Source organism: Lotus japonicus, chromosome 3, assembly GCF_012489685.1.
Source record: "Lotus japonicus ecotype B-129 chromosome 3, LjGifu_v1.2".
Taxonomy (NCBI): domain Eukaryota; kingdom Viridiplantae; phylum Streptophyta; class Magnoliopsida; order Fabales; family Fabaceae; genus Lotus; species Lotus japonicus.
The window spans coordinates 28,478,184-28,622,362 of record NC_080043.1 but is presented as its reverse complement, the minus strand read 5'-3'; the positions used below and the strand labels follow the sequence as shown (position 1 = coordinate 28,622,362).

General features: G+C 37.8%; 10 protein-coding genes, 2 long non-coding RNA genes and 1 pseudogene across 12 annotated transcripts; 3 read left to right on the top strand and 10 right to left on the bottom strand.

The window, feature by feature from the left end:
• Positions 1–5,205: 5,205 nt before the first annotated feature.
• LOC130743899 (uncharacterized) lies at positions 5,206–5,643 on the bottom strand. Its single transcript, XM_057596117.1, has one exon. The coding sequence runs from the start codon at positions 5,641–5,643 to the stop codon at positions 5,206–5,208; it is 438 nt and encodes a 145-aa protein (XP_057452100.1).
• Positions 5,644–6,450: 807 nt separating this feature from the next.
• LOC130743898 (secreted RxLR effector protein 78-like) lies at positions 6,451–6,918 on the bottom strand. Its single transcript, XM_057596116.1, has one exon. It carries the CDS (start codon positions 6,916–6,918, stop codon positions 6,451–6,453), a length of 468 nt encoding a protein of 155 aa, XP_057452099.1.
• A 4,585-nt stretch (positions 6,919–11,503) lies between these two features.
• Positions 11,504–20,616, top strand: LOC130748861 (ammonium transporter 2-like). The gene is made up of 4 exons (XM_057602105.1): positions 11,504–12,335; positions 13,298–13,583; positions 14,237–14,340; positions 20,066–20,616. The coding sequence occupies exons 1-4, from the start codon at positions 11,694–11,696 to the stop codon at positions 20,492–20,494; spliced, it is 1,461 nt and encodes a 486-aa protein (XP_057458088.1). The 5' UTR covers positions 11,504–11,693; the 3' UTR covers positions 20,495–20,616.
• Positions 20,617–21,103: 487 nt separating this feature from the next.
• LOC130748862 (BAG family molecular chaperone regulator 4) lies at positions 21,104–27,891 on the bottom strand. Its single transcript, XM_057602106.1, has 4 exons — positions 27,558–27,891; positions 24,671–24,927; positions 24,438–24,584; positions 21,104–21,620 (listed from the first exon to the last, which is right to left on the bottom strand). Exons 1-4 carry the CDS (start codon positions 27,703–27,705, stop codon positions 21,423–21,425), a joined length of 750 nt encoding a protein of 249 aa, XP_057458089.1. The 5' UTR covers positions 27,706–27,891; the 3' UTR covers positions 21,104–21,422.
• Positions 27,892–44,647: 16,756 nt separating this feature from the next.
• Positions 44,648–45,495, bottom strand: LOC130743125 (uncharacterized). The gene is made up of 2 exons (XM_057595245.1): positions 45,064–45,495; positions 44,648–44,834 (listed from the first exon to the last, which is right to left on the bottom strand). Exons 1-2 carry the CDS (start codon positions 45,493–45,495, stop codon positions 44,754–44,756), a joined length of 513 nt encoding a protein of 170 aa, XP_057451228.1. The 3' UTR covers positions 44,648–44,753.
• Positions 45,496–48,455: 2,960 nt separating this feature from the next.
• On the bottom strand, positions 48,456–49,673 carry LOC130748186 (uncharacterized). Its single transcript, XM_057601351.1, has 2 exons — positions 48,876–49,673; positions 48,456–48,709 (listed from the first exon to the last, which is right to left on the bottom strand). The coding sequence occupies exons 1-2, from the start codon at positions 49,308–49,310 to the stop codon at positions 48,635–48,637; spliced, it is 510 nt and encodes a 169-aa protein (XP_057457334.1). The 5' UTR covers positions 49,311–49,673; the 3' UTR covers positions 48,456–48,634.
• Positions 49,674–52,813: 3,140 nt separating this feature from the next.
• LOC130748858 (receptor-like protein 33) lies at positions 52,814–56,847 on the bottom strand. The gene has a single exon (XM_057602101.1). The coding sequence runs from the start codon at positions 56,463–56,465 to the stop codon at positions 53,076–53,078; it is 3,390 nt and encodes a 1,129-aa protein (XP_057458084.1). The 5' UTR covers positions 56,466–56,847; the 3' UTR covers positions 52,814–53,075.
• A 1,751-nt stretch (positions 56,848–58,598) lies between these two features.
• On the bottom strand, positions 58,599–61,120 carry LOC130748619 (uncharacterized). The gene is made up of 3 exons (XR_009022748.1): positions 60,629–61,120; positions 59,993–60,110; positions 58,599–59,051 (listed from the first exon to the last, which is right to left on the bottom strand). It is a non-coding gene; the product is annotated as an uncharacterized LOC130748619 (long non-coding RNA).
• A 25,777-nt stretch (positions 61,121–86,897) lies between these two features.
• On the top strand, positions 86,898–89,224 carry LOC130748537 (uncharacterized). The gene is made up of 3 exons (XR_009022725.1): positions 86,898–87,483; positions 87,997–88,446; positions 88,526–89,224. It is a non-coding gene; the product is annotated as an uncharacterized LOC130748537 (long non-coding RNA).
• Positions 89,225–103,857: 14,633 nt separating this feature from the next.
• Positions 103,858–107,451, bottom strand: LOC130748855 (receptor-like protein 7). Its single transcript, XM_057602097.1, has one exon. The coding sequence runs from the start codon at positions 107,186–107,188 to the stop codon at positions 103,976–103,978; it is 3,213 nt and encodes a 1,070-aa protein (XP_057458080.1). The 5' UTR covers positions 107,189–107,451; the 3' UTR covers positions 103,858–103,975.
• An 11,205-nt stretch (positions 107,452–118,656) lies between these two features.
• Positions 118,657–119,844, bottom strand: LOC130743897 (F-box/FBD/LRR-repeat protein At4g26340-like). The gene is made up of 3 exons (XM_057596115.1): positions 119,652–119,844; positions 119,147–119,430; positions 118,657–119,058 (listed from the first exon to the last, which is right to left on the bottom strand). Exons 1-3 carry the CDS (start codon positions 119,842–119,844, stop codon positions 118,657–118,659), a joined length of 879 nt encoding a protein of 292 aa, XP_057452098.1.
• Positions 119,845–125,569: 5,725 nt separating this feature from the next.
• On the top strand, positions 125,570–126,250 carry LOC130743896 (uncharacterized). The gene has a single exon (XM_057596114.1). The coding sequence runs from the start codon at positions 125,570–125,572 to the stop codon at positions 126,248–126,250; it is 681 nt and encodes a 226-aa protein (XP_057452097.1).
• Positions 126,251–130,645: 4,395 nt separating this feature from the next.
• LOC130743895 (U3 small nucleolar RNA-associated protein 18 homolog) lies at positions 130,646–132,071 on the bottom strand (annotated as a pseudogene).
• Positions 132,072–144,179: the final 12,108 nt, after the last annotated feature.

Genomic DNA, 144,179 nt, shown 5'->3' with positions numbered 1-144,179 from the left:
GCTGGCTCTGTTCTGCTGTGTGTTTTTTCTCTGTTTTGGCCTTGTGCTGGCCCATGTTGGCTTGTTTTAGCAGATTGGTGGCTTGGCCATTTTCCTATCTCCTAGCTTTCTTTCTCTTGTATTTCTTTGTCGGGTTACATTTGTAAATGGTTTTAGCATCTCTAAATGCTACCATTTATTCATTCTTTTTCGCCTTTCAAAAACAAAACTTGGTTTTCATTTTTTAGGATATCTTTTGTCATTCTAAACCTAGTGAACACCTCTGGTAGGCATTCTAGAGCGGCTTAGGAACTTAATTGGTGGAGAGAAAGGTTGAACCCTTGAGAGAGCCGGTGTCAGGGCACCATAGAGGAATGTGACAGATTCTCCTAACAACCATGACTCTAATCTATCTTGGGTTCCACTTTCCCCTTTATCAACTTTTGTGTTTTGATTTTATTTTGGTGCTCAGGATAATGTAATTTGATTATACTTCGTTTTCAATTCATCTATATGCAATTTGTTTTTGGTAAGAAAATGTGAAATATATGTGGGTACTAGGTGTACCCAAAACCAAGTACAAAAGGAAGAAAAAATATTGTACATAACCATAATAAACGGACAAAAAACAAGACATCAAAGTCTGCTGCTAAATTAAAGCCAACCCCACTATGCCTAGGAGAAGATAGGGAAATCCAGAACCACTAAACAACACCCCTTATCACCATATTCGAGCTGAAGATGCAGAGTATACCATGCCCAATCTTGTCCTCAATCACTGATTTCAGATCAAGCCATGACAGCAATAGAAAACGCAAGGAATGGAAGGCTATAGAATTTGAAGACAGTAAATTGGGTTTGTCACCCAATCATAGAGAGAATATTGGAAGCATTTGTACTGTGCTTTCAACCAGTTCCAAGCACGCATTTGAGCAAGTTCAAAGACTCTTTTTGCATCCTTCACTCCTTCGCTAAAAATTACCCGATTTCGGTGTAGAAACAAAGTCCAAATTGTTTGTGAACCTGCCTGTCAATTTGGTGTCAACTGGAGTGGCAGAAGGATTGCACGAGGTCATACCGGCCCGAGCAATAATGTCACGTGCATATGTACTCTGACTGAGAAAAAGTCCACCTGCATGTCTGGTGACAGCAATGCCCAAGAAATAACTCAACGGTCCCAGATCCTTCATAGCAAACTCAGAGGCAAGAAGAGCCATGATAGATTTGCGAAGGTCATGAGAAGAGCTGATGAGTATGATGTCATCAACATAAAGCAGGAGGTAAGCCATGTCAGAGCCGCGTCTGTAGATGAAAAGAGAGTGATCAGAGGTGCTATGCTGAAACCCAATGGTGGAGACATAATCTGCAAAACGCTAGTACCAAGCGCGAGGCGCTTGCTTCAACCCATAAAGAGATTTCCGCAGGCGACACACATAATTAGGATGAGTACGGTCACGAAAACCCAATGGCTGATGCATATAAACTGTCTCATGGAGATCACCATGGAGGAAGGCATTCTGAACATCTAGTTGGTGAATGGGCCAAGACCTGGAGAGGGCAATGGTGAGAACTGTGCGAATGGTCGCTGGTTTCACCACAGGACTGAAAATCTCATCACAATCAACACCTGCAATCTGTGACCTGCCATCACCTACAAGACGAGCTTTATAACGCTCAAAACAACCATTAGCTTTCGTCTTATGACGAAAAATCCACATGCAGCGAATGATATTAACATCACGAGGACGAGGTACCAAATCCCAAGTATTATTTCTAATTAAAGCATCAAATTCAGACTGCATGGCGGATTTCCAATTTGGGTCTGATAGAGCTAGCTTCGGGTTTTTGGGAAGAGGTGAGATGGTGGGATCATCAATGGTGACAGAAAGGTTGAAGAGCTTTCGGGGTTTGTAGATACCTCGCATGCTGCGAGTGGCCATGGTACGGATAGGGGGTACAGGTAGAGTCGGCAAAGGTGGTGAAGGAGAGGATGGTAGGGAGCAGAAGAGAAGGAAGAGGAGGGCGTATGGGGTGGGGTTGTGGTCACGGGAGAAGGGACTGCAGGAGTAGGGCTAGGCGCAGGTAAGGTGGATGGATGAGTCCATTGGTGAAGAAAAGAAGGATGTATAGTATCGGAGAAGCAGTCATATGTGGAGGGAGGAGGGGTAGGCATGGTGGCAAAGGGAAACTGAGTCTCATCAAAGATGACATGTCGGGAGATAATGATTTTTCTGTGCGACAAATCAAAACACTTATAACCTCTGTGATGAAGTGGGTACCCTAGGAAGACACACGGGGAGGAGCGGGGTTGTAATTTGTGAATGGTAGTGGAAGGAACTAAGGGGTAACAAAGACAACCAAAAACTCGCAGATGTGTGTAAGACGGGTCACGACGATACAGAAGTTGAGTAGGAGAGAAATTAGATAGAGCTTGGCGAGGAATGATATTAAGCAGATAGGTAGCCATTTGAAGGGCGTGATGCCAAAAAGACGGAGGAACAGACGCATGAGCGAGAAGAGTACGAATCATGTTGTTAATCGTTCGTATTTTGCGCTCCGCCTTACCATTTTGAGATGATGTATGCGGGCAGGAGAAGCGAAAAGTAAGACCATTAGCAGCACAATAAGCATGAAAGGATCTATTGTCAAATTCTCGCCCATTATCACATTGAAGACATTTTACAGATTGGGAAAAATGCGTGCGGATTTGATTTGACAGAGTGGTGAACATGTCAAAAACTTGGGATTTATTACTTAAAGGAAACGTCCACAAGAAATCTGTAAAATCATCCAAGAATAAAACGTAATACCGATGACTGGCAGAAGATAAAACCGGCGAAGTCCATAAATCACTGTGTAAAATGTCAAAAGGCATCACAGTAACATTATTAGAAGAAACAAATGGCAACCTAACATGTTTGCCAAACACACAAGACTCACAAACTGCCCTAGAATTCAAATGCTCATAACTAATGAACTTATGACTACGAAGAGACTGAAAAGCAGAAGAACTGGGATGACCAAGACGACTGTGCCAGAGACTCTGAGTTAGACCAGCAAATGGAAAGGACGTAGTGACTGGGTACAGGTCGCCAAGACTGTTACATCTCATGAGTGGAATCCCCGTCTGAAAATCATTAACCGAGAAGCCATATGGGTCAAAAGAAATAGAAACATTGTTATCAGTAGTAAGTTGTCGCACAGAAATCAAGTTTTTAACAATTTGTGGTGTGTGCAAGACATGGGAAAGGGTTAAAGGCTTGTGTTTTTGGGAGGTGGGTAGGGTGGTGTGTCCAGAACCCTGAATTGGAATACCTTGTCCGCTACCGACATACAGTTTCTGATTAAGATGACTCAAATTAGAATAAGACGTGAGATTACCTGGTGAAGCCGCCACATGAGAAGACGCTCCGGTGTCCATGTACCAAGTGTTGTCGGGAGGAGCAAGCGTCATAGTGTGCATGGCAGTGGCAATGTCAGTGGGCACTGGGGAGGCCGAAGCAGCATAAGCCTGAGGACGCTGGCCTAGAATTCCTGGTTGTCGGGGAGGCGCAGGGGGACGAGTCCACTGAGAGGTTGGGTATGGGCACGGAGGCACAGTCCATGGAGGCGGGGCCCATCCCCAATGTTGGTACGGGAAGTACTGTGGCTGAGGTGGCATCGGAGGAGAGGAGCCCTGGGAGGTGCCACTGCGGGATCCACCACCGTTGCCACGATTCCCACCACGACCCTTAGAATTGTGGGAACGAGAACGGTTGGAGGACCGACGATCAGAGCTCTGGGAGGAGACATCAGAGGCACGCGACTGAGTAGCAACATAGGCAGTAGGAGGCTCAACGGGCTTCATCTTAGCCAAACCTGCCTCCTCTAGGGTAAGCATGGAGCGAGCTTGATGAAAAGTGGGGAGCGGATTGCTCTGGCGGATCAATGTAGCAACGCCCTTGTAGGCATCAGTAAGACCAGAAATAAGCTGCAAGACGAGACGGTGATTGTTCACAGGAGCACCCACATCCCGGAGCTGGTCAGAAAGCGTCTTCAGACGCTGACAATAAGCAGAGACATTTGGAAAAGTCTCCATACGAACACCGGAGAATTCCTGCTCCAAAGCAACGGCACGCGCATTCTGATTGTCGTGGAAGATATCAGCCAGACGCTGCCAAGCGGCCAAAGCTGTGGAATTGATTTCCATGATTGTGGACATCAAGTCGAGGGAAATGGTGGAATAGATCCACTGTAGGACGATGGCATCCAAAGTAGCCCACTGATCATAGGTGGGGTCAGTGACAGCTGGCGGTGGTTTGGCTGTGGATGGAACAATATGATGGAGAACCCGATGAGAACGGGCATGAATGCGAAAAAGTTCGGCCCACGTGCCATAGCGATCAGTCTCCATATCAAGGACAAGAGGAATATGATTCCGAATGTTGGAAACAACAAGAGCAGGATGAAAATCCGGCTTTGCAAGAGTGGGAGTAGGTGGGGCAAGATCGGCCGTGGGAGGAGGAGTCGCATTGCTACCGTCATCGGAGGTGGAAGACATGTTGCTCTTTTTTTTTTTCTTTTTCTTTTTTTTTTTTTTTTAAAAGATCTTGGGCCTGGCTGGCGGTTGAACCGGGTCTGGGCAGTTCAACCGTGTCGGTCGAACCGGGCTGAAGAAGCTGGAGCGAACCGGTTTGGAGTTGACCCACAGCTAGCGGGTCGGGTCAACTCGGTGCTGTGTGTGGCTGCAAGCCTGCAACACAGCAAACACAAAGGGGACAGGACCTGGAGGGGACCGGCGGCGCGGGCTACACTGGGTTGGGCGGCGGCGCGGCGGAGGAACGGTGGTTGAGCGGTGGACACGCGAGCTCGGGAGTGCGATGCGGAGGGAAGATCTGCACAGGGAGAGAGAGAGCTCGACAGTGAGGGAGAAACCCAGCACGCTTGGGCTCGCAGCGGTGGTGCGAGCGGCCGGCGGCGGCTCTGGAAGAGAGGAGCGGCGGCGGGCGGCGCGGGGGAGACAGCGGCTGACGGTGGGGAAGAAAAGAGAGGGAGGCAGCGGCTGCTATAGGGAAAGAAAGGAGAGAAAGAAATCAGATAAGGAAAAGAAATTAGGTTAGGATCTTTTGTGCTCTTGATACCATGTAAGATAATTTCAATGGGTGATTTTCATTGATAAAATACATTGTATATATAGATACAATAGAGTTGACCTAGGCTAGTAATTACAGATAAATCTAAGCCTAATTACAGGAAAATGATAATGACATAATATTCTATCACTGCCCTCTGTCCTTTATTTCGGAGCTGCAAACCATGCTGTAGGAAGTGCATCCTACAATTATCTGGAACTGCTGCTCTAATCCTAAACCATCTGTTATAACGCAAGTGTTCCATAGTTTCTTCAACATTAAGACATAACGAACAAGTCAGCTCTTCTTCCGTTTGAATGATTCTTCTTCTCTTCAAATTCTCTTTTGTTTGTATCCTTCCCCAAAGGGTTCTCCAACCAAAAGCTTTAACATTTGAAGGTGCTGCACTTTGCCACAGTATACTGAAAGCCGAAATTGTTTCCTCTTCATCTATCCCTTGAAGGAGCTTGTAGGCTGACTTCACTGTGTATATCCCTTCAATTTCAGGTTCCCAAAACCATTTGTCGGGTCTGTCCCTTGTGAGGGAAACCATCTCCAAGAGAGAAAGAAGAGAGTTTAGCCCCTCTAGTTCACTGTCTAGCAACGGTCTCCACCATTGTAAAGTCTATGCCACAAACCATTTATCCAAAGACCCATGTTCTGAATTGTTGAATCTTGTTAAGAAGAGAGCAGGAATAATCTAGGAAATTTGTCCTTCAACTTAATCTGATCCAACCAAGGTTCATGCCAAAATCTAACCTCGTTTCCTTCCCCTATTCTCCTCTTGATTCCTTGGTCAAACCAGCAAAAGTTTGAACTATAAAAACATGTTTAGAGTATGTCTTTCCACCATTCTCAAATTTTACCCCTCCTTTCCACTGTGTCACCGAGATTTGGGATTGCATACTTTGCTCTTAAGGCTGTACCCCATAGACTATTTTGTTCAGTAATTAGCCTCCACCTACATTTGCCAAGAAGCGCTTTGTTAAATAAACTCCAATTTTGTATGACTAGGCCACCCATCTCCTTCGGTTAGCACACTACATCCCATTTAATCCAAGCCAGTTTATTGTGTCCCTCTACACCTCCCCATAGAAAAGATCTCATAATCCTTTTACATATTTGGATCACCCCTTTAGGCATTCGGTAGAAAGATAGATAAAATAGTGGAATTGAGGATAAGACACTTGAGATCAAAGTAAGGCGCTCTCCAAAAGAAATTGATTTTTGTCGCCATCGGGATAAGCGACCTTGGAGCCTAGATATCACCGGTTCCAAAAAAGACAGATTTTTGGGAGCCTAGATATCACCGGTTCCCAAAATGCATTTAAGCGTTTGAACATTTTGCATTGAAGCGGCCCTAAAGAATAATGTGCCATCTGCAAATTGTAGCATTGAGACTATTACCTCCTATGACTTCCCTAAGCTGTATCCCGAATATTTTCCTTACGCGCAACACTTGTTTGACTAGCCCATTTAAGCCTTCCACCACAACAAGGAAAAGCAAAGGAGCAATTGGGTTTCCTTGTCTTAGTCCTTTTTCCATGCCCAATTCATAGGTGGGGCTCCCATTCACCAAGATGGAAACCCGAGAGGATTTCAAGCAAGACTTTATCCATTGTACCCATTGCTCACAGAAATTCAGACGTCTCAGCATAAAAAGAAAACTCCAACTCACTGAATCATAGGCTTTCTCAAAATCCACTTTGAAAAGCAAAGTTTGCTTCTTTTTGGTCCGAGCATCATGGATCACCTCATTGGTTACCACAATACTATCTAACATGTTCCGACCCTGTAGAAAGGCTGTTTGTTCTTCTTGGATTTTCATTATTTGATGTTTCTTTTACATTTAATGTTTCTATTGGCGGATTGGTGATTTAAGAGTTTCATGGATTCATAGATAAATTGACAAAAATAATATTGATTGGTGTATGCTTAGTTCATAGAATAGGATAAAACATCAGGCGTTTGGTAGAAGGTTGAGAAATACATTCCCGAGAATAATATTCCTGGGAGTTTGATTGTTAGGAATATCATTCCTGGGTAAAATTTAATGTGTGTTTGAATAGGATTTAGGATTCCCGGGAATATTTTTAAACTTTATTTAATTTTAAAATTCAAAAATAAAAAATGAAAAAAAAATGATGGAATTTGTGAGTAGAGGGAAGTTACATTCACTTTCCCATGAGAATGCAAGATTCTCAACCCATTTCATGGGAATCAAATGACGGAAGTTATGTCATTTTTTGGAATGTTTTATGCCCGGGCATCCAATTTCCAACCTTACAACAAACACAGGAATATGATTCCCTACCTCCACATTCCCGAGAATGTAAACCTTGTACCAAACGCCCCCTATATCTTACGTTTGTTTAGGTGCATAACAATTGAACTTATTTTAAACAAATAATTGAACTTACACAATCTCATAAACTAAACTTGCACCAATTATTCAATCTTAATAATATATAAGGCCCATCCACCAAAGTGGGTCATATCGCAACTTAAATATCACATGTTTTTATTCTATTGGTTGTTATAATGATGTTCCAAATGTCTTATTCTGATTGGTCCATATGGATACATTTTAATTGGTCCATTTTGATGACTCAATAAATAAAGAAATTAAAAAATTAAATCAAGTTTAATTAGCAATATTCTAACAAAAGATCTCACATGCATGTGGAAAATCATCATTTTGCCGTTAGTCTAATTTTTCAATAAACCATTAAAAAATCATAATCTTGCCGTAATTAGAATATTCATTAAGCTTTTTCAAAATTTCAAAATTTAAAATCGAGCATTTTTAGAAAAAATTAAAATTTTACAATTGGTAATTTTGACAAAATCTTTGTGCCCTTTTCCAAAATTTTAAAATTGATTTTTTTTAGAAAAAAACGGAACGAAATCAGTGTTATATTTTTTGAAAAAATTATAATTTTATAATTGGTAATTTTTGTAAGACCAAGATTTGGTCATGTAGTACAGCTCTATGTTTTGATGATTACATGTTAACTATTGTGTATGAACAATTATGGTACTCTAACGTTGTTTTCTGAGAGTTTAAATGACAGGCTCTGACTCTGGTCAAAAGACACTTTCTTAGAAGCACTAAGCCAAAAAGAGTAACCAACGCACCGCTTTCGCACTCACTATGTTCTGATTGAACAGTAGTATATGCTTCAGAAGTTCTGAAGATGATAAGCTCTGATGTGGATTCAGATCACTTAAAGTTCTGAAGACTAGAAGCTCTGAAGGTCCAGAGGCTCTGAAGGTCCAGAAGTTCTGAAGGTCCAAAAGCTAAGAAGTGAAGATTTTGAAGTCCAAGAGTAAGCTGGCTCTGAAGACTAAGTACTTCCAACTCTGATTTCCAGAAGTAGAAGATACGAAGGTCAGAGGATCCAAGCTTCCCTCTGACTCTGATCACCTAGCTTCACAAGTTCCAACATGAAGCGTCGCCTGATCATAAGTCAATTAGGATAAGGCTCACGTCGCTATCCAAGTACAAAAGCAATTGTACTATTCTGACGGCCTTACCTAAGATGTTCAGCCACAGCAGAATCTGGAAGTTCCGGATTTGCCCTCCAACGGTAGCATTTCAAACAACGGATACAACCCCAATCCTTGGAGTATAAATAGAGGCTGAAGTTGGAAGAAGACGCTAAGAAACTTTGTGCAATACTCAAGCGATATTCAATCTTTCTCTTAGCAATCTTTCTTCACCGTTCTTATTGTGTTTACCCTAGCTTTCTTAGAAGCACTTCATTGTAAACCAAACATTTCAAACAGTGAGTTTGTATTTCCTTAAGGGACCAAGTTTGGTCAGCTCCTTGAGAAGACTAAGAGTGTGAATCTTAGTGTTTGCTAGTTCATTGTATTGTTAGTCACTGAGCAGGTTGCTAGTGCAGTTGTAACAAATATTGAATAGTGGATTGCCTTCATTCTAAGAAGGAAGAAATCACCTTAACGGGTGGACTAGACTAATATCAGTGCTTCTAAATAGGATGACTAAAATGTGGTCAAGTACTATATATAATGTCTAATTATTAAAATCTATTTTACAATTAGTTTTAAAAAACATTTTAAATTTCAAAAGGAAGCATATGTTATTAAGATAAGATTCTTTAGAAGGAACGAAACCAGTGTTTTCTTTTTAAAAAAAGTCAAATTTTAAAAAATTCCGCCTTTTTCACATATTTAAGGCTATAAAAATCCACATCTTCATAAAAAAATACCCTGAGCCCTACTCTTCAGTTTTTCTTTCCATGGCTCTACAAAACTTTGTTGTTCTACATAATATGGGCTGCAGTGGTGGTGGAGATAGGAGGAGGAGGCGTTGATGTCGAGGTAGAAGCTAGCGGCGGTGGTGGTGGGATCACTGTCCTTCCCTTCTTCCTTCTCTTCTGCGTTCTTCTTCCTTTTCTTGCAGCTTTTTCCCCTTCCAAATTAGGTTAGTTAGGTTTAGTTTTAAGATTTAATTAGAATAGGTTTTATTTTTATTGAAATGAGATGGAATTAAAAATAAATGAATAACATTAGTTTCTAATTAAAGAAAAAGATAAAAGCCACATAAATTAAGTTTTGGAATTTTTCAATTAAAAATAAATAAAATGCCACGTAGAAAAGCTGAGTAGGCTACACTTAAGCATCAGACACACTTTGTCCTTAATTGAATTAAAATAATTTCTTAGGGACCCAATTTGATGCGAACATTTTTCAGGCATTTCAGGGGTCTTCTGATGTATTAAGCCACAAAATAATCATCATAACAGACATATAAGATGTATTAAAAAAATATAAATGCTAATTAATTTCGTCATATATAAAAAAACTACTATCTAAATTATTGTGCAACGCAAGATTCATCATAACTTAATTCAAAAAAAAAATCACCTTAACTTACGTATAAGATATATTACAAAAAGTATAGGTTTTAATAAATTTATTCATATATAAAAAAGTAAAAACTAAATTACAGCAACGCACATGTTATCGCACTAGTTTCTCATAAACACGTAAAGAAAGTCAACAAACTTGTATTTTATCCATTTTTATGATCTAAAACACACATCAATCAATATTAATTTATTAATCTATTTATGGTGACGAAATTCACAACGCCTATTGTGTTTTTATTCATAAAATTTGATTTCAAGTAGTCAAGTCTTAGAAAAAGCCAAATTATCTGCAACTTGAAAACAGCTACATGTTGTTTTCTTTTTAAACCGGAGATCCAACTCCGTAGAAACCAAACTATCAAGCTCCAGCTTGTTTAATAAATAGCCTATATGTAACATACTATCAAGCATGGACTCGGGTACAGGCATCCGGACACGACACGACACGGCCACACGGGTACTGTGACACAACTAAATTCTAAAAAATAAGACACGGAGAAACCGCGATATATATATATATCCCTTGATATTTTTTATGAAGCTCTTGTCATAAAGCTTAAGAAATTGCTTTGATGTTTTTTTGTAAAAATGATAACTTGTCCACAAAAAGAGTTAACCTATCCACGAGTTTTCACTTCCTTATTGATCATCATCATTAAAAATGTCTTTGACTATGGTTTTTCAAGTGACGAATTAGCAATTTCTTCTATGCTTCACTCTTAGAAATGTATGTTTTTTTTTTTAAATATAAGTGTTCTAGAGATGTCCAACTAAGAAGAGGTGTCAGCTCAAGTGTCCGAGCCATAAAAAAATACTTTTTTAATTCGACACCGCGAAGAAGTATCTGACACGAGTCGTGTAAGTGTTGTACGAGTGTCGTGTCCGACACCGAAACACTCCATAAGTGAGAAGTGTCCGTGCTTCATAGGTAACATGGTATCAAGTATCAAATATACTTAACTAATAATTTCATTTTAACTTCAAAAAATTTAATAATAATACTTTCATTTTCATCTGCCTCATGTACGGATGAAAATATATAAGAAATAAATGTCAGTGCATGAGCTCAGCGTGTATATATATATACAACAATTAATACACATCACAAGACACAAAAAAGTTATTTGATATTTTAAACTTATCGTATACCTACCAATCAAAGCAACTTCCCGTACTTATACAGTTATACATGTAGACCCTTGACCTCTACTCAGACCTGTTGACATTTCGCGTTCTATTCATAAACACTCATGTAATGCAGATATTTAATCGACACTGTGAAAGTTAAAAGGAAGAGAAAATACAGATATAATAGAATAAAAACATAAAAAGAAAAATAAGATGTCTATTGTATTTCTATATTATTGATATGTAACTAAACCATCATAATTCTTTTTTTATTTCCTAAGTCATTTTTATTTTCTGTGTAGACCTGTGATTTTCGTGGAATTCAAACCTGTATCTTCACATTTATATTTACAGGAAATCAAGCTTGCCATTCCCGGTTACTAGAACAACACTTAATTGGTAAACTCGCTTTATATTTATGTGTGTGTATACCAACCCACAAGTCAACAGCACGAAGCGACCAATAGAACAAAAGACTCAAGCTTATATACAATTCAACATATAATAATTGATAGTAGCTTAAGACTTTGATCAGATACTCTGAACAGGTTGAAGGTTTCAAGCTAAGGCTGCAGCCATGGCAACTCCCACAGCTTACCAAGAAAACCTTCCAGCATCACCAGAATGGCTAAACAAAGGAGACAACGCATGGCAAATGACAGCAGCAACTCTGGTTGGCCTCCAAAGCATGCCAGGCCTAGTGATTCTCTATGCCAGCATAGTCAAAAAGAAATGGGCAGTGAACTCTGCTTTCATGGCCCTCTATGCTTTCGCAGCGGTTCTCTTATGTTGGGTCCTTTTGTGTTACCGTATGGCATTTGGAGACAAGCTTTTCCCTTTCTGGGGAAAGGGTGCACCAGCACTAGGCCAGAAATTTCTCATAAACCAAGCCAGTGTCCCTGAAAGCACACACTACTTCAACAATGGTTCCATTGAAACCCAAACTCAAAGGCCTTTTTATCCCATGGCTACTCTTGTGTATTTCCAGTTCAATTTTGCTGCTATTACAATGATTTTGCTGGCTGGATCTGTGCTTGGCAGAATGAACATCAAGGCTTGGATGGCTTTTGTTCCTCTCTGGCTCATTTTCTCATACACTGTTGGGGCATTTAGTATTTGGGGTGGTGGTTTTCTGTACCACTGGGGTGTCATCGATTTTTCTGGTGGCTATGTCATCCATCTTTCCTCTGGAATCGCCGGTTTCACTGCCGCTTACTGGGTAAGTACATACAAATATTTCGACTATAGCTAGTAGCTACCATGGGATTAGGATTCTCTCATGTAAAAAATTCTTTATATTGTAATTTAGTGATTATCTGCTTCTTCAACTATTGCTACCATCATGTTTTAGGGAGGAAGATCTTCTCTGCATTTCGTGTCTAATTCCCTAGACCACCAATCAAATTTTGATATGTTGAGTATAACAATTAAAATCTTTAAATGACATTACACAGTTTGATTAGTGAGACAGAGTGAAACACTAAATGGGAACATAGTATTTCAGTTCATATTTCATTTGACATTATCATATGACTTGAGAGTATCATAATTCTGTTGCTGCAGTCACAATCATATAAGAACATTACCATATTTGGAGTTATAGAAAATGATAGACAAACACCAATTATGGAGCCACTGAAGAAGATAGGACAATTGCATGCCACAATTTATAGTGATAACTTAGATATTCTTCACAATTAATCCTCTTTATCAAGTAGAACTATTTTAACAAAATATTGCATAAATGAGTTAGCATGTTTCTGGCACATTCCATATTTGGAGTTATAGAAAATGATAGACAAATACCAATTATTGAGCCACTGAAGAAGATAGGACAATTGCATGCCACAATTTATTCTGATAACATAGATATTCTTCACAATTAATCCTCTTTATCAAGTAGAACTATTTTAACAAAATATTGCATAAATGAATTAGCATGTTTCTGGCACATTCAGATCTGTTTTTCTTTTATCGAAATCAATTTTGTTAATCACAAGCTAATTATAGTAAATCCTCCCCATAATTGATTAAGACTTCAAAATCACAAGGATTTCCAAAAGTATGCCTTCACTGAATTGGATACAAATTCTGTTTTTCTTTTGGCATAGCACTACTCTAAGTCTAATCTCATACTTTTCCTCAAAATCTTAAATGCTAATTAATGAATTTTGTTGTTAGGTTGGACCAAGGTTAAAGAGTGACAGGGAGAGGTTCCCACCAAACAATGTGTTGCTTATGCTAGCGGGTGCTGGGTTGCTGTGGATGGGTTGGTCAGGGTTCAATGGAGGAGCACCATATGCAGCCAACATTGATGCTTCTATTGCTGTGCTCAACACTAACATATGTGCAGCCACTAGCCTCCTTGTCTGGACCTCTCTGGATGTTGCCTTCTTCGGCAAGCCTTCAGTCATCGGTGCCGTTCAGGGCATGATGACCGGGCTTGTTTGCATCACCCCCGGAGCAGGTACGCATGTTCTCAAAAACTAATTATAAATTGCAGTTGTGGTTGTTTTGTCAAAAATTAGCTTATGTTTTCTCAGAATTAATCTGACTAACAGAAGCTACTCATAGAAACTTCTCCATATAATCGATTTTGGCTTAATATGCTAGAATGTGGACCAAAATCCGATGGTGGTGAATTGGTAAACTCTTCTAGAATGTGGACTAGACTTCCTTATCATGTAAATTCATTTCAAAACACATTTCACGTCACTGCAATCAATTAATATTGTGATGTCGATAGCAATTCAAAACAAGTCAATAATGCCTTCTATCCAATTATTGTAAGTGATAATATCATTTCCACTTGCAGAGTCAAGTGAACTTGATTCAGTGTTATTAAAATTTTATCATTTATGGGCCATGTGTCAGAACTTAAGAGTACTATACAACACTTATTTTCATCCTTCATTTATGGATTAGTTGAAGTTTATGTAAATCTTACTGTACTAAATTGGATGTGAGATTTACTCCATTTTTAGCAAACCATACATGAAATTCAACAAACTCAATTAGTGTTAGCATATTTATTCATGAGAATGAGAAAGTGCTGTCACTACTCACCACTCTTATTGCAGTTGTTGTTGACATTAATGAGGCTGTGTTCACCACTTGCAGGACTTGTGCAATCGTGGGCGGCTATAGTGATGGGAATACTATCTGGAAGCATTCCATGGGTCTCCATGATGATCCTTCACAAGAAGTCAAGTCTTCTACAGAAGGTAAGGATTTATTTCTTCTTCTTTTCAAAGTTGAAACACACATGACTATTTATTTACTGCTTTAATTTCATGTCTAAACTTAGGTTTATGTCTCCTTTGCTTCATTAATTCATTCTACACTAGGAAGCTAGAAAATGAATAAAATCACATGTTATTTGTAGTTCACACTTTTTCCCCCAACTACAAGGTAAAGTTAGGTGAAAATGAATTTATTCCCTTATGGTAGTAGGTTTTGTGTCTGAAGTTGTGATTTATTGGTTGAATGCAATGTCATTATACTTTCAACTCAATTTATAACATGAATTTCATTCACATTTTATTTTAAAGTACGCGTGACATTCATTTGCACTGATAATGTAAACAATTAACCAAACATAGTCTTAGAGCAACTCCAACGCTGGTTTCTTAACCAGGTTGGAGGTGCTAAGAAACCAAGGGCCAGTTTCTTACCCATTGGAGCAGGGTTCCATCCGGTTTCTTAGCTAAGAAAAAGTGGGCAGAGTTGCTTGCAGAAGCAACTCTGCTTTATCAGTTTCTTAAATAAAATACTATACTTTCTCTCACATTCAGTTCCAACAGATTACAGAGGGAAGAAACAGGGTTAACAGATTGTATGAACTACTACAATTTTATTCAAACAATAATTACAAAGCTTCAGAAAAATAAATTTTTACAAAGAAAAATGGAAAAAAAAAATTACAGAAGCTGAAGGGTGTAAGGAAAAAAATTACAGAAAAAAATTACAATAAATTTTTGCTTGATCCGGTTGTTTTTCTCTGATCTGGTGGCGGTGGCAGAGGGTGGCCCTTGAGGAAGGCTTGCATGTCTCCGATCCAGTGCTTGAGGGGCGATTTGGGTCGAGATTGAAGCTTTGGTGGCGGCTGGGGTGTGTTTTGGTTGCGGTGAGGAGGCGGTTTTGGTGGCGGTGAAGGTTGTTTGGTGGCGGGTCAGTGGCGGTGAGGTGGTTTTGGTTGTGGTTGTGGGTGTTTGGTGGCAGAGAGGTGGGTTTTGTTTGAGGTTGTGGGTGTTAGGTGGCGGTGAGGAGGGTGGTGAGGGTGAGGAGGCCGTGAGGTGGCGGTGGTGAGGGTGAGGAGGCCGTGAGGTGGCGGTGAGGAGGGTTTGGTGAGGAAGAAGAAGAGGACGAAGGAGAAGAGGACGAAGGAGAAGAAGAGGACGAAGGAGAAGAGGACGCAGGTGATCGGTTGGTGATGTTTGGTGATCGGTTGGTGAGGTTGCAGAAGAAGAGGACGAAGGAGAAGAGAGGTTGAAGAAGAAGCTGCGTGAGAGAAGAGAGGAAGAAGAGAGGAGCGGCTAGGGTTAGAATGGAGAGTGAGGGAGGAAAAGTAGATTATATAGTGGGTGACCGGCTGAGCCGGTCATCCCACCGGCTGGTGCCGGTTTTCTGCCCGTTTGGGCTTTTTTTTTTTTGAATTTTTTTAAATTGACCGGTTTGACCGGTTTTTCTGCCCGTTTTCTGACCGTTTTTTCAATTCTCCGACCGTTTTTTCAATTCTCAGATTCTTTACCTTATATATAGTGCAGTAGACCATTTGAAACACCAACATTTACTCCCACAATTTCTCTCTTGTCCAAAAATTCTCAAATTTCTCACAATGTCTAATCCTTATGAGCAATATTATCCACTGCTCGACAATGAAACACCTCCTACAAGTGAAGGTTTGCAACCTTCGCCTATGTTTCCGCCACAAAACCAACCTCCGCAGATGATTCACCTGCAAAGCCAACCTATGATGGTGTTCCAACAACAAAACCAACATTCGCAGGTGATTCGCCCGCAAAGCCAACCTATGCCGATGTTCCAACAACAAAACCCACATCCGCAAATGTATCAACCACAAAGCCAACATCCGCAGATGTGTCACCCTCAAAACCAACCTCCTCACACCGGTGGTAATGTTCAAAATCCTTCGTATCAAATGTTTCCACAATCGTTCTACCATCAAAACCAACCTCAGGGTCAAATGGGATCATATCCATCACAAATGTCTTATCCAAACAATCCACAATATTGCATGTATCCACCACAATACCAAGCACCTCCTACTGGTAGCAGCAGTAGTTCAAAAGTCTCAAGTACACAATGTGAGGCTATGCCCGAGGAGCCTGAATTTTCTACTCAACGGGGTCTAGATGATATTGATCTTGAAGAATCCGGAAATAAACGCACCAAATGGAGTGGTAAAGATAATATACTTCTTCTTCAGTCATGGCTCAACGTTTCTACCGATCGGGTCGTGGGAAATGAGCAAAAGTCAGATTTGTTCTGGAATAAGATTCGAGCCCAATATGAGGAGTACCGCGACGATGCCTCTCCTTCGAGGACATGGTTATCCCTGAAATCTCATTTTAATAAATTGAATGCTAATCTTCAAAAATTTGTTGGTTGCCACACTAAAGCCGTCAATCATTGGAAAAGTGGACACTCAGATAAGGACATCATGGCTACGGCGCATCAATTATATCATGTAGATACGGGTAAAGATTTCAAACATGAGAATGAATGGCGGTTGGTGAAGGATGAACCAAAGTGGAAGGGAACATTTATGACAACCAGTTCAACGAGGCAGAAGAAGTCAGTAGATGGGGTGTATGCAACATCGTCTGACCGGAGTGCATCAATCGAGGGCGACGAATATGAGGCCACACAACCAGCAACCCGCCCGTTGGGAAAAAAGAACCAGAAAAGGAAGGCCAAAGTAGGAGACACAGCTTCAAGTGATCTCGATTATGTTCCTAACTCCGAGATGATAGCCATCGGGAAAGCTAAACTGGGATTCCTTGCGAGTTTTGAGAAGCTCAAGACTGAAGAACTGGAGGTGAGAAAGGAAAAAAACAAACTTCAAAAGGCGCGGTTATTGAAGGAATACAAAGATATCCTTATGGAGGACACATCTGAAATGAACGAGGTGCAGTTAGCAACGCATCAGCGCCTAGTTGAATTCGCCATGAAAGAACTAGGAATGTCTTAATTCTTGTTGTTGTCTTTCTTAGCGTGTGCCAATGTTGTGATTTTAGCATTTCTACTTATTGATTATGCATTAGTGTTGTAATTTTAGCATTTCTACTTATGTGTATTGCATCAGTGTTGTAATTTTAGCATTTCTACTTATGTATTCTGCATTAATGTTGTAATTTCAGTATTCGAATTTTTCTTAATGTGTACTGCGTTTCTACTTATGTGTTCTATATAGCCGTTGGGGAATATAGCCGTTGGGGAATATAGCCGTTGTGGAATATAGCCGTTGGAGAATATAGCCGTTGGGGAATATAGTCGTTGGGGAATATAGCCGTTGGGGAATATAGCCGTTGTGGAATATAGCCGTTGGAGAATATAGCCGTTGTTGTTTCTCTTATTTATACATGTCATATTTCATTCATCTCAACATTCAAGAGTTGTTTTGTCCTCTCATATTTTCTTCCTCCTATCCAATTACACTGATAGTTTCTCATTGTGTCATAGAATGGATCCAAACAATATGGCCGACTTGGACATTTACGACGTTGTCATTGACGAACTTATCAATGACACGACTATAGAAGATATGATGCAGGAGGAGATGGAGTTTTATCAACGACGTGCCAACACCGTTAGGCCCAAGCGAACAAGAAAGGTGATAGAGAGAGATCGTGAAGCTGGGAACGAGCGGTTGTGGAATGACTACTTCTCTGAAAATCCTGTGTACACGGAAGAGCTTTTCCGACGAAGGTTTCGAATGCGAAAGCATGTGTTCCTCAGAATTGTAGGGGCCCTTGGGTCTCATGACCCGTACTTTTTAATGTCTGTCGATGCAGTTGGAAGACAAGGCCTGTCACCATTACAAAAGTGCACCGCCGCTATTCGTATGTTGGCGTACGGATCACCTGCTGACAGTGTTGACGAGTACGTTCGAATTGGTGAAAGTACTGCAATTGAGTGCTTAAAGAATTTTGTGGAAGGTGTGTGTGCAGTATTTGGTGGAACATACTTGAGGCGCCCGAACCAGGAAGACATTACCCGCTTACTTCAATGGGGCGAGTCTCGTGGATTTCCAGGTATGTTGGGTTCTATTGATTGTATGCATTGGGAATGGAAGAATTGTCCAGTTGCGTGGAAAGGTCAATTCACCCGAGGTGATCATGGAAAGCCCACAATCATGCTTGAAGCAGTGGCATCACAAGACTTGTGGATTTGGCATGCATTTTTTGGCATTGCAGGTTCTAACAATGACATTAATGTGCTAAATCAATCTCCGGTTTTTAATGAGGTTTTGAGTGGAAATGCTCCCATGGTGAACTTTAGCGTGAATGGAACAATGTATAACATGGGATACTATCTAGCAGACGGTATCTATCCCCCGTGGGCTACATTTGTGAAGACCATCCCAATGCCGCAAGGAGAAAAAAGGCAAAAATTTGCGAAAAGACAAGAAGGAGCAAGAAAGGACGTTGAACGTGCATTCGGCGTTCTCCAATCTCGGTTTGCAATAGTTCGTGGTCCATCACGCTTTTGGCATCCGAATGAGATGAAGTCAATAATGTATGCTTGCATCATATTGCACAACATGATTGTTGAAGATGAGCGCAACACGTACCGAGGTAATTTTGTTTATGATCAGGTCAATAATGACATATTGGATGCTGAAGTAGTAAGTGGTCCTATTCCCGCTTTTAGAAATATCTTGGAAAGAAGAGCACATCAAATTGATAGGTCAATTCATCACCAGCTTCAAGCAGACTTGGTGGAGCATATTTGGCAGCTTCCCGAAAACGAGAATAATGAAAATTAACCTTCAAGTGTTATTATGTATTTCATTTCAAATGTATTGTTGCTTATTTTTCATTGTCATGTATTTTCTTTCGTCTTTATTTCTATCATTCAATAAAATTGTTTTTGCTAGAAATAACACAATGTACTTTTTTATTTTTGTTTCAAGTTAGCATGCCGATATTTAAATTTAATTGTTTTAAATATTAAGTAAAATTAAATTTAAATTAAATTCGTATTAATTTTAATTAAATTATTTTTAAGTTGAAGTATTGATTTAGTATTAAATTTTAAATCTAAATTGAGTGAAAATAAATATTATTAATTTATGTTGTATGGTGGGACACGGGTGGGACCCTTCAAATAGTAATTTAAGAAACCATGGGTTGGAGCAAAATCTGGTTCAATTTCTTAGGAGTTTCTTAAGTCTGATGTGGCAGTACGGGCCCACAGGAATAGTGCTGAATAGTGCTGAATAGTGTGTTAAGAAACCAGATAAGAAATTGTGGGTTGGAGTTGCTCTTAGAATTTTAGAGATCTAGTCTAAAATAGGTTCTGTACTTCTGTCTATTAATTGTATAATTTTTTAATAGATCGTTCTTGGTGTGAAAGGAAAAAAAGACTGGTGGGCTTTCTTAATCAATCACATGGGTTGACGAATACAAAGGGGTGAGTTGAAATATGAAAGAAGACTTTGAACAAAAAATATATGAAAGAAGATATACAAAGTTATGGCAAAAAACAACAATTTAGCATTCGTAAGCTATTTAGCATTTTCCCTCTCGTGAATAAAAAATCTTCCAACATTATCTTTACGTACTTGAAGAGTTCACATCCACTTGTATTGCAATCTTGGTTTGATGGCATTTTTTGTCTAACACTATTATCATAGTCATATATCCCTGATCCATGTCATGTGAATTTCAAAATAAAAATGTCATGTGAATTTAATTTACGCAGGTAGATGATACACTTGGAGTGTTTCACACACATGCTGTGGCTGGGCTTTTGGGTGGCCTCCTCACAGGTCTGTTAGCAGAACCAGAACTTTGCAGGCTCGTATTGCCGGTGAGTAACTCAAGGGGCGCCTTCTACGGTGGCACCGGCGGTGCACAGTTCTTGAAGCAATTGGTGGCAGCACTCTTCGTCATTGGATGGAACTTGGTTTCCACCACTCTCATTCTTCTTGCCATTCAATTGTTCATTCCCTTGAGGATGCCGGACTACCAGCTCGAGATTGGTGATGACGCCGTTCATGGTGAGGAAGCTTATGCCCTGTGGGGTGATGGAGAAAAATATGATCCAACCAAGCATGGATCCACAATAGTGGATGAAACTCTAGCATCGGCCTATAGTGTTGGAGCAAGGGGTGTAACCGTAAATTTATGAGTCATGTAAAGACAGTTTATAATGCTAACGGATTAGGATCATTTTGTGTCACCTAACACTATCATCTGAAACTTGTGTGTTTATATTTGTTCATAAATATTTAGAGGATCGAGGATCTCACATATTTAAAAAAGTATTAAACCATGCTAAGGTAGTAATTACGAGTGCAATACAAAATACAATCATATTATCATACTGTTGGTGTAGGTTAGATTACATTTAAGCAAATAAAATTTTCAAAATTTGAGAGGGATTGGGTAAATCTTTAAAATTATTTCATATAATCACAACACTCAAACTTAAAAATTCCCCCATTTTCCTCTTTATGCCCCAACCTCATATCATTCAAATTTATTAAGAATTTACTAGAACTTTAGCTTTCAAAATCATTTTATATCTCTAAATTCATCATAAACCCTAAATTATTTAAAAACAAGATTAAAATTTAACAATTTTATACATATTAAAATTGAAAGAATCACCAAATCTCCCTACTTTTAAAAGCAAATGAACCTAGCAAATGGACCTAATTAGCTTGAAAGAAACGAGACTGACCAAATTCACGCGGTCTAATTAGAGGATCAAAATTGCAACTAAGCCAAAACCAAATGAACCACAAAGATGCAGCAATATTATTCAAGTGAAAAGAATATAATTTGGTTTGCGTATTTCTCAAAAACCAAGTGCGCGAGGAGAATTAACCGAAAGCAACCTTACCATTTTTTCGTTTGTTCTAAGTATGCAACCTTACCTTCGAACGGAGAGAACATCACCACCTTCTGACCACCATAACACAAGGAAAAAACCTAATCGTTGCACCGAGGCCTCTAAAGCAAACTTAAGAAATTTGAATCCTGAACAAACGATGAAGGCCCAATAAGGTGCTGTACAAAGCTTTTAAAATTAATAATCCGAAGCTGTTTCTGAGCTAATCAAACCGCTCCCAATCTTCAGTTATTTTTGTTGAGGATAATGTTGTAGATGTGTCTTTTGAGCTTTCAGTTCCAGAGTCAAAGGCTTCCCATTGGGTTGTGACTGTGACAGCATTGCCCTTGTCGATAAAAGGATTGGAGTTTCTAGCCTTTAGGGAGTCTATTGCATCTACTATGTTCTGCACACGGCGCACCTGTAAAAGGGTGGAAAAGCTTGAGTTCAAAATTCAAAAATAATAATTGCAATGCTGATGCAATATTTAAATCTCCTTAAAGCATTTCCACAGTAAAATCTACTATCATTTGAATAAGCAACTAAAATCCACTGACATTCAAGGGCCACTGACATGAACTTGGTGACTATTTGCCAAATACATGAATTTGGTAAGTATTTGCCAAACATTGTTTTGAATGAACTTGATTGTGTATAATGGGTGTGGTTAAAAAACTGAATTTAAACTCAAGTGATTTATGTTATAATTTCTGTTATGCATTTTAGCATATAGGGTATAGTAACAGCTCTAGACATGGAAGAATCCTTCTTGCGACCTTTAATGAATTGATGAACCCAGAGAAAGAAGATGAAAAATGACAATGTTTTGTTTGAAATAACTGAGCAAGAAAACTGGAGAATAGCATAATTCTCCCCAAGGGTTTCCCCTTCACAACGGATCTCTCCTTTAATTCTCAAACTCACAATAGTATAGAATGATGCCCTTCTAATCTGATTTCCCTTTATTTACATAGCTAATTCCCTCCTCTTACGCTTCTCAAATTCAACATTGTCCTGAAGGTTGCATACCGATAAAAATGCAAGCTTCATAATAATTGAAATTAAAATCATCTCCTTAAGGATCCCACTGTGCGCAGCAAACATGATGAATACCCAAGTCAGCAAGTGCAGGGTCACTAAAGCCTGAGCAAAGGGTAGTGTTAACCATGCTGTTTTGGACACCAAGAAAACAGGGATTACAAAATTTCCATCAGTTCTTTTTGGGCTGGGCCAATTAAGATAGAAAATTGACCCACTTGCCGTAATCCAATCCATGCATTTGTGACATTGTGCCCTTGGAGCTGCGAGACAAATATCATCCTTACCTTCATCGATTCTTTCCCCGGCATAGCAGAAGTCATCTTTTGAGTACCTCCATCTGTCCACTGCATGTGCGTATGTCAACCCCCTGGTCATCGCACAAGGGTCCCATGTCCAGCAGCTTCGATGTTGGGTTGGCTGGGCTTCTTGACTTTTTTCATCAGTTAGTGGTGTCTGGCTGTTCTGGTGGGGGCAATATGATGACCATACTTAAAACCAAAACTTTCTGGCCATAGCCCTTCAATCGACACGAAAATACAACCATGCTTGCACTCAGTTGAGCTTTAACCCAAGAATCGCTTTCACCCCATTCTTACATCGACATGTCCCCATATACATGTTCTGAAAGAGGTTAGTCATCGCTGTTGCATCTCCACCTTCGACTTCCGCCATGATGTCCTCTGCCAGTGGTTGAAGTTCTAACTTCGTCTTAGCCTTTGGTTCTGCCCGTCCTCCACTGCAAGCTTCTTTGATTTTGTTTCTCTTTGTAAGAATTTTTTCAATGTTGTCAAACTTGGCCAGCTTCTTCTCGAGGACTTCTAGATTGCTGGTCTACCTAAAAAAACTACCTAACTTCTCCATTCTTCCCCTTCAATAACAGATCCGACAGGTCAGACCAAATTGTTAACCCAAACAAAGAAGATGAAAAATGATGATGTATTTGAAAGAACTGAACAGGAAAATTGGAGAATAGCAAAATTCTCCCCAAGGTAGAGATACTAAGTTGAGATTTGACATCAACTAGAGATCTGGCCAGCGTGTAGAGGTTATAAAGGTTTGTGCAGTCTTCACCTCAAGACCTAGTTCTTTGGGCTGAGTTGGATCCTAGTCCAAATGGTATCAAAACCTATCTTAAATCCATAACTATCCACCTACCGCTATTGCCCCCGAAGGTTAGCTCAAGTGGTAAGAGTTAGGGGACATAAGGGATTGGGAGGGTGAAGAGTCCAGGGTTCGAACCCTGAAGAGGACTAATTTACTAACATTACTAACAACTAACATTTGCCTATAAAAAAATCCACCTACCGCTATCCAAATCTACCTGGCCCTACGGATTTCGCAGTGAAATCAACGATCAGTCCTATAATTTCCACATTCTGAAAGTCCTGGGTGTGAGGGGGTGCTAAGATCTCACATCGACTAGAGATATGGCCGAAGTAGAACTTTTAATGTGTTCAACAATCCTAAACTAATGAGCTAACTTTTGGGGTTGAGTAAGGCCTAACTCAAATTCAAGATATTACATTGCCATCAATTAGATAATTGGTTATCACTCATCCAATTTCTGAGAGGTTGCGCTATTAGCATATTTTGTAAAAGGCTCAATATGGGAAAAGACTTGATTCAGCCCCATCCTTTTTCTCAAATTTTTCATCAATAATTTTTTTTTCAATTAACATTGATCTCAAGGGATACCTTGAAGTGCAATGCATCTTGGTCAAAACCTCGTTATATAAATCAATGCATTGCTTTATAATTTATAATAGAATAGAGATAAGATATTAGCCATAACTAACCAACATGTGAAATTTTGCAAGAAATATACATTGCTAACAATATAATATAAAATCATTCATGTGTACCCAAGAGCTTAAGCTGTTGGAGTAATTTGATTAAGAAATGGTACCAAAACATCTATGACCAAGAGATATAAAATTAGATCCTTACCACTCTCATTCTTCAAATACGAGGACATTGAATTTTAGTACACAGTAAGTGGGCTTGTGCAATATTCATATTTCAAGCTAAAAGGGCTCTTCCGTGAGAAGACATATTAGAAATATAATGTAAAACTATTAATGTATTTTCACTCAATAGCTTAGTCTTTTAGGATGGTTGGTTCATGACTGTATAAAAAAACAATAATACGCAATTAATTAACATTCTAACTTAGCAACTTTAATGTCATAAACGCTACCTCAGCTTTCCTCTGCAACCTTGCTTCACCTTCAGCCTCAATGCCATCCAGTTTCAACAATTGACTCATAAGCAACTCTGACAACTCAAGAAATTCTTTTTCAGAAGCCTCGTTACCCGCATTGATAGCCCCTTCCAAGGCAGTCACCTAACATATTAATATAATACATTGATCATTCTCCAGTTTAATATTTCTACATTTAGTATAGTAGTTATATTTCGAAATATTCTCACCCTATCTGAGAGCTTGTCCACCTCAGCTTTGACCCTAGAAATAGCTTCAGAAGCTTTAATCATTTCATTGAGTTTTCTGGTTTCCTCAAGCTTCCTCTCTTTGCTAGTATTTCCTTCTAAAAGCAAAAGCTTTGACTTGTCCTTCACACCTCCCAGGTGCAAATTCTCTTTATCATCCTTTTCTATTCCTCGGAAGAAAAGCCGTTGCTCTTCAGGCTCTAAACCAGTTTTATGTACAAGCAGTTTCTTTATATCCCCTGTTATTGAAAACACAAATAAGGCCAAACACATAATGACATCAGAAAACAATATATTTCTACACTACTATATGCAATTATTAAGACAATCACCAATTTCAAGCATATTCTGGACCAAAAAACTACCAATACCGTAATACAGAACAACTTCAATTTGGTATGAAGTATGAAGAATACAGTATGAAAAAACATTTCGGCTTTTTAACCTCAGTAGTGCGTGGCTTTTAAAATTACCGACAAGGCATATTTCTCAAATTCTTTCCCAAGTTGGTGTAACATTTTAGAGGTTGTATTTTGAGAGACTACAAGAAGCATTTTGTCAGAAGCAATGTCATAGTTCAAACTTCAAAGCAATGAAAATTTGCACTGTGGTTTCTTAATAATTTTTTACAAAGTCATATCAAATAGCCACAATTTATGAACTTTGATAATATTTATATTTTTATATTGTGAGAAATATAATATAAAATAATTTAGATGTCTCCACCTAACGTCTTCAACTATTGGGATAGATAGTTCAGAACATTGTCTAGAGTTTGATCCTTGTTGCCTTTACACTTCTAATAAAAAATGAAATTCCAGCACAAGGTATCGTACAGGTCTGTGCAATGTCCATGCTTCAAGACTTAACGGTTCTTTCTTGATGGCATATTAGAAATATAATATAACATCATTCATGTAATCATGTGTCTCCACCCAACAATTTAAGCTTTTAGGATAATTCGTTCATAACAACTATAAAAGTAGAAAATGACAACCACACTATCATTTTTTTATTTTTAAATGAAGTAGAGGATACCATGTCTTAGGGTTTTTTTTTTAATTCAGGGAAGTCATTTATGGTGGTGATAATGACTTGGAGTTTTTCATAAATAAAGTCATTTTTAGCGGCAAAAACTTAGGTTTTTTATTTTTTATAAAATTTTAATAGATTAGTTTGTACAAAAAAAATTGACTATATGAACACAACTGTTTTATAATAATCATATGCATGAGCATGCCACAGCTTCTCTTTATCTTCTACTATTTTTCTACCTTTTATTTATCTACAGTTGGATCATATATTTCAGTTTCAGCAGACACACATTTATACAGATTATGTGGTATATTGTCAGTCTTCTAAAGATTTTGCACCAACACGGCAACACCATCAATGTTTGCTGCCCAATCAAGTACTCTATAATCTACATTGACTCGAGCATTGATGACCTTTGAAAAATCAAGGAAAACTGTAAAAAACTAAATAGTTTACCCTGAAGTAAATTTTCCCATAGGCTGCTGATTTTGTCACTGAGAAAATAGTGTTGCGTGCACCGGGATGCACAACTAGTTTATAATTATACTATAGGGTAATGATTTCAAATAACAAATCTTTTAACTGAAACTTGTCATGAGGAATGCACAAAATGCACTCTTTCTAAAAACCAAAAAAAAAGGCCAGAAATTAACAGAAGCAAGTGATTTTATGATAGTCAGTTTCTTACTCATTCTTAGGAGTTATTACGGTGTACTGTATTCCTTAGTTGTAATATTCATTTCAGCATCATAAAACTTATCAATTACTCGCACTTATCAAAAGCTAGTGATGTTAAAAATCCTCACCTTATCATTGTCACAACACTCACTATGATATGAAGACTTCTAATAAAAATAATTCATGGAAACAGTTAAATGGATTATAACTAAAGTAACTATATCATTGACTATATTTTCAGGTAGAAAGTAAGTCCAGAAACACTTCCTGAAACCATGACATGAAAGGAGTATGTTCTCTACTAACTTTTATCAGCTCACAAGAAAAAACTCCCTTGTTCTTGCAATAAAAGTTCAAATTTGTTTAGCCTAACAACCAACCATTTCGAACACCTCATTAAAATTTGGGTTAGGTCTAATTATACCCCAAAAGCTAGCTTAGAGCAGAGGATTGCACTACCCTTTAAAATGACTATCTTGTTCATATCTCTAGCCAATGTGAGACCTTAACGCACCCTCTCACGCCTAGAGCTGAAAATATGGAGCATGGAATTTCCAAGACTGCAGGTGACCCATATACGGGTGGTCTCCAATAAACGGATCTAGGATTGGCTCTAATAACATCTTAGAATTTAAGCCTAACTCTACCCTAAAAGCTAGGTTAGAGGTGAGGATTGCAGTTTGCACTACCCTTTATTAGGACTATATTGGCAATATCTCTAGCCAATGTGGGACCTTAACAGTAATATCTACCCACTAGCTACAACATGTTTGGTTTCACTTTAAACCTTCCAGAATCACTTCTCCTTCCACAAAAATACTCCTAGCTTCTCCCAAAATCACCTTTCTCCCCAACCTGAAAACGTACCAGTTTTCCAAACACATACTGTATCAATGTGCAACAATGGTTAGTATTTTCAAAACTTCAACCAAAATATGATATCTATATTTACATACAATAGTACAATACAGCCAACTTAATATAGGGCAAACTCAAACACCCCATGTAGATTCATCAATTCATGTTCTCAAATTTATAATCTTAACCCAAATTCTAGGGATTTCTAATCACTTGTATTCTTCAGGCACGAGAAATCACCCACCACGCTTGAAAATCAGCGAACAATATCGAGCATTGAAAGAGAAAGAAAGCTTACCGAACGTTGATTGGGGTGGGAGGTGGAGCTCGTGGTGAGAGGGACCATGAGAAACGGTGATCTTGATCATGGGCCCACCAGCTTCAGCGCTCTCGGCTGCTCCGCCGGGCCTCGCCGCCTCGCTGGCGGAGTCTGAGGCGGTATTCATCAGAAGGGGCGGAATTGCAAAACGCTGCGTTTGGGAGATGGAAAGAGTTGTGGTTGAGTGGTGATGCAGTGGACTGATACTTGACCACTCGATGGAGTTTGGTAGCAGGAAACGTGAAAGAGAAGGGAAGATGACATATAATCTGATATTCTAACCAACACTGGTACCTTCCAGAATCACTTCTCTTGTTTGGCTATGTAGAAAGTGAGAGGAAAGAAATATATTATTGTAGGATGACTTAAATATTCCAAATTAAAGAAATTCTTTTGTACAAAAGAATTATATTTTCTATTGTAAATAAATTATATAATATAGTAAAATCTATTACCTATCATGTTGCAAAAAAAAATATAATCCTCCTTTTACATTTTTATATCATTCCATTTTAAAAAATACTCGTTAGTTGTTACACTCTAAAAATTAAAGTGCAGAACAATTTTTTTCGCAAAGTAATTCTGCACTTTATATTTGCGAAATTTCTTAATGAAAAAATACTTCTGCACTTTAGTATGTGCGGGAGCTTCAAACGTATTCTCATATCTAAAGTGTGGAAGCTTTTCTTATGCTGCATTTTAAATAGTGGAATGCAAAAATCAATTTTTTTTACATATTTGTATGCATTAAAATAAACCTTTCCTTTTCTTCCAATGCCTTTGATTGAAGAGAATAGGTGTTAGGTGATGATCGATGGAAGGAGCAAAATGCAAAGCGAGGATGGAAGGAGCAAAATGCAAAGCGAGGATGGTGGATGATCTGTGTCTTTCTCTTTGGGATGGATTTGCAACATAGAGCTTCTCTACAACCTTGTGGGTGAAGAGGTATGTGGTGCCAAATTGGTCTTGCCCCAGCTTCTTCCCAACAAGCTAGTGAATTCCGCTCTTTTTCATGTTCCGCAAACATGTTTGTGATGTGAACCATTTCGCACAGGAGAGAGGAGTCAGACGATGACTTATAGACATTCCTTTGCAAAATTCTTCTTTCTTCAGCATTTTTATTCTTCTAAGAATAAGGTAGATATTTGATGCTTAAGTGATGATGCATGATTGAGGAGAACTGCTGTTTTCTTGTTGATGCATGACTTGGATCATTTTTAGGATGCACACGATTATTCTTCATTATCTCCAGTTCATCTTCTTGGACGTTGATTGTCGCTTGTAAACTTATGGAATCTTCAGACGACGCTTTAGATGATGCTTGTGCACTTAAGACTGTTTAGCATATAGACGATGCTATATCATCGTCTTTGTTAAGTTGAACTTGAATGCTTTTATTGACTTTGATACTTGACCTTTCTCTTCAAGTTACTGACACTCCTTGCTTCTATCCATTTACTGCTTATGTGTCATTTTCTCCTTTAATCTCCTAATCCACTTAGATTTCGCGTGGAACATATTTATTGGACAACCTATATCAATTGAACCTATATTTAATATGTGGATACATGTTGTCCAATAAATATGTTGTCCAATAAATGGATATAATATCAATTGAACCTATATCCTAATTGTTTCATTGAATGATCTCCCTGTTTCCAATCGAGATATCTACGCATGCTATCACAGCGCCTCCTTTCCTAGCCAATTGTTTCATCCCGAAATTATTTTCCCACCTTCCTTTGTTGGGTAGGTGGGCCAGCATCCTGCCTGCTGGATAGCGTTCGAAATGAAGCGCTTGCTGCTATGCTATAAGGAAATAACGTTGCACCCTCACGAACACCAATTGGTTTTGGCGTAGAGGTATACGCGTGATCCAAAAGGTGGTATCAGAGCAGGTCCTGTGTTCGAATCCCACATAAGGCATGATGTGAACTCGGGTTGGTTGGCAGCTGCTGGGGGGATTATTGGGCTGGTGGGTCAGCATCCTGCCTGCAGGATAACATTCGAAACGGGGCACTGGCCAATTGGTTTTGGCGTAGTGGTAAGCGTGTGATCCAAAATTACCCTATTTATAGATTCCAAAAGGAAATAACGTTGCGCCCTTCTGTGATTCTAAATTCAAATTGAAGACCTACTCGCGCCTCACTTCCCTCTTTTCCCCTAAATAAGAACTTGATGTTGCATATTGTTTCATCAACCGTTGCTTTGTTCCCATCTAATTTCCTTGCTCGGAAATTCGTTCATTAACCATGGCAATCAAAGTTGATGATGTCTTAGATGTGAATGCTTCGAAGGATACTTGGAACATCGTTACCAAGGTGATTCGCTTGTGGGTTAGTCCCAGCTTCAGTGGAGGGAAACTGTCATTCTCTATGGAGTTGGTTTTGATGGATCCTAAGGTAGATTTATCTTCATTTGTATCTCTGATTCCATATTTCTGTTAGTCATTGATATGCGATGTAAATATTTTTTTAAATATTGCAAGGTTGTAAGGTTCATGCTTTAGTAAGGAGAACTTTGGTGTATAGGTTCCAACCCCTGTTAATTGAAGGTCGTCTCTATCAGATTTCATACTTTGGTGTCGGGGACAATGTTGGTGATTTTAGAACAACTGCTCATCTGTTTAAAATTAACTTTCATATCCATACCACTATGAAGGAGATTAGAAACACTCCAATCACCAAAAGTCTTTACTCTTTCATGCCATTGTCTGAGACTATGTTCAATGATCCTAATTCTTCTTATTTAATAAGTATCTTTTATTTGATTCTAACGTTTTTTACATGTTGTTGAAATGTGAAATCTATTTCTGACATCTCTTTTTTGTTTCCCTCAAATATTTTTGGAATCCTTACTGGATTTAACGGCGAACAAGAGTTTGAGAAGGATGGAAAAATTCATAAGAGAGTTATGATCGAGCTTGATCAAGATGGGTTAGTACTGTATTTTTTTCTCAACCATGTTAATTAAACCAAATTCTTAAATTGTTTGCCCATTAAAATTGCAAGGTTCATCTTTAATGCACTTTCTTTGGTAACTATGTTGGAAAGATTCTTGGATAATTGGCTTTTGGTGACATGACAAATGCAATAGTTGCTATTCAATATGCTAAAATTAAACCATTCAGAGGTTATGAATAGTTAGTTGCAAAAGTAATAGTATTTATTTCATTCATATTGTACTGTGTCTAATGTCTATTTTAAGTGTGTTATTGAGCTGTTTTAGGAAGACCCAGTGTTCAAAATGTGTATGGTGCTACAAAGATTTTAATTAATCCAGATGTTGAGGAAGCAGAACCACTCCATGCAAGGTTAATTTTTTATATGTATTTAAATGTGTTTGAGTGTAAGGATTTTTATTTACATCCATATTCATGTGTAGGTTTTTTGAACTGAATGACCCAGCGACCCAAGTCCCCAGCCAACTTCAAGATTCAGGAAGGGTTTCCATTACTGAGAAATTCTTGAATCAGATTGAAGGAAAATCTATTAAACAGATTAAGGATTTAGCTGAGGTATTTAATCTTTCATAACTTTTGTATTCCGATTGGAACATGTTTTTATCAATTTGTTAAATTCTAACTGTCTTTTAAATTGTTTTCGATTTAGCTGAGGTATTTAATCTTTCATAACTTTTGTATTCTGATTGGAACATGTTTTTATAAATTTGTTAAATTCTAACTGTCTTTTAAATTGTTGAGTAGAAAACAACATGTCTTGTCCTGGATACTATAAAGTTCATTCCTTAAGGGAATCCGTTGTGTTACCCGGTCTGCAAGTGTAACAAGAAGGTTATCCTAGCTAATGGCATGTATTTTTGCGAAAATTGTGTTCTAAATATTGTTACCCCATGTACTAGGTACAAGCAGCAAGTTAGGGTTATGGACCATACTGAGTCGACAACTTTCATTATTAATTATCAAGAAGTATCAACCCTATTGAACATATCATGTGCTTCATTTGTCAACTCAATGACCAAGGTTTGTATGACATAACGAGTTAAAATATCAATGGTTTGATTCGATATTTCGTTTCAAACTTAATTCTAATTTAAATTATAATTTTTAGGATCTTGCTGATTATCTTGTCCCTCTGAAAATTCTGGTTTTGATTGATAAAACATTCTTATTCAAGATTGAAGTGAATAGCAGTTCTAATTACAAGTTCGAACCATCTTACCAGGTAAAGAAAATATGTTCTGATGAAGATGCGATAACCCAATTCAAATCAACTTGTGACTATGCCTTATGATTCCAATCTTTACCAAATTGTCTCGACTCCAACTTCTATTTTAAGGGGTGAATCCTCTTTCTTGAGTTTCTCTAAGGTAAATGGAGATCCCATTTTTGTATTGATCATATGTGTGTGGACTTTATGACTGTATATGACTAATTATTGATATATTGATTATAGAATCTGATGGTGACTTTGGAGTGGCTGAAAATTCTCCAAATGCTCTTATTACCAATGCTCCTGCAATGGATTTGGGTTAGGACAACCAAATCACAGTTTCTCCACCTGCAGTTTACATTGCCAATGTAGTTCAGTTTAGAATTAGTATTTCCTGTTTCTTTCCATGGTTTGTTGCTATATTTTCCGTTTCATAATTTTTCATCATAAATTTATTTTCCAGCATGTCCCAACTAGAAGCATAGGTGATGTACAAAGTAATGTTCAACAAAAATTGGTAGATCAAGCTGCTGATGATAATTCTCCTGTATTTGATTTGCCTATTTTCCAATGTGTTGTGCCTATTGCAACTTTAGTTGCATGGAAGAAACAAGTGAAAATGGATAGGAAAACTAAGGGTAAAGTTAACTTTTTTGTTACTTTATTGCTTTTGACTCAATTATATAACTAAATTGTAACTAAATTTATACTTCTTTTTGTTTTTATTTATTTATTTCAGAAGTCATCTGATGGAGTAGAGGTGGATGGTGATTCCCATGTTATTGCGAATCTAGCTGTGCATGGACAATGTGGAATCTCCTCTTTTGAAGCGTCTTTTTCCCCCCTAAGATGAAGCTCTGGGCTCTTCTAATGTGGTGAAAAAGCCACTGAAGGTTGTTAAGAAGGAGAAGATAGGAACAGTTTTGCCTTTGTTTTGGAGACATTTGATTAGGTTGAGTTTCGGTTAAGGATATTGGATCATTTCAAGTAGTAGTATTTTGTTTTGTTTTTGTGAGCTGCACCATCGGTTTTTTGGAACTGATATGTCACCACTTTGGATTGGTTTTATTCTCTCAGAATTGTTGTCTGGATCCTCTTTGATTATTTAATTATTTTGGATTCTTTTACTTATTCTTTTTCTAAAACTTTTGTATGCATATAAGATTTTAAATATCTAAATTAGGAAATTAAATTAACAGAGTAAATTGTACTACTAGATATTAATAATATTTTAAATATCTACTTCTGGAAATTCACATATGTTAATACACTACAAAAAGGTAGTTTTTAGTGGCATGCAGTTTGTGGTGGTCACAGATAGACCGCCACTAATATTTTATTTTACCATTATTTTTGTGAAAAAAATCAGAAATATTCAACCAGATAGAGAGAGAGTTCATTCACGATAGAGAGAGAGAGAGAGTTCATTCACGAAAAAGCTTCTGAGGAAGGAGCGATCGAGCTTCTGATTCACGAGTGAGGTTCTGATTCACGAGCGAGCTACTACTTCAAGCTGCTTCAAGCAGCCATGGAAGTGCTCTATTTCCACCCTTGCATTGATCCATAGCTCTTCTGGCTCCTATCGTGTTCAATCCAGATCTTGATTTTGTTCTAATCGGTGAGTAACAATTCTGCTTCTGTTTGAATCGAAACCCTCTTTGTAACAATTCTGCTTCTGTTTGAATCCAAACCCTCTTCTGCTTTTGTATGGATATGAAATTTCTGATTCCTATTATGTTCATCCAATATTCTAATTTCTGATGGATCTATTGTGTTTCATCACTGATTGTGGGTTTTCTTTTTTGTGTATGTGGGCTTAGATTTTTGCATCTGCTGAGAGTTTTACTGGTGAGAGCTTCAACGGAAAGAACAGTTCAAGGGAGTATAATCAGATTTAGTAGGTACTTCAAGGTAAAAATTGAACAGAAATTTTCTAATGGATTTAGATGAAAGTACTCCATTGCCTCGTTAAATCTTGTTTTGCTGAGAAGTATATGTTTGTGTGTTAATCTTGTCTTGGAGGATAGTGAAATTGAAACACGACTATTGTTTTGATTTTTGTTTACTTGATACTAGCACATTCACCTTTATTCACTAAGTCGTGTTGCCCTCAACATAATGAAATTGAGGTTGCAGTGATTAGAATGTAAAGAATCTATTTAGTACATCAATTCTATGATATTTAGTCATAAACCTTGGTATGAGGATAATAGCATAAGATTGTCTCTTAGTAATAGTGTTATGTTCAACTCTTCTCTTGAGGCCGGTATGCCAATGGTTCTTTATTTCATTATATGTTCTTCCTGGTAACTCAGCTGCAATTGCAGACCATCTGTTTATGAAAATATCAAAAATCAAATTAGCACATGTCCAAGTTATTGATTCAATTGGGTTCATTACTTTGAACTGAGTGTGTGTTTAGTTCATAATTGTGTTCATTACTTTGACCCATATTCTTATGGAAGATTATCAATGTGTTGACTTAGAAAAAAAGCATTTTCTAATGACCCTTTGTTGCTTATAGAAGAAACTAATGACATAAAGGATCACGTATCACTTGATATGAGTTTTATATAGAACGAAATTATTCATTTGTACTCTAATCTCTTAAGAAATAAGAGTGCTGAATGAAGGATCACTCAATTCATTGCCAGGTTTCCCTTGCGTTATATTCACACAAGCAATGCATCTAGATAGATAATCAGAGGCCTTTTCTCCATATCTTATAGCATGTTTTATCCATAAGAGTAAAATGACCAGGACTTTGTATATATATTAACTTAGTAGCCAACTCAAGATGACAATAATAGAGTCCTGTTTGCAAAGGGGTCAATGGCTTGGTATTCCAACATGCTTGAAATTCAACACATGCAATGGTATACATTGACTGATCTCATCTTTGTACCTTAGCACTGCTCTATAATTGTTAGACATACCATCGCAGGAAGCATCTCTTGTCTGTACTGGATTGTTAATATCCATGAGAATGTGGTACAAAATATGCACTTGAATTTGAATTGTTATCAGCATTGCTTCACATCATGAACATAATTAACAAGAATTTTACACTGCACTATAATAGCTAATTTACTAATGCATTATTCAATTGGTCTGATTTTATTGTTTCCTAATTTATGAGCTGGTTGGCACATTTCATATAAAAATGCAACTGGTGCATATGAGTTAGTAAGGTTTTTCATCTTAAAACCTTTTCCTGAAACCTTATGAATGAATTTATCAAGTTCAATTTTATCACCTTTCTTAGATTTTTTTCCTTTTCAATTTCTTATATTTTTTCTCTTCTTTTTGTTGATAAAATGTTCAAATATCTTGCAGGGAGTCAAGAAGTTCCAAAGTGCAGGAAGCTCTAGAATCCACATCTATTAAAGTTTGTTTCACAATTAAAAATGATCTGACCAGCATGTACATTTAGTTTTGAACTTCAGACTCTATATTCTATCATCTAATTGAAGACTGATCAATGATGCTGCCATATGCTTATTCTGTTTTGTTGATCAATTATTATGCATATTTTTCAATCTTGATTGTTTCTGCCTTGGTTTAATTGTAACTTTTGAGTGTATCATTATGACCAAATCAGGTGTGTCATTAAAATGGATAAATCATGGATTGATATGCCACGAAATACAACTGAATACCTTGACGGGCTGGATAAATTTCTAGATTTTGCATTTGAGAAGCGGTTAGTTGATGGTGTAATAAGGTGTCTATGTCCTAAATGTCAATGTAAAAAATGGGAAAGTAGAGATATAGTGCGTGACCACTTGATTTGCAAGGATTTTCCCAAAAATTATAAGGTTTGGATATGGTATGATGAAACATATGAAACTATCACATCAAGGGACACTCAAGGAACGTTGGAGCCACTACAAAATGAAAACCCAGTACTAGATATGATAAATGATGTGTTTGGGGTAAAGAGAACTTGTGATGCAGAACCCACCTCTTCACCTGAACCATCTGAGTTTGGAGACGCCATACCAAAAGAAGACCAAAGAGATTTTGATGATTTGGTTGAGGATGTTCAGCAACAATTGTATGAAGATTGTCAAAATTACTCAAAGTTATCTTTTTTTTTAAGATTATATCATATAAAATGCTTGTCTGGTGTCACTGATAAGGCAAAGTCATTAATACTATATCTGTTGAAAGATGCATTTGAGTTTGCAAAGCTACCTGATTCGCTCTACGAGGCAAAGAAGGTTATCCACAAACTTGGTCTTCATTATACCAAGATAGATGCTTGGCCGAAAAATTGCATGTTGTACTGGGGAGAAGATGAAAATTTGGAGAGATGCAAACATTGAGGAAAATCTAGATGGAAGCCAAGAAAGGGAAAAAATGGGACAATTATTTGTATGAAAAACCTATCGGCAAAGGTTTTGCGTTACTTTCCCTTGATGTGATAGTTCAGGTCTTCAATTAATTGCAATGGAAGGTCCCAAGTCACCATTACACCATTCTCAAGCACCCATTCCATCCTTTGGTAGTATGTCACTTGTTCCTGTTCTTATTTAAGTTGTGTTTATTCAAAAAATTTGATTATAGTTTATTTTTCACATTTGAACAGCCGTGAATCCTAAAGCAAAGCGCTCAAAGGATGATGTTTCTTCTCAAGCTCCAACTAGAGTGTATGGAACCTCAAGTTTGACGCGTCAACCTTCACTTGAAGAACATTCTATGCCTCATATGGAGCCCCCACTACACCATTTTCAAGCACTCGTTCTATCATTTGGTAGTATGTCAATTGTTCTTGTTTTAACTCAAGTTGTGTCTATTCAAAAATTCTGATTTTAATATATTTTTCACACTTGAACAGTCGTGTATCCTAAAGCTAAGCGCTCAAAGAATGGTGTTTCTTCTCAAGCCCCAACTAGAGTGTATGGAACCCCAAGTTTGACGCGTCAACCTTCACTGGAAGAACATTTTATGCCTCATATGGAGCCACCACTACGTCATTTTCAAGCACTCGTTCCATCGTTTGGTAGTATGTCACTTGTTCTTATTCTTCGTGTATCCTAAAGCTAAGCGCTCAAAGGATGATGTTTCTTCTCAAGCCCTAACTAGAGTGTATGGAACCTCAAGTTTGACGCGTCAACCTTCAATTGAAGAACATTCTATGCCTCATATGGAGCCATCACTACACCATTTTCAAGCACTCGTTCCATCGTTTGGTAGTATGTCACTTGTTACTATTCTTATTTAAGTTGTGATTATATTGTGTTTATTCTTTCATATGTATAAACATGCTGATTTTAATATATTTTTCACACTTGAACAGCCGTGAATCCTGAAGAAAAGCGCTCAAAGGATGATGTTTCTTCTCAAGCTCCAACTATGACACATCAAGTTTGACGCGTCAACCTTCACTTGAAGAGTATTATATGCCTCATATGGAGCCACCACTACCCCATTCTCAAGCACTTGTTCCATCGTTTGGTAGTATGTAACTTGTTCTTGTTTTTATTTAAGTTGTGTTTATATTGTGTTTATTCTTTCATATGTATAAACATGCTGATTTTGAAGGTGCGAAAAACACTAGAAAGGGGGGGGGGGGTTTGAATAGAGTTTTTGAATCTCGGGTATACTTTTCAGCTTTTTCAAAACTCAAAGATAAAAACTAAGTGCTGAATAATAGGAAGTAAAGCACACGAGTATTTTATCCTGGTTCACTTGAGATAAAAGCTCAAGCTAATCCAGTCCACCTGTGAAGGTGATTTCTTCCTTCTTCTGATGAAGGCAATCCACTAAAATCAATGAGTGTTACAACTGCACTTTGCAACCTGCTAAGTGACTAACAATACACTGATTTTCTCACTAGTATCCTCTTAAGAAGCTGATGTACCGATCCTCTTAAGACTAGCTAAATACTGAATCAGCCTTGATTCAGTCCTCTCAAGATCCGACCAACCTTGGTCTCTTGATGAACTTTACAAAATGTGTAAAAGGTTTCGGGTTTACAATAAGTGCTTCTAACAAGCGAATAGTAAACTCAGAAGTTTAAGAACAGTGAATAAATAATGCTAAGAGAATGGTTCGTATGTGTTGAATATTTTCAGCAAAGTTTCTTAGCTTCTTTCTTCTTTCTTCAGCCTTTATATACTCCAAGACTTGTGATGTAGCCGTTGCTAGGGTTTTATCCGTTGGAGTGGCAATTCTGTAATATCAGACTGCTAGGCTGTACAAGGTAGGTGGCGGACAGACTGAGACTTGTACGACGTTGTACTGTGATAGCGACCTGTCCTTTCACTAGTTGACTTGTGATGAAGGAGCTTCAGATGAACGTTTGATGAAGCTTCTGATCATCGTCAGATTGAAGCTTGGAGTCTTCTGACCATGCAACTTCTGCTTCTGAACAAGTTCCTCAGAACTTCTGATCGTCAGAGCTAGAATAGCCTGGGTCTTCAGAACCAACTTCTTGCAAGTCTTCAGAACTTGAGTCTTCTGCTTCTGGACCGTTCCACTGGAACATCTGGTCTTCAGAACTTCTGACTTGAGTTCTTCAGATCTTCTTGAGAGCTTCCATCTTCAGAGCTTCTGAAGTATTTGCCACTGTTCAGAACGAACATGGTAGGTTAATGAGCTCTCTTTTTAGTAACCCTTGGTTCTTCTTCTTCTGAACGAATAGGCTTGGGTCAGATTCAGAACCTGTTTGTCACAACTAAACAAAACAAACGTTAGGGTACCACAATTGTTCATCATCACAAACCTTAATTGTAATCATCAAAACATAGAGATGCAACCACTGATCAAACCTTGATCTAACAGATTTTACCGATTTTTTCACTTGAACAACCGTGTATCCTAAAGCTAAGCGCTCAGCTACATCATCTAATACACGAGAGTCCACTCGATTGTGGCTGTACAAGCTATAGGTAGTACTTTTTTCCTTTTTAATTTCTAATTTCTAATTTTCCTATGTATTCATGCATATGCTAATATTAACCTATTTTTAATAGATGAACATGGAAACCAAAAGACGATCCAATTGACAATAAGATATGTGTTTGATATGCTTAAATGTCAGCTCATAATTGTGTTGTTTGATAGGCAAAGGCGAGCTTGTGAACAAGCTGCGTCACTCCTTTCAAGAGCTTGTGGACGTATTGTCCTAGATCCTAATAATGTTCCTATCAATTTTGAAAGTTGGATAGAAGTAGTAGATCCTTACAAAGATGACTGTTTTAACACTTTGAAGGTATATGGATATGTAAATTATATTTTCTAATATGCTTTAAAACTTTGAAATTATACTATAATTCTTGTCTTTTAACTACAACCCACTAACATTAATGTTTTTTATGAAGAATCTTTTTCATTTTCAGACCTCAGAATTATTTGCCAAGCACCATTGTCTTCTTATCATAGGGAGAAAGTATAGGAATGACAAGTTGAAATTATGGAATTCGAAATATGACCCTTCATATTCTAGAGGATACCTTATTGCTAATATCCCTGATGGAGTTCCTAAGGATCAATGGTCATCATTTGTTGATTATTACTTGAACAAGAATATCAGGTGTAATTTCTATTTATTGTTTACCTACCATTATCTTTTTTAGATTATATTTTACTGAATATATAGTTCATAAATAGGAGTTATGTCAAAGGAATTCCGAGGAACGTAAAAAACAAACTATTCTCTACACTGGCGGATCTAAACTTTTTTCAAGGAGACAATATGAAATGGTAAATATCTCGTGTTTTTCCTTGCTAGGCATTAATGAGCTGTTTTAATCATTTTTATTTAACATTTGGGCTTATTTGGATCACACGTATATGCGTAGGAAATAGAGCTTGAGCGTGAAGTAAGCCGATGTGAAATGTACATTGCAACTCACAAGAAAAGCTATGGGTCATATGTCAATGAGGATGCAAGATCAGTGGGGGTAAGTTACAAATTTCCCATGTTTAGATCTTTTTTGAATGCATAAAACATATCTACTGGTTGTTATGAGATATAGGAGCTGTCAAATCAAGCTTGTCTTGAATAATATGAGTGTTTAAGATTAAGATAAATGTGATGAACAAACAGATTGAGTCTTTTAGAAACACACCATTCAAGTATAGATTAGTGTAATAGGAATGATTCACTGTGGGTTTGTCTAGATAATTTTGGGGCGGTACATATGCTTCTCTGGTGTATTTTGCTGCTGATTTCTATGGTTTATTGCTATGTTTTTGCACCATGATCATATGCTATTTTTCTGTTGTTTGCACCATGTCCCTATGCTGTTTTACTGCCATTTTTGCTGCTGTTTGCACCATGAACCTATGTTGTTTTATTGTTGTTTGTACTGGTTTTGGGGCTGTCTAGCGATGCTGTGCTTTCTCCAATTTTTCTGCGTTTCTTTCGTGTGTGGTCTCTTAGGGGTCTTGGGTTTTGGTTTGGATTCCCTTGTACGCGTGAATAACCTTGCTTGTGTTGTTGCTTTCTCCGATTGCTCCTTTTTTAATTCTTTTCAAACAACAACTAGTGATTTCTTCCATATGCTGATTTTTCAATTTCTAAAGTATGAAACTCTGAATTGAGCAACTGTACTTTAATGTCATTAATTTAAAATATATGCAGGTGTTGGTTGAGCAAGAGCTAAGCCAAACACTTGATTTCTCAGAGGTTTCAAAAAATGACGCCCTTGCCAAAGTTTTGGGGCCAGATCACTCGGGATTTGTGCGAGGACTAGGTGTAGGAGCTCTTCATAGTGTTGCCTTTAGATCCACTACCACACAAATGAAGAACTCCATCAGTTCAGCTGAATCTACTCAACTAAATGAAGAACTTAATTCTCTAAAGACTAAGTTAGCCGCCTTAGATGAGAATATCAAGACGTTGCAAACTGTACTTTTTGCATACATGCAAATGAAGGAAGGACATATCAATGCAAACTTGGCAGCTTTGTCTGGGAATTTTACTAAAATGTTAATAATTTTATATTCTTACTTTTGCTATGAAATGCAATTTTTTTACATTTATGGTTAAGTTTGACATGTTAGATACTCTTAATCATACATGTTTATATCTTTCACGGGATCAAGGGAATGAGGAGGCTAATCCAACACAACAAGGAGAATCTTCATTTGATAGAAATTATGTTTGAAAAATACATTGAGTTCTAAACTTGTATAGAACATAGTATTCCTATGTATCCATAGTTTCATACTTAAGAAAACTATGAACAAGGTGTTCTTAGCATTTTGTGGTAATTGAGTTGTTGTGGTTGCTAAGGTATTTTTAGCTTTTAAGTTAGGTTATAACAATAGCAACACTTTGACTAGTGAATCTTGGCACTAGAATCTAATGGTTACTTATGAGACTTTCATAGTATAGAGAATTTAATGATCACTTTTAAAAGTAGTTGAAATTTCATGAGTCTTTTGTATTACAGAGAATTTAAGTGTGACTTCTTTGACTTTTATATAAGTTTATCATGTGAAATTTATAAAGAATAAAATTTCCTCTTTTTAAGGTGATAGTAATATGATTCAAAAACATGAATCTATTTGAAACATTTGATTTGTCCATTTATTTTTGAATTCTATACTTTTACCTTAAGTCAGAAAAGGTGGTGTTTTTTTTTTTTGTATTTTCAGTAATTTGATCTCCTATACTTTCCATATTATCGTTAATTTCTACATGGGGGATATTAGAAAGAAAATTTCAGTGGATGGAAGAGTTTTTTCATAGTTTAAATTAGTTAAACTCGGTAGTCTATTTGATAAATTTTTAATATCATACTAGAGTCTTTTACTCATGCTTCGCGCGACAATATTTTATTGTAATTGAAATGTCAATTAATTCTTCAATTGTAAAAGATTGAGATACTAAATAATGAAAGCTGAATCCTAATATATGCAAATTAAATTCTTTTGTTTGTTTGTTCATATCCAAATTCAAGCTGTACAGGTTTTTGAAATTCGTAATCTGCTTTTCTTTTCAAAAAAAAAAACTCATAAAAAAAGAAAAAATATGTACATTACTTTCATACAACCAAACGTAACGTTGAATTTATACCTTTTTTGTATTACTCATTTTTGTGTACTTAACATCCTTTTTGTGATTATTATCTTATTTAATATATTTTCATCTTTAATTTCTTTTTATATGATATTTCTTCTTCTTTTTTAAGAAAGTATATTATGTTAACAGGCTTATACAAATTATAACTATCTACTGGGTAAACACAATTTCAATTTATTGGAGTTACTTTTGTATTGCCGCCCCAGCTATATGAAGATCCTTGGAGTTTTGTTTGCCTTTTCAACTGACGTTTTTCCAGAACTTTCATTCTCTTTACTCACTCACTTTCATCTTATTAAAAAAAATTGTTCCATGTGTTTATAAGTTTTGTTTTGGATTACCTATGCGTCATCAGGACGAACTTTGGCTGATTGAACGATAAATAACAACAAAACTGTTTTCATCTGTATTGCTTATGGAAAATTGGCTTTTAATAAAATATTACATTTCCCACGTTGAATCATTGCTAAAGAGATATTGATTGTTTAAAATGTAAATTTTGGAATTCGTTTAGTGGGCTGAAGTTAAAAGGTTTATCTTCTGAAATGTAGGCTACCAAGGTATATCTAATGATGAAGTTTTATTATTAATTAAACCTCAATTACTCTAATAATTGGTTCGTTTGTTCTTCCAAGTGTCATGCACATATTTTTTCCTTCAAATAGTTTCATGGTTTCATAAAATCTTTCACCACTGAACAATATCTTCACTCATCCCATTCTATAACTCATATGGGACAACTTCTCAGACTTCTTTTTTTCTCTGTCTTGACTTCTCAAAATTCTGTATCCAAGGCTATATCAAATATGGCTACCCCAAAATGTTCCCCTTGACTTTTGTATAAGTATTTCTTGCCGGTGATGAGCCACGATAAGGAGGTAAGCTGTTGATTCCTATTTTATTTCTTCCGTTTGTAGTGTTGTAATTCTAAGCACTCCTTTTTTTTTCATTATACTTGTGAAGTCATGCATCCATTTGTAAGAGATTTTTGGCATGAGTTGAAAGAGCTATGGACATTGATTGATTAAGGGAAAAATCTCATGTGATTCATTTTAATATGAGCCAAACTCACCCTTATCTGACTATGGGTTGGTATGCTCTTCGAGAGTTATATGATCTTCAAGGAACATGCACATTTTGGCTGCATTTAGTGGACAATTGTGTTTTTGACATCCAAATTTACAACAGTGACTGCAAACAAATATATATATGCCAGGTGAACCTATTAATGATATTGAAAATATGGATGATTCGGATTTTGAGTTTGCATTTTCAGACTTCTTTGCTAATCAGATTCGCGATGTTAACCCCTTTAATGTCCCTTCAATTGTTGCTGAACCTGTGTATGCCCCTCAAAAGGTCTTATTGTTTTGAATGTGGTGTCAAATGAAATTGCTTCTTTGTTATTACCTGGAGGAGAATAGCTCATTCTAGATTTTATGTTCTATATCTATCAAGGAATTGTCTACATGTAATGTCGGTCAAGGATCTTCCAAAGTTGAAATTGTCTATATCTATCAAGGAATTGTCTACATGTAATTGTCTATCAAGGAATTGTCTACATGTAATGTCTACATATAATGTCCTTAACTCCATCGGATTCTGGCTACCTTTCAAATATTAGTGACGACAATTTCCAATAACTATCAGCATCACAATGACCATAAACCAGAGTCAAAGCCAGTTGTCAACGGTTGGTTTGTATCTTCAAATACCTATTTTTACACACAAACAACTCTATATTGCACTTTCAATAACTATCAACATCATAATGACCATAAACAAGAGTCAAGGTCAACGGTTGGTTTGTATCTTCCAAGACTGTTTTTACACACAAACAACTCTATGTTGCACTTTCAAGAGTAAGATTTAGAAAGAGATTAAAAATCCTTATCATTGACGATAAAGAAGTTGTTTCAAATTGTAATCGAAACGTTGTATAGTAAGAAGTCCTCGACAACCTATGATTGGTTGGTTCAATTCTCTTTTTTACTTTCTTTACCTAAAATGCTCAATCAACAAATATTTGAAATAATCAAATTTTATTTATTTCAGCTAGAGTCCAATATGAAGAATTCAAGTGAAACAAATGGGTAATAAAATGAAATGAGTGCAGATATGTATTTCCATTTTCATATAATGTGAGTGTTAATGTAATTTTTTTTATTTTTTTTTATTTTTATCTTATTAAGATTGTTATTTATATAATTTCCTTTTATTTTTATCTTAATAAGTTTGTTGTTAAGATCCTCTAATCCAATGTATTTATGAATTTAATTTGGAGGTAATATGCAATTTATATGTTCAATTGGCGGACGGATCTGTTGTTATTTCCTATAATGCATAAATTATAACTGTTTGGACATGATAATGTTCATTTAATCAAAACTTATTGATTTTGTATATTCTTCGCCAAACACCCAATATTTTGTTCAATGAATATATATATAAAAAAAATCCATTCTTCATTCTTTTTGTCATTAAATTTTATATTCATCTTCAGATTTGTTTATATTCATAAATTTTACTTACATATTCCATATTCGTAATAAGATAAACGTTCCTCGTGCAGCGCAGCAAAAAACTAACTCTAGTTTGTATGAAGTACCTCTTTTACTTTCATTCAATTCAATAAATATTTGAATAATAAAAAACCCTCAATAGTAAAACAAAGCAAAATAGAAAGACCAAAAACACAAAACAAAACAAAGAAAAAGGGATCGACCGCTATTTTTTTTACAAGAGGATAATTAACAAGAAAGGCACTAGCTAATAGCATCTAAAAACAAAGGTAGCGCACCATTAATGGTATAGTTTTTTAATCTGGAGTTTCATTAAGCAGTGCTAATTCATATAGCACTGATGTGACCAACTTCTACAATTTCTAACTATAAAAACCATAAAATAAAATAAAAAACTGTAGGTGTCTAAACGGATTAGGCATTTTAGATCGCTATGCATATATCAGAAAGTAGCAGTCAATATGGCTTCTCCCACTGTATGCGCTGCTATTGCGTCCAACAGCTTCAGCTTCAGCTTCGTAACCTGCCAATGTTTCAAATAAACTCTTTTATCTTTATTTCTAAGTTATAGAAGAAAAACTCAAAAAAATAAGTGGCCTGTCTGCATTCATTCCATCATGATTCATGAAAGATGTTAGTAATATATCAAGTTGATTTTTGATAAGCTCTAATACTAGTTAACTTAATTATATTAACACTTATTAGAATTTATTTAGTCCACTTTTTAGTAGATAATTCAATATAAATAGTACCTGATTATCAAAGTGTGTTTCATAATCAAGAGCATAGAGCCTAAACTCAAACCTATCACCATAGTTTGGCATCTTAGGACCACGCCAAAGGTTCACCTTCCAATCATTAAGCCCTTCTTCAATCGCAGCAAACTCAGCTCCCACTTCCCCTTCTTTCCCGGAGAATCCTTCTGGCAACCCCCTCACGGTTGCTGGAATGTTGACCACAACCCAGTGGGTGAGCTGCACCGGGTTCCCGGCGGGGTCCACGGCGTCGATGTCCTGCACCACAAGGGCAAAGCTCTTGGTTTTGGGTGGCGGGTTATGCCACTCTAACGGCGGAGATATATCCCACTTTGAGCCTACACCTTCTTGTGTATAGAATCGTGGCAGTTTCCCTCCTCCTTCGTTATCAATTGCTGGTGAAACAAGCTTGAATTCGTTGCTAGCCATGGATATTGGTGCAATTTGCTAATGCGATTCGTAGTTAGTTACCTGCTGCATGCGCTCTATATAGAAGCTCGAAACAGGGAGATAGTGAGCTTTCAATTGGGTGGTGGAACAAGTGTCATGGCAGTAACAAAAAGAAGAGTGTGGCTTTGACACGTTTAGCACCACCGTTCCAAGCGGTTTGAGCTCATCTCTCATGATCAGGGCTTTGAAAGAATAAAAATATTAGACCCGTAATAGTAAAAACATAAACGAAGAAACATAGTGAAAATGGAGAAATTATTATTTTGGTCCTAAATAAGTTAAGGGAGGTAGAGAGGAATCAAATGAGTCGGTGGTTCAAATACTTATTTTCTTAAACAAATGATTGATTAGGGAAGTCTTGTGAATAAAAATAACTTCTTGGTCAAACTCTGAAGAACACCTACTTCAAGGAAAATCCTTCCCCTTAAACGATTCAGTGTAAGCTGTAAGAACTTGTCCCTCAGCCGTAGCAGACTCATGGACCCTCTGTGTCGGCCCTCTCCTTTTCTTCCATTATTGTGTGTGGTGGTATAGGTTGTAACATCCATTTATTGAGTGTTGTCACGGTAGCAGACTTACGGACGCTCAATAAGTAGATGTCTTCAACAACCTAGACCACACACAATGATAAAAGAAGTTGACTAGTGCGAATGGTGAAACTACTCTAGAGATGCAACATGAAGTTCCTAGCTTTGGCTATATCCTAACATGCAATAACATAATGGAAAAGAAATGAATTTGAAACAATGAAAAGAATAGACCGTTTACCCAATCAAAAGAGAGTTGAAGATTTCATCAAGAAATGATTCACGCGCTCTAGATCAAAGGTAATCTCCAGAGGCAAAAACATGGTAAGATGTGATAGATAAAAGTAGGCGAAGTGACGCCTAAATTCAAGATTTAAAGGAAATGAGGTAGGGGCAAAGACACTCTTTCACTTTCAAGCAAGAGTAAAGATAACCTTTTGCACCTAACGCTCCATAATTGCACACCATTTAAAATTGCGCACCAAGTAAATCCTCACCAACCTAGAAGCCGCACATGTCCATTCACTCCATCAATAGTCAAACCAGAAGACACATTTCTTCCCATTTTAAGAGATCTCTGACTAGGTGTTGATACAAAATGATGACCTTATAACTATACGAATTTAGCTCACCTTGGACACATGCCTTGAAGCTATTAGGCTCATTATGTATCACAAGAGTACCACATGAAGCAGACCAAGTATTTCATTGCTTTAAACTAGAGATTATCTCAGATTTTACCGCTCCAAGCATTCTAAAGATTGAATACTCGAATTAAGAGAAAGAACACTCGAATTAGGAGAAACTGTTAGAAAATAAAATAATAGATGATATACTTTTTCTCAATATCAATAACTTCCCACGCACATGAGAACAAAGACTCTTTTTTTTTTGGTCGATAAAGACTCATTTTCTTGGTACACCGAAAAGCTAATACAACAAAGAAAAACTATAAACCAAGAAGTGAGCCCTTAGAAAAACTCAAAAAATGACGCCTCAAGGACCTGGAAGCTCGAGGGAAGAAAAGGGCCCAAACTTAGCCAAACAATCTGCAAGAGCGTTGCAATAACGACTGACACAACAAACGTATACCACCTAATCCTTGTGAACGAGCTTAATGATATCGTTCAAGAGCGGCACAAAATTTCCTACTACCATTATCCTCCAAAGCTAACACCATCTTCGTACCTCTCACTCTATCCTCTTAAAGCCACGGGTCCAGACCAACTTCAAACTATCCTGGAGATTTGTCGCCTAAGCTAAGACGTGAAATCTTATACTACCAATACATTTGTTATATCTTAAGGTATCTATATTATATCTGAAGATAGTTGCTTTCAAATATGTTACACCTTAATGTGAAAACAAACACCAAGATGCACACCTAGGTATTGGGTACCTTCAACTTTAGTCGTTATTCATCCTTCAATTTTATTGATTTGAGCATCAAAGTGACATGTAGGTATCCACAACCGATGTCTTTCTACACAACTAAGTGACACACCCAGGTATAGAGTACCTTCAACGTACCTTCAACCTTAATCTATATTTATTGTTTAATTTTACTAACTTGAGCAACAAAGTGACATGTAAGCACTCAGCTCAATGTCCACTTGGTTTCCACAAAGAGCGGTGCAACAAAGCGTCCGTTCAATAAATCATACATCTTTGATCCGACCAAGTAATTCCTTACAAAAAAGAATGTCATATGAAGAATATATGATCATAAAAACGGGTCTAAAATTTTGATTTCATCTTACTAGTTCTAAACAATTTTAGAGAAACGAACCAGAGATTTTCTTCAAAAAGGTTAAGCTGTTGAGTAAGAGTCATATGAATAATTTTATATTATATTCTAACACTCCCCCACAAGCTGTTGAGTAAGAGTCATATGAATAATTTTATATTATATTCTAACACTCCCCACAAGAGCCCTTTAGGTTTAAAGCCCGATAAATGCACAAACTCACCTACTATGTGCTTAAATTTCACTTTTCAATAGAAAGTGAGAGAAACAATAATCGAACTCTAGACTGTTAAATCATAAAAACTTCAATACCACATCGAAGAACTAATTATCTCAAAAGGGTAAATTGTTAAGTAAATACCAAATGACTGATTTTATATTATATTCTAATACATCGAATATACTTTCCTCTTGAGACTAGATTTTGAACACAGCTAAATTTTGCATATAACTAATTAACGTAATTAATTAGGATGGTTAATAGAGGCTACAATCCTCTTTTTCCTCATTCTACTAGATCTATCTACCTCTTCCAGTTTTTTTTTTATGAACCGAGATATTACTTAGGGATCACAATCGAACATATTCTGCTTAAATCAATCACTCAGTTGCTAATGTAAATTTTTAGTTTAGGAAGTTAATATCCTGATTAACTTTGCTAGTTAAATTTCTTGGAAATAATTATTCGTTCAAACAATAATTAATAAAAAAGAGATACAAGCAAAGGATTATTTGACAGAATGCTTAAAAATCTCATTGCTTGGTATCACATTCATAATGGTACATGAGTATCTAACACACACAACAACCTTACAATATTAATATATATTTTTACATTAACACATCAGAAAATAGCCGTCAAGCCAGCTTCTCCTAGCACATGCCCTCCAATGGAATCCAACAGCTTCTCCTTCGTCACCTGCAAAAAACAATCAATTCTCAACATGTCATATGCATTGAGATTCAAGATAAAAAGTAAATTAAATTAAACTTTTCTTATGGATTGAGGTAACTGTGTTCTTATATATGTTAAAAAGATTAATGTCCAAACACACTAAAATGTTATCTATTTACACGACACATACCTTGTTACCAAGGTGAAGCTGATCATCCAAAGCATAAAGCTTAAACTGCAACCTATGACCGTGGTTGGGCAACCTAGGACCATGCCACCCAGTTTTCTTCAAATCATTGGTCCCTTCCTTGATCCCGGAATAGTCCCCGCCCATCTCCTCCTCTTTGCCGGAGAATCCCTCCGGCAGCCCCTTAATCGTCGGCGGGATATTGACAACCACCCAGTGGGTCCAGGGCACAATTGGATCCTCCGGCTCAGGCGCGTCAATGTCCTCCACGACGAGAGCTAGAGATTTAGTATCCTGCGGGAGGTTGTACCACTCCAACGGTGGAGATATGTTCTTCTTCGCTCCTTGTCCTTCATCGGTGTAGTGTCTTGGTAGCCTCCCCTCGTTGCTTATCGAGGGTGACACCAGCCTGAACTCGTCGCTTCCATCGCTTGCCATTGTTGTGATGTGAGTGTTTTCGAGCTTGTTCTTGTTCTCCTTTGATTGATGTTTGTGGTGGTGAATGTGGTGATTTTGTTTTGGAATGGACGAGTGGTTTGGTTATTTATGGCGGTGGAGGGTTCGGGAAATGGTGGGTGTGTGACGCGCGGCGTCGAGAGAATGGAGGAGGGTCGCAGGGACGCAACACGTACTTGAATACGTGGAGGATAGTAGAGTTCTCTAGACGAATTTCAAGGATCTAAAGTTAGGCAGAAAGCATCTCGAGTGTGCTTTGATTGATTTGAGCTCTGGCATTTCATTAGTTAATTGTATTTGGATTTGGATAAAGATATTGATGGTAATGGGTTTACACACAATTCACACATAAAACATAATACAAGAAGAGAGAAATGAAAATGTAATATAGATGATTGAGTTGTGTTTACATTACACCTCTCTACCTTACATTTTAAGAGAGAAATATGAACTTTAAGAGTAGGAACATAAGAGAGAAAAATAAGGGTTCATTTATGGTACACAAGTTTTTTCTTGTGTAAGGTTGCACAACCCTAGAATAACCTTTTATAGTAGGTTTCTCCACAGTTATTTCTTTTTGAAATTTTTTTATTTTACTAAATTATGTTCTGACCCACTAGTTTCTTAAACTATAAAAATTCCCAAAATCTATTGATAACAACAAGTTTTACCCCGAGGCAATTTGGACCCTGTCATCGTGTTTCATTCCCTCTTCTCTACCATCATCGTCTATCTCGCAGTGTGGCCACCTTCTCTTCGCTTCGACCTTCTCTTCTGGTTCATGGTTCGAATTCTTTTGGGTAGTTAGGGTTCTCTTCGCCCTTCTCTTCTGGCTTCGATCTGTTGGTGCGAATTTAGGGCTTTCGAATTCTGGTTATGCGAAATTGGGTTGGGGGTTGGGTTCATGTTGGTGCGAATTTGGGGCTTTGGAAGATGAAGATGATGATGAATAATTTGTTTTTCTGGGTTTATGTTTTGTTGGAGAATGAAGATGATGAAAGAATGATGGTCAATAAATTTAGTTTTCTGAGTTTTTATTGTTGGAGGATGAAGATGATGAAAGAATGTTAGAGAAGGTGATGAAAAAATTTCAATTTCTGGGTTTTTGGAGCTAGAGGATGAAGGTGATAATGAATAAAGAATTTATGCTCAAGCAGATCCTTGTTCGGCCAAAGCTTTGACGTTATATGGTTGTTCTATTCTATTTCATTCTCAAATCTCAATAATAAACATATCAGATCCAATGAAATCTGAAATTATATCTGATGTGTGTCCAGGGTCATTTGTTGAATTCATAAATAATAGGGAAAAGAATGAATTACATGAAGTATGAGATTTAAATCATGATTTATGTTAAATATGGGCTAAAACTGAAAATACATTTTGTATTTATTTTTAAATGAAAAAGACCGGAACCAACTGCTGTAGAAGGTTTTTTTAGGGTTGTGCAACCTTACACAAGGAAAAACTTGTGCACGGTAAATGAACCCATCTTATAATATATAATGTGATAAAAAAGAAGAAAATGAGGTAAAAAAATTACAACAGAGAATAAAATGTGCTATATATGAATTGTGATGTGATAAGAAAAAGAGTTTATTTACCATCTCTTCCCCTTCGACCCCTTCTCTCAACCAAACATGATATCATATAATTTAAAATTCCACTCTTCTCTTTCCCTTCCGTACCCTCTCTACCATCAAAATCTTTTCTCTTTGGTTAACCACACAAACTTTTGATTTTACCATGAAATCCATAATTGTATTTTTTAGGCCCATTTAGTATGTTTCTGATAGTCAGGTCTAGCAAAATTTTAATACTATATGACGTTTGGTCATACACTCTGTATTACTTATCATTTCGTTTAAATTAATATAAAACTCATGTTTTGTGAAATATTTAATAATGATTTAATGATTTATATTATAAAAATGAAGATGGTGTTAGTGGGTGGTAAAGATGGCGGTGGCGGCCAACGTGGTAGCGACAATTGCGATGGTGGTGGTGGAGGATGGTGGTTAGGGTGGCGACGACGGTAGTGGTGTTGGAAGTGAAGATGACGATAACGATAGCGGTGGTGGTGGTGGTGGAGGCGATGGTGGAGGGTTGTGGCGGCGGTAGTGGCAGTGGTGGTTTAAGTGGTGACGACGGTGGTGGTATTGGAAGTGATTGTGATGATTGGTGGCAGTGGTGGTGGCGGCGGCGATGGAGGAAGGTGGTTGTGATAGTAGTGGTGGTGGTGGGTCATGGCGGTATCTAGTGGTGGCGGTGGTGACAATGATAGCTGAGGTGGTGGTGGTGGAAGGTCCGGTTTTAGTGGTGATAGCGACGACAACAATGACAATGATAGTAGTGGTGGCGGGGACGGTGTAGGCGGTAGTGGCGGTGGTGGTGGAGGGCGGTCGTGGAGAGTGGTGGTAGCAATGGTGGAGGGTGGTGTGGTAACGATAGTGGAGGGTTGTAGTGGTGGGTTATACATCCCACTCTTATCAATGTCTTATCCATCATCTCTAGGGTGGATTAAATAATCCATAATTTGATGTATAAGAGTGGATTGATGTATAAGCTTACAAAATACAATGTGTTAGCACCAGTAAATGGATAAGTCTATAATGTATTGTATAAGCTTATACTATGATACCTAATGCAGCGTGCCAAAAAAGCCCTTGTCTTAATTGAGTATAGTATGGAATAATTTTAAAGTTACAGATTTAATGATAAATTTAGAATATTTTTATAAAATATAACAATCTATATATACTTTTTATATTCTAATACATTGAATTCCAAAATCAATTTGAGTTCTAATTCGAACACAATTCAATAGAATAGACATGCGTAAATACCTATTTTTTCTCTATTTCTTATTTCATATCACATCAAATTATATATCGCATTCATTTCTTCTTTCTCAAAGTGTCTATACCAAATAGATGTCTACAAATCATTTTTGAATTAATTATTGAAAGTTAATGAACAGGTAACAATGGTAAAGAAAACATCTTACAACTATTATGTGGTGTAGGTGAAGAAAATATTTTGTGCAAACAGTGCCTCTGGCTCTAATCACAAAGCCCAAACGTTTTATTGGATGCTTAATTGCATTATAAGAACATCTCCAATGACCTCAAGCCCTGCATAGTACAGTGACCTTAAGCATCTCCTGATTTTGATTTCCCTCACATGATACAATTAGGAGATCAAAGTAGTTTCAAGTGCAAGCTTTAATCTGAAAAATATACCTCTAGTTCCTCTAGATAAAAGAAATTGTATTTTTGCCAAGGAACAAATTACTATTCAACTGCCAAGAGTCCATACTCCTTGTTGAAATCTAAGCCTGTGCGTTTTGTTTCAACTAAACAGCGATTTGCACTTTCCTAGTTCTTAGCTACTCTACAAAGTGCTATTATTGATGGATGAGCATGGTTCTCCCAACTAAAACACAAACGTTTAAGCAGTCATTGGATAGGTAAGCACTCCAAGTGTTTGATGAAAATCCTGAATGAGCATTGGCTTTATTCCTTGAGTTTTTTTTTTTTCTTATCATTGATTACTACAAAACCTTCTGAAAAATCAAAATGGACACCATTGCTTATTGTTTTATCATTGTTGGTTGCCACCATTGGGATGAATTTGTGTGTTTATGTACAACATATACACATGTAGGCATTCAGAAGAAAGAATAAAGACAAGAAAAAAGAAAAGAAGCAGAAGCAGATTATCACATTTTCATCTTTTATGGGAGGACTAAGAGGAATCTGAATCTGATGAATGAGTAGAATTTGAAGCTGGTGATGGTTGACAGCACGTGCAGCTTGGGTCATGAATGACCTTCTTCATAGTGATGTCAAACTTGGAACAAAAGATACAGTACCTCCCTCTGAACCTTGGATAATCTTCTTCCTCCTCATCATAATCACTGTCCTCTGTCATATTTGAGTCTTGCTCGTTGTCCCCTTCATCATCATCATCATCATCATCATCAATTGGGGTATAAGCTAACCCGAACAATGGAAGAATTGCCATAAGAATTTTGTCTGTGATATCATTGCTCCATTTTCTTCCTCTGTCCCACATCATCAATGGGGCAAAAACTAGTCCAGCTCCAACCCCAAAGCCAATTCCGGTGGGTATACAGTCCCAATCAAATTCTGTGTCTGATTCTTCTGTCATTGGTGGACTTGGATTAGCACTGCAGCTTGCAGTCAAAGGAGGGCCACATAATCCTTTATTGCCAATGAAGGAAGCTTCTGAAAATGATTGAATTTGGGTGCCTGTAGGGATTTTTCCGGACAGTTGATTAAATGTGAGGTTCAGGAATGATAGGAAAGATAGCCTTGCAATCTCTGTGGGAATTTCTCCTTCCAGTGAGTTATTTGACAGGTCCAGGGACTCAAGCTGCTTCAGATTTCCTATAGATGATTGAATTTGGCCAGAAAGAGCATTGTTTGATAAATTAAGCACATAGAGTTCTTTAAAGTCAAATAGCTCTTTTGGTATTTCCCCTTGGAAGTGATTGGATGAGAAATCAATGGAAGTGAAGACAGTTAGAATCTTAACCAGCTCCATCCCCTGACCTTTGCTTGTAACTGTCACTGAATCCTGATAGTATATTTGATCATATTGAAGAACCTGAAATCGGATGTGATTTACCTTAGAATCAGCTTGGTTTTCACCAGACATCATTGCCTCCCACCTTGTGAAGCATTTTCCTGGTAGTTTTCCGCTGAAGTTGTTAAAGGCTAGATCAACTATCTGAAGCCTTTTCCAAGTACCATTATTCTGGGGACATCCAATGGGACCATGGAATTTGTTTTTACTCAAGACCAAGACTCGGAGTGTGGATATGTTCTTCAACATGCATGGAAAGCCATCAACAATACGGTTTTTCCCAAGGTCTAAGACTTCTAGTGCTGAGCAATTAGCAAGAGATTTTGGAATCTGACCATCTAATTTATTTTTCTGGAGATCCAGAGTCCTTAGAGCACAGGAAGCTGGAAAAGTATCTGGGATGGGACCTGTGAGATTGTTCATTCTCAGATTTAATACCCCAAGGGTCTCGGTCATTGCCATTAAGCATGAGGGAATTGCTCCAGAAATATTATTAATGGAAAGATCAAGCACTTGAAGACTTGAGGCACTACAGAGGGAATCTGGGATGCTTCCATGAAAGCTATTGTTTGAAAGAGAAAGAAAAATAGTAAACGACTGGTAATTACCGATATCTTGTGGGATAGCAGACCTGAATTTGTTGCTTGAATAATCCAAATAGACGGCATATTGAGGAAAAACAGGTACTGTCCCCTGAAGTTGATTGTCATGAAGGTCAAGGACTATCAAGTTGGAAGTAAGATTCTGCAAAGGCCCTTCAAAGTCAGTCAGCAAATTGTGAGAAATATTAAGGCTTTGAAGACTTTGCAGTTTCCAAATCCAGTTGGGCACTTTTCCTTGAATCTGGTTATCTGAAAGGTCCAGAACATTTAATCTGGATTGGTTTCTCAAGAAACCAGGGAACGTTGTCAAATTACAGGATGCCAAATTGAGATTGCTAATGTTGGGAAATGAAGGCAGCTCAACATTTGTAACGTTCACATTGACTGATAAGTTGTTTTGTGAAAGGTCTAGTGCAGTTAAATTTCTGAGCTCCAAAAGCTTATTTAGCTGCATTGTCCCATTGAACTTGTTGGAGGCAAGTTTGAGGATAGAGAGTGTAGCGAGCTGGTAGATAGATGCCGGAAAAGGCCCTGATAGATCATTGCTACTTAAATCAAGGGTGTTTAATTTAGAGGGAGATGCATTCCTGAATTCATCTAGTTGACTAAACTGGTTGAAGGAAAGCTGAATCTTCCGAAGGGATGGCAGTGTAAAAAGTGTTGAAGGAATGCTACCATTGATAGAATTATAACGCAAGTCAATGCTGACAAGTTCGTTCAATCCTTCAAAGTGAGAAGATGATGGAATTTCCCCACTTAAACCATTATGAGAAAGGTCTATGTGGGCAAGTTTTTTGGCCAGAGCAAATGATGGCAATGCACCGGTGAAGCTGTTAAATGACAAATCCAGGTACTTGAGTTCTGTGAGGTTTGACATTGTATTGGGAAGTGTTCCATTAAATTGACAATAGGATAGATCCAATTCAGATAAGTGCCTCATGTTAGCAATAGAGGGTGGAAATTCTCCAGAGAAGCTTGTGTTACTTACTCTTAAGGTCTGCAGAGATCCATTTATTGGGAAGTCTGGAAACAAACCATGGAGATTGCTGTTGGATGATATGTCAATAACTGACAATGTTCCAATCTGGAAGATCTTCTCAGGAAACCTTCCAGTCAACTTGCAAGACGCGAGACTGAGGGTGGTCAGATTTTTGAAATTGGCAAATGTTTCTGGCACTGGTGATGAAAAATTGTTCCCATCAAGAATAATGACTGATAGATTCTCAAGTCTTGTCAGGGTGGAATCAATGGGTCCTGAGAGACAGCAGAAGGGCATGCTCAGTTCTCGCAGGTTGCGCAACGGCTGCAAAGCATTGCACCAATCCTGTCCCTCAGCTGTTATACTTACACCATCCAGATACAATTTCCTAAGACTAGTGAGACTTTGGACCAGCTTTTGTAGATTTGGGTTCTCAAGTTTCATCTCTTGGCCTGTTAAATAGCTAAGAGAAGAGATGTCAAGAGTAACCAACCTTGTCAGGAGAGAAATCTCTATGGGAATCTGCCCCACAAAGCCAGCATATGACATATTCAGATAAGTTAACTTGTCCAACTTGTTGAATCCAGAAGGAATGGCAGAATTGAAATTGTTAACAGCCAAGTTCAGTTTCTGGAGATGTTGGAAACTGAAAAGGATACTTGAATTGTCAAATCCACCAATGATTGATTCTCCACTCAGGTCAAGGCCAATAACATTTCCACCATTGTCACAGCTCACACCACTCCAATCACAGCAAGAAATGCTTTGATTCCACAGCTTTAATTTGCTAGAACTATCAGGGCTCAATTTGAGACTGTTTTTTAATTGAAGGAGCAATGATTGCTGATCTTGAAGACATTTGGCAGAAGCAACAGAGATGTGGATGCTGAGATATATCCAGAGACAGAGAATGAAGGAAAGCAATGAAAACAATGTAATTCTCATTGGTGTCTACTCTGAGTGACAGCAAAACAACACAAAACTGAAGAATTGAGTGAACAAATGTTGGTCTCATGAAGTTGCAGACCCATCAACAAGACCCTTCAACCCTGTGTGTTTCCAGTGTTTTTCTTCCTAAACTCACCGAAATTTGCTTAGAAAAAGTGGCAAAAAGTAAAAAGTTTTGTTGAAGAGTAGAGTGGAAGAGGAGGCAAGCAAGAGAATAATAAAATGGGATTGGTCAAGAAACCAACTCAGAGGTGGTGTACCATTCAAAGTAAACTGTGTCTTAAGTCATAACTTTGATTTTTGCAGTGTGCGATTTGCCAGAAAAGAAAGAACAATATGGCTAACATTAGTTGAAGACTAAGATTATTTTTATTGGAATCTACGCGTTTCTATGTCGGTCCATCTAATTGTGTGTTGACTTTTTCGATTGCTTTGCTTCTGACACGGGACTCTTTTAAGATTTTTTAAGACAATGACCCTACATCATGTAGTATTATTAGGTAAGTTACCGGTAATACACGACAAAATCTATGAGTTTTGTTACTTATATATTGGTGTGCGTGAATACTGTCTCCGATCTCCGAATCCGATTAAACTGAACACATTATGGTGGGTTGGATTTGATAATTAATTCTATTTTGATTTTTTTACTGCATTCGATCACTATAGGTTCGGGTATTAGATTTGGGGATTGAAAAACCAATCAATACGAACCAATCTAATGAATTGAGAATTGTTATTTGCATGCGGTCCAAACACTCTAATCCATTACATTGCTTATTTATATTTGTATTGAAGATGTTAGTTTTATTTAGATTATATTGATTATGTCATTATTGAATGTTTTGTTTTTTGAAAGTGTTTGATTTTTCTATATATATATTTTTTTAATTTTTAGGTTTTTAGAATAATTTTCAAGCAAATTTTTAAAAGATATTTTTTTTATTTCAAGTTCGATCATCTGATCCGAATCAATCCACTTGAAATTGGGTTGGTTTAGTTCGGGTTTAAAAGCAAAAATCAGGAAATTCGAATCTACCTAAACTGAATATGTTTGATTAGTTCTGACATTTAAATACTCTAAATTCAAACCAATTCGGTATGATTACACCCATGCTTATATATTTGCCGGAAGTTTAAACTTGCTATTGTTGTTGAACGAAAAACGATGGTTAAAATAGCATATATACTCAGCTAAATTGTGATTAGATTCTGTGAGATTAAATTTCACATGTATGGATGGAGGGTTTTAAAGATAGATTGATGTGAGTCACTTATTTTTTTATTTTTTTAAAATTGATGTGAGTCACTTATTAATCCTAATACTTTGCTTATTAAAAAAACTTATTAATCATAATCTTCTTATGATCACGAGAGTAGAAGTAGGAGTGAACACATTTCATCATGGGAGTCATGTGAATTTATTTATTTTGTCCTTATGTTAGCACCGTTATATGCTGACATAAATAGGATGAAAAAAAAGAAATATATGGATTTGGATACTCTCGTATATAATAGGAAAAGAAAATTGAGAAAGAAGAAAAATAAGATGAAAGAAAAGTATAGTGTGAATAAACACTTAATGCGTTCATAAAAAACACTACGCCAGAAATTGCATTTTACAGCGCTTGTTTTTTCAATTTTACAACGCTTAAGAAGCGCTGTAGAACGTACCGTTGTAGTACAGTCAAGCGCTTTTTTAGAAAGCGTTGTAGAACATGCCATCTTCTACAACGCTTTTGCAAAAGAAGCGGTTTAGTGAGTGCATATGCTAAAGCGAATTTTAGAAAGAAGCGCTTTAATAAGTCCTTTTACTAACCACTTCAATTATGAAACGCTTTAATATAGGTGTTTTCTACAACATTTCCATCAAAAAGCGTTTTAATATAAGTGCATACTAAAACATTCCTATATAGAAGCGCTGTAGCACTTGTTAAACATATATATATATATATATATTTATGGGCAGTCTGAAGACATATTCTTAGGACTCAAGAGCCCAGGAAGTTCTATTTCCTTCAACTAGAATCACTACCACCACAAATTTACTTGCTTCACCAATACAATACAAAGAAAAACACCCCAACAAGACTTCCCAATGTGCCCCCCCTGTTACCATTAAAATAAAGCAATGAAAATTGCAACATTCTAGCTAACATAGGAATTATCTATTGAAAAAGAACATAAGTAATTGCTCAAAGTTGACACAATCTTAAATTTTATGTGCTTGCTAAAACCTACATACTATATATTCCACTATGAAATTTTCGTTTCTCAAAACACCAACTCTGAATTGTTGCCTTAGCCTTGGGATAAAGTCTAAAATAAAATACAATAATTGCAAGATAGAATTCAAGATAACATTAAGCATTGAAAAAGGAAGGGAAAAAAAAGGGCTCTACAAATTTTTCTAACCTTTATGCAACTAAAATCTCAATCCAGAATTTTTGACTCTGAAGCATAAGGTGCTGAGGAAGAAAATGAAACTTCTATATCATTATACTCCATTCTGTCTACATTTCGCCCAAAGTTGCTTGTTGCTAACTCGAAAGGGCATCCACATTAGATTGCTGATCATGGGATCTACAAGAACACCGCAATGGAAGATTTACAATCAATACATAACAATTCATAAAGCATACAAGATGAATATCAAAAGAACGTCCATTTTTATAGCCGCAACAACAGGCAAACGAGGGCATCTGCCTGTTCAACAAAGATGTACGTTGATGTTTACAACTCCAAAATGAAATCAGCTAATCCTAACTAATTCAAAATTCAGAAGATCACCTCAATTAAGGTAAGACATAAAAAGCTCAATGAAAGATGGGTAAATAGAAACACCCTGCATAGATATTAGATCTGAATGAAATTAAAATGAAAACATAGCTTGAATGAAAAAGAGAAATAAAAAAGATATGAAGTGTATAGATTGACTCCCACAAGTTGAGTATTGACATTAGATTAGCATATAACTGGAAATAGATAAATAGATAAATATATAGAAAAAATGCATTCACACAAGACACTATGACTTTCGGTTGTCTAATTTTTTTTGATAAGCCAGAATAATTATTATATACAAGCACAAGAGGTGCTTGAACCCGTTTAAAAGAGGAGAAAAATATCAAAATAAAAGGAGAGATAGTGAGTATACTACTCAGTATAGCACCCTGAAATTATAGCAGCATCAGGTACCCACCACTCTAATGCACTACTAAAACCAATATATCCCCAACATATACATAGTACACAACTGAAATTGACTAACTCACAGCCCAACAAAATAACAGAAGCAAGATGAAATTAGTGAGACTAAATTTGGAAACAAATCAAAGGCAGAAAAATATCATGTGAGCACAGATCTGAAGCTTTAATGCAATCCCATCATAACATAGAATCACCATGGTATCAACACACCAAGATAGAACATCCAACCCCACTTGAATTAACATTCATATCAGTATCAAAGCCTTTACTGGTTTACCAATGGTATACTGGTTTTTTTAATGATTTTCAGCTACCTTTATTATTGGGGGCGCTGTCTTGGATCCAAAAAATCTGTTGGAGCTGCCATGATTGTTTCTTTGCTTGCTGCAGAACTGGAAAGTGTCTTTCTCAGGGGGGGATATATTGCAGTGCCTGGAAAGTAAACACATGCTAATAAATCAGCAATATCTTGAGTTGGGAATGACTAATGTCTTGCCTATAGTCGTAGGTGATTAACAATTGAAGTTGTCCAGTAGCCTTTTCTTTTGTTTCTCCTTTATATTCTCTTCTTTTGATTTTCTATTTTGTTTTGGGTTGATGCACCTGTAGTGCATCTCTTTCAATACAATTTCTTTGCTCTTAAAAAAAAACCATTGCTGCAAATTTTTTGCTTTTTTACTTCTACAAAAAACCAGCAAAACTGATCACCAATTGGAGCTAGAACACAGCCAACACTCCACTATTCAATGACTGGGCACACACAACACTTTCCGAAGATGCTAAACATCAAATTACATAATTAAACCGGCAAACAGCTACAGAACTATGCTATAAAAAAGGATGCAGAGCAGACTAAGCTTGCAGCAGCACACATAACATGTATATCAGGTCATTGGTATTAATTCTGCTAAGAACAATTGTCTAAATCAAAGAGGGAGTTTTGGACTTACAAATAGGTAGTAGAATTGGATTGGGAGAAGCCTGCGTGAGGTAGTAGACATTGTGGCTTCGGTGAGGAGCTTCCTTCGAGAGAGAAATTGTGAATCAGAGGTAACAAATATGAGGGAAATCAAGAATAAGAGGCCAAAAATCAACCGGTTCCTTTTCCAGCACGCTGGTCTTAACTCCTCTGCTGCTGCGTTAGGGTTGGGGCCGTTGGAGGAGGAGGAACCAGTGGCCACTCCCTTTCTCTCCCATGGCTGCACCACCATCACCACCTCCTTCTCCTTCGTGATCACCACCACCTCCCTTCCTCCTTCCTTCCTTCTAAATCGCCTCCACCACGCTCCTCTGCTAGCCACCGCCACGCACGTTGTTGGATCTGTTGCGCCGCGTCCTCTCGCGCCGCCACGACCCACCGTTCTCCCTCGCGAGGTTCCGATCCACCACTGCTTTTCCTCTCACGCGCCGCCACGTTCATCGCTGCTGTTCGCCTCCCCTTTCTGAAGGTATGAAAAACGGTAGAAAGGGGGGGTTTGAATAACGTTTTCAAGATAAAGCTTCCACCTTAAAGATTTTGACAAATCTTTCGAGAACTTAAGTGCTAAGAATAAGAGATAGAGAAGCACACAAGGATTTTTATCCTGGTTCACTTGATGAATCACTCAAGCTACTCAAGTCCACCCGTTAAGGTGATTTCTTCCTTCTTAGAATGAAGGCAATCCACTAATCAGGTAAAGTGTTACAACTGCACTTGAAACCTACAAGTGACTAACAATTACACTGACTTAGCTCACACTAAGATTCACTCTCTTAGCCTTCTCTAGGATCCGATCAACCTTGATCTCCTAAAGGAACTAAACAAACTGTTTATCAAAGAATTGTTTACAAGAGATTTGCTTCTGAAAAGCTAATAGTAAACACAATGAATTTCAGATGAAAGAAAGCTTAGAAGGATTTGAATATTTCTTGCGCGTGTGTGAATGCTTCTAGCCGCTTCTTTCAATCTTCAGTCACTATTTATACTCCAAGGATTAGGGTTGAACGTTGCATGGAAATGCTACCGTTGGAGGGCAGTTCTGGAAATTCCAGCTTCTGCTGTGGCTGAGAACGTTAGGTAGGTCGTCAGGATGGTACAGTTGCTTTTGTACTTGGATAGTGACTTGACCTTTAAACCTATGAGACTTCTGATCAAGGGAATGCTTCATGTTGGAACTTGTGAAGGCGGTTGATCAGAGTCAGAGGGAAAGCACAGATCCTCTGACCGTTGTATCTTCTGATTCTGAACTCAGAGGGAAGTACATGGTCTTCAGAGTTTCTTGCTTCTGGACATCAGAGTTTCCACTATTCAGCTTCTGTATCTACAGAGTCTTCTACACCATCAGAACATCTGAACCTTCAGTGTTTCTTGGTTATCAGAACTTCTGGATCTTCAGAGCTTCTAGTGACTGAGTCCATATCAGAGTTTGTGTAGCTTCAGAACTTCTGAAGCTTTTCCACTGTTCATTTTGAACATGGTCAATGCGAAAGCGTTGCTTGGGTCACTCTTTATGCACAGTGCTTCTGATTTGTGTGGGATTGAATTGAGGTCAGAGCCTGTAAATAGCACACTCAGAAAAACAGGTTAGAGTACCATAATTGTTCATATCAAAAGGTTAACTTGTAATCATCAAAACATAGAGTTGTACTACTAGATCAAAACTTGATCTTACAATCTCCCCCTTTTTGATGATGACAAAACTAAGATTTTTGATGAACAATTCTTAGACATTAAACTGAATTCACTCAGAGTTTAGAGATATAGAATAAGACTTATCCTGATGTGAATAGTTTATCTTGCTCATTCTGAATTCAAGTCACTGCTTGATTCTGAGCTTAGCTCCCCCTGAATCTAATACTTGATGAAAACGTTAGAAAAGTCTAGATTCTGAGCTAAATAATATAAGAGTTCAGAGTGAAAAACTTATGACATAGATGAAATAGAGTAATCAGAGCGCATAAGTAATCAGAGTCAACGGGCAAGGTATCAGAGTCTTTGGGTATCAGAGTCAAACTAAAATCACTTCAGAAGAAGTTAAATGTATTCCTTGTATTTGCCCAGTGACACATCTATGGTCATAAAGGTGGAACTCTTAAATTCTCCAAAAGAAAAATAAATCACACTAACACATCTTACACATCAAAAACTGGGTTGTACTCTCCCTTTTTGTCATAAGCAAAAAGCTTGGGGTGTGAAAAACTTAGCTTGAAGTACAAGGTACTCCCCCTTAGAGAAGGTCTAAGTTTTAAGAAGATTAAAACGATGCATGAATCAGAGTTAGGCGAAGTAAATAGAAGAGTTAATGCACAAGAAGAACGTTTACCACCGGCCAAGGGAGTAAAGAAGAGGGTCAGTTACCAAGAACTTAACCTCGAGAAACTGTAGGAGCATTAACTTTCAGAGAGAAAGTGAAGCCTATATAAAGCAATGGAGAATGGGGTAAGCTTCACAACTCGAGCAATATCATAACAGAGAAAAATGGCATCATACATGATCGCATTAGAAGAGCTGAGAAAGAGAGCCTTTGAGGAGGACTTGTTCCTCAACATTAGGCATCCAGAGGGTACAACAACCATCTCAGAGCTAACACGGACACTGCTGGAGGAGGACCTGCGTCCAGAGTTGAAGAAAGACTTGAGGGAATTTCTTGCCTTCGTGGAGGAAGTGCAAGAACTCAGCCAGCTTGAACTAAAGCTGCTGGAAGAGAAAGAAATTATAGAAAAGAAGCTCAAGACTTCAGAAGAAATTCTGGAGAGGGATGAGCAGATTGTCAATCTCAACAACATCCAGTATTCACTGGATCGTCTGGAGAAGGAGAGGTCAGAGCAGCGCCAGGAGTGCAGAAGAATGAGGAGGGATCCTCCATTCTAGGATTTTAGGGAAAAAGAAAAAAAAATGTATGATGTAAACGCAGTTTATTATGAATAAAGAAAATTTTGCAAACATAATGTCAGATATATATATGTATGATGTGCAAAAATAAATAACGGAAAGACAAAAACAATAAAAAATAAAAAACGTAAAGAAAATAAAACTAGGGTAAGAAGAAAAACGAAGAGATCCTAAGACTAAGGTTTAGCAGATCGACGCAGAAGTTCCATCATCATTTCCTTCATGTCTATTAGCATGGACTTATGAGTATCAAGACGTTGTTCCATGATGTCGAGTCTGGACGAGCTTGACTGAGTAGAACTGGAAGGAACATTCTGAGCAGCTTGAGGAGCTGGAATGGAAGCAGAAGCAACAGGAGTAAACACTACCGGTGCAAGTGCTTGGCATCTAAGAGCTTCAGCCTCAGCTTCAAGTCGTTCTGCCTCTAATCTGGTTTGTTCAGCTTGAGCTGCTGCTAGACGTGTAGCTTCTTCTGCTTGCTCTTGCTTTCTTCTGGCCTCTTCAATAGCTTCAAGAAGCTTCTGTCTCTGTTCTTGTTCATGAAGAGCCACCCTTCTAGCAAACTTGTGCTTTGCAGCCTCGATCCTCTGACTTCCCTCTGCATTCAGGAGCTGCATCATAACTGGAACTTGAGCCACTAGCCAAGTGCTCAGACTGTTCCACTCTTCAGCCACATATTCAGCATTCTCGCTTAGGTCAGTCTGACCTTGCACATTGCGTAGCATCAATGAAGCTTCATGATGGAAAATATTGATGCACTCAGAGAGAGATGTGGGTCGGAGGTGAGTGTAAGGAATTATAGAGAGGTTGGTTTCAGGAGAGGCTGGATGATTGCTGCTGTGAGCTTCAGAGGCACCTTGTGGAGAGCCAATGTTAAAGGAATGAACATGAGGTTCAGAGGTTCCAAGGTGAGGTTCTGAAGTGTCAACCAGAGGATTTGGTGATCTAACCGAAGAGTGGTTAGACACAGATTGTTCTGGTTCGGGTTCTGGTTGAACTGGCTCTTGTTGGTCAGGGGCAGGTTGAACTTGTTGAGCCAAAGGGTCTGCCTCATGTAAAGGATTGGCCAAGATAGGTTCATATGGGTCTACTAGACGTTCAGGTCTAAGGCCAGGATATCTCCTAGGGCTTGGACAAGTGAGATAATACTCTTCTAAGGTAGACACCTTTTCTTTTCTGACCTCCATGAATTTTCTAATGGATTCAGACTTATTGGAGGGAGAAGAGTCAGCAACATTGGTTGGGAAGGATACAGGTGTATAGGCTGTGGAAGAGTCTGTATCAGTAGTTCTAGGAGCCAGACGTTCTGATGCTCTTGGGACAGAGTGATCAGAGGTTCTGGGTCCATGTTCTGTTTGGTTGGGCTCTGGTTGTTCATGGATGATGGGTTCAGAAGTTAATGGGTTATACTGGATGGTGATGGGTGAGGTTGGATCAGAGGGTCCGGTGGGTTGGTTCTGAAGCATATTCCAGAGAGGTGCTTCATTGGGAGAAGGTTGGAAAAATGAAGACCTTGGGGAATGTGGTGGAGAGGTGGTTTGTGCAGCTGGTTGGGACTCAGGAATGGGAGTGAGTGGATTTGAAGATTGTTTGAGCAAGGCAGAGATGGGGAGTGCATCAAATAAATTCAAATCATCATCAGAAGCAACTGCAGACTTACTTGATTGTGCTGATGATCTAGTCACTCTGGCAGGAGTTTCAATCCTTCTGATCACTTCAGCAGCTGGTTCCACCCGGGTAGGCTTCACCACTATTCTGACCTGCTTCTTCTGCTTCTTAGGAGAAGGAGGACCATCCTCATTATCACCATCGTCACCATCATTAGGCTTGCTGGTTTCATCATGTTTTCTCTTGGATTGACCAGCCTTCTTCCCTTTGTTCAGAGGGACATCTGATTCCTCAGAGGATTCTTCTAAGATCATCTTCCTCTGAACCTTCTTCATGAGAGGAGGATCAAACTCTGGTGCAGGAGGCAGCATGCTGAAGAATTCATCAACATCAATCTCAAAGCCTTGACTCTTCAGATCCTCAACGAAACACCTGATTGCTTCAGGGTTGTCTGCCTGGGTCCACAAGGGAAAGTCGTTCAGAGAGACTCTTCTTTTTCTGATTTCAGAAGATGTGTCTTCATGGGCAGGAGCAATCTTCTTTTTGACTAGACCCATCTTCTTCAGAGAATTTGCAGTGAAGACATCACTGACAATAGTGGTCAGATCCTCTGTGCATCCAGCATTGACCAGATCTTGAATGAGGCCGCTCTCAATGAAGATATCAGACAGCAATCTCCCAAAAGGGATATACTTGATTGCGGACTTGATGGAGGCAGTAGTTCTCGACTTCCTGATACATTCCTTCAGGTAAGAGAACAAGAAGAAAGGAGACAGAGTTTCCTCTTGTCTTGGATGAAGACTAGCATTGCCTTCTGGCAGAAATTGATGTAATCTGGGGAACTGCCCTTTGGCCTCTGGTTGATGCAGTTCAGCAGAATCTTGTGCCAGATTCTGAGCTTGGGATGAAGATCCATCACTTTGTAATTAGTCTTGCCCGATTTGTAATTGGTGTACAGGGCCTTGTTGGTCTCATCCTTCGTTTGGGGTTTCAGCTTCGATTCAGTGAATTGGAATCGATACCCAAGAGCAGTTTCTGGACCCAGCAGATTCACGAAGGACTTCTCAGTAATGATGATCTTCCTTCCAAGAATGTGAGATACCACCTGAGTATCATCGCAGTCGGCGTGCTTCCAGAATTCCTTGATCAGTTTGTCATACACCGTTCCTCGAAGCCTGTTGAAGTAATTTTCCCAACCTTGAGCTTGGACTTCAAGACGAAGATCATACCCATTTGTAGCAAGATTGTCGAGGTCAAATCTCCATTCTGCCAGTACTTGAAGTTCCTCAGGAGCATATACGCAGTGAACGACACAGTCCCGTTCTGCAATCGGAATAGTCTGCTCTTGAGCTTGATCTTGAACAGGAGCTTCAGGACCCAATTGGCCTGTAGCTTGACCAACTACCATATGAGGGAACTGGGTTGCATCTGCAGTAGCTCTTCTGGTTTGTCTCACCATTGTTGGAGCGGTTGAAGGTTTTGGGTAGAAGATGAAGGTTGAAAGATGAAGAGAGAGCGAGAGAGAAATCGAGGGTAAGCGGTTTTGAAAATACAAGAGAGAGAGTAAAAACCGAAAGTGTAGGAGATCGTGTGTGTATAGTGGGTTTTATCAAGTAACCGTTGTTGATTCAAAAAGCATTTTAAGATCAACGGTTAAAAATTAAAGACATGATAGTAACAGTAAATACACGTATCACACACAGGAGAGAAGCACATCTACACGCATCATGACAGACTGTCACACGGGCACAAGGAACTATGCATCAGAGATACTGACACACGTGTTACTGTCTCAGCTTCAGAGTCAGCACCAATGGGTACACACACTCTGATTGAGTTACCTTCTGGACTAGACATCTTCTGATCAAGAAGTATCATAGTCAGAGGTTCTGATCCATCTTCACTCTGGACAAAAGTCCATATTCAGATTTTTCAGAATAAAATTAAATCTATCCTCTGCTAAAGGCTTTGTAAAGGTATCTGCCCATTGATGGTCAGTATCAACAAACTTCAGAAGAAGTACGCCCTTCTGTACATAATCTCTAATAAAGTGATACTTTACCTCAATATGCTTTGCCCTTGAATGTAGGATAGGATTCTTACTCAATGAGATTGCAGCAGTGTTATCACAATAGATTGAGATATTGCTCTCAAGGATCTGATAATCCTCCAGCTGATGTTTCATCCAGAGCATCTGAGTGCTGCATATTGCTGCTGAGATATATTCTGCCTCTGCAGTGGATAGTGCAATGGTTGATTGTCTCTTGCTTGCCCATGAGACTAGATTGCTTCCTAGAAATTGACAATTTCCAGAAGTACTTTTTCTCTTTGTTCTATCTCCAGCATAATCAGCATCACAATAACCTGAAAGCTTATACTCTGATGTTTTCTTATACATCAAGCCAAGGTTAGTGGTGCCTTTTAGATACCTTAGGATCCTCTTAACAGCAGTTAAGTGAGTTTCCCTTGGGTCTGATTGGAAATGAGCACATAAATGAACACTAAATAATATATCTGGCCTAGATGCAGTCAAGTATAGAAGAGAACCTATCATGCCACGATAGAGCTTCTGACATACTTTACCACTTTCATCTTCTTTCTCCAGAATGCATGTTGGATGCATTGGAGTCTTGGCCACTGTAGATTCCAGCATATTGAACTTCTTCAGAAGTTCTTTAGTGTACTTGCTCTGATGGATATATGTTCCTTCTGGTGTTTGATCAACTTGTATTCCCAGAAAGTACTTTAGTTCTCCCATCATACTCATCTCAAATTCAGCCTGCATCATCTTAGAAAATTCTTTGCATAGAGATTGATTAGCAGAACCAAATATAATATCATCAACATAGATTTGCACAATTAAGATATCATCTTTATAAGTTTTGCAAAAGAGAGTTGTATCTACTTTACCCCTTACAAACTCATTCTCTAGAAGGAATGAGCTGAGTCTCTCATACCATGCTCTGGGAGCTTGCTTTAGACCATAGAGTGATTTCTTCAATTTGAACACATGGTCTGGCTTCTTCTCATCTTCAAAACCTGGGGGTTGATAAACATAAACTTCCTCTGAAATATAACCATTTAGGAAGGCACTTTTCACATCCATCTGATGAAGAACTATGTTGTGATTCACTGAGAAAGAGATCAATAGTCTGATTGCTTCTAGTCTTGCTACTGGAGCAAATGTTTCTGTGTAGTCTATTCCTTCCTGCTGACTGTAACCTTGAGCAACTAGCCTTGCCTTGTTTCTGACTACATCTCCTTTCTCATTCAGCTTGTTTCTGAACACCCATTTTGTTCCAATTACATGGACACTCTCAGGCTTCTTCACTAAGCTCCAAACATCGTTCTTGGAGAATTGATTCAATTCTTCTTCCATGGCCAGAATCCAATCCTTGTCCTGAAGAGCTTCATCTATGGACTTGGGTTCAATTAAGGACACCAATCCTTTCAGACTAAGCAAGGTCTCTTCAGAGGGTCTGAAGGCTGATCTGGTTCTGACTGGTTCGTCCTTGTTGCCCAGAATCAATTCCTTAGGATGAGCTGCAGTGATTCTGCTCTTCTTCAGAGTTTGTGAATCAGAGGGACCAGCTTCTTCTTCTGGTTCATCTTCCTCTGGCTCAGCTTCCTCTGGAGCTTTGCCTTTGTCAGAAACATTAATGCTTAAATCTGCAAACTTCTCAACTACCTTTGACTGGTCAGAGTCAAGCTTATCGTCAAATCTAACATGAATAGATTCTTCAATAGTCTTAGCATCAGTATTATAAAATCTAAAACCTTTAGATCTTTCAGAGTAACCAAGTAAAAGACATTTAGAAGACTTAGCATCAAATTTATGCAATCTATCCTTAGTATTAAGAACATAGCAAACACAACCAAAAGGATGAAAATAAGAAATGTTGGGTTTTATGTTCTTCCACAATTCATAGGGAGTCTTATTCAGAATTGGTCTCACAGAGATTCTGTTCTGAATGTAACATGCTGTATTTACTGCCTCTGCCCAAAAGTGCTTAGCTATGCCAGTTTCTTGGAGCATGGTTCTAGCCATCTCCTGAAGAGTTCTGTTCTTCCTCTCAACAACACCATTTTGTTGAGGAGTTCTGGGACAAGAGAAATCATGTGCAATTCCATAGGAATCAAACAGACTCTCAAACTTGTCATTCTCAAACTCTCCACCATGATCACTTCTGACACGCACAATTCTACAAGCCTTCTCGTTTTGCACTTGGGCTATGAAGGTAGAGAACACAGCATGAGACTCATCCTTGCGGGTTAGAAACTTTACCCATGTCCAGCGGCTATAGTCATCAACGATAACCATCCCATATCTCTTGCCACATATAGACTCAGTTTTCACTGGTCCAAAAAGGTCGATATGCAGAAGTTCCAACGGCCTTGAGGTTGAGACAACATTCTTGAAAGGGACTTTAGTGAATTTGCCTTTCTGACATGCTTCACAAAGAGCGTCTGAAGCGAACTTCAGATTGGGTAAGCCCCTGACAAGGTTTAGCTTGCTCAGCTGAGAAATCTTTCTCATACTGGCATGCCCTAACCGTCTATGCCATACCCACTGCTCTTCATTAACAGAAAGAAGGCACTTCACGTTCTAAGCCTCCAACTCAGATAATCTGATCTTATAAATGTTGTTCTTCCTCTTGCTGTTAAATAGAACAGAGCCATCGATCTGACTTACAGCCCGGCAGGACTTTTGATTAAAGATAACGTCATAACCCTTGTCAGCTAATTGACTTATAGACAATAAGTTATGAGTTAAGCCGTCTACCAATAACACATTATCAATGCATGGACTACTATCTACACAAATAGTACCAGTACCAACAATTTTACCCTTTTCATTTCCTCCAAAGCCAACTTCGCCTCCAGGCTTAAGTTTTAGCTCTTGGAACATACGCCTTTCTCCCGTCATGTGACGCGAGCATCCACTGTCCAGATACCATGATTGGTGTTTCAGTGGAGCTATCAAGGATATCTGCAACATAGATAATCTTGTCCTTAGGTACCCACTTTCTGGGTTTTTTCTTGTTAGTTACCCCAGAGGTTCTGATCACCTTGGGTGTCTCAACATGATATTTTAAAGGAATTTTTGCATGATATTTAGACATAGAGAAAGATCCCTTTTTAAGAGGGGTTTTAGCAACTTTAGCAGGTAAAGGGTCAGGCAATATGGTACCAGAGGGAACAAAGCATTCATACAAGGATTTAGCTTTAGGTACAGAGGGTTCATTTCTAATTGGTTTAGAATACCCAATGCCACGCATTCCATTTCTGCTTACGCCATAGATCAATGAAGCCATCAAGCTTCTATCTACGCTTTTAGCCAGGAATCTTTGAAAAGACTTTTCATACTTAGATTCATGCTTACTATCAGAGGCATCGCAGGCAATCATTTCTTCTAACTTAGCAATCTGGTTCTTAAGCACAGAGTTGGAGTTCAACAAGGCATGATTATCATTTTTCAAATCAGAAATAATTTTCTCATGTTCAGAAGGAGTGTTAGAAGCAGCAGATAAGTTCTTTTTCAACTTCTTATGCTTAGACAATAAAGAGTTATACTTATCCATAATATCAGACAAGGCATGTTTCAGTTCAGAGGTAGAGAAAGAAGCGAATACCTCATTTTCATCGTCTGAGTTAGAATCTCCTTCTGATTCTGAGTCAGAGTCAACAGCTTCCTTTGACTCTGCTCCTTTGTCTTTGACAATAGCCATGAGTCCTTGGACTTCACCATCAGAGTCAACATCCTCTGACTCTGATTCATCAAATGTTACCATCAGACTCTTCTTCGTCTTGAAGTGCTTCTTTGGCTTCTTGTCCTTCTTCAACTTTGGACAATCACTTTTGTAGTGCCCTGATTCTTTGCACTCAAAGCATGTGACTTCCTTAAGTGATGACTTCTTCTGGCCTGAGGATTCAGACTTTCCTTTTGCCTTTCCAGAGCCTTTGTACTTGCTCTGCCTGTGCTTCCAGATGCGGTTGAGTCTCTTGGAGATCAGAGTCAGCTCATCTTCATCAAAATCTTCTGATGCTTCTTCAGATTCTTCTACTTCAGCTTGGAGAGCCTTTGACTTCTCAGCCTTAGCCTTTTCAGATTTGGATTTAAAGGCTATAGACTTTTTCCTCAGATCTTGCATCTCAGAACGCTTCAGCTCATGGCATTTCAAAATGCTGATGAGTTCTTCTAAACTCATATTCTCAACATCTCTTGTGAGCTCAATTGATGTCACTAAAGGCATCCAGCTTTCAGGAAGACACCTGATGACCCTTATGACATGATCTTTAGTTGTTGAGAGGTCGTATGCCAGCTACCAGCAACTGAAATCTGGAGAACATTTCTTCAATGGACTCATTTGGCTCCATGATGAAGGATTCATACTTTTGGATCAAAGACAATGCCTTTGATTCTTTAACTTTCTTGTTTCCTTCATGAGACATCTTCAGAGATTCAAAAATGCCTTTTGCAAACTCACGATATGTAATCTTCTGGTACTCTTCATAAGAAATAGCACTTAGAAGAATTGCTCTTGCTTTGTGATGTTGTGAGTACAGCTTCTTTTGATCTGCAGTCATCTCTGACCTTGGGATCTTCTTGCCATCTGCATCAACTGGACGCTCGTAGCCATCCACAATAATATCCCAGAGATCTGCATCGAAACCCAGAAAGAAACTTTCCAGTCTATCTTTCCAATATTCAAACCTTTGACCGTCGAACATAGGAGGCTTTGCATTGTAACCATCTCTTTGAGTTTCACTGGTGGTGGCAGCCATTGTTTTTCACACCGGCCCGGATCACTGAACACTGTTAGGTGTGGTAATTAGAACTTGCGCTCTGATACCAATTGAAGGTATGAAAAACGGTAGAAAGGGGGGGTTTGAATAACGTTTTCAAGATAAAGCTTCCACCTTAAAGATTTTGACAAATCTTTCGAGAACTTAAGTGCTAAGAATAAGAGATAGAGAAGCACACAAGGATTTTTATCCTGGTTCACTTGATGAATCACTCAAGCTACTCCAGTCCACCCGTTAAGGTGATTTCTTCCTTCTTAGAATGAAGGCAATCCACTAATCAGGTAAAGTGTTACAACTGCACTTGAAACCTACAAGTGACTAACAATTACACTGACTTAGCTCACACTAAGATTCACTCTCTTAGTCTTCTCTAGGATCCGATCAACCTTGATCTCCTAAAGGAACTAAACAAACTGTTTATCAAAGAATTGTTTACAAGAGATTTGCTTCTGAAAAGCTAATAGTAAACACAATGAATTTCAGATGAAAGAAAGCTTAGAAGGATTTGAATATTTCTTGCGCGTGTGTGAATGCTTCTAGCCGCTTCTTTCAATCTTCAGTCACTATTTATACTCCAAGGATTAGGGTTGAACGTTGCATGGAAATGCTACCGTTGGAGGGCAGTTCTGGAAATTCCAGCTTCTGCTGTGGCTGAGAACGTTAGGTAGGTCGTCAGGATGGTACAGTTGCTTTTGTACTTGGATAGTGACTTGACCTTTAAACCTAGGAGACTTCTGATCAGGGGAATGCTTCATGTTGGAACTTGTGAAGGCGGTTGATCAGAGTCAGAGGGAAAGCACAGATCCTCTGACCGTTGTATCTTCTGATTCTGAACTCAGAGGGAAGTACATGGTCTTCAGAGTTTCTTTCTTCTGGACATCAGAGTTTCCACTATTCAGCTTCTGTATCTACAGAGTCTTCTACACCATCAGAACATCTGAACCTTCAGTGTTTCTTGGTTATCAGAACTTCTGGATCTTCAGAGCTTCTAGTGACTGAGTCCATATCAGAGTTTGTGTAGCTTCAGAACTTCTGAAGCTTTTCCACTGTTCATTTTGAACATGGTCAATGCGAAAGCGTTGCTTGGGTCACTCTTTATGCACAGTGCTTCTGATTTGTGTGGGATTGAATTAAGGTCAGAGCCTGTAAATAGCACACTCAGAAAAACACGTTAGAGTACCATAATTGTTCATATCAAAAGGTTAACTTGTAATCATCAAAACATAGAGTTGTACTACTAGATCAAAACTTGATCTTACACTTTCCCCTCTGAATCTATGTGTTTTGCTGCTGGTTTTAGATGTGATTCATGTTCGATGCAAGACTTGTTGGAAAAAGAAATGGAGATTTGGGGGTTTCTCAAGGAACCAACCTGCAAATGAGGGAGAGTGGAGGTGCGGGATTTGCGAGAACGTGTATTCCAATTTTATTTTTTTAAATAAAACTTAAAGTTCTTCTAAAGCGTTTTATTGAGTGAGGCGCGGTAAAAACACAATTTTCTTTAAGCGGGTTTGAACAGAAACGCTGTAAATATATTGTGATTTTTTTAATCTATCATTATTAGCACGCTCTCTCATATGGAGCGTTGTAAATAATATGATATTTTAAAGCGTCTTTGAAAGAGAAGCGCTTTAGCATATTCATGCGTAATTATTAAAGCGTTTTGTCTAATAAACGCTTTAAAACAGGCGCTTTAGTATGTAATTTCTGGCGTAGTGAAATAACCATTGAATGATACTAGGGTGAAACATAATTTATAATGAGCTCTTTTAGACCTTTTATTTATTATTATTATCGTTTGTTTTGGTTGATTTTTGGTTTATTCAATTGAATGCTCAATGCATTTCGCCAATAACGCTTTTTAAAAACTGCATTTTCTTTTTTACAAGTTACTAAATTATGAAAAATTGAATGATACTAGGGTGAAACATAATTTATGAGCTCTTTTAGACCTTTTATTTATTCAATTGGGTATGTCCCTTCACTAAAAAATGCATTTTTAGTGGCATTGATATTGTTAAGTTGTTAAATGCCCCAAGTGTTATTAGTGACATTCACCTTTAAGTGCCTCTATTACAGGTGCCACAACTGTTTTGTGGCATTTTTTCTTAAATGTCGGTTTTGTATGCCACAACTGGTATTGGCATCTTTTAAATGCCACGAAATGCACCAACCATTGAATTAGGCTCGAACTGTACTGGCATCCTTTAAGTGCCACAAAATGCATAATTCAGGTTTTGACCCATCCAAGTGAATTTTTTATTTTTTATTTTTTTATTTGTGAATCAATTTAAATGAATTCTTAAAATCTCTAATATGTTGGTGATTAGGGATTAAACTAACACCAAATTAAGCAAAGAGAGAATATGATAAAAAAGAACATAATGAATATTAAAAAGCATGAGCATGATAATGCTACAAGTAATTGCAAGACCACTCTACAAAGGTGGTTCAGTCACTCAAAAAAAAATTACAATTCACTGCTTTTACATATTTCAAATATGCAACATCTTTACTAAATTCTGAGTATGCCTCAAGATGTCACAAGGTTCAATCTAACTGACAAATGGGCATGAACATGAAAGGAAATATATGGTTCCAGCATTTGAATTTGAGTACATAAGGATTTAAAGACTCAATTATTTTTAGACATTTCTTCATTGTATCTATATTGTCATCAATTGACCCTGCAATGAAAAGGGTAGACATTTGTCAAATTTCTAATCAGTAGCTGAAACTAATAAACCATAAGTCAATATAATAATATGAAAGTATGAATTATCTAAAATGAAATCAAAATTAAGATGAAAATAGATTCACGTACAAATCAGAGTTAAAGGGTTCAACAAAATTGGAAGTACAATGCTTTATAAAACATGAAGTTCTTCCATTAATTGCACACATAAATCTAGTTACAGCAGTGTCATTTAAGTTTCAGACCAAACATTAATTTTCTACAGATGAAAAGATCACTGAATTATTAGGTCATTTTTTAATCAAAAAAGGGGGAAAACCCACATAAAATTTCTCAAGTCCCAAACAGCAACTACAGTTAAATAAGATGCTAAAACAAATGTGGATGACAGAACAGTTGTGGAAGCAAGGACTCAATCAAGTAATCACTTCAATGGAGAAACAGAAATGAAAACATTCAACATTCAAAACTAAATTTCCAAAGTAGAGTAGCAAACATGACTAACCTCACTAACATTAGTGAAATCCCTTTGCATGATCAGCAGTTTCAACCGGTTCATCATTAGCATTGGCATTGTCCTTAAAAATTAAAACCACACCAAATCAACATTTGTACTCATTAAAAACTGCAACATATTACCTTAGTTAAATCAATAAGCAACATTACCCTTTGAGTAAAAGTCGCGAACAAAGCACCCAAGTTTGCTGAGATATTTGTTTCTTTCATTTGCATAAATGCAAACATTATAGTTTGCAATGTTGAAATATTCTCTTCAGAAGTTGCTAACTTGCGCTTTACAAAATTAAGTTCTTCTTTCAATTGAGATAATTCAGCTGAGCTATTATAGGCTATACCACTAGCCGATCCAAATGCAACACTATGAAGAGCGCCTAAGCCTAATCCACGCACACATCCATTTTGCCTCTACCTTTTTTTCTTTTCTTTTCCTCACCTTTACATAATTCTCAGTGCTCTACTTTTCTCTTTACCTACTGCATATAATGATCAATTTTTTTTTTGATGAATAATTTCAGACAGATACAACATCAGTGTTGTTTGAAGCAATAGGGTACATAAAGTTTCTTCAAGAACAAGTCCAGGTGGGTATTATTATACATAGAAAAGTTTGCTTTCCCTGCATTATGAAACTATATAACACACAATTATTGTTGTTGTTGATATCCTCTTTATTTCATGTTTAGTGCCAATGAAACTAGACTTCTAGGATAAATTCCTCCTAAATAATTCAAAGTTAAGTTGTTTATGTATTAAGGTAAAATAACCCATATATGTGATTGGCTAAATCACTAAAACATCACCAGATAACAATTCGTGATTTCCATACATGTTAGTCATAAGAACACCGGATTGACCCTCTATCTAAATGGATCTTTGATTAGAAAATCTCATCATCCATCAACAAGTCAGGATAACAAAGGATGGAAATATAAGCAGTGAACTATTAAGTTCACATTACCGTGGCAACATAAGCTAAGAGAATAGAGGCTATGGGGCACAATTATGAACAAAACAGTCAACTAATTCAAACATAGCTCACTTCCCCCCATTTTCTAATTATTACCTCACTAAAGCCCATTTTCTAATTCAAACAGGGATACATATGAAGCAATAATTTCATCAAACACCTGGCATGCATGCCCTGGCGCAAACGCAAACACACATAGACTCACTTGTTTTACGCGATTTCCTCAACAATCAAGCAAAGCGATGCATAGAAATGAAAGCAAACACAACAAGTGAGAGATTAAAGCATGAAATTAAGGTCAAGAAGGTTTGGTTTGGTTTGATTTGATTTTACCTCAGTGAGCAAAAAACGATGTCATGTTCGGTTCTCCCACACAATCAACTCAATTCCAGTCTCTTCTTCCTCCTTGTCGTTCTTCGATTCTGCTTTTTCGCACAATGGAAAACTCAAAATTCAAAATCGGAATACTCAGAATTCAGAATCGGAAAACTCAGAATTCAGAATCGGAAAACTCTTATGCTAATTGAAAGCAGGGGAAATTAAAGGGGAGAAGTGGAATCTAAGCAAACAGAAAAACCCTAGATACATAGATGAGTGAGAAAGAGAACCAGTACGAGAGTGAGGCGAGGGTTGTGGTGTTCCGGAAGCTCGATCACGGTGGTGAAGACAATCGATGAGTGGCGGTGATGCACGACGGTGATGTGCGGCAATGATGCGTGGCGATGATGCGCGGCGAAGAAATTCTGATGCGGTGCAGAGTTGAAGAGTTGTGCGAGTGAGAGATGAATGCGTGTTTGAATGAGTGATTTTCAACCGAGCAAGATATTTTAAAAAAAAAGGAAACCTTGATATGTTATCTATCTATCTATCTATCTATAAATCTATCTATCTATCTATCTATATCGATCTTCTATAAACTATATAAAGGAAGAGTTTTTCAGCCTTGGAGGGCAATTTTATAATTTAACAATCCATTGCACTACAATCTGATTTTCAGCATGGATATTTTAGTAAAAATGTATATTATTATTCAAATATTCAATCATAGCCGTTAGTCTCTTTCTGATACCACTGCCTTCTATCCTCCCAAATCACTTTCAATTTCACTACCGTTTTATCTCCCAAATCACACACTTCCGTTACCTTCTTTATTTCCCACTTGAAAATTTACTCCCTCACATTCACCATTCACTTTCTGTTGTTCTCTGTTCCTTAGAAATGCACATTACTCCCTCACAACTGTTTGATCCTTTCCAATTTCTTCCGCTCTTGCGTTTCAGCCGTTTCTAGCGACACTTACTCTTCTCTCTTGCGTTCTAGCCGTTTGCATTCCAGCCATTTCAAGTGACATTTTGTTGAGAGAAAGAGAAAACTAGAGGTTTGAACGTTATACCTGGATATTTAATTGATTTAGTCCACCGCTCACAATTTATATTCAGGGCGAGATAGATGGAGAGGTGTATTTGACATTCCCATTTCTTCTTAGTAATCGGGTTGAAGTCAGTTAAAGGTTTTTGGCTGCTGTCCCCTGTGCACTGCTCTCCATTCTGCAGTAAGATCGACAACACTCTCGACGCATATCACAAACCCGTCAAATTTGCCATGGCACCGTCTTATCCTTCCAACCAGTAAGCCTAACATGCAATTAGTCTTCCGTTAATTGTTTCTTTCAACTTCATCTCCTTAATTCTGTTTTCCATGCAATTTTAATCACAATTCTCAAATCTTAACTGATAGTTCATGATGTCTTATGTTCTGATATGTGTCTTCACATTTGTTCTATGCTCCTTAGTCCTTATTTTTTAGCATTACCATTTGGTTTCAATTGTTTATTGATTTTAAATGTGAAATTGTGGATTCAGGAAGCATGAGTCCAAATCCAACCTTTTGTGATTCCTTATCAAATACACCACGCTGATTGGTTTTGGGCCAGTGAAGGAAGTGTTCTTTCGGAAAAGAGAGAAAGACATGTATATGATGAGGAACTGCTCACGGTTAATATGTGTATTGAGGTATGTAGTGTGTGAAATAAGAGCCAAAAATCCATGACAACAACTGTTCAACTTTTTAAGGAAATATTAATAGTTACTATCAATTTCTTGGAGCATCGTGGGCTATGCGCTGGGTTTGGAAGCCTAATTATTGACATCTTTGTATCTACTCATCAACAAGCATAATTTGTCCGCTGGAGTAAGGAGTGGTCAAATGAAAAGATGGAAATTTTCGTGCATTACTTCTGCCTTGCAATATGTAAGTGAAAGTATTATGAACTAACTAGATCCATGTGGCTTGCTTGCTTCTTTTTCCTCCTACTTCCGACCTCCTCTTATGCACATTATAGTTATCCATTCCACACAGGAGGGCACGATAAATGAAGCCCAGTAGTCAGTAGATTAGACAAACAAATGAGAGTGAATTTACTAGCTTGCTTGATCTCAAATTTACGATGGATTTGCATTAATTTCTCATTACACTTGAGTTACTTAGGAGTTTCTCGAATTAGGAAAGGGAGAGCTCAAAGATAATAATCACAAGGGAGCAACCTTAGTTGAAGCTGTTCCTGAACTCATTAGAAAACAAACCCCTCTCACTGTCAAGCAGTTTTTTTTATTCCCTTTTCTCTATTCCCTCTCTAATTTATGCTCTTGGAAATAGTCTCAGGTTTTGTTGCTTCACTTCAAGTGTATCTTTCTTAACTTGATGCAGGAGTTAAAAGCCAAGTTTTCTATGTCAGATATATATACTTTAGTTATGGTTTTGTTCTTATTTAAATGTGAGTAGGAGAATTTCTGCATAGATGGCTATTTTTAATTTTAAATATAAAAGGTTCAGTTTGTATGAGTGATAATTTAAGCATGTGTATTTTAGTAAATTTGATACAATTAATCAGGGTCAAATCTTGGCCATTGGAGTTAAATCTTATTCATATTAGCATTGATTTAAGTGATTCATCATTTGTTTTCTTTTGCTACAGTAGCCTATTCAATTTGAGTTGTCCATATAGTTTGATTTGTCTCTAATTGCCAATCTCAAATTTGGAGAAGAATTTATACACTTTATTGAAATATGGCTTCTATTCTAATAACAATTCCCTTTGTATATGGAGACTTTCACCGATCAACCTCTCGAAAGTTGTCTTCTAATTTTAAGAAGAATCCATTTCCACTCTTACTTGCCTATTTGAAAATATTATTTTTGTGTTCCATTATTTGACAAAAACTCCATGGGTTTAATGATCTTGACTTCCCATGTACATAGTTATGAAATTATTAATGACATAATGTTTATGATCTTGAATTCATGTTTATTAACTATATTTTCAAGGGTTGAAGGTGGGATTGTGGGTCGGTGATGAAGAAGATGATAGTGAGCCTTTGGTGTATGGATTGTTGAGGAAGGAATTGTCTCAATGCTTTGAAGAGGTGCTACATTGATCTTCTTTTGCTCTCATAACTAAACAATTTCTCTGATAACTATTGCAGGAAAAAGTATAACTCACCTTCCCTTACTTGCATATTGTGATTGTCACTTTATTCAATTAAAGTCTTCCCCTTTCTCAATTCTTTATTCTTCCAGACCCCTTTCAGAATTTCAGTGATTGGGTTTCCTTATGGTGCTTATGATGATTTTATTTGAAATTCTAATGGCTGCCATTTGATTAATCTTATAGGTATGCCAACTTTACGTACAAGGTGAGGAAATTCTTCCATTAAAAGTAAGGACATTCAGTTGGTTGTAGCACAGATTATGGAGGTTTAATTTATATTCTTTACAATTGTCCACCATACCAATGCTAAATCTTGGAAAAATGAGGAAGGTGGATACAATTTTGATTCCATTTTATTTCAAAATGTGAAGGGGTTTCATTGGGTTTTTCTCTTTTTGAGTATAATGTCAATGAGAATTATGTGTCATATAGGTTTGTGTTTGAGATTGAGAAACACAATGGGATTGCCAAGTTGGAGACTTTTGGGAGTGAAAGTGTAAAAATGCTATTTATATACATTTTATACAAGGGGGCGGAAGGGAATGTTATTGCGGTGATGCTTCTTCATACCAAATACATTTGTAGGGGATATACATAGACATGAAATTGCACGCTTATGTCCTTGAATTAGGGTTTAGTTGTCACTTGATTGCACAAAGTGTTATTTTTCAATGTACACTAATTTTGGACAAATTGCACATGGCTCATATATGTTTACAATGATATGTATAAATGATATTTTTTTTGGGGTTCCATGATTACAGGGTTTTCTCAACTCTATTCAGAGATAAGCCAAGGCTTCGTCAGCCAAGTGAGTTATTTGGAAGTGTTTTCAGCGGAATCAGTGCTTGCCGCAGCCTTCTCGAACCTGAATATGAAGGGATATGTGTGGAATATGTGCTCAATTTCGCTGAATGCTCTCTTTGTTACATGTATATGAAATTTGGATTCCTACCTTCAACAAAGATAACATTTCTTCATGTGTCATGTATGCGTATTATTTGAAATGCCATGTTTTCTTTTGTTACAGAAATGAAATCAGTGCTCTATAGCTAAGGCTTGGATGGTCCTTTATAATCATATTATAGCATGGCTTAAATTCCTTCCTTTGATTTTTCATTGCATTATTCTATATACTGATTTTTCATTCTTTTCTAGACAATGTTCTAATTTTGTTTTTCCATGCACTTAAACTATTTGTGGAAAATCCTCATGAACTTTGTGTGTATGTGTGTGGCATCACTTTTCGTTTCTTCATTTTTAGCTCCTTCCCGTTAACATGCTCAAGGTTTACTCGCGAATTTTTTGAAACTATAAATTTTGATCATTCAATTATTAGTAAGCAGAAAAGCTTTGATTCTTTTCGATATTTAGCAGACATTTCTTCAGATAGTGTGTTTGGATTTGATTGTGGACACATAATAATAAATAAATAAATAGAATGAATTTCTTTATAGCTGACATTTCTTCCTTAATAATAAACAAAATAACCTTCCCCACACCCATGACAGATAGCATTACAAAATGGAAGTGCATTAAAAAAATTGATCAGTTATAGAATGTTAATCAGTTATATAATGGAATTAAAAGAAATTTAGTACAAAATTAATAGGAATAGGAATTCAGGTAAAATCCTTAAAATTTAATTTCTTATGTATACTTAAGTGTGAAACATATGAAGATGGACATGGATTTTGGTGTTTTAGAATGTTTTCGTGAAAATATTTGTAATTCTGTTTAATTCATAAAGTTCATGTCAAAGGCTTTCATGTTGTGCATCTGATAAAATTGAAATACTCATCTTTCTTTTTAGAAATGTTGATTTGGGGGATTACTTTTCTAAAGCATACAATTTTACAGCAGTCCAAATCTCAAACAGTTATAGACTAATTGTTATGTTATAGAAAACAATTATAGAAATAATTGCATATTGTTAGTTATGTTTTCTACTTTTAATCTTGCTGAAAGTGTTTTGAGAGTCAGTTACAAAATAAAGTGTTTTTAGGAGTCAATTAAGGGGAGAGTCACGAGGAGGACCCATGGGGCAAGGTCGAGAGGAAACACCAATGAGATCTTGGACACCACATCTTAAACCAAAACCTTAAGGCATTAGGTTTATGGGTCCATCTCCTTATAAACTCTCCCTCTTACCTTGACTTCTCCGATGTGGGACTTGACTCAAACACTTGATTCCAACAATCTCCCATCAAGTGTGAGTCTCTCAACCACATCACCCATGGTCCTCCCGTCTGCGGAAGCTATCCACCTTGCACCGTCGTTCGCTACCAACGGAACCCGCTGCCTAGCCACGCTGCTAGGAAGACTTTCGACACAAGAAGCCGTCATGGTCCCACGAACCATCGACTCTGATACCACTTGTAGGGGAGAGTCACGGCGAGGACCCATGGGGCAAGGTCGAGGGGAAACACCAAGGAGATCTTGGACACCGCATCTTAACCCAAAACCTTAAGGCATTAGGTTTATGGGTCAATCTCCTTATAAACTCTCCCTCTTACCTTAACTTCTCCGATGTGGGACTTGACTCTAACACTTGATTTCAAAAATCTCCCCCCTCAAGTGTGAGTCCCTCAACCACATCACCCATGGTCCTCCTGTCTGCAGAAGCTATCCACCTTGGAGTCCATCCACTTCTCTTTCCCTGGCGTGGCCATCGCCTCTTAAAAGTAGACAGATCTCCATCTTGTTCTGTGTCTTTTAGATCTGTCGGTTTCTCCTCTCACAACGACTTCTGCAATCCTTGTTCACCTCCCTTCGCAGCGGAAGATATCAGTCGTCACTATGGTTACTAACCATCAGCCCCTCCGCAGAAGTTACCCGGCCGTTACCATGGTTACTACCCATCGGCCCCTCTGCGGAAGTTGTCCAGTCGTAACCATGGTCCCACAAACCATCGGCTTAATGGTATTACACTTTATTAGAGTAAACTTGTGAGTTTCCATGAGTCACATTTCAGCTAATGTTTTGTTTAGTTTTTATTGTGGTTGAAATTTTATGCTTCATGCACTTTGGTTACATGGTGATATGAGTAACTATTTTATAACGTTTCATATTTATATTAATATTAATATTAGACTATTTTTAACATAATATTATACTTATTATACATTAATTATTTGATTCTTATATATTGGGTTGGGGTTTTTTGTGTGTGTTTTCTTTGCCTTAAGTTTTTAGGTGAGTTTTATGCCAGTTATGTCATTCTGGCCTATACTCTCCCATAAGTTTTTTTGTCATGCTTTCCTTCTTTAATTAGTTGATAAGTCAAGAATAATAATATTGCTTATTTTAATGCTTACCAATAATTGTTAGAAGTAATTGCTGATATTTCCTCATTTCGTTTTTAGGTTGACTCGTTCATGAGTTGTTGATATTTCTGTATGTTTTAGATTCGAATCTTAATCTCTTATAAAGCTCAATCACAAACTCTCTTCCTCTCGGTAGTTTTTTCTTCCTTCTGTACCCTGTTCTAATTAATTGCTTTGCTTTCTGATTCTTCTTTCATTGCATCTCCAATTTCTAATTCTTCTTCTTACACTTTCGCATTCATAGATGCCAATGTGTTGATGATTAAGCTTATTGTTAGAGTTTGAGCAGTGCATAAAAAATCCATTTATTTATCCTCAATTATTTTCTTTTATTTCAAGAAAAAAAAATCCATTCCAAATGTAATCATTCCCTTGAAAAAAAAAATTCTCATTGTCTATTATTAGCTCTTATGTTACTTCAACTCTTCATAATAAACTATTAAATTGTTACATGAAAAAATTAAACAATGTACCATTAAGATGAACAAAGACAAAAAAAAAACAAAAAAAAAATAATTGTGCGTCAATAAAAAAAAACAAGGTGCTTGTTGTGGTACCTTACTTCAGGTTAAGGCATGGTACCCTAAATGAGTTAGCATAGTAATAAAGACTCATGTGATACATGAGTCAGCAATTGTATTTTCTTAATAACGTACCTTAAGATTAATTGCGTCGATTAGATAGGTGTTAAGACTCTCCTTTGATTGAAATCAGGTCGCTCAGACTCAATGTTAAGGTTGAGATTCACTGCAACCTCTGCAAGGTCGTGGTGGATGTCAACAAAGGTCGTCGGGGGACAGTTGAGTTGCCCAATGAATGAGAGTACTATTGGGACTAGAATTATAACATTCAAAATTATAAATTCAATTACAACATGTCATTAGTCTATTGAATCACCTAATGTGGGTATCACACCTAAAAAAAATTGCGGGTACCACAGAATTCACCAAAAAACAAACATATTCATCACGAAAAGGAAAGCTTATGAATTTATAATTTCTTATATTAAAAATAAATTTTGTTCTTTTATTCCAAAAATTATATTTACGAAAGACAATACAAATATCACACTAACAACAAAAATGAACACTCCCCGTGCATCGCACGGGTAAAAAGTACTAGTATTATATATATATTCTAACAGTCATTTTCAAAAAAAAAAGAATATATATTCTAACCGTAATATATATTCAAAAAAAGATATATATATATATATATATATATTCTAACCGTCTTTCCAAAAAAATATATATTCTAACAGTGGGTGAGTTAATGTTTGTTACATATATTCCAACAATATCAATTTTATAAATAATAGATTGATACCATCACTTCAAAAAAATTGCTACCTAATAGCTGCTAATTAGCTGTGAATGGGGTCCTAAATTAGTGGCATTCTAAATAAATGCCATAGTAATTTGCTTTCAAATAGCTTCTAATTTGCTGCGAATGCAGTCCTAAATTAGTGGCATTCTAAATAAATGCCAAAAGTAATTTACTGTCAAATAGCTACTAATTAGCTAGGGTTGCGTTCTCAAATTTGTGGCATTCTACTGAAATGCCAAATTAATATCACTTTGCGGCATTCTTTTTTAAATGCCACAAATATAGTGCCACTAAAAACTAGTTTTTTTGTAGTGCTTGGAAGAAATATTTCTCCATACACACCTTTGACCCGATATCAAACCCTGAACTATTTTAGGAGCCAAGTTATCTACCAGTAGGCATTGTTAATTGGTATTTTAAATTAAGACTTACATATGTTTATAATCCCTAGAAATATAGCAAAATGTTGGTTTTACTCCTTGAAAAACTATTTCTTAATTTTAATCCTTGAAAATATGTATTGTTATCTTTTTTAGTCACTACCATTAAATTTTGCTTATGAGGCTCTCAAAACACATACCCTTCCTACATGAAACATTTCATATGATTTGGCATCGTGTGACTGAGTTATTAACAACAATTCACTACCACAAAGGCTCTGCAAGTGAAAACACATGAATCTTAGTAGAACTTCAAATTAGAGTTTATAACACGTAATTGATTTCAAATAAGTGGCATGTAAAAGCCAAATCCAATTAAAAAAAACTATACAAGATGAGTAAGTCAACATTATATGCGAATATATAAGTAAAATTTAGGCTTAATTGCAGTTTTGGTCTCCCAACTTTGGCCTTCCTGTGAAAATTGTCCCCAAACTTTAAAATTAGCAAAAAACGTCCCTAACGTTTACACCCGGTTGCAAAATTGGTTTTCCTTCCAATTCCATCAAAAAACTAATGGAATATTCCTCAAAAAATTAATTAAAAAAATTAGTCTATGAAACATTCATCATCTTCATATTAAAAACCCATAAATTCATAATCTTCATCCCATTTTTCCTTTATCTTCATATAAATGAGTAAATCAAAATTAAGCTTTCTCATCCAAAAATATTAATCAAAAAAACAAAAATCTTCTCTCTCATGTAGTCACGCTCCCTTCCTCTTGCACAAAACTGAAACAAATTTGTCCACAAATATCAATATTCTCCAAAACTTGCAAATTGACAAACCAGATCTTGAAAAATACCCACTTCTCCATCAAAATTCTCTCACTTCTCTACGCAACCAGGTCTGGAAAAATTTCAGAGGCATCACAGACCCAACAGATCTGGAAAATACCCACTTCTCCAAGTTTTCATATGCATCACAAGTGAGGAGGAATTTTGTTAATTGATGATTTTACTCAACTCTGAGTCTCTGGTTAGGTGAAGGTGAGGGACGAATCTTTATCAATTCCAGATCTAGGGCACAAATTGAAAAACCACCATTGAAGGAGAGAGAAGGTTGAATCTGAAACCGTCAATTTCATCAAATCCCAGGAACAAAACTCAATCTTGTGGAATCTGGAAAGGAGAAGACCGAGTATTGGGTTTGCTGTGTTAAAAAGCTGCAAGTTTTAATATTTCTTATTTGATTTGAGTTGAAAAGCTTGAAGATTTTGTTCCTGTGTTTGAAGGAAAAGAGAAGTGAGAAGGTAGAAGGAGTGAAGACCAGATCTGCGTTGGGGTTTTGGGGTTCTATGGGTTTTGTTGGTGGTTGGGGTACGGTGGTGGCTCGGTGTGGGTGAGGTTAGGGGTGGTGGCTCGGTGTGGGTGAGGTCGGGGGTGGTGGCTCTGTTGTTGCTTCTTCATTATTTATGGGTTGCTTGGTTCTTTGAAGAAGATGAACATTCATCAATTTCTAGGTTTTTGTTTTATTTTTTTATTTTTTATTATTTTTATCCCAACATTCTTTAAATATTGGATGGAAATGGACGGAAAACCAAATTTCGCAACCGGGTGTAAACGTTAGGGACATTTTTTGCTAATTTTAAAGTTTGGGGACGATTTTCGCAAGAAGACCAAAGTTGGGGACCAAAAGTGCAATTAAACCTAAAATTTAATGACAAATAACTAAAAACTAAGAAATATGTTCCCGTATGATAACTCAAGTGGTAGGAGCTGGGGGACATATGAGTTGGGTAGGAGGAGGTCCAATGTTCAATTCCTAGTGGGTGCAATTTATCTTTCCCAGGTAAAAAAATACACTAATACAGTGCATTTCCAAGAATAAAAAGCTAATATATATTTGTTGAGAGACTAAGGTCCCGTTTGGGAAAAAAATTTAATTAAAGCGCATATAAGCACTTATTCATAAGCTATTTTAAAAAATTTATTAAAAAATTGAAAAATAAGCATAAACTCTTTTTTATAAGCTATCCTTAGTAGCTTAAAAAAATAAGCTCAAAACAGCTTATGACCATAAGCAGCTCAGCCAAACATTAACATAAGCGCTTATGCTATCAGATAAGCTGAAATAAACTCTTCCAAACAGGGCCTAAAATCAACATTTATCCATGGTCTTTTTATAAAAATTGCATTTTTTTTTGTTCATTATGTGGGGCAATCCTGGGATAAGAAACACCCACACAATCTCCATAGAGGAGGTAGACACATCCCGCAGGGGCGATTGACAAACAAAATGGTGAACATCAAACTCAACATCATGACCCAAGTTAGCAAGAAAATCTGCTATCACATTCCCTTCTCTCCTTGTGTGGGTGAATTTAATCTCCCAGAATTTGTCCTTCCAAGCTTGGATAGCTTTCACAAAAGCCCCATAGGGATGTCTAGGGTCGCAGCCTTTGGTGATGAGATTAATGGCTGTCGCTGAGTCGCTTTCCATAATGATTCCGCGAGAAGCCATGAAGCCATCTTCTCGTTTCATCATTCTGAAAGGTACTTTTTTCATTGCCCAAACTAATCCGGAATGTGATGCTAGTAGCTCATTCTCACGACTCATTCGTTCCTTCCTTCAACCTCGCCTATCTGTCTCTCACTCTCATCCACCGTGAAGATCCAACAGAGGCGCGTCATTGGGGTGGAGAAAACAAAGCATGAGGAGAAACAAAGAGGCTGCAGAGAGGGCATTCATGCGGGGGAGCAAAACAGCGTTTATGAGGGGAAATACCCTTTTGGTAAATGGATCAAGTCCTCAAGGTAACTCTCTTATTCTTTTTCCCATATGGACTCTTGACTGATTTGATAGTTTATATGAATAGAAGAGAAAACTAGTTTCCTTTTTTCTATGGTTTTCTGGGTTATGCTTAGTTCACAAGCTTGACGTTCTTCGTTTTCCCCTTTTCACTTCCAATGTTCCAAAAAAAGATGAAGCAAAATTTTCTAATTGAACCTGTAAGAGTAGGATACTAGGATGCATTTGTGGAACCGCTGTATAAAATGTTTGTTTGGGAAAAGGTCATACATGATATCTTTTGTCACACTATTATGAGTATCAAATTAAAACTTGGCATCTTTTTTAACTCATTTTCTAATGCATTGGTGTCGGCATAATGCATTTTTCATAGGATGGTATGATTTTGAATTGGTTTATACCCTACTTTTTGTTTGATGCTGGGTGGGTTTTCTGTTTGTACTAGAGTGCTCGTCAATTGTACTTATGATAAAGTCCCATCTCATTTTCCCCTTTTATTTTTGTGGTCCTGTTGCAAGCAACGGGGTGGGTGAGGGAACACTCTTTGCCTCAGTTCATCTTATCACCCTCAATCCAACGGCCAAACCGAGTTCACAAACCGATCCCTGGAAACATATCTGAGGTGCTTTGCTGGAGAACAACCTCGTACCTGGTCCTATTTGTTACCATAGGCAGAATTGTGTTATAATATCACTTGGCATGTGAGTACAAACACAACTCCATTCGAAGTTGTGTATAGCCGAAAGCCACCTACCATCCTCAGCTTTATGCCTAGTGAGGTTAGAGTTGAGTCAGTAGCATACGCTTTGGGCGAACGAGATGAAGCTTTGAAACAACTCCGCCACCACCTCAGCCGTGCCCAGCACGCTATGAAACGACACGCAGACAAACACCGCAGGAATGTGGAGTTCCAACCAGTAGAATCAATCAGAAGCTTGCTGCTTGCTACTTTGGTTCTTTCCCTATTGGTAAGCGCATTGGCCTGTGGCATACCAACTGGTTCTTCCGCCAACATCCAAACTTCACCCTGTATTTCATGTGTCACAGCTTAAAAAAGTCATTGGCCCTCAAGTGGTGGAACCTCATTTGCCTCTGGGCATGGAGGACGATACTGGCATTTCACGTGAGCCCGGGACTGTATTGGCCATTCGACAACAGCATCACAAGGGCAGGTCAGGGGAGCAAGTGGTTGGTGCAGTGGAAAGGCTGTAATCATTCAATATCAGTTTCCTAGTTTCAGTCTTGAGGACAAGCCTGCTTTTCAAGGGGTGGACAATGATAGGAATGCAACCCACGGGGTGGGTGAGGGACCTAGTGTGGTCACTAATGAATCAACCCCTTCTCATACTAGGAATAGAATCTGGAAGTTTTACACTAGGAGGACGCGTGGCAATACTTGACAGGAGGAGAATATCCTCTGGCACATGGGATGGTGAGTGAATAGGGAAAATAACTAACAGGAGAGAGAGAGAGAGTGAGTGGAGAAGGGGGTTATAGGGAAGGAGAGTGGGAAGAAAGGGTAGCTTGGTTAGTGTTTTTCTACGGCCAATTTGGCTTGGGCAAGAGAGAGAGAGAGTTCTCTTGTGTATCTTCTATTAGCTCTGTAATCTGCTCTATAGCAGAGTTTTCTTCTACTTTAATACAAATTACTCCTTGATTCTTAGTCTCTATTACAAGCATTCTATGTGAGCTGTATTAGAGTTCTTGTCAACTACAGTTACATGCTTCTGATGGTTAAAGTGACAATGGTTTAGATGTAACGGGTGAAATTGGCTTCTGCACCTGTTATAACATAACTGGAATTTGTATGAGAAAAGGTTTGAATATTGGATTTATAATTCAAATAGCAAGCCACATGATTATCCATAAGTACATTTTCTCCTCTAGTTATAGAATAACAGTTATAAATTGCTCCCTTCCCTTGATCCCCCCCCCCCCCCATTTTACGTTATTTATGATCCTGTTGCATAAGTTTTGTGTGCCCCACCAATTTCTTATAGATATGTAAATTTATTATTTTAAATAGTAGAATATACTCCTAATTACTTACTTGAAGTCGGCCATTTATAATGTTTTATTTAAGGAAGATGAACACACATTATATGCTATTTTTTTTAATTGCCACAATCCTTTTGGTCTTGGATCTTGTACCATAAGTGTTGAATTGGCCTGAGTGAAGGTGACAAGTATTGTTTGGTTTGTGTGAAGAAAATTTACTCTAAAGTAAATCTGACATTAAATTTAACTTAAGTCAGACCAACCCTATTTTTCGTAGGCCACTAAGTGGAAGCATGGACGATGCTAATGCTAATTGGTGTTGGCTAATCCATCTCAATCCTACCTGTGTGCAACCCAAATTTTGATGATGACTTTTCAAAAGGGTTTATTTTCTTAAGAAGGGTAGTAAAGTTTAGGATTACTTATTTGTTATGGTTCAGTAAATTTGGGATTAACTTGATATCATGTAGTACAAATTAATCTCTTTAAGATTTTTTTTTATTTTTGCTACCTTTGTTCTCTATTTTTTGGGTTAACCTGCAATTTTTGTTCGTATATAATAAGTAAGCAAATAAGTAAATGAAATTCTGGTTCACACACTGGACAGATGTTGTGCCAAATGTCTAAGACATCGAGTACAACATATGGAATGCAGAACACACAGTACAATAAATATATCATTAAAACAATAAAGATGGACACAAATGATTGTTAACCCAGTTCGGTGCAATATCACCTACGTTTGGAGGGTTTTCACCCTGTTAATTGCATATAATTTCGACCTATTGTTGGACATTTCGATTGGAATTTATACTGGGTTCAACCTTCGAAGTCGAAAGTGAAGGGAATCAAGGAAATTTATCAAGTGTTCAACGACTTCGACTGTAAAGTACTGTTTTTCGAGATACGGAGAGTTCCATATGAGAAGCCGGTTTGTCTTTGAAAGATGATTCACGAGGGACACGTATAGAATAGAAAGACACGTGTAGGACGAAGCTATGTTCAGAAGACACTTGTAATAGTTGTATTAATTGACCGTTAGAAGTCAGTTACATTTTAAGTCTATAAATAGCAGGTTTGTAGAAAGACTAGGGGTTCACAATCTTTACTCGAAAACTCTCAAGTGCTTACAATCGATCACAATGATTACAAGCCAAGTTAGAGTGAAAAAGTAGGGATTCGTGTAACACTTTGCATCTTATAGTTCATTATTATTATTCAGATTCAGAAAGTTCATTTATGCTTTTATCATTTAAGTCGAATTTATTCGTTTTGTTTCTAATTTGTTATTAAATTTCTTTAGTTTTGAGTGACTAAATTTAATTCATTTTCACCAAAGAACCCAAGAGGACTCGAATCCAGTCCCCAGATTGATCTTTGGATTCTTTATTTGTGTTTACCAAAATTTGGTGTAAACAAATTGGCACGCCCAGTGGGACCTCTTTGTGAAAATAGTTGTTGAATTCGGTTATCATTCAAACTTACTTAACCCACGTTTATGCGTTTAAGAAGTGGAAGACTAGTAAGTATGGCGAATGGTAGATCGAGAAGTGGTAATTCCCCTCCCGCGAATACTGGATCTTCGGCAAATCAAACCGGAAATCCCGGTGCTGGAGTGAATGTTGAGGGAAATGCCTTGAACTCTGGAACTGCACAGGCAACAACGACCAATGTGGCCGAAAATGTTATACCTGTGGTGACGCAAGCGGCTACAGTGCCCTCTCCGACGACTCCAGTCGTATCACAAATGGTTGCTGGGGCATCTCGCCCTCAACCGGTGAACATGCCGGTGAATCCGCCATTTGGGATGCCTCCAGGGTTAATGGCTGGAGTAGGGACATTTCCTGCCGTATATTCAGATAACGTAATGTCAGTCGGATCCCCGAGGAATCAACACCAGGCTTCGGCCTCCAATGTTGGGGGTCGAAATAATATTTATCCTCAGGGGATGGCAGGGGCGAGTGTCAACCATTTAGGGACTTCGTTGACAAATACCTCTGTTAACGTATTGAGGCAACAAATGGATGATAGTAACCACGAAATGGTGAGTATGTTGGCCCAACAAATAGGAACTGTGTTTAATCCTTTAATCCAAAACACAAATGAGTCGTATCAGCAGTTGACGAGACAAATGGGTCGAATTGCTGACGCTTTTGGAGTCCCTCGAAACGAGGTGGCGAATCCTGTGGGGGCAGCGGCGAATAATGCCGTCGAAATGAATGCGGTTCCTCAGAATGTTCCGCTTCAAGCAAATGCCGAAGTGGCGGCAGTGCAAGGTCGAAATCAATTGGATAACCTTGGTGGCCAAATGCCTCTGAACATTGAAAATCCTATCTTAATAAATCGAAATATGGATGCAGATAGGGTAGTCGAGAGAGTTAGACAAAATAACGTTGGGGGGCATCAAAATATAGCAGGCATAGTCGAACAGTTATTGAACCAACATGGATTCAATGTGGGTTATGCAAATCGACCCCATTTTGCTTCGGCTTTCTCCGAATTCGTCCTTCAAACAGAATTGCCTAGAGGATGGAAAGTCCCTAAGTTCACCAAGTTTTCGGGGGATACTGGAGAGTCGACAGTCGAACATATCGCTAGGTACCAAATAGAAGCAGGGGATATAGCAAATAATGAGAACCTGAAGATGAAATATTTTCCGAGTTCTCTGACTAAAAATGCTTTTACTTGGTTTACTACTTTGTTGCCTAATTCAATCCATAATTGGACTCAGTTAGAGAGAGTTTTTCACGAACAGTTCTTCAGGGGTGAGTCGAAAGTCAGTCTGAAGGAATTGGCCAGCGTGAAAAGAAAATTCAAAGAAACCATAGATGATTACTTGAATAGGTTCAGACAAATGAAGTCGAAGTGCTTCACTCAGGTCCCAGAACATGAGTTAGTCGAAATGGCGGCTGACGGCCTAGACTACTCAATTCGTAAGAAGATAGATACCCAACATCTTAGGGACATGGCTCAATTGGCTGACACGGTCAGACAGATTGAAAATTTGAAACTCGAAAAAGAAAAATTTAATAGAGTTCCCAAGAAGGGTAAAGTCGCGTTCGTCGAAAGTTGCGAATATGAAGTCGATTATGACTCTTATCCAGGCAACTGTGATGATATCGAACAGCAGGAGGTTGATGTGGCCGAATTGGTATTAGGACCTCCTTATGTTTGTAGGATGTTAAAACCCTATGAATCTAAAAATGCGGAAACAAACAAAGGTGTTGGTAAATTTCCTGTGAAAGCGTATAATTTTGATGTTACTAAATGCGACGCGATTTATGATATTCTGTTAAAAGATGGTCAAATTAAAGTATCTCCTGATCAAAAAGAAGTACCTTTCGACCAAAGGAAAGGAAAAAAGTTTTGCAAGTTTCATAATGTATTCAGTCACTGGACTAATAATTGTGTACGTTTCAGGGATCTGGTGCAAACTGCAATCAAAGAAGGACGGCTCAAGTTCGAAGAAAAGGATAAGGCTGCTATGAAGATTGATTCTGACCCAATGCAAATTGGCAACGCCAATTACGTCGAGCCAGCCGGGATAATGATGGTTGAGTTGTCTGATTTGAATCAGGTTGCTACTGGAGGAGATGATATCGAAGCTGTGGGGCCTACTCCAGGGATGGAGAAGGTCGAATTGTCTGAAGAGGGAATAGATGCTCCTTCCGTGGAAGAAGAGGTCGAAACCGCTAAGAAGGTGGTTTACCCTCGGTCGGAGGAAAGCCTGCTGGAATTCCTGCAGCGTTGCCAAAAGTCTTACTCTGAAGTGATGTTGTGCCCAAGGTGCAGTGTCGTATTTGACAAGGTGGCTGCTCAAGCTATAGAAGATGCTGAAATCAAGAAACGCCGCGCAGTAATACCGGAAAGGCCTCCTAGTTTTGGGTCCAGAGGACGAGCTGATTCTCCCTTCATAAGGGGAAGGGGATCCTTTGGGTTCGGAAGAGGGCGTGGTCGAACTTATATGCCACCAAGTCGAGTTCCGTTCAACAAGTGGATGGCAAGGAGTCAGGCGCCTCACCCTAAGGTTAAGGTGGTCGAATTGGGAAGTGGGTTTGCCTATATGGATAATTCTCGAAATCATAAGAATTATACCTATGTCCCAAGGTCGTATCTAGGTCGAAACCCAATGACAAAAACTCAGTGGAGGCGTCACCAGAGGGAGAAAGCCTTCGAGGCAGGCCAATCCAGTTCTGAGAGGCCAGTCAAGTACCAACTTTTGGGCCAAAGTGGTGGGGCTCCTATGGTTCCTATTCAGGTGATTAAGCAGAGTATGAAGAATGCTGGGAATTGGGTGACTACTAACCAGGCAAAAGGGAAAGAGAAACAGTCTGAAGATGTCGAAATGAAGGACAACTTTGAAATGTTGGAGTCTGAGTTTGAGTCCATGTGCAGCTTAGTCTCGATCCTTCCAGAAGAGTTCGATGTGAAAACTGAAAAAATCACTGATGATGAAGAGGATTACTACGTCGAGGAGGATGATGACAATCCACTGTGCTATTATGTGATGACTAAAGGAGGAATCGAAGATGATTGTGCCGTTTTCAAGAAACCAGATATGGAGATGAAGAAGCATTTGAAACCGCTTTTTGTGTGGGCCCGCATTGAAGGAGTAGGCGTCAATAAAGTCTTGGTTGATGGCGGGGCCGCCATAAATTTGATGCCAAAGTTTCTGCTTAAGAAGATTGGGAAATCTGTCGAGGATTTGCAACCTCATAACATGATGTTGACTGATTACGAGGGAAAAAACTTCTAAGTCTTTGGGAATGTTATTGGTGGACACCACAATTGGTACTGTTTCTCGACTTACTCTGTTCGTGGTAGTGCCATCGAAAGCAAACTACAATCTGTTGCTAGGACGAGAATGGATTCATGGGGTAGGGGCTGTGCCGTCCTCCCTTCATCAAAAGCTGTCAATTTGGAGGCCAGATGGGGTGGTCGAAAATGTTGATGCTGACCAGAGTTACTACAAAGCTGAAGTGGAGTTTGTTGACCGAAAGAATTTCGAGAAGCGGATGGCAAACATCGCTCCGTATGAATCAGAAGGAAAAGAACACATGGAAGGTTCCACTAGTTATGCAATGAATCTTCACCCGGAGTACGGATTTCTTTGGAATAAAAACTTCCGTGCTCGGAATGCCACTGGAGAGTGGCAAATCGTCGAATTAGATGATTGAGTCGAGCGTAGCTCGAATATCGGCCTATGCGGCCGAGATGAGAATAAAGACGGCCTTGGAGGCCGAACAATATATAGGAACGGCAAAGGAAGCCGAATATGAAGAAATTTGCAAACCGGAGGAGTGCCTAGACTTGGATCATTTTAATGAAGACAGATCAGAGCCGGTTCTTGATTGTATATATGATGATGAACCCCTTGGATTCGAGCAATCTTTAGATCCCATGTTAAAAATGCAGGCTCAGGATCCTTTGGAGGAGGTTGATTTAGGAGATGGGACCAAGAAAAGGCCGACGTATGTAAGTTCGTTGATCGATTCGGGTTTTAAGAATCGGATTGTTAGTTTGTTGCAGGAATACAAAGATTGCTTCGCATGGGATTATGACGAAATGCCGGGTTTAAGCCGGGAGTTAGTGGAGTTGAAGTTACCAATTCGGCCTGGTAGGAAACCAGTGAAGCAAGCCCCAAGGAGATTCGCCCCGGAGGTGTTCTCAAAGATAAAAGAGGAAGTGGAGCGCTTACTTGGAGCAAAGTTCATACGAACAGCCAGGTATGTCGATTGGTTAGCTAATGTAGTTCCTGTACTTAAGAAAAATGGTAAAATGAGGGTTTGCATAGATTATAGAGATTTAAATTCGGCTACGCCGAAAGATGAATATCCCATGCCTGTGGCCGAAATGATGGTAGATTCTGCCGCAGGAAATGAATATTTAAGTTTACTGGATGGATATTCGGGGTATAACCAAATTTACATTGCAGAGGATGATGTGTCGAAGACTGCATTTCGGTGTCCAGGGGCACTAGGAACATATGAATGGGTGGTGATGCCGTTCGGTCTTAAAAATGCCGGTGCAACTTATCAGAGGGTAATGAACACTATCTTTCATGAATATATTGAGAAATTTATGCAAGTGTATATCGATGATATTGTAGTAAAGTCGAAATCTCAGGATGTTCATATCGAACATCTTAAGTTGTCATTTGAAAAAATGAGAAAGTACGGCTTGAAAATGAACCCACTCAAGTGTGCCTTTGGTGTAATTGCAGGGCAATTTTTGGGATTCATTGTTCATAAGAAGGGCATTGAAATCGACCAGAACAAGGCGAAAGCAATCTTCGATACTCAACCACCGTCGAATAAAAAACAGTTACAATCTTTGTTGGGCAAAGTCAATTTCTTGAGAAGGTTTATCATGGATCTAAGCGGGAAAACCAAGGTATTCTCCACATTGCTTCGACTCAAGAAAGAACAAGAGTTTCAATGGATGGAAGAACATCAGAAGGCGTTTGAGGAAATAAAAGCCAGCTTAACAACGACACCAGTCATGGCTCCTCTCATTCGTGGAAAACCAATGAAACTCTACATTTCGGCATCAGAGGAAACTATTGGCAGTGTGTTGGCTCAAGATGATGAAGATGGAATCGAAAGGGCTATATATTATTTGAGCCGAATCCTTAATGATGCCGAAACTAGATATAGTTTAGTAGAAAAATTGTGTTTATGTTTGTATTTTTCATGTACTAAACTTAAGTACTATATTAAACCTATTGATGTAACTGTTATTTCCCATTATGATATAATAAAGCATATGCTGTTCAAGCCCATTCTTCATAGTCGAATTGGAAAGTGGGCGTTGGCCCTTACTGAGTTTTCTTTAAGTTATCAACATTTAAGGGCTATGAAAGGCCAAGTAATAGCTGATTTTTTGGTTGATCATAGTGGGTCGAAAGAACAGGAGACGGTGGTGACGTTGAAACCTTGGGAAATGTATTTCGATGGTTCGAGGCATAAGAAGGGGACCGGGATAGGTATCTTGATAATTTCACCCCAAGGAATCCCGACAAAAATTAAGTTGGGCATCGAAGGTGAGTGTTCGAATAATGAGGCGGAGTATGAAGCTTTATTGATAGGGCTCGAAACGGCTCTAAACTTGGGGGCTAGAGAGCTCTTAATTCGTGGAGATTCAGAGTTGGTTATTAAGCAACTAACTGGTGAATACCAATGCGTTAGTGAGAATTTAATGAAATATCATTCGAAAGCAGTTAAAATGTTAAGAAGTTTTGATGAAGTCGAATTATGTCATATCCCTAGGATCGAGAATGCTGAAGCGAATGTTTTGGCACAAATTGCGTCAGGTTACCGGCTACCTCGGAAAAAGTTTAAAGAGCTAGTAAAGGTCAAAAGAAAGTTTATTCCTAGTTTTAAGGAAAGGAAAGTGGAGTTCGAGCAAGAGGTATTGGTCATTAGTAATTTGGATGATAGTGATTGGAGGAAACCTGTTGTGAAATACTTGCAAAACCCAAATGCACCAACAGATCGAAGAACAAAGTATCGAGCTCTAAGTTACTTGATTTTGGATGACGAATTGTTTAAAAAAGGGGTGAATGAAGTTTTACTAAAGTGCCTAAGTGAAGAAGAAGCGTTTCGAGCAGTCAAGGCCGTTCATGATGGTATGTGTGGGGCGCATCAGGCTGGCCATAAGATGAAGTGGACATTGTTTCGACAAGGAGTATATTGGCCAAATATGTTAAAAGATTGCATTGAATATGCCAAATCTTGCGCCGAATGTCAGAAGCATGCTGGCATCCAACATGTACCGACAAGTGAGTTACATTCGATTGTGAAACCCTGGCCATTTAGGGGGTGGGCGTTGGATTTGATAGGTCAAATACATCCTTCTTCGTCTAAACAACATGACTATATAATAGTGGCTATCGATTATTTCACTAAATGGGTCGAGGCCATTCCGCTGAGAGGTGTCGACCAAGATACGGTTATTAGTTTTATTCAAGAACACATAGTATTTAGATATGGGATCCCTGAGACGTTAACTACTGACCAAGGGTCAGTATTTACTGGAAGGAAAATGGCTCAGTTTGCTGAGGATTTTGGAATAAAACTGTTAACTTCAACGCCATATTATGCTCAGGTGAATGGACAAGTCGAAGCAGCTAATAAAGTTTTAATTAACTTGGTTAAGAAACACATTAGTCAAAAGCCGAGAAGGTGGCATGAAACTTTGAGTCAAGTTTTATGGGCTTATCGAAATTCGCCCAAAGAGGCCACTGGAGTAACTCCTTTTCGACTTACGTACGGGCATGAGTCAGTTTTACCGATCGAAATATGCTTACAGTCCGTTAGAATTCAAAGGCAATTCGAGATTCCGTGTGATGATTATTGGAATATGATGTATGACGAGTTAATTGAATTGGACGAGGAAAGATTAAATGCTTTAGAAGTTATGATTCGACAAAAAGAACGAATTACTAAAAGTTATAATAAAAAATGTCAAGTCTAAGGCATTTAGCGTTGGAGACTTAGTTTGGAAAGTGATCCTTCCAATGGACAAAAAAGATCGAGCATATGGAAAATGGGCCCCTAAATGGGAAGGGCCATTTAAAGTGATCAAGTGTTATTCAAACAACGCGTATTCGATTGAGGAAATTGGAACGATTGCTCGAATATTGACGATAAATGGAAAATACTTAAAAAGGTTTAAGCCAGCGATTCATGAGATAAAAATCGATATAGAAATGTAGTGCATAAGCTGAAAATAAATATGGCGAAAACGCCATTAGAGAGTACATAGGGAAATAAAGTGGCACAGGCGCCATGTAAAAAAAAAAAAAAAAAAATGATCAACAGAAATAAGAAGACTAAAATGGTGGAGTGGCTTTCATGGGAGCATATCGACCCTTGAGTTTCTTAAGTCGCTTGTCAACCTTCGCCTTCTTGTTTTGAAGCTCAGAAATTTCGCCTTCAAGCCGATTCTTGTCTTTCACGTGAGAAATGGCCTTGGCAGCAACTTCGGTTTTTTGTTTCTTGAACTTGGCCAGATTGGCTTTGAGGGATTTTTCCTGTTGTTGAAGTTCGGCAATCTGTTTCAAAATTTCATTCAGTTGCATTGAGTCAGCTTCTTCGAGTAATTTGATGGAATCCACTTCGGTTTTAGCTTGGTCGAATGATTCAGCTGCTTGTGTGCACTCAGTGAATTTGGAGGCTAAGTCTTGACCGACAAGTTTGGCTTGGTCAAGGGTCGAAAGTGATTCGTCAAGAAACTCTTGAAATTCTTGAATGCCCTTTTCTTGTTGATCAGTGAGGTCCTCATTGCCAAGGTCAGCGATAAGTTGCTTAATTTCTCGGCCTAAGTTAGGATTCGAGTTGAGGGCAGAGAATAAATCTTGCTCGAACGTAAGAGATCGCAGCTTGTTGATCATGGTGGTGGCAGTGTTCAGAGTGCTTGTGCCTTCGTTTTGCATAGATGATTCTTGGCTTCGACTGGTGCTAAGAGAGACTTGACCGCTGATGAGTTGCTCAAGGGCTAATACTGGGTCATCCATGGCAAGAGCGTCAAAGTCTTCGATAGGAATGGACTGAGGAGACTTCCTGCCAGCAACAGGGCTCAAAACCTTAAGGGCTTTTTCTTGGGTCTTCGAAACTTTGGCAATGGGTGAAGGGATAGGCTGACGGTCTTCGTCAATATCTGACTTTTCGGCCGAAGCACCAAGGTCCTGCGTAAAGGACTCATTGTCAGATGAAACATAACTAACTATTCGACCAGAAGGATATTGAATTCGTAATGGTTGAAAGTTTAAAAAGTCATCAAGACTTTGGCAGTCAGAAGAACTGGAATCAGAAGAGTTCGAAGACAAATGGATTACTTGAGGAGGGGGCTTTGGTTTCGAGGAAGTGTCCTGAAGAAGAATGCAAAAGGTAAGTACAAGGATTAAGGAATAACGAAGAAAGGAGTGTTGAACGAAAAATACTTACTTGTTCTTGCTGAGTTTTGGTCGGAGAAGAAGCTCCCGAACTTTCGCTTTGAGAGGAGCCAGAATCTTCTTGGTCAGTTTCTGCTTGTTGCTCCTCTTGATTCGGCTCAGCCCCGGCACGTTTCTTTGCAGAAGAGATCGGTGGATTCTCTTCGTTAATGTCCGAGGCTTTAGAGTTAGCATTGTCTTGTGCAGCTTCATCTGGATTGACAGTCTTGGAAGAAATGTTCTCGTCTTCAGGAATTGGGTCTACCTACAAAATATAAGGGAAAAAAAAAATAGGAAAATGAAATGAGAAGGATAGAAGATAAGATTACCAAAGTTCTTTCTGAGTCGTCCTTTTCGGATGAAATTCTTATTTTCTTTCGAGCATCCGAAGTCGAGCTTTGAAAACCTCTCTTTCGAGCCTGGAAAATATATAAGATATGGATTTGGAGTCGAATAAAGGGTAAAACAACGCATTAACGAATATACCTTAGGGACGTTCTTTTGTTGAACTGGAATGCCTGTTGAATTGTCGGAACCTTCGTCTTCCTTGCATGGAACCTTGGGTATTGGTTCGGCTGAAGGAAAAGGGGTATAAGTACGAGAGTAAAGGAAAAAGAACAAAAGTAAGACGAGTCTATCTAACCTTGATGAATTTGTGTAAGGACTTGGACGTGACATGAGTTAACATGAACGTGTCCGGGGTAGTTGTGCAAGAAATATTTAGTCGAAGTAACCCTTTTCGGAAGTGGTAAAAGACTTTGTATAAAACATTTGTATGTAAAATGGTCGAGCCACTTTGGGTAAATAACAGGTAAAGCCAAAGCCATGTCACTGGTAGGAAAAGCTGGAAATTTTGGACAATAATGTCGAAGAGTATAAACATATTTATCCACAAAAGGGGGAAGAAGTTTAATTTTTAAAACTTTGGCTTTGACCTTTTCTTTTAAAACTTCCGCCGCTTTCGAAAGGGTTAAATTCAATCGACCTGGAAGATAAACAGTTTTGAAGAATCTCTGAAATGACTGGATTTCTTTGATGAGCATACCTCGAGTTTTCTTTGTAGCCTTTTTCTGCACAGATTGAAGAGCTTCAGTCATCTTTCCAATACAAACTCCTAAGGTGGTCTGAATAGACTTGTAGTAGGTCGACCACCAAACTTCAAATTCTTTAGTGCAATAAAAGGATGGTTCGAAAGACAGAGGTTCAAGACGAAGAGCAGACGTCTTCTTGTCATAATAGTTGAGGGCTTCATAAAAAGAGTCGACATCTTTGTCGCAAAACCCTTCATTGCAAATGGCATCCTTTTTTGAGAAAAGAGGGATAGGAACGATTTGACATAGGCCGAATTGTCTAGCCACAAGTTGAGGCTGGTAACCCAACACGTTCACCTCAGATTTTTTGAAACCAAGGGGAAGAACTTGAGGTCGGAAAAATTCCCTCCAGATGCTAATACTTTCAAGCTGTTCGCCCGGAGATTCGCATGGGAAAGGTCGGACAAGCCATTTGGGACCAGTAGTTGGAGCAGCAAATGGAGCAAGGTCGGGAGTAAAAGAGGTCATTTCCATAAAAGCAGTAAAAAACTCATGGAAAGTGGTTTCTGGATCGACTTTATCTTTGGAAGGAGTCAAGCAATTAAGTCGAAAAGCAGCAATAGAAGTCGAGACATTTTGTGGACTTGGAGTTGAGAGTTTGGTCTCAAATATGGCATTTAGCCAAAGTTGAAGAAACCATAGAGGTCCAGCAAAAAGGATGTTTTTCTCGGCTCCAGAGGGCTTCTGAAGAGAAGTGATGGCTTGACTCAAAGAAAGGTAAAGTTCGCCTAATAAAACTTTACCTAAACAGACGTCGGTACCTTCGTGGTCAAAGGAAGAAAGCAGAGAGCCAGAACAACAAGAAAGCTACATGTTCCGAGTCGGAAACATTTGCAGAGGTCTTGTCGTGGTTTCTCAGAATGAAGCTTTTGTAAGTTAGATGGTTATAGTCTAATTTGATTTCTTTCTTAACAGGCCGGTCGAATGTAAAAGAAGAACCTGTAGGTCGAAGACCGGCAATAGCAGCTACATCTAAGAGAGTAGGGGTAATCATTCCCTAAGGAGTATGAAAGGTATTGGTCGAACGCTCCCAAAAGAAGAAAGAACTGGCTAACATTGCTGGATGGTAGACAATTTTCGACCTGGATAATTGGATTATGTCAAAAATCCCTAAAGTTTTCCAGAAATCTCCTTTCACTTTCTCGACTTTGTTTAACCATTCAATGTAGGGATTCGTCTTCACTGGAGGTGAAGAACGGAATGCTCGAGGGGGGTCACCTAAAAAGGACAGATTGTAGGAATCCCTAAAGGCCAAGATTTTCTCATCCGGTAAAGGTGAAGGAAAGAATGCAGATGCATTTCTTGGGAAAATAGTTTGGTAAGGTCCTAGATATGCATGCAACTTATCACCAATGGAGAAGGGAATAAGTACCTGGGAATTCCAGATCTTAATCTTTTCTTCTTCATTGGGAGGTTCTGGAACAAAGGTCCTCCCTTCAACTTCAATGGGTTTTAAAAGAGAAACCGCAGACGGAACCTGAGAAGAGGATGTGGAAGTCATGGTGGTGGCCGGCGAACTGGAAGATGATGATGATGCAATGATGGTGATGGTGAAAGCTCGCGTAAACCGAAATGGTTCCGGTAGAGCTTTGGAATATCAAGGAGTTGCAGGGTTTGGAAATGGGTTTTTTCAGAGAGAAAAGCTAGAGGTTGAAGAAGAAGTGAAGTGGAAAAGTTTTTTCCATCTATTTATAAGTCTGGAGCTACAACAAGATGGACGGTTGAGATTGAAGCGGATGCCAAACTTTTGTTTAATAGAATTTATTTGTGATCCGTTTAAATTCTGAGTGGGGTATGGCAGTTTTCCTTGGAGAACGTGTCTAACATGATTAGACATTTATGATAGTGGAGTGTGGAAGTTACTAAAGGTTAAAAGAGACTTTTACTTGTCAGAAATGAAAAAGGGGAAAACTGACATATAGTATGTGGTCGAAATTAGGTAAGTCGAAAATATCATTTTTCTGATCGAACAAATGATATTTTGGGGGGCATCTGTTAATTGCATATAATTTCGACCTATTGTTGGACATTTCGATTGGAATTTATACTGGGTTCAACCTTCGAAGTCGAAAGTGAAGGGGATCAAGGAAATTTATCAAGTGTTCAACGACTTCGACTGTAAAGTACTGTTTTTCGAGATACGGAGAGTTCCATATGAGAAGCCGGTTTGTCTTTGAAAGATGATTCACGAGGGACACGTATAGAATAGAAAGACACGTGTAGGACGAAGCTATGTTCAGAAGACACTTGTAATAGTTGTATTAATTGACCGTTAGAAGTCAGTTACATTTTAAGTCTATAAATAGCAGGTTTGTAGAAAGAATAGGGGTTCACAATCTTTACTCGAAAACTCTCAAGTGCTTACAATCGATCACAATGATTACAAGCCAAGTTAGAGTGAAAAAGTAGGGATTCGTGTAACACTTTGCATCTTATAGTTCATTATTATTATTCAGATTCAGAAAGTTCATTTATGTTTTTATCATTTAAGTCGAATTTATTCGTTTTGTTTCTAATTTGTTATTAAATTTCTTTAGTTTTGAGTGACTAAATTTAATTCATTTTCACCAAAGAACCCAAGAGGACTCGAATCCAGTCCCCAGATTGATCTTTGGATTCTTTATTTGTGTTTACCAAAATTTGGTGTAAACACACCCAGAGAAAGTTCTTCCACTATTATAGAGAAATTGTACACAAAAGGTCTCTCAGAACTGCCACAGTTCAAACCCTTTCTACCTAACTCTACCCGTGTAAGAATACTTAGTCCTCACCCTAAGTATGAGAACCCCTCTCACTTTCTCTAAATCACTGCCACAGTGATTCAACAACTTGTAACAAATACAAACACATATCTCATGATCAAACAATGAACACTCAACTCTCAGACAAGAATAACAACACAGGAATATGCTGAGAGAACAACAAGTATGAACTCACACAAGAGTAAACCCTAATTTACTCAACAGAAGCTCTGCTAAACAACTAGGTCTAGGTCTTCATATATAGCAGTCATCCAAGCCTTGTCTTCAATGGGCTTGGGCGAGCAAAGAGTCCACACACAGCCAGGGAGTTACCAGGAAACAAATCTGTAACAAAAGTCTTCAATTAAAAAGTTTCCTTTTCCAGAAATAAGCCTCCCACAATTTCTCAGATCAAATCATTAAACCGGATTTGATCACATTCAGTATTACCCTTGACGGCGCACAGAAGCTTCCAATCAACCCTAGCTTGATTACAAAGTAACCAAAACAAAGCTTCACAGTAACCCTAGCCAACTCAATGCAGATCTCGCAGGGACAGATGTCATAGACAAGATGTTATGACATCGGGTCCGACATGTTGGCTTTAAACATACATTAGCTAAAATGAAGACAATCATAACAGAGGAACAACAATAAATACACAAAAAGATCAGAACTATATCTGATTTTCTTCACTCATTTTTATTTTAAATACACTTTTACTTTAAAATTCCTAATGCCACCTTAAAACCCTGTACCCTTGTCCTCTGTGGGTTACAGATTCAAGAGACAACTGAGGAAAGATCCAACAAAGAATTGTGTCCACAAGTTGCCAATACCAGACCCTCCATTTCTTCCAGAACAAGAAAGGACCAATGACAATTCCTAGGCCGAAAACGAACCCCACTTCCAAACTTATGAAATTCCAAGTAACTGAACAAGTTAGCCTCCTGCATGTTGGATATTGAAGCAACCCCTCCATTGGTGGACTTGGATTAGCACTGCAGCTTGCAGTCAAAGGAGGGCCACATAATCCTTTATTGCCAATGAAGGAAGCTTCTGAAAATGATTGAATTTGGGTGCCTGTAGGGATTTTTCCGGACAGTTGATTAAATGTGAGGTTCAGGAATGATAGGAAAGATAGCCTTGCAATCTCTGTGGGAATTTCTCCTTCCAGTGAGTTATTTGACAGGTCCAGGGACTCAAGCTGCTTCAGATTTCCTATAGATGATTGAATTTGGCCAGAAAGAGCATTATTTGATAAATTAAGCACATAGAGTACTTTAAAGTCAAATAGCTCTTTTGGTATTTCCCCTTGGAAGTGACTGGATGAGAAATCAATGGAAGTGAAGACAGTTAGAATCTTAACCAGCTCCATCCCCTGACCTTTGCTTGTAACTGTCACTGAATCCTGATAGTATATTTGATCATATTGAAGAACCTGAAATCGGATGTGATTTACCTTAGAATCAGCTTGGTTTTCACCAGACATCATTGCCTCCCACCTTGTGAAGCATTTTCCTGGTAGTTTTCCGCTGAAGTTGTTGAAGGCTAGATCAACTATCTGAAGCCTTTTCCAGGTGTCATTATGCTGTGGACATCCAATGGGACCATGGAATTTGTTTTTGCTCAAGGCCAGGACTCGGAGTGTGGATATCTTCTTCAACATGCATGGAAAGCCATCATCAAACATGTTTTTTGCAAGGTCTAGCACTTCTAGTGCTGAGCAATTAGCAAGAGATTTTGGAATCAGACCATCTAATTTATTTTTCTGGAGATCCAGAGTCCTTAGAGCACAGGAAGCTGGAAAAGTATCTGGGATGGGACCTGTGAGATTGTTCATCCTCAGATTTAATACCCCAAGGTTCTCGGTCATTGCCATTAAGCATGAGGGAATTGCTCCAGAAATATTATTAATGGAAAGATCAAGCACTTGAACACTTGAGGCACTACAGAGGGAATCTGGGATGCTTCCATGAAAGCTATTGTTTGAAAGAGAAAGAAAAATAGTAAACGACTGGTAATTACCGATATCTTGTGGGATAGCAGACCTGAATTTGTTGCTTGAATAATCCAAATAGACGGCATATTGAGGAAAAACAGGTACTGTCCCCTGAAGTTGATTGTCATGAAGGTCAAGGACTATCAAGTTGGAAGTAAGATTCTGCAAAGGCCCTTCAAAGTCAGTCAGCAAATTGTGAGAAATATTAAGGCTTTGAAGACTTTGCAGTTTCCAAATCCAGTTGGGCACTTTTCCTTGAATCTGGTTATCTGAAAGGTCCAGAACATTTAATCTGGATTGGTTTCTCAAGAAACCAGGGAACGTTGTCAAATTACAGGATGCCAAATTGAGATTGCTAATGTTGGGAAATGAAGGCAGCTCAACATTTGTAACGTTCACATTGACTGATAAGTTGTTTTGTGAAAGGTCTAGTACAGTTAAATTTCTGAGCTCCAAAAGCTTATTTAGCTGCATTGTCCCATTGAACTTGTTGGAGGAAAGTTTGAGGATAGAGACGGTAGTGAGCTGGAAGATAGATGCTGGAAAAGGCCCTGATAGATCATTGCTACTTAAATCAAGGGTGTTTAATTTAGAGGGAGATGCATTCCTGAATTCATCTAGTTTACTAAACTGGTTGAAGGAAAGCTGAATCTTCCGAAGGGATGGCAGTGTAAAAAGTGTTGAAGGAATGCTACCATTGATAGAATTATAACGCAAGTCAATGCTGACAAGTTCGTTCAATCCTTCAAAGTGAGAAGATGATGGAATTTCACCACTTAAACCATTATGAGAAAGGTCTAGGTGGGCAAGTTTTTTGGCCAGAGCAAATGATGGCAATGCACCGGTGAAGCTGTTATATGACAAATCCAGGTACTTGAGTTCTGTGAGGTTTGGCATTGTATTGGGAAGTGTTCCATTAAATTGACAATAGGATAGATCCAATTCAGATAAGTGCCTCATGTTAGCAATAGAGGGTGGAAATTCTCCAGAGAAGCTTGTGTTACTTACTCTTAAGGTCTGCAGAGATCCATTTATTGGGAAGTCTGGAAACAAACCATGGAGATTGCTGTTGGATGATATGTCAATAACTGACAATGTTCCAATCTGGAAGATCTTCTCAGGAAACCTTCCAGTCAACTTGCAAGACGCGAGACTGAGGGTGGTCAGATTTTTGAAATTGGCAAATGTTTCTGGCACTGGGGATGAAAACTTGTTCCCATCAAGAACAATGACTGATAGATTCTCAAGTTTTGTCAGGGAGGAATGAAGGGGTCCTGAGAGGTTGCAGTAGGACATGGTCAGTTCTTGCAGGTCGCGCAACGGCTGCAAAGCATTGCACCAATCCTGTCCCTCAGCTGTTATACTTACACCATCCAGATACAATTTCCTAAGACTAGTGAGACTTTGGACCAGCTTTTGTAGATTTGGGTTCTCAAGTTTCATCTCTTGGCCTGTTAAATAGCTAAGAGAAGAGATGCCAAGAGTAACCAACCTTGTCAGGAGAGAAATCTCTATGGGAATCTGCCCCGCAAAGCCAGCATATGACATATTCAGATAAGTTAACTTGTCCAACTTGTTGAATCCAGAAGGAATGGCAGAATTGAAATTGTTAACAGCCAAGTTCAGTTTCTGGAGATGTTGGAAACTGAAAAGGATACTTGAATTGTCAAATCCACCAATGATTGATTCTCCACTCAGGTCAAGGCCAATAACATGTCCACCATCATCACAGCTCACACCACTCCAATCACAGCAAGCAATGCTTTGATTCCACAGCTTTAGTTTGCTGGACCTATCAAGATTCAATTTGAGACTGTTCTTTAATTGGAGGAGCTGTAATTGTTGGTCCTCAAGGCATTTGGCAGAAGCAACAGAAATGTGGATGCTGAGATATATCCAGTAGCAGAGAATGAAGGAAAGCAATGAAAATAATGAAATTCTCATGTTGTCTACCCTGAGTTGCAGCCAAAGAACACAAAATAGAAGAAGTGAGGGAACAAATGGTGGTCTCTCAAAGTTGCAGACCCATCAACAAGAGCCTTCTGTATTTTCCAGTGTTTATCTTCCTAAAATCTTTTGAATTTGGCCAAAAGTAAAAAGTTTTTGTTGAAGAGTAGAGTGGCAGAGGGGGCAAGAGAATAATAAAATGAGATTGGTCAAGAAACTAACTCATAGCTGCTGACTGCTGTAGCGTTCAAAGTAAACCGTGTTCAAAGTCGTTGCTTGATGTCCCTCTAATTGATACGTCTGTCACGTTGGCCCCTCAAATTATGTAGTAACATGTCTGCAGGTAATTATTAATGATAGGCACCAATTCACTATGAATCTCATTCTCACCATCCCTTCCTCCCTTTACACATATGTTTGGAAGTTGAAACTTGCTTTTGTTGTTAAACTTGCTACGCTAAATTGTCTGAAGGGGTTTAAAGTTTTAAAGATAGATGGATGGGAGTCAATTTTTTTTATTTCTTTTTAATATTTCGCAATGTATTCTCACGGTTAGTTGCCATAAGAGTAGTCCTCTAAGCTTGGATATCAAATTAAGTGAGTATGCATCTCCTAACAAGTCATTCTTTATATATATTATCTATAGATCGAATCTTGAACTAGATGTTTAAGATATCCGGTTATTTACGAGTTGTGTTAAACATTGCTGGTGATTTAAGTGAGTCACTTATTAAAATCTTTTGAATGTGCCAATGATAAATACCTTAATATTATGATCACTGCAGTTGGAGTAGGAGTAGGAGTGAATTCATTTTAGTAAGGTTTAAGGCGTTAACGCCCAGGGCGAGATTTCAAGGAAACCCAGCCGCGAGCTTGGAGGGATTTGGAATCAACATCATAGAAGTGAAAGAAGTGGGCGGGTGACGGTTCGAGTTGGATCGCACCACAAAGCATCTCAAAACACCTTATGAAGGCCCAAGTGTTGGGATGCAGCTGGCAAGGAGTGGCGTTGATCTCACTCAACACCCGGCAGAGGAAGGGTGAAAAGGTGAGTTTCACCCCAAGTTCTGAAAACAGATATTTGTAAACATAGAAGAAGTGGGACTTTTTGACGTCCTCGTCCGCACGGTGTACCCATGGGCGGTCTGCATCTATACAACCGCCAGCTCGAAGGAAATTCTCAAAAGGTCTCTCGCAAGTCGCAACAAATTCCCCCAATTATGCGCCCCAAGTTGGCAATGAGGTCACATGAGTCATAGTCTGAGGCTTGATCAATAGCGTCTTGAGGAGGAGCAAATTGAACAGGGTGTTTGAGAGTTCTGAAGGTTTGGAGCCGGTAAGCTTTAATCTCCTCAAAGTCAAGAAGGGGGCTCCTTTGAAAGGAGGGGTTTCATCTGACGTTTATGGCGATGACTCGCGTTGAGAAGAAGAGGCTGAAGGGGTGTTACAGTCGGTGTCGTGGTGAAGGTCATCAGATTGTTGTTTCGGTGACATGGTGGGAAGAGCGATAGTTGCTGGAATAAGTGATAGGAAAAGCGAAAGTGGATAAAGGAAACTCACCAGGAAAGCAAGCGAAAAGTGGAAGAAGAGGAGTGAGTTGCAGAGGTACCGGAACAGGGGTTCGCCGGAGATGTTTGGAAGAGTAAAATGGAGAATGAGTCTGTGAAAAAAGTAAAAGGTTGGAGTGGTGGGAGTTTTATAGGATCGAAAGAGGAATGGGAAGGGACGTTTGAGAAGCCGCAACGGTTGGTGAGGGAACGTGCCCCATGATGAGGAAAGAGAGTGGCAGTACTGAAGGGACTATGTGAGTAGTAGGCGGTGTGCAGTTATGGCGTGTGGTGGGCTCGAGTTTCGTAACTATGACGTGAGGTGACGTTTCAAAGGTGGCAGTTGAGATTTCAAAGATACGCTGACTTTTCCGCTTCGCTCACGTGTCAACGCATTGGGCGACCAAACTCACCACGATCGTCCCTCAAGCATAGGTGACCAAACACTCCACGACCGCTGCTCGTGGACTTGTGGACAAATGAAATTTTACTGCTTTTTAACGCCATGTCGGCGACTTAAATATTTTAGCACAACAACATTTGTAGTTAGTCATTTTGATCCTTAAAAAACACACTTAGCCCTCATGCTTCGTGCTCGGTGTCTTATGGACTAGTGGATTGGGCGAGCCCCTAGGGGGCCTACGCCCAGGGGTTACCCGCCAAGTGGCGGTCGCCCAGCCGGGAGATTGGGCCTCCTCCCGCAAGGCCCAACAGGGGCAGTTAAGCATGCTAGGCCCAGCTCCCCTACTATAAATAGGGAGCGGTTACCATCTGTAAGGGACACTTGGCTCATTTGATCAATACACACTTGTGATTCAGTTATTTTCTCTCTTTCTTGAGCGGTTACTCTCTATCTCTAGATTCTCTCTCTTAGTGCAATTCCTCTACTATAGGTACTATACCCTATCTCAATGTTTATGGCAAGAAAACGTCTCTTCTTTGTCTTCGTGCCATCTTCTTGCTTTGCTTCTCTAGACGCGATCTAAAGGATGTTAGGGTTATTTCTTGAAAATGCAATTGACATAATTGATAAGTGCCAAATTTACCTAGTTTTCCATATTACTTTGGGCACTTATCTTTGATAACAATGTGGAATTTCATATCAATTAACCCTCAACTGTGTAGCTTAGTAATTAGAATTAGTATAGATTTTATGTTGAATTTAGAGTCTAATCCCTATTTTGATGTAGGAATGGATGTTAAAGAATTTCCATGAAAATTTCATTGAAGAAAAGCAACAAGAGGGTGAAGAAATCATTTTGAAAGCAAAGAACTCGCTCAAGCCAAAGAAAATTCGCTCAAGCCAAAGTTCCAGGAAGAATCTTGCTCAAGCGAGATGGTATTTCGCTCAAGCGAGATGTGGCGGTGCAGGAAACCCAGACATGAAGAAAGCTACTCGCTCGAGCGAACCCGTATCTTGCTCGAGCGAAATTAAGGCGACAGAAAGTCTATAAATAGTCTGAAACAGGGCAGTGTAACACCCCACTTTTCGTTATTAGGTTATTTATTATTTTATTTTAATTATTATTATGTTATATGGTAATTTGATAATTTATGTAATTTAATTAGATGATTATGTGATTTAATTAGATGATAAGGTCATTAAGTGATTTTATTAGGTAATTAGGTGATTATGTGATATAGATAAATAAGGGTTTTAGGTTTTAAGTGAGTAGTTGGGAGTGGGGCCCATTGTAAGACTATTTAAGGGTTAGGAGTGAATTAGAAAGAGAGAAATCATAATTTGAGAATTGGAGAAGTTAGCAAACAAAGAGAACACGTGAAAAGCAAGGAGAGGAGAAAAGAGAAAAAAAAACCTAGACTTTGATCTTCATAGAAGGTAAGGGTTTGAATTTACCTTGTATAATTGTAGTATAACAAAGGTTGAGTTTAACATGAAGGAACCCCCAACTTCTTTGAAAATTCAGAACTGAGATACTGTGTTGAGTGTTAAATTGTGGTGGGCAAAATTGATTTTGGGCGAAATTGAGGTTCTGGGGAAATTTGGGTTCTGTTCTGCCCGCAAATACCCTAACAGTCTGTGTTGTAGAGAGCATAACTCTCTCTACAGAATTCTGAATTGAGTGAAACCAATTTTGTATGAAAGCTAACTCATAAGGCCATGTTGGGTAATATTTTCATAATTTTTGGATTTCTGGTTCAGTACCAGAATTATCTGCAAGTTCACTCTGTTTCTGCCCGCAGACACCCTAGCAGCCTGTGTTGTAGAGATCATAACCCTCTCTAAAGAATTCCGAATTGAGTGAAACCAATTTCGTATGAAATCTAACTCATAGGGTTATATTGGGTAATATTTTCATAATTGTTGGATTGCTGGTTCAATACTAGAATTATCTGCAAGTTCACTCTGTTTCTACTCATAGACAACCTAACAGCCTGTGCTGTAGAGAGCATAACTCTCTCTACAGAATTCCAAATTGGGTGAAACCAATTTTATATGAAAGTTAACGTATAAGGCTATGTTTAGTAAAAGTTTCATAATTTTTGCAAGTTTGCTATGTTTCTGCTTATTTATAGGAATGATTATGGAATTGGTTCTAGTAATTGATGTGAGACATTTGGTGATTTTGTGTTACTAGTTTGTCGGTGAAATAGTGAATGATTTGATAATTATATTGAAGTTTTATTTTGTGCAATTTTGGTGTGATTTCCATTATGGAATTTAGCGATAAAATATGTTATATATTTGGGGCTGGAGTGGTCTCAACTTTGCATGTTTTGATTTATGAGTTTTTGCACGAAATACACTTCATTTAGTCAAGAGGCAACGTGTCGGTTTTCCTCGGAAAACTGGGGCTTGTCCCAGAACTGGAGTGGTTCTGAAGTCTGGAGTGGACTTCATTTGTGGTTAACTGTCTGGAGTGGACGCGGTGATACCGCTAAGGTTAACAATTGTTACCACATGCACACATTAGAGTCTCACACACTAAGTTTCACGTTTTATAGTGGCTTTATGTGTTTGGTGAATTGTTTGTGAATTGTTTTGCTGTTGTGATGAAGTCGAGAAGTTGAGTTATTATTTTTTTAAAGCTTATAATTTTCCGAAGCAATATTAAGGACTGTGAAACTGTCTTGAGAGAAAATATTATAATTACTTAGATTTTAAAGAAAAGGTGAAGATTTTATAAAGCAGTATCTGAATTGTTTACTTTCTCTTTGTTATGCTATATTTTATACAATGTAAGTTCTTACCCTTCTGTTGGAATAATGTTTTATGCAACATCGCTCAGGTATTGGAGGTAGAGATGTGACTCATGAGGAGTAGCTTCGGAGAGTCTTAGCTTATGCTATTATTATTATAATAAAATAAGTGCATTGCTCTGTAATGTAACACTGGGTAGATATATTACGTTACTTTTACATTTCTGTTGAGAGGAGTTTATAACCTCTCCTTATGAAAGTTGTTGAATGATTTTCTAAATTATAGCGATGTCGTACTGTTGATGGCCGAAGTGCTTATGAAATTCAGTTCTGAGTATGATGAATTTTATTGGACTGTCATGGAAGACAAACCTATTTAAATAAGTGATTTTATGCATCTTAGGATTATCTGGCTGGTTTAGAATTTTTATTTGCAGGAATGTTTCATTCTTTGAAAACCATATGAGTTTATAAATTTTCAAACACAATCAGTGTTAATTTTAATGAGTTTCCGTGAAGAAGTGTAATACTCCCTTGATATGTTTTTAAACTCCGATAAACGTTTTTAAATAAAACAATGGGAAAAAGGGGGTGTTACAGGCAGAACCAGGGGAGTTCGAATTTCTCCATCTTTTCTTCATTTCACTTCACTTCCAGACCTTAGAAACTGGGGAGAAAGCTAGGAGCACTTGGAGAGGAGGCTTGGGTGCCGGATTCGACGGCGAGACATCGCGGAGTCTTTGGTTGTTCTCGTTTCTTTTCCATGTTTGTAAAGTTATCCATATAAATGGATAACTAATCGTTCTTGTTGGGGTTAGATGTAGTTGATAAATCTCTATGTGTTCTATTTGATTCAGCTTATATACTATCATGTTCCTTTCTTTATGATTTAGTGATTTTTCTCTTGATCTTCATGTTATGTTTTAGTTTACGCAACTAGAACATATTGCTTGAACTAATAGTCATAATTGCTAGAGATAGAGTTAGGCTTATTAGTCATTGAACACCTAAACTTCATAATAACTTTCTTTCTTAATCATGTGAGAGATCAATGTTTAGGATTAGAGAGTTATTGATATTCACTCATGCAAGAGATCGATGATGTAGGGTTGAACTGGTGTTGATGAATCATATGCATAGGCTTGATATGTATTTGAATCTATAGGAAACATAAGTTCTTATCAATGAAATCTAATCTTAGCAGTTTCTCTGCCCTGTTGTTTTCTATATTTGTTTTCCTTGTTTTTATTTTCAGTTTGTTACAAAAATCCTCTTAAAATCTTATGAAACTCCATACTCAAGTTACTAAAATTATTGAACGACATAGTATTACCAATTCCATGTGGATACGACAAAACCCTATGCTATACTGCAATTGAGTCTTGAAGATTTTAAAAGTAGTATTAGTGTAGAAAAAACTTTCAACAATAATATAATCAATAAGTTCCTTTACACTTTTGAAAATTGTTACTAGTCAAAATATGATAGACGATATGATTGGTGTTTAAACTTAACATACTACCCCTTGAGTTTTCTACTTATATGCTCCCCTATCGTTTGCACATTAAAAACGTCTTTTCGAAAGAGAGGTTAATAAATTTCATAAACGTTTGTTCTCTCTATTTATATGAACTTCACAACCTTCCATTTGAAAATTTCAAAGCATTTTTCATATAAACATTTGAACTTTTTCTCTCACCCCCTTTGGCATTATCAAAGCACACACAATATTCTTTCCTAGCACTCGACTCTAGCTAGCACTTCATTCACAAGTATACAACTCAGGAACCACTAGAATAAGTGGAAGATCTTATTATTCCAAAGGAAATGAATCATCTAAATGCAATTTGTAGTTAATAAGGACTCCCAATTATCCTTTTTAGTTTTCCTATGCTTCACATTCACGACTGATCCTTGGTTGCACTATCCAATTGATACTACAATTTTCAAAAGCCAATCTTCAAAGATAGAAGTAAACATTGAATAAAATATAAAATCAAGTGTCCTTATGCACATTAAAGAAACAATGATATACAATTAGACAACACTAGACATGTTTACCATATTATTTCATGTTGAAAATGTGTCTTTGAATGCTTTTGAATTTATTTGAAGTAGACCAAGACCTGTGCGTTGTGCGGTTTGATATAAATGCAATTTAGAGGCTTCAAAATTGTGCCTGATACTACAATTTTCAAAAGCCAATCTTCAAAGATAGAAGTAAACATTGAAGGAAATATAGAATCAAGTGCCCTTATACACATTAAAGAAACAATGATATACCATTAGACAACACTAGACATGTTTACCATATTATTTCATGTTGAAAATGTGCCTTTAATGCTTTTGAATTTATTTGAAGTAGACCAAGACATGTGCGTTGGGCGGTTTGATATAAATGCAATTTAGAGGCTTCAAAATGGTGCCTGAGAAAGGGAAACAATCTCAAAATTAAATAAAGTTGAAGGATATCTTGAACTATAAAACTCAACACAAAATCAACTAGAACACAAATGCACGAAAGATAATAGTAGAGAAATGAAACCTGAAGCCTGATTATTAAATGTTACATATTCAAATAAAGAGCGTTATCCTTATTTTCTAAATGCAACAATCCACATGTAACTTGAATCTCAAAAACCCACCCAACATTGAGAAAGGGAAAAGTGAAAGGAGTCACAAACCTAGGAAAAGAATTTGAGAGGGGGTGAGGTAGAGAATCTTAGAGTAGCTTTTGAGATGAGTTAAGATAATCCACACCTTTTAGGGGCTTTAATATGGCAGGAACCATGGAGGGATTGAAGTATTTTGGCTATTTAGATTTTGTTCAGATTATATTTTTTTTATAAGCCAAAATTATATTGAAGAGAAGTACAATGGGTACTTCAACCCAATACAAAGAATAGGAAACAAGAAAGAAAATGTAAATACATACAAAAGCCCCAAAAAAAACCCAACCCAAAGGAGCAAGACTTGATAAGGTATGCCTCATTAAAACCTTACAAGGAAAACCCCATTGGAAAAAACCTAGAAGAAAAAAGAGTACATACATTACCAAACCAAAAAGTCTCCACAAAGAATAAAATCAAAAAAACCCACTGATTGTGCTCCACAAAAGCTCCACCTCCACGTTCCAATAGCAATAGCATCCAATTAAAAGCCAAGCTTACCAATTCATCTCTTGGACAAATGAACAAAATCTCTACCAAAGCAATTTAATGAAGAAGGATTGTGCCATTTAGTACAGAAGAACAAATCTGCCTCCCTAAGCAACTCGGCAATAACGCAGCAAAGGATAGCATTAGTGCTACATAGCAATACATTCCTTAGGATTATTTTCCCATTCATAAAAAGAAGAGATGAAATTCCTATCATGAGTTCTCAACCAAAGCCAAACTTTGTACTTCACTAGCTCTACTATTCTAGCAACCTCAACCCCCACACCACTGAATACCGAGCCATTCCTAGTCTGCCAAATTGAATTCACCACAGCCATCCAGATTAAGTTCATGATCTGACCATCCTTCATTTTGCAAGAAATCAGATTTTCATGAAGGAAAAAATGAGATTCTGCCTCACATGAAAAAGCTGTTTGTACTCCTAACAAAAAACATATCTCCATCCACACTTTCCATGACACTCCGCAGGTAAAGAAAAGATGCTTGCAGCTCTCCTCCTCAACTGCACACAACCCACATGACAAACTAACATTCACAGGAAGTGCATTTCTCCTGGCCAAGTCAATTTTGGTCTGCACTTTTCCTATAAGAACTCTCCAGGACAAAGCTAGCGATCCCGAGGGGGCTTTAGCTTTCCATAGTCGCCTAAACACTAACCCAGGTCACCCTGCAACATCTCATATGCAGAACAAACGCTATATGTCCCTGAACCTTCTTTCACCCAACACCAAGAATCCTTGAAAGCTTCCTTTGGAGAAAAACTTCCAATTTTACTTTTCAATTCCTCAACTCTAACCTCTTCCCTACTCAATAAACCCATATGCCACTCAAACTTCCAAATCCATCTTCCATTCTCCCAACCTCCCATATCATGAATGGAAGCTTCTTTCAAAGAAGATAGGATAAATAGCCTTGGAAACAATTGCCTCAAGGCACCTCCACCCACCCAATTTTCCTCCCAAAATGAAACTTATTTTCCATCTCCTATCCGTCTACAAACAGCCTCGTCAAACCACTTCCCCTCTTCAGAGCCAAAACACACAGAGTACAAATCCTTCCACCAATTAGAGTCATTTTGATGTACAACCCCATTATATTTAGCGTGAATAATCTGACAAGACTGTCTCTTTCCATCATCAGACGCCAACGCCACTTCCCTAACAAGGCTTGTTCAGATTATATAGGTTTTTGTATGTCTAGTTTCAGTTCTTATATATTCTCATATTAGCCATTACTCTTTGTAGCTGGTGTCTGCAAAGAGTTATAGGATGAGTTTTGAGTTTTGGTTTTCTTGTTGGTGGGGGATTGTGTTTTTATTGTGTTCTTTCTTGAGAGTGTTGTTCTCAAACTTTTATTATCTCAATGGAATATTGTTAAAAATGAACTACAGTGAAGGGAAATGCAAGTCAACCTGTTCATTCAACAAAATAAGAAGACTTCAAAGTGTTATCTTTTTCTTCCATACTAGTGATTTTAACCCGTGCGTTGCACGGCGAAAATTTCTCTTGTGTTTGAGACATGGATTAATAAATAGGTTTATACAAATTTGACATGCTAAAAACTCGATTTTGCTGAGATTTTAACTTGATGGAATTAAAATGTGACAAATATGAGTATTCCATAAAACAACACCACAACCAAAATGGGTTGGCACAATTTGGATGAAAATTGATTATAAAATCATAAATTCCCTAGATTAAGGAATTTGATGTGTATATAAAATCATGTCTCTTGCCACTTTGTTTATTATTTTACCCGTGCGTTGCACGTTGGAATTTTCTCTTGTGTTTGGGACATGGACTAATAAATAGGTTTATACAAATTTGATATGCTAAAAACTCGATTTTGCTGAGATTTTAACTTGATGGAATTAAAATATGACAAATATGAGTATTCAATAAAACCATACCACAACCAACATGGGTTGAAACAACATGGGTGAGTATTCAAAGTGTTATCTTTTTCTTCCATATTATTAGTAGATTGTGATCTAGAAGACTCTTTCATCATGAAGGAAAAGTAAATAACAAGCATAAATAATTAAAACTAAGAAAATAATCTTGTCATGAGTATTTTTCTCATAAATATATATTGGATCGAGCTTGCTTATGTTTCACCTATAAATAGTTACCCAGTTTGCTAAAATTACTTCCATGTATTTTTTTTGGTAAGCCAAGTGAATGTATTAAATATGGAGTACTAGGGATGCTCCAACCCTTAATACAAGAAGGAAGCTAAAACAAAAAGCAGAGAAAAAAGAGAGAAAAGAGAAGAAGAATTATACAAGGCAACAATGTCCTATAAACAGAACAAAAGAAAACTGTTATCCAGGAGCCTACAAAATAACACAACATGTCATTTAGAAGCCTAACTCTGTCGCGAGTCAAGAGGGGGGGCAGCAGCAAATAGTTCTCAGCTAACAAGCAGGTCACTTAGAAGCCTAACTCTGTCACGAGTCGGGGGGGGCAACAACAAATAGTTCTTAGCAAACAAGCAAGAGTGAAGTTTTAACCAAATCAATACCAGAAGCTAATGATTGCCACCCAAAGGCAAAAGTGGTCTTCCATGTGTCTTCATATCATATGTGCATGCTAAATATATATAAACAAAATTTCTTAGATGATTATTCTCTACTAGGTCCAGTCTCCACCAGCACAACAATGATTTTAATTGAAGAGCATATTCAGACTTTATTTATTGTATCATATAAGTATTTAGCCGACCAATTAATGACCAAAAAAATAGGAACATATAAGTGTAACTCAACTTGTGAAAATTTTAGATAGTGGACTTCATAATAGCTAGTAATTTAATTAAAGACACAAATCTTCACTTTGTTAAGAAAATATATGACATTATAAGACTATCATTGTAAAAAGACAAATTTCCTATCCTTCATTTAAAAGAAAACTTTGTAATAGAATTTTCGTAGATATATACAATCATCTAAACACAAGTTGCAACTCCTAACTAACGTTGTCATTTAGTTTTATTCAATTGAAAGTTCACAAATCAAAGAAGCTGTTCTGGGTACAGACAATTATTATAGCATTTTAAATTTGCACTCTATTCTAAAGGAAGGCCTAGTGCATATAGCCATCGTCCGTACAACTCATGAGTTCTGCATAAAATATTTTACGAAATGAACCTCTCTGTTTGTGCGTTTATAATTTGTAATGGATCACTTCCTAGGTTGTGAAGAAAGGCTTCAGAAACAAGTTAAGGGGAGTTCCAAACCAAATCATCAAAACTTAAACTCATATTAAGAACAAATATTTGAAGCTTGGGACCCAGGTGACCAAAACCATTGTGCCATATCAATATTTAGCCCAAAATTAACTAGAAAATGGGTACATATAGGTGTAAATTAAATTGTAAAAATTGTACACAAAAGACTTCACAGTAACTAGTCATTTAATTAAAAATATTAGTTCAGAAAATGCTCGACATTAAAGGGCTATAAAAAATAAAAGTTCCCTTTCCTTCAAAACCTTAACACTTGAAGTTTTATTGTTGTAGACAAATGCAATCATCTAAACACAATTTGAAGCTCCTAACTAGTACATGTGATTTGTTTTTATTTAAATGAAAATTCACAAATCGAAGAGCTCCTCGGGCATAAGGACAATTCTCGTAGCATTTCAAATTTGCTCTCTATTCTTATGGAATGCCAAGTGCATATGGTCACCGCCCTTAAAACCCCTGCATTGTGCATAATATATTTAACAAAATGCAGTTCACCTTCTGTGCATTTACAACATTTAACAGAGAACTTCATAAGCTGCGAAGACAGACATTTTGGAACGAAATCGGGGAAGGCCCAAACCATACTAGCATAACATGTCCTCATATTAAGGACAAAATTTTGAAGCTTAGGGCACTGCTTGAGCATTTTAAGTACCAAATTCCAGTTCATACCACTCCCACATATGAGCTCCAAATGAGTTAGATTAGGAAAAATTGGAACGTCATCAGTGTACTGCAACGATTAAAAAGAAAAATAAGAAACTTTAGTAACATTTTCTATAAAAAAAGGCCATATATTGTATATTTTCACACATTCAAACCTTGTCAATGCGAAGTAATTCCACATTACAAATTGCTTTCAGAGGAATATCTTCAACCACTTCATGTATATCTGCTCTGACCAACTTAGATAAGTTCTTAAAATTCTCATTACTATGAGGAGGGTCATCAAAGGAGCCTATGTAGTTCACATGCATATTCTCAACAATTGGACACCTAGAAAGAAGTTTGACAACATATTTCCATTCTGGAAAGATAACTTCATCCAAATATATAGTTTTGAGTAAGGGAAGGTCAACATAAGAAAATACATCCACCTTTAACCCTGCCAACTTGAGAATAACCAGAGTATTACAGGTGAAAATGCAGCTCCTCAATTTCAGATCATAAATCACGGACAGCTCCTCAAGTTTAAATTTTATTACAAGCTCAACCCATATGTTGAGATCTGATTCAGAAATGTCAAATTTGGAGGATCTGCAATGGAGAGAAAAACTTTTAAGGGGTTGATGCACACCTCTGGTGAAAATGATAGCATATATGAACTTCTTAAAGCGGGGTCATATGGTTTTTTGTTTTTGAGAAAGCCTCGATCGTCAAAGTAGAGGCTTGGAACTGGGAGCCATTGTTGCATCCATCTCTTTGAAAGAAGAGACGTGGCAACAACATCTTGAGTTGGAAGAAAAGAGAGAATGTGACAGGCGACATCATCAGGCAACATGCTGATTTTGTCTGCCATTGTTATTTGACTTTAATTGTGGCTAGAAATTTATAGACTAGATCGTCGAGGGGAGAAGAAAAGAGAATAGAGAGGTTGTCATGGTGGGGGAAACGGAGAGTTGCGGTCTAAGCTTTGGGTCAAGAGGCTAGGGTTTCTTGTTGCCTCATTTCTACTTTGGTTATGATTATTTTTCTCTCATATGCTTCCACAAGTCAATTTTACTAATATATATAGATCAAAAAATATATTTAAATAATTATTTTTCAAATAATAAACAGATATTTATACTTATTAGTAAATAACTTATTGTATTATTTCTAAGTTTTAAAATTATTTTGTCTAAATTATTTATTTATAAAAAGTATGTTAATTATTAATATTTGTTTATATATTAAGGCATTTTTCCTCATATAATTGATAATTAATCTGCAAACTATTTACAATTCATATACAATAAATATTTATTTGAACAAGAATTTTAAAACTAATAGAAAATACAATTATGAACATAGTACAATTATCAATAACTTTCTACTATTATTTTGTAGGCAAAAATAATAATTTTTTTTGTTAAATGTAGAAGAAGTTTTACAATTATTATATGAATATTAATGGAAATGACATAAAATAAATAATTAATATTCTCATTAATGAAAAATTAATTTAAAATTTAAATTTAGTTTTTATTTTTATTCTAGATATGTGAAATAGAAATTTTATAATTATTTATAAATTAAAATATTATATAAAATATGATTAATAACTAATTAATATTGGTATTAATGTATAGGTCAAGTCAAATATATATATATATATACTTATTTAAATAATTATTATATTTTATATAGTAAATTTAATAATTATTTTTATTATTAAAAAATCTTCAACTTTTGAGTAACCATTTGAATTAAATTATATATTTTTTATATGACAGAAATTCAAAATTCATACCATTATTAAAAAATATAAAATACTTCCCATAACTAATTAATATTATTATTAATAAAATATGAATTTATTACTATTACTTTTTTATTACTCATAATAATATGATAGACTTATTATTACAAAGACAAAGAATTTCAAAAACAATCCTCTACTAGGGTTTCACACGTTCCAGGCATCATGGGGCCGTCATCCAAGATCCAAGGCGCGGCGACGGGCGGCGATGTTTCCTCTCAAGCAGATGGCGTCGACGATGAAGATGGGGCGGAGGGGGCAGAAGGAGGTTCAAAGTGGAAGAGTGGGTCGCCCCCCTTTTCTCTGTTTGTTGATGCAATTTCTGATTTGGTGGGTTATTCCCAAATTAGAGCCCTGTTTTCCAAGATTGGAAGGATTGGGAAGCTTTTCGTACAGCAGAATCGGAAGTCTGGGAGGAGATTTAGGTTTGGTTTTTTTCACTTTTTCTCAAGGTCTCTTGCAGAGGCGGCGGTAACACAGATTAACGGGACAAAGAGTGGCGGTTTTCATCTCTCAATGACAGTGGCAAGGTTCCCTCAGAGGGTTCTTTCGGAGTCATAGAGCCAAGGCTTGACTAGCTTCATTCTCAGTCGGAAGAAGGGGCTCACTGTTTCACCGAAGAGAGAGAGAGAGACTGTGGGTGCTGTTCTAGCTCCTGCTTCTTTCTCTTGGCGTGATGTGGTTCTAGGCAAGACAGGTTTGAGAGGTCAGGCGGTCTGCGCTTCAGCTGAAGACTTTCTTCTTTTAGCTTCTGGGCTTTGCAGCGAGGAGCTTGAGAGATTCCCAGCGGAATTTTTGTTCCCTGAAATTCTTTCTGGTTGGCGTAGTGAGGAGTCAGGGTGCGGTGGTTTGGAGAACGACAGGCTCTCGGTTGATGTTATGTTCCTAGAGTGGCGGTTTGGAGAGAACAGAAGGGAGGGTGGCGCGACTCAGATTGGCGAGGATCAGACGAGAGGTAGAGTGGGGTTTTGTGACCAGGTTCTGGTTCGTGTTGCTCCTCCAGGATACCTCGATTTTCATGAGGTAGCAGGTTTTAGTTCTAAAGCTTTTTCTTCTTCTAACAAATGGATAGCCCAGGTGAACCCAAATGCAATTCTAGTTTTCTCTGATCAGAGTCTTCTTTTCGTTGGTTGCTCTTCTGTCTGTTGGCCCCGATCGTTCTTGGAAGTTGGAGGTTCCCTCCTTGCTAGACAATGTCCAGTGGAGGTTTTGCCCCTTGGTGCGTGGGCTTTATTCTCCCTCTGTTGGGCTCTTGGGACCTGCTTCTCTTGCTGCCGATATTTGCTCCAGCCCTACGCTTTTCGAGGGATTGATATTTCTTCCTGTGTTAGTGATGAAGGGGTTTTGCGGCCTCCTAGGCGGCGAGGGCGACCAAAGAAGTCTAGTGGCGGAGCTACTAGAGCCTTTGATCCAGGGGAGGGGGTAATTAAAGGGCGTTGTACTATCTTGAAGGCTTCTCGTCCCGGGAAAAGAAAGAACCCGGCTCCGACTAATGGTCCTGAGTTTCCCTCCTCTCTTGACTCCGAGGCGGTTGCTACGGGCTCTTTGGAAAATCAGTTGATGGTTGTCGGTCCTCAGAATTCAAAGGGACCTCCGGGTGTTATGACGCGAGCGAGAGCGGCCTTGGCTGGCTCTAGGGGTCAGTCTTCGTTAGGCTTTTGATTGCACTGACGAGGCGGCCCTTCAAGCCTTTAATACTTTTATTAGGGATCGTGATTTTCTAGATACGTGATTGGTTGATTTGTTTTTAGTGATGGCTTTTCATGGTTTTTCTAGCTTGTTTTGGGTTTTTTGGTTTGTTTTGCTACCAATCGGGGTCTTTTGAGCTTTTATCTATTCCGAGGGTTGTTCAGTTATGTGATGATTAGCTTTTTGTTACACTAATCATCTCGTCCCCTATATATATTTTGAGCTATGGTCGCTTTTCGATCTGATATATATATATATATATATATATATATATATATATATATATATATATTCCTTTTTACTCTAAAAAAAATTAAGAATAATTTTTTTTTGAAAGTGAAATATATTATTGAAGATAAAGTACCCATGAGAACAACCCTCTCATGAAGTGGGCAAGACCCTAACAGGCCAATAAGCCAAGCCATCCATACTTTGTTGATTTAGACCTAAAAAATGAGCCTTATTAAAACCTTCCTAGAGAAAATCCAGTAGAAAAAATCTAGAGAAAGAAAAAGATCGAGTACTCAATCACAAGAATCAAACAAATTAAGTACACCAAAAAGACCTCTAGTAAGCTACTACTGCCAAGAAAAGCTATCATATAACAGCCCCCATTACAAGCTATTTCCCACGCCTGAGGCAAGCTACACATGTACATGATAATGTGCTATCCAATCTGCCCACAATTGAATTGAACCAAAAGTATCACCCTTCAAAATATTATAATGAGCATGATCAAAATGCAACCTTGAATGTCACACAAGAACCACCAGACTCCATGTTATTCATGAACCGCAAGCACAGAATCAACAAACCAGCATCAATGCCTCCCACACTATCAAATTCCTAGCCCAACAATCCATCCCCTAATACAACTAAAAACACCCCTGCCAGCACGCTGCATATCAACACCATCTGCACTAAAACCCCAAACTAGAAGCACACCATTTAAATAATCCATTGCAGCACCTAGCACCACCAACCAAAACTCAAACAAACAGAGAAACCTCCTACCGCCATCAAGCTCCTTATACGCACAATTCTATCTTAATAACCCAAGAGCCATGGATTAAATTGAATATATTAAAGCCAAGAGGTAATAGACATCATATACCAATACACACAACTGGTTTCCAAAAGCAAATGAGACTCCCAAAGTGCTTCTGTAATGAATTCTCCTGCCACAAACACATCAGCCCCCCTGTCGTCCCCACTGAATGCACCTCTACATGACTCATATTAAAGATCTGAATCCAAGAAGAAACTATGAGTTGCCGCTGCTCATTTAGTTTTGTTTCCTGAAGAAACAATAAGTCCGGCCTCAACTGCAAGACTGCTTTCTTCACTGCCTCCCGCTTCGATGCTCCACCTAACCCTCGAACGATCCATGTACACCAAAGTCCTGACATATTAATTAAGGTGAGGATGGTTCTGTCGAATCTGTGCTTCTAAACCTCGAAGCATCAAAGCTTCCGAACCTCGGGGTCGCAAACCTAACTGCTTGCCTTTCAACCACGTTCGCTGTGCTCTAGTTGTCACACCATCTTCACCTTGTAATGGTTCTAGAAAATCAATTGGAAGAGGTTGAGGTTTATTTTTGCTGCCCTTCGGACGCCCCTTCTGAGAGCTCTTCTTGGATGAGTCTGTATTTGGCGAAGGCTTCACAATTGGCGAGGCCGTAGCAGAGTCAACAGCGCCAGAGGGAGAGAGCTGTTGTGGCGTCTCTGAAAATTCTGGAAACACGCAGAAGGAAGAGATTTTTCACGTATTGTAGTTTGCCTTACAATTTGGTTTGGACGTGTGCGAACAAATATATCTTGCGTTTCATACTGTTGCTCAGAAGTTGGCGAAGTTGTCGATGTCGCGAACCCAAACAACTGATTCTGCTTATTGAATAGAGGAGGCAAACACATCCTTATGCCTTGATGTTGATTAAAACACCGTGGGTCCTAGTTAAAAGAAAAATAAGGCAAAAAGTAATTATATTTCAGAAAGAAATCCTGGGAGTTAAATGAATATCCTGTAACTGCAAAATTCCTATCAAAATAAACAGGATTTTGAATTTTCTTATCCAAAATTTATTTTTCACCCCGCAAGATACCATCAGCTTTTATATTTTCTCTCCACACCTGAAGCTCGTTAAACGTGTAACCTGCTTCAATGAGATCCTTTAACTGTTCCTAAAAAATTAATACTAATAATATGATGGACTTTTTAGGTTCAATTCGATGCAAAAACAATGGACTGTGAAAATTACTCAATTATCTAAATATGATTGACTTATTATTATTATTATTATTATTATTATTATTATGTTTAAATTTTTTAATCAATTTGTGATTATTAATTATACTTTTAATATAAGAATTGAAAAGTTTTAGCACTCATAATTCTTTTTGGACAGCAAGATCAAAAGAAACCCAAAAGTAGAAACCAGAGCCCTACCAAACCCCACAAAAAAAGCAGCAACATGAGCCCTAATCTTACGTACCTACCAAACAACACCCAAACTACGATCCATAAAGAGTCGGATGATTTGCTTTTGGCATTCATAATAAATTGAATAAATAATATCTAAAGTTATTATTTACTAATTATTATTTTTTTTAATTTAATGAATAATAGCTAATTAAATTTTTTATTAATATTATTTAATATTTATTTTTCAATTCTAAATTTTTTTCAATTTTTAAATGTTTAAATTCTTCAAAATTTTGTTTTCTCGCCTACTTTCGAGAGCTGCCACTCACTTAAAATATTAATCACGATCAGAAAGTGAGCTACAAACCTAGATAATAACAAGAGTATGTCAATAATACCAACCTATTCAATCATATGATACAAACATGATATAAATGCTTCAATCACAATACATAGATGCCAAAAACAATCACAATGCAAATGCAATGCATGGAACCCCCGGTTTTGGAAAGATATCTGGTGTGGACAGGAGGCTCTATGGGACAGGTTTCGTAAGCTTTATTTGTTGTCGATTCAGAAGAATGTCACTGTGTTGGAGGTGGGGAAGCTTGAGCGTGGGGTACGGAACTGGTGTTTTCATTGGAGGAGGGCTTTGAGCGCGAGAGAGGAAGGCATGTGTGCTGCGTTATGCCAGGTTATTAATAGTGTGCCGGTGGTTGAGGGGGTGGATGACTCCTATGTGTGGTGGCCAGAACCAAGTGGTGTGTACACAGTGCAATCGGCTTACAAACTGCTACGTGCGCACACTCTGGGTGCTGGTGATCCGGTGTTTAGTTTGGTTTGGGACTCAGCGGCTCCGTCCAACGTGTGTGGTCTGATATGGAGGGTTATTTTGGATCAGTTGCAGTCCAAAGCAAATTTGAGGAAACGGGGAGTTATTCATTCTGATGAGGAAGCACGATGTTCACTTTGCTTGCAGGAAGAGGAGTCTACGTCGCATCTTCTTCTTAATTGTCCAAGGGTGGCTAGTGTGTGGGCACGATGCTATCGCTGGCTTGGTACTCCTACTGTGCTTCCGTATGATTGTGTTTCTCATTTGCAGCAGCATGTTAGCTTGCAGCTTAATTCGAAACAGAACCAGTTGTTTCGAGTGATTTGGTTTGCGGTTGTTTGGATGGTTTGGGGGAGGAGAAACTCGGTTATTTTCAAAGGAGCTAGTTGGGTGGAGGACGAGGTTTTTGATGGGATTCAGATGAGGGTGTGGTTTTGGTTAACGGGGAGGGTGAAGGGGTTTGGCTTTTCAGTTTATGAGTGGCTTTCAAATCCAATTTTGTGCTTACAATCGGTGGCCTGACAGAGGGAGCTGGGATTGGTGGATGATTCAATGGTGTGTTTGGGTGCTGTATGTGGGATTGTTGGTGCTATGGAGGGCTTGGCTTGTACCAGCGGTGGGTGCATTGGAGGGGGTGGCGGGGTTGTTCTGTGATTTTCTCATACTGTATGTTTTGGTGATTTAGAAACCAGTGCTTTTTCATTTTGCTGCACTGGATCTATTGCTTTTGTTTTTCCTTTTGTTTTGTGTTGACTGTACTGTTTTGGCATTTCTTATGCTTTTTTAATACAATTGTCATGGCTTATCAAAAAAAATCTGTCACAATTTAGAAAGCCATCGGGAACAATGTTAAGTATTCAACTTCAAACAACTTTTTACAAACCATGATAATCCTTTGAGGACCTGTATAATAGCTAGGCTCTAGTAGAGAAAGCCTCCAAATTAACCATTGATGGTGTCAACCTAATCATTATCAAAGAACCACGTGTACCAAACCATGGTAGATACCCTTAGATTTCTTAGTTTCACTCAAGAAATAGATTGTGCGCCCCGTCGATCCAACTTGGGATTTACTGGCTTTCGTACTCTACCTAGTCAGCCATACTAAGGAAAATCCAAAAGATGCACATATTAGAATCAAGGAATACTATTTCACTTTCTCAATCAAACTATGGCAAGTGCAAATAGTGCACATTTCATAATCAAAGAATACTATTTAATCGTGTCAACCAGACTAAGGAAAGTGAAAACAATGCACATATTACAATCAAGGAATATTATTTCACCTTGTCAACCAGACTAAGAAAAATGTAAACGATTCATAGTCAACCATTCCAAGGCAAGTGAAAACAATGCACATATCACGATCAAAAAATTCTACCTTGCCATTTCACCTAGACTAAGGAAAAACCAATGATGCATGAGTATCACACCTGAAATACCTTATTCTTTCATTACAAAGGGAAAACCTTGCGATTTATTTCCGATTGCAGCTCATATAAAGCAATGGAGTGCAACCTTGTTAAGTTCAAACGTCTGATCATATTATTTATCGTGTTTTGTACGATAACAATTTTAAGTACATAAGTGCTACACTAAAATTTTCACATTCCAGGTACACTTATCATCATCATCTGAGCCTAAGGGAGCGTCGATTAAGAAAAAAAGATCTACACAAGGCAAAAGACCAAGAGCGTCTATAAAAAGAAGACCATATGAAGATTGCGCGCAACTCAAAAAGATCGTACATAGTCTTGGAGAAGAGTCTCAAGAAAAGAAGAAGAGAAAATGATCTGACAAAGCTCAAGTACAATGTTGTCAACATCAAGATGCTATTTTTGATCTCCAACGGATAAAAACCAAGACTCAAAGCTACCTGCCAACTGTCATATACTCTTTTGAGCAATAAGTCTTCATCAAACAGTACCATGCATTTAATGCACCTGACAAAGGTACTCAAGAGCACTAGAGGATCCAACGGCTACACTCTACATGAAGAACAAGCTTTAACGACTATATTCACTCTCACTGAAGATCAAGTTGTATAAAAGGAGAACTCGAAGACCTCAGAATATGACAGTTGAATCTCAACTGAAATATATTTTGTGACACCCGGGGCCGACGAGGGCGGGGAGTGATCGCCGGTGCAGTGAGGCACGGACAAGGAGCGGCTCCTGGCAGGCTTCTAGGCGGAGGGGCACATGAATGAACCGATCTCACACCCGAACAAGAGGTATTCCGAGAGTGTATAGGGATGGACTATACAGTTGAGGAGGGCATAAAAGATTTGATTGGTACTACTCATGACAACAAGATGCATCTTCTTTTCGAGAGCCCAACTCATAAAAACTCCATGGTTAAGTGTGCTTGCCTTGGAGCAATATTGGGATGGGTGACCTCCTGGGAAGTTTTCCCGGGAAATGCACGAGTGAGGACAAAGCGCACCGAAAAGACTCGTGTTGTTACCGTGAGGCCAGTCGTCAAGTCGGGATGTTACAAATGGTATCAGAGTCAACCTCTCCCAGTACGGTGTGGTTCGGGGACGAACCAAGCGGAAGCTGGTGGGCCTGTGACGCCCGGGACCGACGAGGGCGGGGAGTGATTGCCGGTGCAGTGAGGCACGGACAAGGAGCGGCTCCTAGCAGGCTTCTAGGCGGAGGGGCACATGAATGAGCTGATCTCTCACCCGAACAAGAGGTATTCCGAGACTGTATAGGGATGGACTATACAGTTGAGGAGGGCATAAAAGATTTGATTGGTACTACTCATGACAACAAGATGCATCTTCTTTTCGGGAGCCCAACTCATAAAAACTCCATGGTTAAGTGTGCTTTCCTTGGAGCAATATTGGGATGGGTGACCTCCTGGGAAGTTTTCCCAGGAAGTGCGCGAGTGAGGTCAAAGCGCACCGAAAATACTCGTGTTGTTACCGTGAGGCCAGTCGTCAAGTCGTGATGTTACATATTTCATTGTTTCAATCTAACGAGAGGCCAACAACTCAAGAAAAACCTTTGAGTCAAATTTTCATCGTTTGTTGCAAAAAGAGTGAATCACTTAAGAGTCAAATCCTCTACTCAAAATCTCTCTAGCGTTAGAACACAAAGTAGTCCTTAGAGTCAAACCTCAACCAAACACTTTGTTGTTCATTGAACTGTAAAAGTCTACAATTCCTCTTTTCAGTAGAAAATCCAGTAGAACCAGTCAACCTTGAAAAAGATCATAGGAGAAGTCCTTATAAAATTTTTAGGAGGAGTCCTTATAAACTCGCTAGGAAGAGTCCTTAGAAACTCATTAGGAGGAGTCCTTAGAAACTCGCGCATTAGGAGGAGTCCTTATAAACTCACTAAGAGGAGTCCTTATAAACTCGTTGGGAGCTGAGAAGTCCTGTTTAATACTTGTTGTAGAAGAAGTCCTTGATACTTAATAGTTAATAGTGAAAAATCTCGGTGCTACTTGGGACTGTACGTGGCCCTCATCGTTTGTGGGTGAAGCAAGATATATAGTTGTGTGCTTAATTATTGTCTATTTCTTTAAACGCTCATATATCCGATGTTTAAAAGGATTTTGAAAACTCTTTCAAAACTAATAATAGTTTTAAAACTCTAATTTTCAGTGAACACAATTGAAACCCCTCTTTTTTGTGTTACTTTTCCGATATCAAACCTGTCCTTCTGAACTAATCTCATTAAAACATATTTTCTTTTAAAACCCGAAGTATCCTTCAAAACTTTCTCAACCAGAAACTCACAATGCATCATTCCTAAACAAGGCAAGTAATTCATATTTTCGAACTCATAGATAAACATGTTCTTCATGCGTACTACAAATCTCATAAATTATATAACCCGATAACACCACATGACACACACTCAACCATTATTGTAATACTATATTTGCGTTTCTTGAACAATGATTACTTTATTTGGATGTTTTGGTTTTAATTATGAAATTATCTGAGGTCGCCGGTTCCTTCAATGCGGCAATTTATTTGTTTATTTTAAATGGATGATTTTTATTAGATAGTGTAGTGTGGACATAACAAACACAATCTATATAAAAATGAAAATCGTTTTATATTAAAACCTTCATAAAATTATAAGGCTAAAAAGCACTTTTGACTCCTGATGTTTTAAGTTTGTGCAAATTTTGTCCCTACTCTATTTTTGTCGATGTTTCTACCCCTCATGTTTTCAAACAGTGCACTATCTACCCTCCGTCAATCAGATGTTAAAATACTAACGGAATGAGCTGATTTGATTTTTTTTTTATCTTTTGGACCTGTCACGTGGAAATTACAAGTGAAATTGGAAAAATGGGGCATGAGAGATTCAAACTCAAGACCTGTAAGTAGCAAAACATGCATTTAACCAGTTCAGTAACATACATAATTGATATATACATCAAGCAAATTTAATTTATATCATTTCCTAGATCATCATCAACTTCATATACTCCTCTTCATCTCTCCAATCCACTCATGAACCTCTCCTGAGAAAGCCTGACTGACGGAGGAGTAGACGGTGCACTGTTTGAAAACATGAGGGGTAGAAACGTCGACATAGAGTAGGGGCAGAATTTGCACAAACTTGAAACATCAGAGACCAAAAATGTTTTTAGCCAAATTATAATTAATATAACAGGCCCTTAAAATATTCTCACTAAAAATTTCCTTTTGGATTTTGAAGATATAATTGGATTATCCAGTAAACTCATGATTAGGAATAATAAAATTAAATACTTGTTCTCCCTTAAGTCCATTTAAATGAAACTGGAAATGGGTGTACTTTGGATACACAACGTTTCTATTATTAGATAAATTCGTATTTGCAAGTTTTTTTAAAGAGTTTATTATAGTAGGGTTAAAATAGATTTATTTTTTTTTGGAAATAGAAAAGTGTATTTCAATAAATAATAAATTAGAAAACATGTGAAGCTTTGTTATTTCTAGCTTCTAAGCACGAAAATATAAATCTTCATAAAGTAATCATTCCAATAAAATACAACTCAAGTCTCAAAATCTTTCCAGAAAACAAATGCTACAAAACTTTAATTTCAAATCTTGCCAGCACTTCAATTAATCCACCTTAGGCATGCTGGTAATGCATGGTGCAACCACTTATACAATAACACCTTGCCTGAAGAGCTTCCAACAGCCATGAAACCACCACCTGGACTAAAATCAAGACAGCGGGGATACTGCAAGCTTGTATTTGGTGCTGGCCAGTTAGAGAACACAGTATATGATGGGATATGTATCAACTTTAAACTGCTCCTCTTCATGCTTGAGCAGATTGCTACTATTTGAGAGTCATGATTAAATCTCATAAATATCCACTTTTAATTTGTAGTCAAACATGGTTTTGATAGGTTTTCTCTTGGCCCCTAGAAATTCCTCTCTGTTGTAAATATTCACAATTCCACTGTCTGAACCAGCTGCAAAAATGTGCCCACCAGGAGAAGTACAAAGAGCTGTGCTGTTTATGCAACCTTCATCTACACCTTTATGAATGCAAGTCCTTGTTCTCAGATCCCAGTGGTAAACCTGGCCATCACCACCAGCACTCAACAACTGTCCGTCCTCAGCAAAAGCTACCAACTAATTGCTTTGTTTTTGTTGAAACCAATTAAATATAACCTTCATTACCGGCAAAGGCTATCATTTTAGAATCTAGAAGACACCCCAAAAACTTCCAAACTCTTTTCTTCCCTACCAACCAGAGGACCTATTTTATCAAAGCTTCCCTTAACTAGATCAAAACTATAAAAGAACTTTCTTCTTCCTGATAATATAACCTGAGACCCATCTGGCAAGAAAGAAGCTTTTCGAATGGGGCAATCTTCAAGGAAGAAGAAGCTGAGCATTTCTATGGAACTGAACCAAATTTATGGGACCATTAGAAGGATCATGTTTGTTTGCATCTACAAGTCTTGAGTATTCAATATGTCCCGGCAACAATTTTGAGCTGCTCTTCACTACCAGGTCTTCATTTGTCCTAAGAGATCAAGCTCCTCGGTTGAGCTTCACATGTTGAGCCCTCAATCTCGACACATACTCTGAACCAGAGATCAAACTCTCATCTTCTTCCTTCCTCAACTTCCTTAATCTGTTAACTTTGCCTATGTTCACAGCGATATTTTCGTCTTCCTCATCCACCCACGCAGGTTTTCTCTGCAATGCATCATAACCATCACGACTTCCATCTGAGAGATCAGCATCCTCCTGGTAAACAGAGACAACAGTATCTGCAGAACAGTCAGTGAAAAAAAAATCAGAAACCTTCGCAGCAGCCTCAGCTTCCACTTTGCCATTATCTCCCTTTTCAAGTTCAAGAGGGGAATAGAGAGATCAAAACTACACTATTAAAGAGTAGTAATTAAAGAAGGCAAATTATGTGGTGCCTCCCTATTTTTAAGGGTGTGGTGCCTCCAAGCCTTATAGCAAATAATAAACTGCCATGTGTATTATTTTTTCCACATATTCTTTTTCTCTTCAAATTTCAATTGTTTTTTCGAAAATCAAAAATGAATTATATTTTAATCTGAGAGGGGTCTTTCAGCAATTGTTTGAAAGTTGCATCTTATCTTTTAACCATGAGTGAGAAATTTTACCATTGCTTATTCATCTTCTGAGTTCAAACCATTGCCTTGTCTTCATCTTCATCCTTGAACCCTAAATAGTAGCAGCTTCTTCACCTCCACACTCCTAAATTGATTTTTCATCTCGTCTGATTCCATGTCACCGAGCAAGGAGGAAGCTTAAATTACACAGTTCATAGTGTTCTCATCGTTCGTATTTCACAGATGATCATTGTATCGAGGTTCTTCTTCTGGGTTTTCGATTCATATTCTTCTTGAAAGTTAGGGTTTCTTCGATTGCAGCTCTGGGAGGGAGTTGGTTGAACGAAGGCGATTGATGATGTCTATGTCAAGGTTGTCGTCATCTAACAACTGGGTTTGTGGTGTGGGGTTGTTCTGGACTTCTGGACTGGTATTTTGAACAAATGAGATTGAAGGGTCTAACTCGGTGACCGTCATCAAGCAATTGTCGGGTTCGTGTGGATGGTTAGACACTGACAGAGCTTCAACACCTCCACAGTTGAAACTCTAAAGTTTTAATCCGAGATTCCAATATTCTGAGATTGAAGGTTCAAAAGCACTCTGGATGCGTTGGCGGCTTCATTATTGCGACAAGCACCAGGAGTAGAAAATTGAAGAAGTTGTATTGCTGATTCATGGTTTGAAATTAGTTTATGGGATTTCTCGCTGTAGAATATGTCATGAGGAAGAATTTGAGTGCTTCAAATTATCAGAAGCACCCTCTGTGATTGTTCTGCCACCATTAAGGTAATAAAACCAGAAATTCTAATACTATTGTGGGGTTTTCCTCTTCCATTGTTAGATTTTTATTTCTTGTGCTATATTCCTGCTCATAGGCTCTTTAATCTTCAGTTGAATTTGACTGATTTGGAGAATACATTGGAAGTGACAAAGGAAAAAGTGGAATGGAAAAATATGATTGATTTATATTGTGAACATATCAGATAAGAGGAAACTAGATTATAAGTATTAGTATTAAGATGCAGATGCAGAAGACTTTCAAGGTGATTAAAACTATACTGTAATACTAAACAAGCACATATGTGAAGATTTCAAAAGCTAAAAGCAAGAGGAACGACCAATATGAGCCTTTCAAAAGCTAAAGCACATATATACATATGTGAAGCTAAAAGCACATAAGTATATACAATGAATAACCAAAAAAAAGAAAGAAATTGTGACTGCAACAAATGCTATCTCTGTTTGAGTCTTAGTTAGGACTTATATATGTTTGTCCTGTGGAATGAATGATTGGTTAAATTATAAATATTCCTAAGGTGAGGTCTACATGCTAATCTGTTATGTTGATGAATGAATACAGTTTAATTGATTAATGGTTTGTTAGGCGAGTTCTGGATTTTACTAGTTTAGAATTGAGGTTGATTCGACAATTTACTACAACAAAATTGCAACTAAGGAGAATCTTTTTAAGAGAGTAGTGGCTCTTGAAGATAATGGTTGTGTGTTGTGTGGGAGGGCTGTAGGATCAAATTCTCACTTGTTTCTTCATTGTCCTAAAACATGGGCCTTATGGTGTGCAATTATGAAAAGAGAGGGTACAACATGGGTAATACCGGGGTCTTTACTAGCTTTGTTGGATGAATGGAATCACTTGGGTGCTGTTTCAGATTTCCCCCTCGGCTTCCTCTTTGCTGTTTTGTTCTAGCAGATCCTTGGCTCTACTGGTCATGCTGGTGTCAAAATAACTATTCTTGCTGGTTTGGAATTGGTTCTTTTTTTCATTCTTGCCTATCCTTTTCGTTTTGCTGGCTTCTCCAACTATTCCCGCGGGCTTCATGTTAAATAAAGACTATGTTTTGCTGATGTTTGGGATTCTTGGTACTATTGGCTTGTGCCTTTTATTTTTGCTGCCATTTGTGGCCTAATTTTGTATTTGTTCTATTGTTTTTGCTTATGTGAGGGGCCATTTGTGGTCCTTTGTTTATGTCCTTTTTGTTGTCTGTGTTTGTACTCATGGGCCGAAGTCCCTTACTTCTTTTTAATCTTATTTGGTTTTTCCAAAAAGAAAATTTGAGGTTAGGAAATTCTCTTAATTCTTCCATTGCAGTGTTAGTTTGGATATGTTCATACTGGATAATCTTGGTTTTTTATTCATTAATTTCAATTGATTATGTTGCAGATTTATTAGCATGTGTGTGTTGTGCAGAATATCATTTTGTGAAAAAGTGGCGGTTTCAAGCCCCCAATTTATGCATTGCACTGCCAACAATTGCAAATGTTATTTAAACAGAAACTCGTGGAGGTCACGAACCGCCACTAAACTACTTCATGATAAAAATAAAAAGCACTTCTTGCACTTTTAAATTTAACAAGAAAATAATCTTTATAGACCAATGTGTGGGGTTTAAACAAGCGAAAATCCTAGGTAGAGTCTTATATTAATTTCTGGTCTTTATTTGTTTAATAATTACTCATCACATGTAAATTAATTTTAGCCATTATTTTAAGAAATATATCACCATGACAACCTTTATCTTTATTGGGCCTTACAAGGAAGAGGTGACTCAATAAGGGCCTCGTACATGACCAATACTAACCTTTACCCTTAATGGGTCTGACAAGGAAGATGTGGCCCAATAAAGGCCTCGGACATGATCAATATCAACCTTCACCCTTATTGGACTTGACAAAGAAGCAATGGCCCAAAAAGAGTCTAAGACGTGATTAATACCCGTTTTTACCCTTATTGGGCCTCAATAGGAAGGGATGATCCATTAAGAGAGTCAGAAACATGACCAAGACCAACATTCACTCATATTGGGCCTGACAAGAATCGGGTGCCCCAAAAACAGTCTAAGACATGATTAATACCGACTTTTATCCTTATTGGGCCTCGATAGGAAGGGATGATCCAATAGGAGTTACAAACATGACCAAGACCAACATTCACCCATATTGGGCCTGACAAGACATGACCAAGACTAGCATTCACCCATATTGGGCCTGACAAGAATCGGGTGCCCCAAAAAGAGTCTAAGACATGATCAATACCGACTTTTATCCTTATTGGGCCTCGATAGGAAGAGATGATCCAATAGGAGTTACAAACATGACCAAGACCAACATTCACCCATATTGGGCCTGACAAGACATGACCAAGACTAGCATTCACCCTTATTGGGCCTGACAAGGAAGGGGTGACCCAATAAGAGTCCCAAACAACACTAATATCAACTTTCACTCTTATCGGGCTTGCGAAGGAAGAGGAGGCCCAATAAGGGTCTCAGACATGACCGAGACCAACCTTCGCCCTTATTGGGTCTGAAAAGGAAATGGTGACTTTTATTGTGCCTGACTATGAAGGGTAGCCCAATAGAGTCATAGACATGACCAAGACCAACATTCACCTTATTGGGCCTAAAAAAAAAAGGGTGGCCCAATAAGAGTCACAGACAACACCAATACCAACTTCCATCATCATTGGGCTTGACATGGAAGAGTGGCCCAATAAGGTCTCAGACGTGACCGAGACCAACCTTCTCCCTTACTAGCTCTAAATAAGAATAGATGACCTAATCAAAGTCACACCCATGACCAAGACCAACATTCACTTTTATTGGGTTTGTCAAGGAACCCAATAAGAATCCATAACATTACCAATACCAACATTCACCCTTATTAGACTTTTTTTTTTCTTTTCTTACATCGAAAAAATTCCCTTATTAGACTTTAATCTTATGTTTTTTTTAAAATGTTTTTTTTTAAATGTTTATTTTATTTTATAAATAAATTTTTTTTCTACTCATTTAGTAAGTAGATATGAATGAATTATTTTTACCAATTTTAAATTATTTTCTTATAGCTTCTGCTTAAAAAAATTTGACAAACTATTTTTCTTATTTATGTTTAAACTTAAAAAATACTAGACATGAACATTAAATATTTTTAATACTTAAATATTTTAAACACTAGTTTTTTGAATTTTATAAATTATTTCATCTAAAATGTAAATAAAATAAAGCATTATATACCTATAATTTTATATCTATAATTTTAGAATATTGGCTTATAATATATACAGGCTAATAAAAACAACTGAGTTATTTATTTTCCTTTGTAGAAACAAGATTTCATTTGAAATTATTTTTCATTAGCGGTTGGTGTTTATTACCTGGCAGCATCTAACCACCACAAATAGAGCAAAGACAGATTTACAATTTTGAGGGTTGGCGGTGACTGCAAACCCCCAAAATTTATAAATAACATAATTTCCTATTATCTGCACTATATGGCCATATTCATGATAATAAATCTAAAGGAAAACATTGATAAACATGAATAGAACATAGTAAATTCACAAAATCACATGAATAAACTTCATGTATCTGGTGGTGGCACTTTGATTGAAGAACTACTGACTAAATGATCTGCATACAACATACAAGTAAAACAACCACCTTAAGACCAAACTTCAGTGAACCTAGAACACCTGCAGTAATCTTTGATGAGGAAGAAAAGCAATAAGACCAAACTTTAGTTTTTTTTGGAAAAGCAAAAAATGCATATTAATAGGAGCACAAGGGGGTGTTCAACCCTCTTACACAAAGTTAATTCAAAATCACTGATACTCACCAACAGGGGATGATCTACATATCAGAAATACAATCTGGAAAGCTAAACTTAGTCCCTCCACTCCAAGTGCCCAATAGATGCACCTTCTCTTGTCTGCGACCAAATTCTTGCGCCCTCATTCAAATGCGCCACTTGGAGGCCTTATGAACCACCGCGGTAGCAAAAACAGATATAATAGCAAATATATAACATCTACAGCAATATGTTAACATCTAAACCAGCCCCCACTCCGAGAAAAACCCCAGAAGTAACAGAGCATTCCATCATCTTTCAAGTTATACCATCCATACACACCCTAGGATTACAAGACCACTCAAATGTTCTATGACCTGAATTTTATTAGATCAAATGTTCTATCAGCATAAGCACCTGCAGATTAAAACAACACCTCATTTCTCATTAGCCATAGAGACCAAACACAAGTGCACCATACTAATAACCATCCCATCTTCTTCTTTGATCTAACCTCAGCACAATGATGATTAAAATGCATTTTACAGTCTTGGGGCAGAACAGTTTGGATGTCAATCCAGTTATAGCACTTCATCTAGATATTCTATGCAAACCTGCAAGAGAAAAGTAAATGATCTAAACTTTCCTCCCCCTCTCTCAGGAATAGCACCAAACAGCCTGTGTGACTACCCAAAAGATATGAAATAAGCCCAAATCACTAACACCAATATTAGGATGCCTATCTGCTACTAATACATTGACTATCCATTAGATTGAAAGATGTGTAATACAGAAGGTGAAAAGCTTATTCAATTTCTGCCAGAGAAACATGAATAAATCACTTGAAGCAACAAGATGTGATAAAATGAAAACTGCATCTTGCAAATCAATGCTATCAATTAAGTGGAAATCAATTTAGATCCAATGATATGAATATGCTATGTTTGATATAAGGGATAATTTTAACCTTGTTGATAAGAGGACCCGTGAAAACTTTGACACAGTTTGTTCAAAATTGGAAGGTGATTTGAATCCAAACAAACGCCACGGGTCAAGAGCAATGGTTTGGTTATGGTGGCGTGCTCAGCGGCGCCGCATCCTCCACCATCCGTGAACCACCAACCCCAGCCGAGACAATCACCTCATCTCCGTCCAAAACGAGGTCTTCCTCAACACAAATCCAAAACCCAAGCGAACAACCGAGGCCATCAACCACTTTGTCTTTCCACCTCCGCGAGCTCGATCTCGTCACCGTCGTCCAAATCACCAACATCCACCACTTCGTCGTCGAGACCTTCTCTTACAACCTTCGACAAGCCTTGCCAGTCTCTCCCTTCTAACCACTGTTGATCTCACGACGCAGCAAAACGACAACGATATTCACGGTGGATGGGTTGGCGGTGGCGGACCTCTCCATGGGTCTCTCTGAAGAAGAAGAACTCAGGCAAGAAGAACAACACTTGAACAGTTAATATGAATTACTAGGATAAAAACTCACTTTTACTAAGGTAACTAATAAAGCAAGGGATCATTTAGCAAATAATACAACTTTTATTTTTAAAAACAAAAATATTAGACAAACATTATTACCAAAATAGAAAAGCTACCTCATTCAATATGTGGTTCTATTCTACTGGTCCAACTAAGCGGAGGCACCACACCTGCAACTGGGGGGAGGCACCACAGAAGGGACCATTAAAGAAAGTCATATCATTAATGTAAATTAAATGTTTACTTTTGAACCAACAATAGTGATAAATATTCACATGAATATAATTTTCACATAAAACTATGTCTATCTATTTAAGTTTTCATGGTTTTTGGTAAATGATGTCTTCCATTCTAACAAGTTTTAGACTCCAATCCATAATCTACAAACTCAAAATGGAGTAATGATATGTACACACCTCATTTTCTAAACACTTCATTTCTACTTATTTTTATTTCTATCTCTCTCCTCTCCTTTTATTTAAAAATAATCTTATTATAATGATATTGATCATGATAACTTTAAAAATCTATAAAATATAAATTTTGTCCCTTTATTTGATTATTTTAATTAGGATCTATTTTAAAAACTTTAAAATTCAAATTTAACTATGACATGCGTGTGTCAGCCCTTAACTATTCACCCTTGAATGGTTCAATGCCCCTCTCTTTCAATACTTCTAGGGTTCGCGAGCCTCAAACCCCTTAAGGTGGCGTCGGCCGATCTGGGCGGCGTGGGTTAGGGTCAGCCCAAGCCATCAACTGCAAGATCTATATGTTCCTCTTTGTCTTTCTCATGCTATGTTCTGTTGCTACTAGGATTGGTCTGTTGTGATCTGAGGCTCTCTCTCCGGCATCGGCGGATCTACTTGTAAGTGAGGGGGTTCAATTGAACCCCCTGAACAATTTTTTTTTGCACTTATACCCCTATATAATATATTTTTTTAACCCCCTGAAAATTTTAAATTACACTAGTAGACTAAGTTTTGCACCTATTTGCACTAAAGACTTACTCCTCTCACTCTCTCACACACACGCGCACTCAGCCACTCATCATCTTTCTCTTGCTACCCTAAGTCCCACCAAACTGAGATGTGAGAACTGCAATCAGAATCATCGTATGCAAAATAGTTCAATCTCAAATTATGCTTCCTTTGTTCAATTTTTCCTTTTCAAGTTAGTTACTTAATTCTTGAAGACAATCGAATTATTCATTTATCTGATCTTTACTGAATTGGAAACGTTCAATGAGAATAATATATTTTTCTAGTGTTTTCAGTTTAGATTTCTCACCTCAGTCGGTCAATTTAAACTAAGATATTTTGCATGTGCATATATACATAAATATTAATGAATCATACATACATATACATGTGCATATATACATAAATATTTGGAGATACAAAATTTCAAGTGACAGGTACTTTTTCCTCTGTTTTTACTTATTTGGGCTGCTATTTTCGTTAGTAAGTAAAATAATAAGAGAAAGTCGCTTTTATATATTTCTGCAAGTTTTATGTAAGATTTAACTTTATTTAGTTTTCCTTCGATTGAGGGGAGAAAAGAATCGCTACTGTTAGTGTAAATTGTTCAACGATTTCATAATATGAAATCACGTAGAGGACAACTATGACTTGTATAATTTCTGATGTATAAAGATATTAAAGTTGTTTTTAATTATATTTTTACCGATGTGTTCATGTGAAAAATTTGAACCCCCTGACCGTGGGGTCCTGGATCCGCCACTGCTTTCCGGTCGTGCTTCCTGCATGACACACTCCTTGTGTGTCTGACATTGACCTTCAATCTCGATCTGTTATGGGTTTACGCAGCCCCTGCTTCTTGTGCGACACAGGGCACTCTGTTCCTAGCGGCGAGGCTTCTTACTACTCTGATTTGTTTTTTCTGTGCCTCTTTTTCTTCTGGGACTTGATGAAAGTCAAGGTAGACCGTAATGCGAAGGTGTTCCCCTTTCCCACAGCTCCTTCGACGAATTCAAGGAGGGAGAACTCTCAGTTTGTGGGTGACTTAGAGTAGGCCAACGAGGAGGCTGACAGAGACAACTCTCCCATGCGTAATAGGTTACTCTGTTTGTCGATGGCATAACAGAGAAAGTGGGTTATCACCAAATCAAGGCTCCTTTCAACGGGAAAGAAAGGAAGGTAGACGCTTTTGCTTTGGTTTCGTTCGATTCTTAGCTCAAAGTTGTGCAGACATGGCAATCAAATTGCTGGATAGGATCAGAGTGGGTGGTGCCTTCCTTTCAAGGCAGTGGCGAGATTCCCCTCTATTGGAGCCATTTCTAAGGAGGTGGGTTCTCTCCCCTATTCTCTAGTGAAGAAACAAAGTTGTCTAAAGGGTTGGCAGAAAAAGAAGGTAGGATCGCATGGTTCTGCCTTGTCATGGCGCAATGTACTAATGGGAGAGACAAAGCGGACATAGGTGTTTTCCTTCTCGCAGGGTGAAGAATATTTGGTTCGTGGTCAAGCTTGTTCTTGTGACTCTAGCTCCGGGGTTCCAGTAGAGGTTTTGCTTCATGAGATTTCTTCCTGTGGCTAGCTAGATATCACACTAGACGACATGCAGGTGGAGGTGATAAGGGGTTCTTTGATAAGGATGTTGAGTTGGTGGGTTGTGGTTCTGTTCTGTCAGGGATGGAGTTTGGATCAGAGTCTTGGGATTTTTTTTATGCCTTCGCGGGGGATGGTGACAAGTTTGGCAATATTGAGGGATCGAACTCTTTATGTTTTTTATGCTTCATTTGAAGAGGTGGGGCGTGAGGATTTCTGTGGTCTTTCTCGGTACGTATGTGGACCCTAGCATCGTCAGCTTTCTTAAAGCTTTACCAGCTTTGGAAGTGTCTTCCTCTTTGTTTAATTTGAAGGATCCTTTGGTGGTGTAGCTGGTGCCGCTCATCAGCAAGTCTGTCCATGAGCCTTTATCTTGTACCAATCAGACAGATTTCCTTTTGACATGTGAGAGTCAAGGTGGTGAGGGTGAGGTCGCGCCTCTTCCTACGGGTATGGTTATCAACGGGGTTCCAAAAGAGGACGTGGTCGTCCAAAGAAGCTTAAGGGGAGGTGTGCGATACAAGAGGAGTCTATTGCAGCAGGTGGTGGGACTAGACCTAAGGGAAGACCAAGAAAGAATGAGAAGAGAGGTGTATAGGTTAAGGAGCGTGTTGGGGATGCGAGTAGGTCTCTGTTAGCCGAGGACTCGGGATCGTTGGAAGCTAATGAAGGAAATCAACCGATGGTTTTACCGCCAGAATTTTCAAAGCCTTATGGTGTCATGACTAGGGCGAAGAGTTCCCTTTCAATATATATATATATATATATATATATATATATATATAAGTATGAGGTTTGATTGTTCAGATGAGACTGCTTTGGACTAGATATCGAACCAGATTTGTGTTGCAGGTTGTCTTTATAGTTCTCTTTTTTTGGTTGCCGATATTGGTCCTCCTTGCAATAGTTCTTTTGGGCTGCGCCTTTATCTTGTCATAGTTTGTTTGTGTTTCAGGGCTTTGGTACGTGTTATGGAACTTCTTGGTTTTGTTTCTCTGTAGATTTTTGAGGGGTCGGTTGTCCTTTTGGTTTTTTTTCTCGTTTGGGTCCTTTTCTTTCCTTTAGAAGTTAGGCTTTATATCTATATCTACTCTTCATTAATAAAATTTCTCCTTTCTAAAAAAAATTTACTATGACATGACATGACACATTGATGATTGATGAATTCTATATAAGATGCATAATAATTAAACTATTTTATACCAATCCGTGCTTCAACTTATTTTATGATAATTTAAAAATCAGTTTTATGAGTTGATAGTAATAAAATAAATTATTTTAGATGATCTTTGGATACTGAATTTAAATTGTGATATTCTAATGTATTAAAATCAAAGTTGATATAAGACTTAGCAAAAGTAATTTCATTACATATTAAAAGCATTACACGCTAATAATAATAATTTAAGTATAAAAGGTAGACTCTAGGATTATCAATTTCGTTTAATTAAAATTATAGCGTGAAAACAAGTTCCTTTAGAAAAAATTATTTAGTATAATCAAGTTTGATATAGCGTGCATCAAGTCACTTACCTAATGTCGGTCACAGTGGTTAAAAATAGTTGTTTGAACCTTTAAGATCAGAAATTTGATTTTCCATATACGCACTTTTAGAAAATCTTTTAGCCTTTATCACACATTAGTCGAATAAACTTGTCTGAATAAAAGACACCTATAATTAATAAAAAATAATTTGAAATAAAGATAGAGAGACGCTTAGAACTATTTAGGGATTCAAACTGCGAATAACCATTTCCACTACTGTGGAAAACATGCAGTTGTTTCCATTTCCACGTATCGTTATCACTTCTCTCTTTTTCATAGACATTGATCCCCAATTCCAATATCCCCTCCACAGTTACAAGCGCACGCACCTTGCTATTCCAAGTCATTCTAGGGAGGTGAAAAATACATCTTGTCATGTTCATTTGTATGACTTTGTTTACACTTTTCCTATTTTCTTTTGATATTGTATACTTTTTTCACCGTGCATGGTACTAGAGAAGTAGATCTTCATTTTGCAAAGAAGTACAATAAAGAACCAAAACTGGAGTGGTCTTTTATTGATCCCCGCGGAAACACGCACAAGGTTCGTTACAACAAAAGGAGGAGGACTTGAGATATGTGATTTCTACGGTCTAGTAGGAGTGAACTGGGTTCTGCTCAAGTGTTTCGAAGACTCTACCTTCCACACCAAACATTTACAATGAACAAGCCAAGGAAATAACCTATCACCTCCTCCTATCACTCACTGCTCTAGCCTACGCATGCTCATTCACTGCCATGCTCTCAGCCCAGGGGCGGATCTAGACCTTATATATCAGTGAGGCTGAATATAAAAAAAATTATAGACTAAAATATATTGAATTTTTTTTTTTTGAAAAAGAGAAATATTATAGATAAAACCATGAGATAAAGTTTCTCATGGAAATAGAATAGTTTACGGTTCAAGAAAGACTAAGCTTACAACGAAATATAACAAAAGAAACAAAGTGAAAACAACAGCACAGTAAAGAAACAAGGACAATAAAACAGGGAAAATAAAATAGGAAGACAACAATCTATACTACACTAATAGTAGAGGCCGAAAAATAGGAGGTGCATGAGAAATCCACAGCAGCACATAGCAGGTTACAACAAAATTTCTTCTAATGAATTTTTTGAGTATCTTGCAAAGTGTTGAGTGAAGGTTTTGTCGTTTATTATAATTTATATTGTTTGAGTATATTCTTCTTTATATATGTATTGTATTGGATGACATGATGAACACAATAATTTGAGTGAACATTAATTTCATGATAGATATGAACAACAGACACATAGTATCAAATACATTCAGGAAGAGAATATAATGAAAGCAACACACAGTTGTGAGAGCATATAAAATCGAAGCATATAAATATTTTTTAAAAAAAAAAGAAAGAAAGAAAAACTACCTCAACATGGGTCCGCCCATGTCTCAGCTTACCAATCTACTTGCAGTCAGTTTGTACTTGATAGAATAGAACAATAGGAATAATTTATTTATTCTATTTCCTGTAATTACGTAGGTAATTAGGTTTAGTCATTATTATTTAGTCAACAGTATTTTGTATAAATACCTCATCTATTATCAATAATAGACACGGAAAATATTTCCTTCATGGTATCATTGAGTAGGTTCATATCCTCTCTTCTAGTCTGACCTAATTTTTTATTATTTCCTAATTCTCCTCCACAGCCGCTGTCTCTCTCTCACTCCTTCCTGCCGC

What these genes read in the sequence shown, in the direction of transcription:
- LOC130743899 (XM_057596117.1), bottom strand. Translation starts at nt 5,643, where the DNA reads ATGGTTTCCCTCACAAGGGACAGACCCGACAAATGGTTTTGGGAACCT.
- LOC130743898 (XM_057596116.1), bottom strand. Translation starts at nt 6,918, where the DNA reads ATGAAAATCCAAGAAGAACAAACAGCCTTTCTACAGGGTCGGAACATG.
- LOC130748861 (XM_057602105.1), top strand. Translation starts at nt 11,694, where the DNA reads ATGGCAACTCCCACAGCTTACCAAGAAAACCTTCCAGCATCACCAGAA. An exon ending in GTTTCACTGCCGCTTACTGG is followed by an intron (nt 12,336 to 13,297) that starts GTAAGTACATAC and finishes TTTTGTTGTTAG; the next exon opens with GTTGGACCAAGGTTAAAGAG. An exon ending in AGTCAAGTCTTCTACAGAAG is followed by an intron (nt 14,341 to 20,065) that starts GTAAGGATTTAT and finishes TAATTTACGCAG; the next exon opens with GTAGATGATACACTTGGAGT.
- LOC130748862 (XM_057602106.1), bottom strand. Translation starts at nt 27,705, where the DNA reads ATGAATACCGCCTCAGACTCCGCCAGCGAGGCGGCGAGGCCCGGCGGA. An exon ending in TGGACAAGCTCTCAGATAGG is followed by an intron (nt 24,585 to 24,670) that starts GTGAGAATATTT and finishes TTAATATGTTAG; the next exon opens with GTGACTGCCTTGGAAGGGGC. An exon ending in GGTTGCAGAGGAAAGCTGAG is followed by an intron (nt 21,621 to 24,437) that starts GTAGCGTTTATG and finishes ACCCTTTTACAG; the next exon opens with GTGCGCCGTGTGCAGAACAT.
- LOC130743125 (XM_057595245.1), bottom strand. Translation starts at nt 45,495, where the DNA reads ATGGCTAGCAACGAATTCAAGCTTGTTTCACCAGCAATTGATAACGAA. An exon ending in AAACACACTTTGATAATCAG is followed by an intron (nt 44,835 to 45,063) that starts GTACTATTTATA and finishes AAACATTGGCAG; the next exon opens with GTTACGAAGCTGAAGCTGAA.
- LOC130748186 (XM_057601351.1), bottom strand. Translation starts at nt 49,310, where the DNA reads ATGGCAAGCGATGGAAGCGACGAGTTCAGGCTGGTGTCACCCTCGATA. An exon ending in AGCTTCACCTTGGTAACAAG is followed by an intron (nt 48,710 to 48,875) that starts GTATGTGTCGTG and finishes TGTTTTTTGCAG; the next exon opens with GTGACGAAGGAGAAGCTGTT.
- LOC130748858 (XM_057602101.1), bottom strand. Translation starts at nt 56,465, where the DNA reads ATGAGAATTACATTGTTTTCATTGCTTTCCTTCATTCTCTGTCTCTGG.
- LOC130748855 (XM_057602097.1), bottom strand. Translation starts at nt 107,188, where the DNA reads ATGAGAATTTCATTATTTTCATTGCTTTCCTTCATTCTCTGCTACTGG.
- LOC130743897 (XM_057596115.1), bottom strand. Translation starts at nt 119,844, where the DNA reads ATGGCAGACAAAATCAGCATGTTGCCTGATGATGTCGCCTGTCACATT. An exon ending in ATATGACCCCGCTTTAAGAA is followed by an intron (nt 119,431 to 119,651) that starts GTTCATATATGC and finishes TCAAGTTGGCAG; the next exon opens with GGTTAAAGGTGGATGTATTT. An exon ending in AATTACTTCGCATTGACAAG is followed by an intron (nt 119,059 to 119,146) that starts GTTTGAATGTGT and finishes TAATCGTTGCAG; the next exon opens with TACACTGATGACGTTCCAAT.
- LOC130743896 (XM_057596114.1), top strand. Translation starts at nt 125,570, where the DNA reads ATGTGTGCTGCGTTATGCCAGGTTATTAATAGTGTGCCGGTGGTTGAG.